The sequence below is a fragment of the Rana temporaria genome, chromosome 5 (assembly GCF_905171775.1).
Source record: "Rana temporaria chromosome 5, aRanTem1.1, whole genome shotgun sequence".
Lineage (NCBI taxonomy): Eukaryota > Metazoa > Chordata > Amphibia > Anura > Ranidae > Rana > Rana temporaria.
This window is the reverse complement of record NC_053493.1, coordinates 254614662-254758840: the sequence shown is the minus strand read 5'-3', so window position 1 is coordinate 254758840 and position 144179 is coordinate 254614662. Positions and strand designations below refer to the sequence as shown.

Genomic DNA, 144179 nt, shown 5'->3' with positions numbered 1-144179 from the left:
TGCAACCCCCCTCCCTTCCTCTTTCGTCCACAATACAATTTTTTTTTTTTTTTTTTTTATTGTTTACAGTTTTTTGTTTGTTTTTTTTTAAATTGGGCCCCACTGCCATTCTCGCCTAAGCGAGAATGATGTGTCCCTGCTCCCGCAGCCTCCTGAGATATTTCAGAGAGTCTGCAAGAGCAAGGATACATGGAGGCCAGAGTTCAGAGCTGCATTTGTCACCGGGGAGCCAGCTGCCTGAAGCTAGATAAGACAGCCAGGCTTTCAATGACGTAAAATGCTGGATTTACTGGGCAGGTGAGTATGTTAATTGAGAACAAAGCTCAATAACAGGTAATTTCCTTATGGATGGAAAAAAAACAGAAGGGAGGAAATGAAGTTCCCCTTTAAAACGGTTCACCACTACATATGAGCACCTCAAATCAAAAAACAATATTTAGATCATTTTTTAATATTCAAAGCAATGTCCCCCATCAATTAATGTCTCCATGCTTTATTTTGTTGAGAAATCACTTTCAAAAACAGGAAGGGCAAATGATTTGTGTAGTATTTACTTCCTGGTCTCCATCTGCCTTTAGGTCAAGCATGCATGCAGGCAGGAAGGAAGGTGTGCTTAGCTGAGAAAACCCCTCCTCCTCCTCTCCTTAAAGGGGTTGTAAAGGTTTGTCTTTTATCTTCTAAATAGGTTACTGCATTGTTGGTTCACTTAACTTTTATTTCGATTTCCCTTCTAAATGTTTTTTTTCTTTGTTTGAATTTCTCACTTCCTGTTTCTCCTCAGTAAGCTTTCCACCATCATCCGAGCGGTGGAAAGTCATTTAGAACAGCTTGCTGAACACCTTACTGAGGAGAAACAGGAAGTGAGAAATTCAGACAAAGAAAACAAAGAAAAAAAACATTGTGGCCTAGATTCACGTAGGGCGGCTTTACGTTGTGCGGGCGTAGCGTTTCTTATTTACGCTACGCCGCCGCTACTTAGAGAGGCAAGTGCTGTATTCACAAAGCACTTGCGTCCTGAGTAACGGCGGCGTAGCGTAAATCGGCCGGCGTAAGCGCTCGTAATTCAAAGTAGGCAGGTCGTGGACGTGTTGTATTTAAATTAAGCGTGACCCCAGATGCATGGCCGAACGAACGGCGCATGCTCAGTATCACGTCGTATTTACCCCCAAAGATACGCCGGCTCAATGCCTGTGACGTGAACGTAACCTACACACAGCCCCATTCACGTACGACTTACGTAAACAACATAAAAAGATACGCTTGTTCCGACGTCCATACCTTGCATGGGCTGCGCCACCTAGAGACCTGCTTTATCTTTACGCCGGCGTATGTCTTACGTAAACGGCGTAACTAATTGCGACGGGCGTACATTCGTGAATCGGCGTATCTTGCTCATTTACATATTCAACGCAGAAATCAACAAAAGCGCCACCTAGCGGCCAGCGTAAATATGCACCCCAAGATACAACGGCGTAGGAGACTTACGCGGCTCATATCTTGGCCAAATCTATGCGTAACTGATTCTATGAATTAGGCGCATAGATACGATGGCGGCCATTCGGACTTACGACGGCGTATCTGGAGATACGCCGTCGTAAGTCTTTGAGAATCTGGGCCTTAGAAGGGAAATTGAAGGAAAAGGAAAGTGAACCAACAATGCTCTAGCTTTAAGGAACCTATTTAGAAAATAAAAAACTAACCTTTACAACCCCTTTAAGGCCCCGTACACACGTCCGAGGAACTCGACGGGCAAAACATATCGTTTTGCTCGTCGAGTTCCTTGTGAAGCCGCCGAGGATCTCGGCGAGCCAACTTTCCTCATTGAACAACGAGGAAATAGAGAACATGTTCTCCATTTGGCTCGCCGAGGAACTCGCCAGCTTCCTCGGCCGAAAGTGTACACACGGCCGGGTTTCTCGGCAGAATACAGCTCCCATCGAGTTTCTGGCTGAATTCTGCCGAGAAACTTGGTCGTGTGTACGGGGCCTAAGACTCCTAGGATGTTTGACATTGTTTGCCTAGGCATGGAAACCAGGCAGTAACTGAAGAAATGTAAAAAAAATAAAAAGTTTAAAGCAAGTAAATATGACATACTTTCCTATCTATTTACTAATGCTAGCAGCATAAGATTAAAAATAATCAATGTTAAGTGGGAGAGTGAAGTTTCACTCATATAGTTAGAACAAAGGTTTGTATGTGGTTAGTGCTGTAGGGAGTCCGTACAATACACTGTAGTTGGCATATTAATGCAGTGTGGCTATAAAGAGGCCCTGTCAACAACCTAAAAAAAGGACAGACAAAAATTACCTTAAATAATTATCGTGTTTTGTTTTTTCCATAAGCAATTGTTGGCTTGCAATGTGCTTCTGAACTTGCCAGCAAATCTCATGACCAGTGTATTAGAGAAAGACACCCCCCACTATCCAAACCACCCCTTACCCCCAAGCCCATACCTTAAACACCCCTTTTTACCTTTCCCTTTACTAAATAATAAATAGACCACACCAGAGTTGGAGTATAACTGGCCACAACAGCCTTCTTTATTAACAATTAAATAAATAACTCCAAATATTAAATACTTTCAATAAAATAACATTTTTATTAACCTCTAAACCATTTAACAACAGTTTTAAATATCACCCAGTCTGTTGGTCTCTGACGGCACCCCCAAACTTTTTCCACCTTCTTACCCTACACTGCGGGGCCATAAATTCTCATACCAGGCCTCCAGCCATAACCAGCTCGGAGACAACTCCTACCCGCAGTGTAACCATTACCGTATTCCAGCGGACACCATGCCACTGAAAATACACCATAGGGGCCCATACCACCTATGAGCCCCCCACCAATTCCATCACCTCTGTTTTGCCACCGCCAAAGACCACAGACACCACCATCCCACAGCTGCTATGACGACCAGGTCCATGTGTCCTGCAAGAAAAAAAACGACAGAAACACACAACAAACCGCATTGCATCAACCTAAACACAGGGAGGGTGGGTGGGAAAACCGTCCTCTCACAACGCTTCCCTCTGAGCAATGTGCTCCTCGGTTCCCGCCCCCTCCACTATATATCAGGCTCCTCCCCCTCGGCTTTACCAAAGAACCTGCCTCCTCCCTTTCTCCAGCTTCCCCCGTCCATTAACCCTTTCCTCCTCGTCTCCTCTCTCCCCTGTCATGCCCGGCCCTCCATCATTTCTTTTTGGGCTTTTATTCCGGGCCTCCCTCTTTAGAAAGTATGTTCCTTAGCACAGCTCACACGTGATAGCTCATTCCTATTCTAGTGTTTAATTACTGTATGTGCTGGCCCAGTTCCTCTACCCCCCTTCTTCACCTCTCTACATACCATTTTATCTCGGTGCTGGGGGAAGAGTGAAGGGGAATCCTATAAAGCAGGGGTCCCCAACCCCTGGGCCGACGTCTAAAAGCATTGCTGGTATGATTAGAGACCCTGGGCCGAGTAGCTAAGCTGAGGCGATCCTTTTATGTTGCCGTATATTCGCAATTCGCAATACTTTCTCCGCCCTTCTTTTGCATCAGAGCCAATCAGAGTTCTCCTACCACAGTTGTCATAGGAGAGAGTGGAGTGTTTCTGTGCGTTTTTCCAGTGTATCACATCTTCAAAGAATTTTCCATCTTTTGTCCCGTGTCATCATCATTTGCATTTCACCTCTTTAATGAGAATAATAACTGTTTAACATAAAGACATTTAAGAGATGTCAACGTAAACGGTTTACTTGGCTTTTTTTTAACTCAACAGAATCAGGGGCCCCAGTGTGCGGTTGATCTTTACCTAACTCAATACAGGTCAGTCTAGAGGAGAGATCTGTATTTTCCAAATCTATGGTTATTCAATATTTATTAAACTAATCAATATACAAATTGGTCAAAGTAAACCCTCAAATCTATATAATAATGTATTTATTTTATTAATACCTTGTTGTTAGTTGCAGGGTCCATTAAGTAAAACCACACTTTTTCCAAAGGGCAGGTGAAATTGAATGTTTCAAAATTTCGCAATCAATTTCGCATTCGCATTAGCGAAATTTCACAATCAATTTCGCATTCGCATTAGCGAAATTTTGCAAAAAAAATTTTTTTGATAAAATATCACGAATATTCGATTTTAGCGAATATTTCACGAATATTCGTCTATATATTCGTGATATATCGCGAAATCGAATATGGCGTATTCCGCTCAACACTAGCGACCATGTCTCGTTAAGAAGGGCTAAACTGATATGATAAAATATTGGGTTATTTCAGGAAAACTCTAAGAATTAAAGTGTTATCAAATGGTGGGCATTTAGGTTATGGTTTTAGGCTTAGTTAATCTGTACAAAACCTATTAAACTCCCACTTCAGACACTGGGTTCTTTCATGCTTTCAGTGTTGGCTCAGTGTATTTTCCTTCAAACAATTCAAGCCCTAGGAGTGAACAATCATCCCTCTGAGCCTTGGAGCGGGTGCTTTGTGTGTTTCTCTGCCAGCTCACTTCCAGTCAGGATATACATTGCTGAGCATGAGGAGCTGGCCCATGACTGCCTTTTAGATAGCACACAATTTATCCTCCCCTCATCTTTTACTCATCACACAAGTCAGTCATATAAAGGGTAATATGTATTGCTTAATACTGACATTTCAGTTTTTGGTAGATCCTAGAGCGTTAAATAAACCGACAATTTCTCATATCTATTGAGGACTCCAATACTGAGATCTCTGCACATCTGCTGTGCCCACTATGAAAGGGCATCATTCTTACCCCCATTGAATTTTTTTAAGTCAATTTTGGGGCTGCCATTGCTTCCCTACTGTTAAAAATACTAGTTTACTGGCTGTTATGCTGGCACACTGACTAAAAAAGTATGTAAATCAAAAAGTATGTAGATCAATAAAGTAAACCAAAGTAAAGTCTGAAGTCCTTATTTGCATACCTGGATTAGTTAATCAAAGTACCTAGCATTTATTGAAGTCAGCAATGGCAGCCAACATGTTTCTCCGATAGTAGAATTTCTTAAAAATAAGGATAAACCCAATCAATATGAGTTTAAAGTCCACATTTAAAAAAATAAAATAAATGGCCATGTTTTTGCAGGATTTTTTTTTTTTACATAGGAGTCTGATTGGCAGGCATTGAAGGACAGATAGCCATTGCAGAGAGGGTGGGTGAAGAAAAGAGAACAAGATAAAAGGAGAGGGTAAGAGAAGAAGATATAGACAGAGAAAAATAGAGAGTGAAAGAAGAAGGGAGGGTATAAGAAAAATAGAGGGCAAGAGAAGACATGATGGTGAGTAAAGAAGAGAGGGCCAGAGAAAAAGGAAGGGTGACCGTTGAAGGACAGGTGGCCAGTGCAGGACAGGTGGTCATTACATAACAGGTGGCCATTAAAGGGTCACTAAAGGAAATGTTTTTTTTAGCTAAATAGCTTCCTTTACCTTACTGCAGTACTGGTTTCATGTCCTCATTGTTACCGTATTTTCCGGCGTATAAGATGACTCGGCGTATAAGACGACCCCCTAATTTTCCAGGAAAAATTTTGGTTTTGGGATACACTCACTGTATAAGACTACCCCCTTTTTTTCCAAGCCCCACTGTGCCATTACATGCCCCCACTGTGCCATTACATGCCCCCACTGTGCCATTACATGCCCCCACTGTGCCATTACATGCCCCCACTGTGCCATTACATGCCCCCACTGTGCCATTACTTGCCCCCACAGTGCCATCACATTACATGCCCCCACAGTGCCATCACATTACATGCCCCCACAGTGCCATCACATTAAATGCCACCACAGTACCATCACATTAAATGCCACCACAGTGCCATCACATTACTTTCCCCCACAGTGCCATCACATTGCATGCCCCCACAGTGCCATCACATTGCATGCCCCCACAGTGCCATCACATTACATGTCCCCACTTTCCCCCCCACTGTGCCATCACTCACGTTTTGCAGTCCGGTGACAGTCTCCGTCTGCTGCGAGCGTCCATGTTTTCAAAGCCGCGCGCCGTCTTCTCAGCGTGTCCTGTGATTGGCAGAACACAAATTTTCCCAGTAGCGCCTCTGTTCTATGTTCCGCCAATCACAGATGCCTTCTCATCTCGTCCGAGGATGAGAAGGCATCCGTGATAGGCGGAAAACAGAACAGAGGCGCTGCTGGGAAGATTTCTGTTCCGCCTATCACAGGACAGCGAGGACGCGCTGAGAAGACGGCGCACAGCTTTGAAATTATGACGATCGCAGCTGCACGGAGACCGTACCCGGCGTATAAGACGACCCCCGACTTTGGATGCATTTTTTTGCATCCAAAAAGTCGTCTTATACGCCGGAAAATACGGTAGTTTTTGCTTTGAAGTAGCTGTAATTCTGCTGTGATCTCCACACTTCCTGGTTGCCTGTTTCCTTATATCCATGGTACTGGGAGATTTTCACGGTGGTCTAAGCTGTCATTACTGTGTGTCTAAAACTCCTCAGAACCAATCAGATTCATTTTAAAAACAAAACACTGCCCTGGATTTGTTTGTTTTTGTTCTGTGAGTCTTCCCGACTCACCTCTTACCCGGAACTTCATGTATGTACCTTTTAAAACCGAAAGTGAAACTAGAGGCACATTTTATGATAGATTAAATTCAATTTTTAATCATTTTTAAAAGGAATCAGTTAACTTTTATGTCTCTATACCCAATAAACAGTCATTTCAGCAAAAAAAATGTTTTCCTTTAGTGACCCTTTAAAGAACAGATGGCTACTGAAGAGCAGGTGGCCATTGCAGGACAGGTAGCCATCGCAGAACAGGTGGTTATTTAAAAACAGGTGGCCATTGCAGAACAGAAGAAGAGAGGACAGACAAATAGGAAGGGTGAAAGAAGAAGAGAGGGCAAAAGAAGAATAGAGGGTGAGTGAAGAAGAGAGGGCAAGAGAAGAAGAAAGGGTAAGAGAAGAAAGAGTGCCAGATAACAAAAGAGGGCAAAAGAAAAAGAAGAGATGGCAAGAGGAAAAGGAAGGGTAAAAGAAGAAGAGAGGGCAAGAGAAATAAGGAGGGTGAGTTTATAATATAGGGCCAGAGAAAAGCAGAAGGTAAATGAAGAAGTGAGGGCCAGAGAAAAAGGAAGGGGAAAGAAGAAGAAAGTGTGAGAGAAGAAGAGAGAGCAAGAGAAGGTGACAGAAGAGAGGGTGTGTGAAGAAGGGAGAGAAAGGGGAAGGGTGAAAGAAGAAGAGAGGGTGGGAGAAGAAGCGAGAGTGAGTAAAGAAGAGAGTGCAAGAGAAGAAGAGAGGGTAAATGAAGAAGAGAGGGCCAGAGAAAAAGGAAGGGTGAAAGAAGAAGAGAGAGTGGGTGGAGAAGAGAGGGCAAGAGAGGAAGAGAGAGTGAGAAGAAAGAAAGAAGAAAGGGCAAGAGAAGAAAATTCCAGTAAAGAAGAGAATATAAGAGAAGAACAAAGGGGCAAGAGAAAAAGATAGAGAGAGAGAAGAAGAGAGGGCCAGAGAAAATCAGAGGGTGAACGAAGAACAGAGGGCGAGAGAAAAGAGTGAAAGAGAAGAAAAGAGGGCCAGAGAAAAGGGGAGGGTAGAAGAAGAAGTGAGAGTGAGAGAAGATAGCGACAGAAAAAAAAAAGAGGATGAAAGAAGAACAGAGGGTGAGAGAAAAAGGAAGGGTGAAAGAAGAGAGTGTATGATGGGTGGCCAATGAATGACGGGTGACCATTGCAGAACAGGTGACTATTGAAGGACAGGTGGCCATTGTAGAACAGGCGGCCATTGAAGAACAGGCGGCCATTGAAGAACAGGTGGCCATTGAAGAACAGGTGGCCATTGTAGGACAAGTGGCCATTGCAAACTAAATTTTTTTTACAAAACCATGTATTCTTTGCAAAGTCCCAGGAACATGGAAAGAAAGACTTGCAAATAAACTTTACAGGATGTTAAAACTAAAGCCTAGTACATGCCTAGTACACGTGGGCCAGGGTTCAATAGACATTTGGCCCATGTGTACTGTAGTCGGCCTGACAGAAGCGGGGTGTTCGGGCGGCTATTGTCGAAGAGGCATGAGTGAAAAAGACGGCTCCCAAGCAGTGTTTTCAGCAAATGGCTAAGAGCGCTGACTGGAGTATTCTGGTGGGGGAGCCGTCCCCCTGTCAGAACACAATAGAACAACAATGAGATCGCTATACTAATGTCGGACAGTCAGTACAGTGGCTCCTCCTGAGCTGTCATTTTTTTTCCGTTCAGCCATGCTGGATTAAACAAAAAAACTACTGGTGTGTACTAGGCTTTAGAAGTGATTGTCAAAACAGGTGAGCCCATAGAACGGGCAAGTTCTGTGGTCTTAGGCCGGCCATACGCAGTTTGAATCTTGGCTGTTTCAGCAGGCAGAGATTGGAATTGTTAATGGACAGGCTAAATGTACCAAGTTGATCGATCGATCGATCGATCAACTTGGGTACAACCAGCCTGCCAGATTCTCTTGCGATTATCGCTAGCAGCTGCCATAGCCGCTAGCAATAATCACTATCTTCTTCACGGCTTCCCCCGCCCTCCCGCTGGGAGAAGATTCCCTCATCAACACTCTCTGTGTTGATGGGGGAATCAAGCAAATTTCTTTCCTGCAACCTGTTGCCAGCCTCAGGCTGGGTTCACACTGGTCCGTCAAACGCTGCGACATTGGGAGCTCATGTCGCATGACGTGTGAAATTCAATGTTTGCCTATGAGAGCTGTCCTAACTGGTCCAACACAAGTCAGTCCGCTCCCTGTACTACTTTGGTCCTACATTGATCCTACTTCAGCCCATTGAATATTATTGAAGTCGGACCAAAGTAGGATCCTTGTCCTAACCATCCAAATTTTGACATCCTACATGGTGATTACAACAACAGTAAAAGGAATTTATCTCACACTGGGATTGTTTTGATTGGTCAAAGGACAAGTCAGACTATCACAAAGTCGGAGCAAAGTAGTATCCTGTTCATTCAAGTCAGATGGATGTAGGACCAATGTAGGACTGATGTCACATAGCAAAGTAGGATGAAAGTCGTATAACTGTCATGTTGTATCAGTGTGAACCCAGCCTTAGTTGTAAATCCACACACATAGGAGCTACAGATTTCCCAGCACCTTAGAGGCCTAAATGTGGCTGTAGGGTGGAACACTTTCAAATGCCAACACTGGGATACATATACAGTATAACCAGCTGGCTAATGCTTAATAGTCCAATGTCTGGATGCTGGGGTAAAGTAATCATAAATAAAGCTAGATAAGGATATTTCCATAAAAACAAAATAATGTAATGTTGGAACTGCTTCTCTCAACAGTTTTTTGGCATTCGATTTGCACGTTTGTTCTGAAATAAAGCAGATTAAACATGTAAAAACTCAAAAAGGTTAACTTTAGGAGTAAGTTTACATATGTGCAGGTTGGGAACGTGTGCATAAATCGCACATGTTGCTGACCTGCAGGCAAAATGGGCTGCTCTTTAGCATCAGGTTTTGGCAATATTTTTAAAACACATTGGCCCGGATTCAGAAAGGAGGTACGTTGGCGTATCTCCAGATACGCCGTCGTAACTCTGAGTGTGAGGCGTCGCATCTCTGCCCCTGATTCATAGAATCAGATACGCCTCACTGTTGCCTAGATACGAGCGGCGTAAGTCTCCTACTCCGTCGTATCTTGGGGTGCATATTTATGCTGGCCGCTAGGGGCGCTTCCGTAGATTTACGCGTAGAATATGCAAGTGAGCTAGATACGCCGATTCAGAAACGTACGTGTGCCCGGCGCATTGATTTACGTCGTTTACGTAAGGCTTTTTTCGGCATAAAGTTACCCCTGCTATATGAGGCATAGCCAATGTTAAGTATGGACGTCGGGACAGCGTCGAATTTTGCGTCGTTTGCGTAAGTCGTACGCGAATAGGGCTGTGCGTAAGTTACATTCACGTCTAAAGCATTGACTATTTGTGGCGTAATTTGGAGCATGCACACTGGGATAATTTCACAGACGGCGCATGCGCCAGTCGTTAGGAGCGTCAATTACGTGGGGTCACGATTAATTAGCATACAACACGCCCCCTACCAGCCTATTTTGAATTAAGCGGGCTTACGCCACTCCAATTTACGATACGCCGCCGTAACTTCGGGCGCAAGTTCTTTCTGAATACGGGACTTGCCTCTCAAAGTTACGCCGGCGTATATAAGATACGCTACGCCCGCCTAAAGATAGGCATTTCTTTCTGAATCTGGGCCATTATTTCAATTTGAAGGCCATGCTGTAAACATCCAGAAAAAGTAAAGTTAAATTCAGGAGGAGAAAATGTATACTATGCTTAAATTAAGTCAAATATTATGTTAATGGAAGCCCATAATACAGGTCCCAATAAAATTGCAGCATTCTTTTGCATAAGACCACCCGAAAACCACCCAGAGCTCTGGAAATTTCTAGGCACAGCCAATTTCACAGTTCCACGTTTTTTTCCAATATTTTATTTTTATCAGAAAAGTTATGTCTAGGACAGTTAGACAGTATTCTAAACATAGTACAAATCATAGCAGTACACCAGTGTATACAATGTAGATACTGTATGAAATCAACTGTTCAATGGATATTGAACAACAAGCACTAATAGGGCTTCATAGTGTACATGTCAAATATGCATTCAACATTATTTCTAAGAGACGGTGGTTCACCCTCCATAGCATCATTTTAGCATAAAATTAGGCATAGTAGCGCGAGCTACAGTATGCCTGTCTTGATTTTTTTATCCCCGTACTCACAGTGCAATCCAACATTGAAGATTCCGTCTCTCTGCGTGGAATGGGCGTTCCTATCCAGACGGAGGATGATTGACGGCCGGCTCTGGCACGTCACGCTCCCCGAAGACAGCCGGAGTAGGTCTCGGCTCTTCACGGCGCTATACGGCGCCTGCGCACAGACTATGCACAGGCGCTGTGAAGAGCCAAGCCTATTTCGGCTATTTCCGGAGAAGCGTGACGTGCCAGAGCCGGCCGTCAATCATCCTCCGTCTGGATAGGAACGCCCATTCCCCGTGGGGAGACGGAATCTTCAATGTTGGATTGCACTGTGAGTACGGGGATAAAAAAATCAAGACAGGCATACTGTAGCTGCCTGTCCTCTTTAGGGATCTTAGTTTATTGCAGTTACTAGAGTCACCTTTGCTATATTTGTACATTGTAATCAAATCCCAAATGTAGTGCACTGGGAAAAAGATTAGAGATTTTTGGGATAAATTCTGGTGTCTGCTTCACAGACTTTGGATAGAAGTAACAGGTGTGGAAAAATTGGTCTTTGGGTGTTGGTGGCACCTTCACACTGTTACCCTAAAGAGGTACTCTTGATGAAAGTAAGAATTGGCCTTGCTGTCAAAAACTGCAATTATATGCCCCTGTTAAACAGTTGCCAAAAAATTGTTGCCGCATCCACATGGTTGGTCCAAACCGATGAAAACAGACTGAAGGACCTTTTCATCGGTCCAAACCAATCGTGTGTGGGCCCCATTGATCAGTTATCCTTCGGTCAAAAATTTTAGAACTTGCTTTAAAATTGAACCGATGGACGCCTAACCGATAGGTCAAAACCGATGGTTAGTACGCAAAAGCATCGGTTAAAAACCCGCGCATGCTCAGAATCAAGTCGACGCATGCTTGGAAGCATTGAACTTCATTTTTCTCTGCACGCCGTTGTGTTTTACGTCACCGCGTTGGACTCGATCGTTTTTTTAACTGATGGTGTGTAGGCACGTCAGACCATCAGTCAGCTTCATCGGTTAACGGAAGACAACGGTCCTTCAGACCGTTCTCATCGGATGGACTGATCGTGTGTACAGGGCTTAACCCCATAGAGGTACTCTTGATGAAAGCAAGAATTGGCCTTCCTGTCAAAAAATTTAATTATATGCACCTGACAAACAGGTGTGGAAAAATTGGTCTTTGGGTGATGGTGGCGCCTTCACACCATAACCCTAATGAGGTACTCTTGTCAAAAATAGCAATGATATGCACCTGTCAAACAGGTGTGGAAAAATTGGTCTTTGGGTGTTGCTTGTACCCATGAAAACTACACCAAAAACAATTCTTCCAGATGAAATCAAAACCCACAATGCTAGGCAGCCTAGAAGGCCTGCAGAGATTCCACATCCCAAAAACACTTAATCAGCGAAATTGGCATCAGGGGCTTAATAGCTGCTGGTAATCCAGGATTGATTCATTATGATAAATGTCAGACGGTCCACAGAGTGTGTGGACATATGCGTTTTATTATCAGTAACAAAACCTCCAGCAGCCCTGAATGCATGTTCGGAAAGCACGCTGGGTGCAAGCCAGCCCAGCAGCTCAATTGCATACTCGGCAAGTACTGGCCAGTGGTCTATTCTCATGACCCAGTAAGCCAGTGGATCGTCGACTGGAAAGCTCTCCATCTCTGTTTTTGCCCATAGATAATCGTCCACCATGTGATGCAGATGCTGCTGACGGGATGTGGAAGCTGACAGTCCTGGATGGCCAGGACTAAAAAAAATTGTGAAATGCATCACTTAGGCAGCCACCTTCTCCACCGCTCCTCTCTTGACCAACAGAAGCCTCAAAACTACAGTTTCCATGACACTTTAACCTACCAGAGTCGCAAAAAGCATTGGATAAACTCCTTTTTAAGGTGTCCTCAAAAGACTTCATCTTCTGCAATCTCTGTGGGGACGGGATGAATTATGAGATTTTGCCCTTGTAATGGTGGTCAAGGAGGGTTGCCAACCAATAGTAATCCTTCTCCTTTATGCCACGTATTATTGGGTCCTTTCGCAGGCCTTGAAGCATGAGGGAGCCCATGCACCACAAATTTTCAGTCATGAGAAGCAGACTGTTTGATGTATGTCTTCCTTTGCTTCAATGCCTCCAAAACTGCCAGAATCCTCCTCCTCCCTCTCCTCTTGTGTGTTCTGTGGCATAGGAACAATGAGGTCTGCATGAAGTGGGCCTTAAGAGGAAAGGAAGCCCACTGCTCTGCCTCACGTGCCCTGTCCATATTGCCACGCAGAGTCTGCTCCAGCAGGGGATTGTATCACTGATGCATGCATTGTCACGGCTCGCCATCTTTGTGGCCTCCTCAAATGGTGACAGTACAGGGCAAACATCCTTTATGAGCAGCCATTGGCGTGGAGAAATAAAAGCTGACCCGGCCTGAAACTGTCTTTGTGCCATATTCACACAGGTATTCGTTGACAGCCCTCTGTTGCATGTGCAGCGGCTGCAGCATTGCCAAAGTCAAGTTCCACCTGGTGGGCATTTCACAAATCAGTCGGTGTACGGCAGGAGGAAATCCCACTGAATTTCAGCCAACTGAGCACTGGCTGTGTATGACCGCCTGAAATGGCTACAGACTCTTCCGGCCTGCTTTAGCAGATCTTCCAACCTTAGGTACCTATGTAAAAAACACTGCACCACCAAATTGAGGACATGTGCCAGCTGCAAGAATCTCTGCTCCAGTGTGTTCCCTGTCCCCTAGACACACCAGTTGAAGCACTGCATGGAACCTTTTAGCCTGACTCATTAAATATCCCATTGAACGCTTAGGGGGTACTTGTGGTTCAATGGACTATTCAGCAGAGGAGGGCATGGAGGAGGAGAAGGAGGGGGTAGAGCTGACAAATCACACATCATCACCACTAGCTGTATGGAGATGTGGTGGTACAACAACCTGCAGCACTAAACCCTGTCCTGCAAGCAGAGTTATCCAGTGTGCTGTGAACGAAATATAGCATCCCCAACCATGCTTGCTGGACAACAACATTGCCTTCCACGTGATGGTACAGAGCTGGAATGGCCTTACTCAAAAAGAAATAGCGACTGGGAACCTGCCATTGTGGTAAGCACATTCTGCAAATTCATGGAAGGGGGCAGAATCCCCCAGACGGAAAGGCAGAAGTTGTAGAGCCAGCAGCTTTGTCAAGCTTGCATTTTGACTAGGGGTGCAACGGATCGTCACCGATCCGTGATCCGAACGGGCCACCCCGTTCGGATCGGCAACACCCCGCGATCCGCGGAGCGCCCCGGAGCCTAGGCCTAGGAAAGTCCCCGGCTTCGGCCTAGCTCCGGAGCGGCGGCCATCTTGCTCCACCCAGTCTGCTTGCCAGAGCCCAGCGTGACACGCCTCCCCGCCTCCCCGGGGAGGCGTGTCACGCTGTGCACTGGGCTCTGGCAAGCCGACATGGAGAGGGAATATTAGCAGAGAAGCACTGGTGTGAGAGGAGGGGGGGGAAAAGAGCACATTTCAGGGGTGGATTAAAGAGGAAGCAGGTGAGGCTGTTTGGGACTTGTTAAAAGTAGAATCTTGATGTTTTTACATAAATATATATATATATATATTTCTGTAAAAACATCAAGATTGTACTTTTAACAAGTCCCAAACAGCCTCACCTGCTTCCTCTTTAATCCACCCCTGAAATGTATGTGTGTATATATATTTTTTATTTTATTTTTGACCAATGAAAACACCCTTTTTTTTTTTTTTTCGCTGATCCGAAAATGATCCGATCCGTGACTCCTGATCCGAGGATCGATCCGATCCGTGAGTTTTTTGATCCGTTGCACCCCTAATTTTGACACTGGGCATGTGGGTGGCAGTGACTGTACATTTTTTTCCGCTGAAGCAGATGGGGAGGAGAAATTTGCTGGATATAGTCTACAGATGGTGGTGTGCTACTGGCAGATGTGCTGCAAGGACCTGGGACACCCATCATCCCTGTCAATGGAGGCTGTTGAGAGGTCATGAGGTATAGCAGGGGCAGACTGAGGTGAGTAAGGAGGAGGAACAGAATTGCGCCCCTTTTGTGCGGCTTTTAGGTAGTCTTGCCAATGCGCTGATTGGTGGGAGGTTAAATGCCTTGTCAAGCATGTGGTACCCAAATGGCTGGTGTTTTGCTGCGCTTGATGTGCTTGAGACAATGTTTGCAAACTGCAACAGTGTGATCGGCTGCACATGTGCGAAAAAGCCAGGAGATAACAGCTCCACAATGTGATGGGATAGGGTGGCTGCTTTCTACTCTTCTATGATGGCTGCCTCTTTGAGGTTGTGCCTCACCCTCATGTTCCTCCTATGCTCTACTCGGCACCCAAGTCATGTCAGTGACCTCATCAACATCATCTCCTCCATCCTCATTACCACTGGAGACAACTTGGCAATCCGCTTGGGGAACATGACTGCCAATTTGTGTACCAGTGTTCTCCCCTCTCTGTAGGCCTTCCTCAATGTATAAATCAAGTAATGGCTGTGCATCGTCAAGGGGCAAGTGGCTGACACTGTGTTCAAATAACTCAGCTGACTCCTCCGTGCTGGATGCTGGGGCTATGGCAGGAAAAGCTATGGACAAGGAGGCAGGTTTAGCCACTCTGGCAACTGCAGTGGACTGCAAACTAGTCTCTGCTTGGGTGACGGAGGATGAGGAGGATGAGGATGTTAAGTAAGCCAGTCCACCACCTCCTCTATATGCTGTGGCTGGATAGCACAGGTAACATCACTAAATAGAGCAAATGAAGACCTCCATGAGGACTGACCACATCCACATACACTGGTGACCCCCTCACACTGCCATGGCAATGTCTGCCTCTCCTTGTTGTCCTCCCAGACATGATGGGGGGGGTGCTTATTAACAAAATGTAATAAAGATGTGGAAATGTGTAGGCAGATGCACTTTAATCAATGGAAAGTGGTGTTTGGTGCACTTTAACTTGAGTACACACTACACAGACACACTCCATTGATACACTATAACAGGGATATGCAATTAGCGAACCTCCAGCTGTTGCAAAACTACAAGTCCCATCATGCCTCTACCTCTAGGTGTCATGCTTGTGGCTGTCAGAGTCTTTCTATGCCTCATGGGGCTTGTAGTTCTGCAACAGCTAGAGGTCCGCTAATTGCATACCCCTGCACTATAATATACTGCAGTAAAACTGCACTGACACACTGCAATATACTGCGTTAAACATCCACTTATGCACTGAAATATACTGCGTTAAACTTGCAGTAACACACTGAAATATACTGTGTTAAATGGCACGTAATGCACTGAAATATACGGCATTAAACTTGCAGTAACGCACTGAAATATACTGCATTAAACGTGCACTAATGCACTGAACTATACTTAAGTAAACCTGCCCTAATAAAATAAACTGACACTAATGTTACCACAACACTAGTGTGGTGGTCACTACACTCACACTGACTGAACTATCACTAGATTCACACTAAACTGATATTCTACACTGACAATAGAATCACAATAGCACACTATAGAACACTAACTATCTAGTAGCACTAAACAGACACCTGTTCTATCTCTCTCCACACCAATATCACACTACAAATGGCTGCTATTGAAATTATACTTTTATAGTGTGGGGCGGGACTAAGAGCAATGAGCCATGATTTGATACAGCCATCATGACAGTGTCCAATCATGGCTCTGACCATGCCCTGATTGGGCGAAGCTTTCATTGCTTCAGCCAATCAGTAATTCCAATGCACTGTATAGCATCACACTGCATTGGGGCCATTCGGCAGGCCGAATTCCCCGATAATTTGGGTATTCGTCCAATGAGCGAACAGCCAATGTTCGGCCCAACCTCATCTGCAATGCAGCTGCCCAACCTTCTATTTTGTTATGGTCTTCCTGTAAAGATGCTATATCCTGTGCCAAAGTCATTTCCTTGTATAATTTGGTATCATCAGCAAACACTGAAATTTAGCTCATGAGTCTTTATATCAATAACAAACAAATTAAACAGCATTGGCCCTGTGACAGTTCATCAATACTCTCTGGACCCATTAATGTAACTAGTTTCCTATTGTAAATACAATTTCATTAATTCCAACAGACCTTATCAAAATCTTTATAAACTACATCCACTGGGCTTCCACCATCAGCAAACACTAAAATGTAGCCCTTGATTCCAGTCTCTATATCATTTAAAAACAGATTGAACAGCATTGGCCACAAGACAGAACCTTGGGGCACACCACTCAGACAATTCAGAGAATGAGTTGTTTATCAAAACTCTCTGGACCCATTCATGTAACTAGTTTCCTATCCATGTAAATACAAATTCATCAGCTCCCACAGACATTATAAAAATCTATATTAACTACATCCAGTGGACTTTCACTAGCTAATTTCTCACTTACTTACTCATAGAACAATAATAGTTTGTTTGACAAGAACAGTCTTTTATAAATCCTACCTTTTTACAAAGCAATACCCTATTATAGGGATACCTAAGGAAGTGGATTGTCCCTGTTATGGACCCAGCCATTTACTATCTTAACAAGGCTCTAACTGCCCTAGTTATTAACTTAGTGATTTTCTGTGATATTAAATGTCTGTACACTCAACCTGGTATGTCAGGTTACAAGATTCAACTCCGATAAACTTCAATGGGGTTTCGGTGCTATGTTCAGGGTTTGAAGATTTTCTCATTTGTTTGGCAAACCTAACTTTGCTTAGTTTGCTCATCACTACGAGGCACAGAAACAAAAACTGGATCTACAAACACCAGTGCGGTGGAAGCAGGACACAGCAACCTGTGAACCATAAAAATGATTACCAGGTAGTAAATTCACTATTACATTATTTATTTATAATCAATACAGGGTCCTAGCCCTGTTGAGAAAACTCTACCCCAAAGCTACAAACATGTACAGGCACTGCAAGGAGAACTATTCTCCACGTTTTTTGGTCCTGTAAAAACCTAGCCAACTTTTGGTCTCAAGTCAGGGGGACTATCAAACACCTGACTGATTTTGACAAACTGACAGCTCAGGAGGATCTCCCTTGCTGTGCTATTGTGTTCTGACAAGGGGGAATGCCCCCCGCCAGAATACGCTTGTCAGCGCTCTCAGCTATTGGCTGAGAGCGCTGATTGGGAGCCAATCGGCAGACCTTTTTCGGTCATGCCCTTCGACAGAAGCCGGATGAATGGCCAGCTTCTGTTGGACAAGCTGCAGTACACATAGGTCAAATGTCAGACGGTTTCTATTGAACAGGCCAGTGCTGCCCATCATTCAGCCCATGTGTACTAGGTTATAGGGGGTGAGCCAGCCAGGTACTTACTGCACCACTCTCACCTTTCTAGGAAACAATATAAAAAATCTCTATGTTGGTCCACCTGTTGGATGCTACTCGAGCCTCCATACTGATACTTTGGAAGCAGGTGACCTCCCCTTCGCTCTCCTTGTGGTTTACTCAATGGACAGCATCATTACCTTGATTTAGGGCAGGGAGAAGAAACTGTAGGTGGTTTTATTGGATCCTCTTTACCTGCATAAGGGAATATGAGTTAATCATGCACTCAGAGAGTGAAATTTCCCTTTCTATCTCCCCCTCTCCCTTCCCTATTTGCCCCTCCCCTCCTACTTTTTTTTCCTGTTTCCCCTTTTTCACCCATTTTTCTTGCCTTTCCCCCTTTCTCTCTCTTTTGTCAATATGGTTCTATCTGTTTGGTACCATGTTAAAAGTTTGTTTTCTATGTTTCTATGGGATGCATATTTTGTTTAGCTCTTTATCTATGTTTCGTTCCTGAAGGCAGTTTTTACATTCTATGGAGAGGAAAGATTCTTGTTCTGTTTATTCTGCCATATTGTGTTTTGAATGGCTTTTGTTGATTACTGTAACCACATTTGCAGCATTCCCATCTGTATGTAAAATTGTTAAATAAAGAGTGTCAAAACAATAATCATGCCTTACATTATGCCTTTTGTTTTCTCTATACATTTCTGTTGACTTTTTACAATGTTCTTTAGAAAAACAGGAGATTTAACATACTGTAGTGAACACTGAGTAACACTGTAATATGTTAATCTATTGTGTTATTTCTTAATTTTTCAGGGTGTGGCTTAAAGGAATCCTGCCTCTAATGCCTAGAAACAAAACTTAAAGTGTTACTAAACCCAGGACCTTGCATTCACTATATCTGGTCTCCCACAGTACACAGAACATGGAAATGCAATTATTTTAGTAAATATAAACTGCTAAATATATTTTTCTCATCAGCAGTATATAGCATTCTTATGACTTCTATCAGTGTCTGGTTAAAGCTTGTAGGAGGAGTTTTCTTTCTACTCTGACTGCCCTAATAGGCTGCAGGACCCTTGACCTCTGTCTAGACTGTGCTGATTGGCCCTGTGCTGATCACATGCACACCCCCCCCCAAAAAAAACTCTCTAGCAATACACACCAAACTGAACATGTGCAGAGTGACTCCAAATGTTCTTTCTTCTGAGAAGCTGGATTGGGGACAGTGGAAGAAGGGGCGGATCAGAGAAGACAGGATCAAACTGCCTTTTTACACAATGCACAGGATTAACCCCTTAGGTTCCACAGTGAGTATATCAAGCATGCTTTACTGCATATACAGACTGATTTTACTGTTGTGGGTTTAGTAACACTTTACGTCACTTTATATAAGAGAGTTAGAATATTTAACCATGCAGAGGGTGGGGACGCTAGATTATGTAAAGCTGGTATCAGATACTTCCTGTTGTGCTGGATGCCTGGTCCCACACTACCAGGGCCAGATTAAGAACATCATGGGCCTGGTGCTGAGGATTTTGGTGGGGCCTTTTAGGCTGCATTCACACCTCCGCGACAAGTAACGCCGCGTACGCGGCGTATTTTGCCGCGAATAGTGTAACTTTTTTTTTACAAATCCTTCCTATTGCTTTGTATGGCCGAACGCCAATGCCGCCTGAAAAAAAGGGTCCGGGACTTTTTTTCATGCCGCAGGTGTACGGCATCTATGAGATGTGAACCATCTCATAGACAGCAATGGGAATTCTCCCCTCCAGCGGCACGAGCAGCCGGCGTCGGGCGTTTTGTCGCGGAGGTGTGAATGGGGTGTAATAAATAATAAATAAATGCGTGGGAATGACATGAACGCAGCCCAGCCAAGGCAAGTGACCAAAGGCACAGAACCCAGAAGGAAGACCGGGTGAAGATGGAAGTGTCCAGGCCCCGCCTGATTCATCGCAGCACTGGAGGGCTCAGTCTGAAAATTGAAGTGTACACTAATGTGCTAATATGCTGTGCATACTTGTACGTTGTGGCATAACCTACCCCAGGGCCTCTAAAAAGTAGTAATGTCAGGAAAGTTTACTACCACTTTATTATCACAGGATCCCAGGAGCCTCTCATGGGGCCCCCTACTGACCCGGTGGACGGTGGCCCTTGGGCAGTGCCTAAGTGCACAGTTGCCAACATTTAAAAAATATTTTCAGGGCCACTTTTTTATATAAGTGCTATATTTAGAGTAGCTGAGATCCCCGATGTTCCTCTATACATCATAGTAGTAATCACAAAATTAAATGAGTACTAATAATGGGGCAGAACAAATATGAGAACTGATATTTCCTTTAGTTGAACTAACAAAAGTGTGTCTATTCTAGAGCTGGTAACATTGAGGATATTCAGTATAATTTTAAAGAACTGTTTTTGTGGGTAAGCGACATAGGGGAGGAGTATGGACGGTATATAAGTGGGAAGTATGTGCAGGTGAGGGAGAGGAATGTGGAGGGTCTAACAGTGGGCACTATGTACAGGAGAGGAGTACAAAGGGTACGGAAAAAAGCACTATGTACAGGAGAGGAGTGTGAAGGGTATGACAATGGGCAGTTTGTACAGGAATAGTGAGGGGGTATGACAGAGGGTAGTACGTACCAGGGAGAAGTGTGGAGGGTATGATGGGGCAGTATGTACAGGAGAGGAGTGTGGAGGGTATGACAGTGGGCAGTATGTACAGGAGAGGAATGTAGACGGTATGATAGTGGGCTCTATGTATAGGAGAGGAGTGTGGAGGGTATGACAGTGAACACTATGTATATGAGAGGAGTGTGGAGGGTATGACAGTGGGCACTATGTATAGGAGAGGAGTGTGGAGGGTATGACAGTGAGCAGTATGTACAGGAGAGGAGTGTGGAGGGTGCGACAGTGGGCACTAAGTACAGGAGAGAAGTGTATGACAGCAGGCACTATGTACAGGAGAGGAGTGTGAAGGGTATGACAGTGGGCGCTATGTATAGGAGAGGAGTGTGGAGGGTATGACAGTGGGCACTATGTACAGGAGAGGAGTGTGTAGGGTATGACAGTGGGTACTATGTATAGGAGAGAAGTGTGGAGAGTATGACAGTGGGCACTATGTACAGGAGAGGAGTGTGGAGAGTATGACAGTGAGCACTATGTACAGGAGTGGAAGGATATTTAGGGACTGAGTAGTGGTTAAGCGGGTCATACATGGATTGAAATTACGCCAATTATGCAGAGACCAGCCATAGTCAATCTATGTATGGGCTAGCTGGTTTTACACAAGTCAATCTATTAATCAACTTGAGTACAACCAGCCTGTTTTTCTTTTCTTAAAACATTCAGTGCTGCCAGCTAAAGTTAGCAACACTGATCATTGTACGCACTGGCAGAACACAATAACACTGCAGGAGTGATTCCCCCATCCACATGTCAGCAGGTGAGAGGGTGTGTGGGGACAGGCTGGGGAGAGATACTAGTCAGTGGCTGGGTAGGCACTGGTAGTATCAGAGCCAGATACACACAGGTTACATATGCCACGATCGTTAGAGCGAGAACAATAATTCTAGTACTAGACCTCCTCTGTAACTCTAAACATGTAACCTAAAAAAATGTAAAGCATCGCTTAGGATACCAAAAAAAATTGTGCTAACTTAACTAACTAGTGTTTTTTTAATGAATGAAACATTTTTTTCCAAAAAAACATGTTTGAAAAATTGCTGCGCAAATACCGTGCTAGAGCTGCACAATTAATCGTTAAAAAAATCGTGATCTCGATTCAACCCCCCTGACGATCTCCAATGCAGAGTTTGCTGATTCTTTCATATAACAAGTGGAGAGACTTTCAGCTGTCAAAAGAAAATATCTGGGCAGTCTGCCAAGTTTTTAACAGGAAACATTGTAACTAACCTTCCTTCTTAGATCAAAGCGATACACTTCTGTGTGTAAAGAACAAATCTGGGCAGTCTGCGAAGTTTGTAAACAAAATGAAACATTGTAACTAACTAACATTGTAACTAAATTTTACCACTTAAAGTCCAACACTTGTTTCTTAAGTTAGAAAGCAATATTATTTGCTAGAAAATTACTTGGAACTGCCAAACATTATATATATTTTAGCAGGGACTCTAGGGAATACAATGGCTATTGCTGCAATATGTTATGTCACACTGCATTTGCCCACTTCAATGAATAATAAAAACCATAAAAACAAAACAGTGAAGTTAGCCCATTTTTTTTTTATTTTTTTTTTTTATGTGAAAGATGATGTTACGCCGCAACAATCGTGAGAGAATCGTGATCTATCTTCTAAGCAAACAAATTGCAATTCTCATTTTAGCCAGAATCGTGCAGCTCTGTACCCTGCAACATAAAAAGTGCAAAGACCACCATAGAGTAATTTTCTAGCAAAAAACAAATGATGATTTTTACATGTAGTAGAGAAGTGTCAGACTTGGCCTGGGTGGCAAGGGGTTAATTACCATGAGTAATATACAAATAATTATTATAAGCCCTGTGATCCTATCAGTCTGCTGCAGTGTGTCAGCTTGTATCTATACTGGCCGCTCTGAATGTAGCTTCTGACAGGCTGTGCAAGCAGGCCCGTATCTCCGAAACCATAAATGATAGCCGTCCCATATTTTAACCAGTTGTGGGGTAGCTCTTCCCATGCCTACCCCCAAATGTGGGGTTTCTGTGACCTCTGGTCATCGAGCTACAACCCCCCAAATTCGATCTTTTTTTTTTGGGGCAAATGGGCCTATCTTGAGAAAGGGGCCTGGAGCTGCAGCTCCATCAGCCCCATTGTTAATCCGGCCCTGCACACTACAAGCTCTTGTTCCTTCAGCTGGCCAGTATTTCACCATTGGACACAGTAGTGAGGTAGGGGCTGGTGGTATGAACCACAGAGGACATCAAGGGACCTGGTATCTGAAACACTTGGAGATGCTGGATACTGGCTTTTGGTATGATATATTCATAATGGTAAGGAGGAGGTATACTGCGCTAACACAAAAACAATAATGCAGCAGCTCTAAATGTGAGACCACACATATAGTAAACCAAAATAAAAAAAAAGGAGCTGCGCAAATAAAGTGAATTACTTAAGTGAAAGAATTAACTATACATGTGATGATAAATCAATAGGTGAATAATTAAGATCAACCATATACAGTTAAAAAATCAATCGATCTATATGTGACGGTGAAGTGAACCAATATATATTTTTTTTTTAAAGAAAAAGTCCAACAAAATCAATATGGTGGATCAATCCAATGATGGGGTGCAGCATATGGTATATTAGATGGAGCCGTGAATGAGAGAGAGAAGGGTGACCAGGCCCGGATTTCCCACAAGGCCACTGAGGCCAGGCCTTGGGGCGGCAGGGCGCCAGGGGCGGCAGTGGCATGGAGTCCCCCGACGTACAGTAACATACAGTTAAGGGCGGTAAGTTATGGGGGAATCCGCTCGCTCGTTAACAAGTGATTGCGGCAATGTCGCCGAAATCACTTATAAAATGTGTGCTCTCGTCCGTCCTCCCCTCTCCCCCCACCCCACATATCTCTCTTTGCTGGCTCTGGCTTCGGGACTCCGTCCTCCCCCCGGCCACCGAGTCTGTCTCCTGTCCCTGCTGCCGATGTACACAGAGAGAGGGGAGAGCTGTGCTCTTCCCATCTCAGCTGTGACAGGAGTTCTAGCACAGTGCTAGGACTCCTGTTTTGGAGGTGACAGGGTCAATAAAGAGAACCACTCACCTCCAATTGCTATCACACAGGGAATTGTTTTCTCCTGTGTGATAGCAAAAAAGTTAAGTGAAAAAAAAATGATAAAAAATAAATAAATAATAAGAAATAATAATTAGATTAATAAAATAAAAATGTAAAGAATAAGAAAAATAATAAGGAAAATAATAAGAAAATTATACAAAAATTTATAAAAGTAAGTGACAAGCTACAAAAAGAAAAAAGTGATAAAAAAGTAAAAAATAAATAAAAAATATTTGAACTAACCGTGCCGCCCATTACAAAAGCAGGGGGAGGTATCAATGAGGGAATGGAAATACCGGCAGTTGACAGACCTGTTTAATAAATGGAAACACCAAATTAGATCAGTAAATACCATGACTACTTTTGAGGAGTGGTGTGTTAACCGCTTGGAACCAGGCCATATGTTATCTCGGATGCACAGAATGGTCCAGAGTGCCCAAGATAAGACAATCCCATATTACATGCGTGAATGGGAAAGGGAGTTGGGCCTTAAATTTACAGCGGAACAATCAAATAGGTTGATGGAAATAACACACCGGTCCTCAATAAGTTCATATATACAGGAGATGTCGTATAAGTTTCTGACTAGATGGTACCATACGCCGACTCGTTTGGCTCAGATCTACCCATTAATGAATGCCAACTGCTGGAGGGGGTGCAATCAAAGAGGGTCATTTCTTCATATATGGTGGCAGTGTCCCAGGATCAGGAGATTTTGGGAGGAGATATCCCCGTGGATAAAGAAACTGACATTAAGACCTATTGAGCAATCCCCATTGCATTTCCTGTTCCATGGAATGCCAGCATCCATGAAGTTCTACAAAAGAAGTGTTACACCACACCTATTAAATGCAGCGAAGGCACTGATACCTAGACACTGGAAACAACCTACAGTCCCCAATATAGCGGAATGGAAAATCGAGGTAGAGAGGATAATGGAGGCAGAGAGATGGGTACACATGGTCAAGGACCAACAGGACAAATTTAAGGATATATGGGCAGGGTGGATATATTACTCTCCTGAAGTAGGGAAGGATTAGTTTGGGGCGGAGAGGCTAGGAGGCGGGTGGGGGGGAGAGGTGAGACGGCGAAAAATCTTTTTTCCCCCCTTTTTTTTTTTTTTTTTTTTACGTCTTTTATTTTATTTATTTTTTTATTTTTGTCTCCCTACCCTGCGGGCGCCGGAGGGGGAGGAGGGGGGGGGGGGACCCCCCCCCTCCTATTTTCTCACTTTTTTTTTTTTTCCCCCCTCCTTTTCACAGCACTAATTTGGATCACTAAAGAGGAGGAAATAATTAATCAATTAAGTCAATATAGGAGGATAAGTATAGAGGCTCCCCTTAAGGGACTTTATTTGGGAGTCATAAGAATGGGAACGGGGGTTTTAAAGGAAGGTTATAGTCACAAAAGAAAGATCACTAATAAGGGAATGGAGAAGAACACACTCAATACTGTTTTTTTTTTAAATTCATTTATTTATGTATTTATTCTTTTTTCACTCCTCTTTTTTGAGGTGGTTATGAAACTTCTCCCCTTCGCATGGTAGGGGGGGGGAGATAAGGTGATGGGGAGTTAAAGAGGCACGAAAACATTTTTTAATTTTTTTTTTTTTCCCACTAAAGTCACGAAATTAAGGACTATTAAGCCCTGCACAAAATCCCTTGGCTTTTTTTATTTTTTATTATTAGGGTGGTATTGAGCTCCTCCTTTTTGTGCCGTGGGGAGGTCATAAGGTGATGGGGTCTAGGGGGTCACGTGGGAGGGGGGGGGGTCTCGTCTCTCCTTTCTCCTCCTCCTCTTTCTCTCTCTCCCTGGCGTCCCTCCCGCCTCTTGTAGGTGGGGAGTGGGACGGGGGATTGGAGGGGAGGGAGGGGGAGGCCGATGGTGCCCATGGGGGGGATAATGTAATGTATGAAAGTATTTTTACTTAAATATGTACGGTGATGTCCTTTTTTTTTTTTTTGTTTTGTTATTGTTATTTGTTTATTGTATGTGATGTAATTTGGAAAATAAAGAAAATAAGTAATTATAAAAAAAAACCGTGCCGCCCATTCTCCGTTGATTTGGCGGGGGGGTTCGGTTGGCGGGGAGGGGGTGCATTGCGGAACCTGGCCTTGGGGCGGCAGGGAGTGCAAATCCGGCCCTGAGGGTGACATCAATCTTGCACCAAAATCACACGTGCACCACCACCGTACAGATTGTTCGTTTACCAGAGGCAAGCTGTAACAGGCCCATACAAGTATGGGATGTGAGCAAGACTGATGTGTGCAATCAAGGAAATCAGAAGAGGTCTTCCAAAAGTCCTTTTGAGGACCACTGGATTTTTGCATGTGAGACTTTCGCTTAATTGAAGAAGAAGATGACAGAAGCACCAGTCTTAGCATATGATGATACCCAGAAACCATCTATGCTCCATGTGTATGTGACTTTGAAGGATTGGGTGGAGTGTTGCACCAAGTGTATCCAGCTGAGCTATGCCCAATAGTCTTTATCAGCTGAAGCCTCACTCCTAGTGAGCACGACCACCCAGCCCACAAGTTGGAGTTCCTGGCGCTTAAATGGGCCATCGTTGCTAAGTTACATGATTATCTGTATGGAGCTATGTTTTTTTTTTTTTTTTTTTTTTTTTTTTCTTTTTTTTTTTTTTTTTTTTTTTTTTTTTTCCACGTCAGACATAACCACAGCAAGAGACCTGCTCATGATTTTATTCATAATTCCGTCTCTATTTCAGGTATAGCATCATTTGTGGTAGTTTATTTATTGGTTTTTTTTTTTTTTTTTTTTTTTTTTTTTTTTTTTTACATATCTTCTTTCAGCCCTTTAACAATTTAAGCGGGCTAGAGCGTTCCTCATATATACGAGATCATACATGCTATCATTACGTGATAACGTGGCACATCACCCCATCCCAGTCCCTTCCCACCCCTCCCTCCCCCCCACTACCCTTCCCACCCCTCCCAGACCATCTCCCGACTCCACCTAGTATTTTTATTTCCTATATTGCTACATTCTTATTCCTCTCTCATATTTTCTGCGTATTTCCGAGACTTTTTAAAATCAATCCATGTTTCCCAGATTTCCTTATTTCCTGCCTTGTTCTTTTCGCCACCGTATTTTACTTTCTCCCTCCTATAAGTACCCTCTACAGAGTCAATCCACTCCCATATTTGCGGGCCTACCGGGTTTCTCCATTTTAGGGGTATCAATCGTTTCGCAGAGTTCAACAAATGCGGAATTAGTGATCCCCTATAATCGTTCACTGGCGTTTCTCCCCCATGAAAGAGGACTATCCAAGGATTATTTTCCAATTCTTTTTTAGTTATCTCTTTTATCAAATCCAAAACTTTTCCCCAGAACGTTTTAATTTTTACGCAGTCCCACCACAGGTGGGCCATCGTTCCTCTTGCCTCACATCCTCTCCAACATTCCTCTGACTCCCCTACTCCGAATTTGGCCATCTTATCTGGGGTAGTGTACCATCCTGTCAGACACTTGAAGTTCATCTCGGCGGTTTTTACATCAACCGCCGAAGTATGAGTCAAATTAAGGATTCTCCCTATGGTCGTCTTCCCCCTTGGAACTCCTAGGTCTCTCTCCCATTTCTGTATGTAGTTTAGCGTATCTGACTCGTCTATTTTCTGTAAATATTTATATACTTTGGAGATATTTCCTTTTGAGCTTTCGGTACTGCACATCTGTTCCAATGTAGTGTACTCCTCTCGTGACCTCAATGGGTGTGGGAGGCACTTAACGAATGACACCAACTGAAGGTATCTCCACTCGCCAAGTGCCTCCATTTCAATCCTAATTTCGTGAAGGGTCATAATTTTGCCCTCTAGTGTTATGTCTTTTAACTGTGTTCTATTTTTAATCCACTTACCACCTACCTCTTTAGTCCCAGGTGCAAAATATTCGTTTTCTTTCAAATCTATAAGGGGTGAGTTGAATTTAGTTTTTAATTGTTTGTGTAGTCGATCCCATATCCTTAAAGCGTTATGTGTAATTGCGTGTGTTGACGTGTGTAGGGTTCTATAGTGTGGGGGGTTCCAGATTAATCTCCCTAACTGTGCCCTCGCTAGGTTGCATTCGATACTTATCCACCTTTTATCCTGTGACTCTTTAGCCCATTCTATGACCCGTGTGAGGACCGAAGCGTTGTAGTATAATCTAATGTCAGGTACAGCCAGGCCGCCTTTTTTCTTGGTTCGTTTTAGGATTTGGGCAGAGACTCTATGTTTTTTATTGTTCCATATGTATTTCATTAGAAGGGAGTTAATTATTTTAATATATGACGGAGGCAAATAAATTGGGACCATTTGGAATTTATACAGAATTTTGGGGATAAGTACCATTTTTACCACATTTATCCTCCCAAACCACGATATTGGTCTATTGTATATAGTTTTAATTTCTCTTTTAATTTCGTCGAGGAGGGGGATAAAATTTATTCTATATATTTTTTTCAAAGTATTTGCCATTTTTATACCCAAATACTTTATCTCTCTTTGCCAGGAGAAATTAAATTTCTTCCGCAGATATAGTTCTTCATCTTTGTGGATATTAATATTCAAAATCTCCGTTTTTGTTGTATTCATTTTAAAGTTTGAGACCTCGCCATATTGTTTTAAGGTATCTATTAACTTCGGGAGGGTGACTCTTGGGCTGCTTATGTAGAATAATAAATCGTCAGCAAAGGCTGACAATTTATGCTCATCTTCGCCTACTTCTACCCCATAGATTTCTGGGTTTTGTCGGACCATTGCCAGGAGGGGTTCCAATGCTAAGACGAAGAGGAGGGGAGATAGGGGACATCCTTGCCTAGTCCCATTTTTCATCTCAAAAGGGGCGGATAAGGATCCGTTAATTTTGATCCTTGCACACGGGTGGAAATATAGGGTTTTTATTCTCCTTATCATCCCAGGACCTATTCCTATGAATTCTAGGGTTTGTATCAGGAATCCCCAGTCTACCCTGTCGAAAGCTTTCTCAGCATCAACCGACAGGAATAGACCGGGGGTCCCACTTTCTTTGATCTGCTCCAGGAGAAGGAGCGCCCTCACACCATTATCCTTTCCCTCCCTCCCAGGTATAAAACCTACCTGGTCTGGGTGGATAATGGCTGTCATCGCTCCCTTCATTCTTTCCGCTAAGATTTTTGCATACAGTTTCGTATCTGCGTTTAGGAGTGAGATCGGTCGATAGCCCGAACAGGTCGTATTATCCTTTCCCTCTTTTTTGATCACAGTAATCGTTGCTGTTAGAGCCTCTCTACTCATTTCATAGTCAGTTCCAAGGCCATTGAAGTATTGGCAGAGTCTGGGGATTAAGATGGTACTGAACTTTTGTAGGTAGGCAGATGTGAAGCCATCTGGCCCGGGACTTTTCCCCTTAGGAGTATTTTTTAAGGCCTCCCTTATTTCCTGTTCCGTTATTGAACCTTCCATCTCTTCTACCTCCTCTTCTTCTAATTTTGGGAGATTAGCTAACTGTAGTATTTCCCTACTCTTGTCCATTTTTTCACGTGGGCACCTGATCTTTTGTTGGATATCGTAAAGTTCTTCATAGTAGCTCCGGAATACTTCTGCTATTTTATTTGTCGCATATACTAAGTCACCCTTCCTGTCTCTGATTTTTTCTATAAAATTCCTAGTTTTCTTTTTTCTTACCATTCTGGCCAAATTTTTACTAGGTTTGTTTCCCCAGACGTATCTTTCTCTCTCTGTCCGGTCTATATGTTTCTTAGTTTCTTGTTCCGCCAGAGCTCTATATTCATCCCTTCTTATACTCAACTTATGAAATATTTCCCTCTTTTGCCCCTGTGACTTATGTTCCTGTTCTAGCCGATATATCTCCTCCCTTAGTGTTTTTAATTTACTCGTTCTTATTTTGTTTTTCCTTGCCCCTTCTACAATAAAGATTCCCCTTATATACGCTTTATGGGCCTCCCAAAGGGATGCTCTTGAGATACCCTCCTTGTCGTTCTCCTGAAAATAACATTCCAACTCTTTCTGTATCCTCTCCACTACCTCCTCGTCCCCCAGCAGACTCTCATCCAATCTCCATTCTGGTGGAGTGTCTTTTTGTATAGAAGTTTTTATTTTTAAGGTTATAGGGGCGTGGTCTGATAACGTCATGATCTCACACCTTGCTTCTATCACCTTCTCTAGAAGTCTGTGGTCTACGAGGGCATAGTCGATCCTCGAGTACGTCCCATGCACAGGTGAGAAAAACGTGTAGTCGCGGGCCCTCGGATTGAGGATCCGCCATATATCCACCATTTGATTTTGTGTCATTTGTTTTATCAGTATTTTTAATTGCTCACGATTTGTCCCCTGTGCACAGGACGTACTATCGAGGCTTGGGCTCATACAGAAATTGAAATCTCCCATCAAAACTACATGGCCCTCTTCAAATTCTTTTAATTTTCTCATGATTTTACTAATATATTTAACCGAGTTTACATTGGGGGCGTATACATTAGCTAGGGTATAGATCTCTCCTCCCAGTTTTATTTTTAGGAACAGAAATCTCCCCTCCGGATCTGTTTGTCTATCCACCAGTGCAAATCGGATTCTACGGGCGAATCCAATAGCAACCCCCCGGGATCGCGATGAGATTGTATCCCCATAATACCATATCGGGTATTCTGTTGAGTAGAGCTTTATATTGGATTCCAAAGTAATATGGGTCTCTTGAAGATAAGCAATATCTGTTTTATACTGTGTTAATTCACAGAGAATTTTGTGTCTTTTAGTATGGGAATTTAGTCCCTTTACATTATATGAGAGAAACTTGACATCTGTCATATGTCTTTTTTTTTTTTTTTAAGTGTTTGGAATATTTTCTTGTGAAGTCAATCAGATGGTCTCTCTGCCTCCCCCCACCCCCCCACTCCCCCCTCCCATCCCCCCTCCCTCCTCCCTCCAAATCCCCCCCTCCCCTCCCCCCCCCATTTCCCCCCCCTCCCCCATCCTGGCCCATTCCTGGCCTGAGAGCCGCTATAGGTTGTCTCCTCTCCTTCACCTACGGCTCCTCACTAGTGGTGGTACTCTAGGGCGCTCCATCAGCTCTCCACCCCACCTCCTCCCCCCAATCCAGCCCCTCCAACCTCGGGGCTATAAGAAAATCACCTATTCCACCCAGTCCGGCAACTCTGGGGCTGTTAAATCCATTTTATGACAAAATTCATTTAATTCCTCCGGGAACCTAAGTCGTGCTGTTTTACTACCCTTTATGCCTATGAGGCAAGCCGGGAACCCCCATTGATATTTTATATTATGTGCCCGCATTAAGTCTAAGAGGGGTTTCAAATGTCTTCTTCTTGCCAACGTTTCTTTGGACAAATCGGAGAATATTTGTAGCTCAGTGTCTCTATATCTCAGGGATTTCCCCCTGAGTCTTCCCCAGATTTCTGCTTTATCGACATAATTCCTGAATCGCACGATAACATCCCTTGGGCCGTACCTCTCTATCTGTTGGGGGTTCCCTACTCGGTGGACTCTCTCTATCTTAAGGGGCTTTGATTGTACAGGCCTCTCAAGCAGAGGGTTGAATATTGTGTTCATGATAGTTCTCAGGTCTTCCTCCTTTTCTTCTACTATCGCTCTAATTCTCAGGTTCTGCCGCCTGTTGCGATTCTCCTGGTCCTCTATCCTATATGCCGCCAATCTTTGGCTGTCGCTCAGCGCCCTTACTTGTTCTTTTAGATAATTTATTTCCTGATCCTGTTCCTCTATTTTTTTCTCAGTCTCTTCCACTCTTTCGCGGAGCCCGCCAAGATCCGTTCTTACTTTATTAATTTCTGTCCTGATAACATTTTCCATCCTCAGCAGCATTGTGTTCATCTCTGCCTTTGTAGGCGGTTGCATGTCTTGGACTTGCTCTTCCAAATTGTGGAGCTCTTGCTCACTTTCTATTGTTATTTCACCTTTAGAGCTTTCCATGCTACTTACTCCTTTTTTGCTTTCGTTCTTCTTTTTATCAGTCTTTTTTGCAAGCCCTGGGCTTTTGAGACTCCCTTCCTGCGTCATATATTGCTGTATAGAACTGTTCCCTGAGTTGTTTTTAGTTGGTTTTGAGGTAACACCCCTCGTTGTTGTTCTATTCATCCTGCTATTGCTGGAGGGCCTTATTCTCTTCCCCAGTTTTGCGAATTTTTTTTTTTTTTTTTTTTTTTTTTTTTTTTTTTTTTTTTTTTTTTTTGGGGGGTTTCCTTCCTGCCCTTCTCCTTCCCCTGTCTCCCTCCCCTTCCCTACTACAAGGATATTCTACGAAGTAACAATGCCACACAGATAGGCGAGTAAGCAGCCGGGCAGCATCAGCACAGCAACCGATACAAATAAATAAGTATTAGGAACACTAAAAAAGAAAATCTGCAAAAACCAGCAGAGCACTGAGAAAGGACAGAGGGGAGCACTCTCCTTGTGTATAGGGGGATATTTGGAGGTTTTCTAGGCTATTCTGAGAGGTAACAATGCTACACAGATAGACGAGTAGGCAACCAAGCAGCATCAGCACAGCAACAAATATAAATAAATAATAGGAACACTAAGAAAAAAAAAAAAAAACTGCAGAAAACAACAGAGCACTGAGAAAGGACAGAGGGGGGTGCTCTCCTTGTGTATAGGGGGATATTTGGAGGTTTTTAGGAGTTTTAGAGGTTTATCTTCCTCCCTCCCTCCCGTTCCTCATATACTGACAGGTCTATTCTCAGTAATGTTCATACAACAAGAGAGGCCACGGGTCCAAACGACGCTTTCCTACTTTTTTTTTTTTTTTTTTCAATGTATCCCCCGTCTTAAGCACCAGAATTTACCAGCATTTCACAGTCTCCTATGGATCCTGCACCAATGGTATGCAGATATTGTATTCTGTGTCCGCTTTTCCAATAATGCAGATTTCTACTCCTCATGCAACAAAAGAACATCAATACCTGCTTCACCATATGGCCATCTTATCAATTACAGTTCCTTTTTAAATTTCAGGTTCCGTATCTTTCCTGTGTCATATTAACATACAAATCAATTATTTTCCCTCATGGATCTCTGCCACAGGTTGTCAACATTTGTCTTACTGTTTGACATGTATGCAAACCGGGTCAGCCCAGACTGGGCTAGATAGCTGGAGGGCAGGGGGGGGGGGGGGGGGGGGGGTCGGTGCAGCAACCGACCCTGCTCGGCTCTACTGAGCGTCTCACCCGACCCGACTAGACTTGTTTTTCTCGTCCCGCACTCGGCTCCGTCCTCCTCCGTCTTCCTCCGCTGTTATCTCCCGGAGCGGCGTGTCTGTGGAATCGAACGTCTGTTCGCCTGCTTCCAGATAGCATCAGGGGTCTTTTGGGTCTTGGCGGAGGGTCGCGCTGCGCAGCGCGGGGCTAGCTTCGGGGCTCTGACATCCCCTCAGATTCCTGCATCTTTCGAATCCCCGCCGCACACACGCTGCCTCGCTGCCATAGAGCGCTCCGGCACCTCCCACCCTCACAGCGTCACGTTACGTCCGCAACGCCATCTCCCTGCTATGGAGCTATGTTTGAAGTAAAAATAGATAATAATCCTTTGACGTACGTCCTAACCACAGGGAAACTAAATGCCACAGAGCATTGCTGGCTGGCTGACTGCCTTATCCAACTATCAATTTACCAAACCTGGCCCAAAGAACACTGCACCTAGACATTCAGGATTGGTCTTTGTTACTGAAAACAGTGAATGGGAAGATTCCCTGGTTCCAGCATTGGAGCTCTGTTCTCTATGACTGCAATAATTTCATAAAAGCCTTTTATGAAATTTAGCTGATACACGCCATAGGAGATTGGCCAGAAACTGTGTCAGATATGTTAGCCTATCCTGCGGCATTGGTGTCATTTGAGATCTGCTTCATATCTCCAACAGTGGATGGTCGGGAGTCAAAAGGCTGACCCCCTAATTGGACCTCTGTTTAGGGACATTAATGCCAAAGACCGAGAAGTGTTGAGGAAGGCCCATCGAGTGTAATCAGTTCAAAGACAGACAAAGTACTGCTCTGTCATGTGGTGTTGTATCATGACCACCCTGGGAGACGACAACTAGTTCTCCCATATTGTTTACAAAAGATGGTTTTCAGAAGTATGCATGATCACCATGGCCACCTGGGACCTGAGAAACCAAGATGAGAGATACCATGACTACTCTTTGTAGACATTGCTTCAGATGTTTACAGATGAAAGCCCTGCCAGTCTGAGCTGCCTCAATGGGGCACTTAAAGAGGCCCTATGGACTTATTCTGTTTAGATTTTCTCTTCATTGACAATGATTCAAGAGGAATTTGAAATGTACTGGTGGCGACTGACCACTTTACTCAATATGCCCAATATTTTCTTACCAAGGATCGAAGGGCAGTTACAGTCGCAAGAGTGCATTGGGAGAAGTATTTTATCCATTAAGGCCTACTCCACAGGTAACTGCTGTCGATGAGAGATTCAACAGGACCTTGATTATGCTGATGAGAACCATACTTGGAACAGCAGGGTTGAGACCATGGTCCATGCTTATAATAGCAACAGGCATGAGAGTATAGTATTCTCCCTATATTTCTTGATGTTCTGTGGGGCAGGGTTCCCCAACCCCCGGTCCGTGGCCCACTGCCGGGCCATGGCCTATTTGCAGCCGGGCCGCGAAGGCTGCACTGTGTGAGGTGCGGCAGCGGGCAAGCAGAGAGATGACATCTCTCACCGCCCGCCGGATCACGGCACTTCCGCCCAATCAGCGGAGCTGTTACACTGCTGCGAGGCACGGGACTTCTCAGAACACGGCACTTCCGCCCACACATCGGGGCTGCTAGACTGCGGCGAGGCGTGGGAGCAGAGAGATGAGATCATCTCTCACCCTCTGCCCAGAACACAGCACTTCCACCCACACAGTGGGGCTGCTATACTCATCTCTCCCCGCATTAATGCTGTTCTCCCTCACTAGCCTGTGCTGCCACCATGGCAGGTGACAAAAAAAAATCTAATGGCAGGTGGCAAACCACATCAGGTGATGTGGCAATCCACTCCTGGTGGCAGGTGACATGGCAAGTAGCAATCCACACCTGGTGGCAGGTGACATGGCAAGTAGCAATCCATACCTGGTGGCAGGTGACATGTCAAGTAGCAATCCGCACCTGGTGAAAGGTGACATGGCATCCCGCACCTGGTGGCAGGCGACGTGGCATGCCGCACCTGGTGGCAGGTGACATGGCATCCCGCACCTGGTCGCAGGCGACGTGGCATCCCGCACCTGGTTACAGGCGACGTGGCAATCCCCACCTGGTGGCAGATGACGTGGCAAGTGGAAATCCACATCTGGTGGCAGGCAAGCGACGTAGCAATCCACACCTGATGGCAGGTGTTGTGGCAATCCACACCTGGTGGCAGGTGACGTGGCAAGCGACAATCCACACCTGGTGGAAGGCGACGTGGCAAGTGACAAACCGCATCTGGTGGCAGATTCTGCATTATGGTGAGTTTGAACCATTTCATTTCATATTACAATGCAATGACAGAAACAATGCACTTCAATCATCCCAACACCATATCAGCCATTGTTCTGTGATGATTGAAGCGCTAACACCAGCCATTTCCCAGACAAACTGCCCGCGAAAAGCTACATAATAACCCAACCATGTCGGGCCTTGGCCCGATTCTATGCCACAACACCGGTCCTCGTGCCAAAAAGGTTGGGGACCACTGCTGTAGGGAGCCTAGATTGCCCATTGACCTCCTTTTAGGATTTTCCACCGATGGTATTGGTTATTAACGTCATTACCAAACTGTGGCTCAATTAAAACCGCTTACCATTTAGCTGAAGAAAACACAGCTAAAAATAAATGAAGGGAACAAAAGAAGGTTTGATCACAAGAGAGATCAGAAACCAGGTAACAGAGTCTTGCTACGGAACTTGGAAGCATCTGGAAAGCATAAACTTGCCGACAGATGGCAGAAAGAGTTTTTACACCGGTGACTGAATTGGCTGGTATCCCAGTATACAAGATAAAGGGTCCAGAAGGCAGGATCAAAGCCTGGCATAGTAATCATTTGCTGCCTATTCCTTAAGTCAGTGATGAACATTTCTCAGATGACACTAGGTGACTCACCCCAGCTTCAGGCAGACCTCTAATCTGATTTTTCTAAAACCCATGAGATTGATTGGACTGTAGCTCCTGGGGTCTCTAGCCCAACAGCACTATCTCTTTCAACTCTGAACCCTGTGTGTATAGGAAACTGCTGCCTTCTACTGTCTGTATTTGTAAATGCCTGGGCTGCTGAAACTGTAAATTATGTATGTACTTCCTGTCTCTGAATTGTTGGGTTGAAAGAGCAATAGGAGAGAGAGAAAATATCTGAGACCACATCTCCTGCCTATGTAAAAGCTGCTTTTAAATCCAGGCTAGAATAGAGATTAATAGGCAAGTGCTGCTATGTTTAATAGTTTACTATTAGCTTCTGGGTATATACTGTATATATATATATATATATATATATATATATATATATATGTCCTAAAAGTTACAGCGCTAAATACAATTACCATGTGTAAAACACCATATATGACAGTGCAAAACCTTTGAAGGTAACAGAAAATCCAATGAAAATATTACCAGATCACCAGCAATCTTCCTTACTCAGGAAGATCATTCAAAGCTTATTGGGATCTCTGGGCCAGATTCACGTAGAGCGGCGCAAATTTAGTTTGTCCTAACGTATGTCAGTTAAGTTAAGGCGGCTGAATTTTGTGACGTAAGTGCCGTATCCACAGAGCATTTGCGCCCAAATGTGCGCCAGCGTAACGTAAATACCGAGGCGTAAGGCGGGGTTATTGCAAGTGGGAAGGAAGTGGGCGTGCTCCATTGAAATGAGCCGTGACCCCATGCAAATGAAGTGCCAGCCGTACTGCGCATGCGCGCACAAATCTGCACCTCACTGGGCATGCTCAGAGCTCGGGCTGGCGCAATCAGTGAGATAGGAAAAAGACCAAGCAGACTTAGTGAGATACGCCCTGTGTATAAATAGCCCCACACAAATGCACTTCCATTGCAAAAGTACATCCCTGTGTTCCCTTTCCTAAAGCAAGTTGCTTTTGCTCTGTTGTCTGTTGGTGTTTGTTGGTGAGTGTAGTATTGTTAGATTAAAGATTTATAGAAGTAGGAGGTTGTAGTAGCTGTGTGTTTTTTCTGAGTGTTTTTTCTGTTTGTTTTTTCTGTGTTTGTTTTTGAATTTGTATTAGCTGTCTGCTTGTGTTGTTTGATATTGCTGTCTGTTTTTTGCTGTCTGATTTTTGTGTGTGTTTGTTCTGTGTCTTTTTGTGTCTTGTTTGTTCTGTGTCTTTTTGTGTGTGTTTGTTCTGTGTATATCTGTGTGTGTTTGTTCTGTTTGTTTTTTGTGTGTGTTTGGTGCTGAGTGTTGGGTGAGATGGCACCAAAGAGACAAATTTTTCGGTGCGAGAAAAGCAAATACTTGCCAGGGCCATCACCCGATGTGGGCGATATTTACATGGCCCTGAGAGCCGGGACACCCCCCCGGCCAGGAAGAGGGCCATCATCCAGGAGATAACTGATCAGATCAATGCGGAGGGGGGGGGAGACGAGGACCACCAGTGGGATAGCTAAGAAGATCAATGATCTCAGGAGCCTGGTCCGTGACAAGATGGCCAAGATAAATGCCCATGCCACGGGCACTGGCGGAGGACCACCCTGCCCCGTCAGGCTGACTGAGGAGGAGTGGGCAGTGGCCTGGTGCTTCCACAGCCAACAAGTGGTGGGCCTGCCTGGCTTTGACTCAGAGGAGGGCGTGAGTACAGGTCAGTTTTTTTTTCTATCTGGTGAGTAGCATGTGTGGGGGGGGGGAAGGGAATATGTGCCAAGTGTGTGGATCCTCCAACCTGTTTTGTGTCATCCACAGATGGCCAGGAGATTGCCGGGCCATCAGGCCAGTCTGCACCAACCCCCGGACAAAAGACTGCAGAAGAGCCCCAAGAAGGGCAGGAGTCCTCAGGGGAGGGGAGTGGCCACACCTCACATCATGAAGAGGTTGAGGGGGAGGAGGATGAGGGGGGGTGGGGATTATTATGGACCTTGCCAGGGAAATCCTTTTGACTTTGGATGTGGTTCCCCCTGAGGCTACCCCTGAGGCTGGCAGCAGTCAGGCCTCCATCAGGGGTAGCCCCTCCCACTCCTCCCTCAACAGGGCTCCCCCACAAGGGTCTCTCTCTCCCCTCCTCCCAGGCCACAAGCCTCATCTGCAGGCAGGAAGGCTACCCAGAAGAACAGGGGGGTGGCCGAGTTCCTGCTGGCCAATCTGCGGAGGGACCAGGCCCGGCAGACCCAACATCTGGGTCAGGTCACCCGGACTTTGGCCCAGATGGAGGACAGCCTGGGCTTAATTAAGGACTCGGTCAGTGATGTGGGCACAAACTCCTTGGCGGTCATAACATGCATTTGTGACCTGCAGACCGCCACAGCAGGCGTGTCCCTGGAGGTGAGTGCCCTGACCCAGGCTGTCCACGAAAACACCCAGGCTGTCCAGGCCAATACGGCTGCCCTCACTGTGGGTCTGACCAGGATAGCCGTGGCCTTGGAGGGCAGGCCAGCAGGAGGACAGTCACCAGGGGAGGCTCTTCCTTCCCCTGCTCCCCCCCATGAGTCTCCCCTGGTTGGCCGTGCCCGTGCCCGTGACCGGCCCAGGCGTAGCTCACGCCGCCGCCGTTAATTTTGGTTGTACTTTATTATTTTTTTAATTATACTGTGATTATGATTTGGTTTATGTGTGTGAATGATGTATGAATGTGGGGGTGACATTCCTGATGAAAAAAGGGTGTCACCCTCAGATTTGGTGGATTAGGGATCCCCAGGACCAGGGAGAAGTGATCCCAGGTCCATGTGAATGGTGTATGAATGCACAGTGACATAATTGGAGCCGTGGCGTGGCGTGGCGTTGCTGCTCCTTAGTACCATGGGGGGTACTTGGGTCTAATCCAATTTGAGGAGGATGTGATGTGTCTGTGCTAGGGACCACAGTGGGTGTGCATGCATGCATTCTCATTGTGCCATGATTAATGTGTGTGTTTACTGTGCAAAGATGCATTCTGCGAGGCGTCTCCTGGCTGCTGTTCCCTCAGAAGAGGGGGTACCCTCGATTACTAAAGTCACTAGTATAGCTATGAGCATGGATGCCCCTGGCATGTTGGCATACAGATTGTTGTCCTGCAAGTGTGTGTGCTCAGCTCTTCCCTAACGATGTTGCTTTAGCTGACCTTTATACGGCTGGTGTAAAGTTAGGGCAGCTTTTATAAGGTGTAATTTTACACCGTGAAACTAGCAGATGCGCACAGGGCGTAGCCTACCCCGCACAAGCGTACTTTTGTGGATCGCCCTATCTCCCTCATTTGCATATTAGCATAGAAAATCAATGGTGTGTCTAGCGTATTTTGCGCTTCAAGATGCGCCCGTGTAATCGTTTTACGTCGGACGGAAAAATCTGGTTTCAGGCGTATTTCATTTTGAGGATCAGGCGCAAAGATACGCGCGGCGCATTTTTCAATTACGCCGCGCATCTTTAGATACGTCGGCGTAAGTGCTTTGTGAATCTGGCCCTCTGATCCTCAGATGGAAATCCTCCTGTATCAGAGCTGTAAGCAGCCACGAGTCACGTGACCATCCTGAAGACAGCTCAAATTTGATATTTAGAAGTGCAAACTACAAGTGCAAAGTGCACTTGAAATTTCACTGAAAGTGCACTTGGAAGTGTCACTGTAAATTTGAGGGGTTGATCTGAAATGAGGGGAAGCTCTACTGATTTTATTATCCAATCATGTGCAAGCTAAAATGCTGTTTTTTATTTTCCTTGCATGTCCCCCTCGGATCTACAGCGACTACACTTCTAAGTGCACTTTCAGTGCAATTTCAAGTGCACTTTGCACTTGTAGTTGTACTTGTAGTGCAAAGTGGATTTGCCTTCGTAAAGAACCCCCATAGTGTGTTATGCCAGCCTCTAATTTTCTTGGTCTGTTTAGAGAGGGCATACAGGAAGTGCCAGGTTCATTTTTTTATTTTTTACAGTTTAGAGGGGGGCAGATTACACATCACAAGCACTGTGCTGTGTAATCTGCTTTAACCACTTGCCGCCCGCCCTATTGCAAAATGACGGCGGCAAAGTGGTTTCAATATCCTGAGTGGACGTCATATGACGTCCTCAGGATATTGAGCCGCTGCGTTCCCCCAGTCTGACACCCCACAACACCGATCTAGGTAAAGAGTCTCTGTCGGAGACTCTTTACCACGTGATCAGCCATGTCCAATTACGGTTGATCACGATGTAAACAAGAGCAGCCGTGATCGGCTTTTCCTCACTCGCGTCTGTCAGACGCGAGTAGAGGAGAGCCGATCGTCTGCTCCTCTGACAGGGGGGGTTTGTGCTGATCGATTATCAGCACAGCCCCCCCCCCCCCCCCCCCCCCGAGGATGCCCACACTAGACCAGCAGGGATGCCACAAATTTTTAATCATTTTGTTCCCACAAATATAGCTTTCTTTTGGTGGTATTTGATCACCTCTGCGATTTTTATTTTCTGCAAAGAAAAAAAAAAAAAGACCGAAAATTTTGAAAAACAAAAGGATGCCACAGACCACCAGGGATGCCCACCACCAGGTATGCCACCCTAGACCACCAGGGATGCCATCAGTGCCCACAATGGATGCCAATCAGTGCCCACAATGGGCATCACTGATTGGCAGGCGTTGTTTGTCACTGATTGGCATCCATCAGTACAAAATATTACAGTACATCCGTGCCGCCCATCTGTGCCCATCTGTATCGCCCATCTGTGCCCATCCGTGCTGCCTATCTGTGCCCATCCGTGCCGCCCATCCGTGCCACCCATTTGTGCCGCCCATCCATGCCACCCATCTGTGCCTCCCCATCTGTGCCCATACGTGCTGCATCATCTGTGCCCATCTGTGCCGCCCCATCTGTGCACATCCGTGTCACCCCATCTGTGCCCATCCATGTCGCCCCATCTGTGCCCATCCGTGCCGCCCCATCTGTGCCCATCCGTGCTGCCCCATCTGTGCCCAACCGTGAAGGATAAAAATGTACTTATTTACAAAGTTTTGCAACGGAAACAAAAAAAAAAGCATTTGTTTTTCAAAATTTTCGGTCTTTTTTTTTTTTTCTTTGCAGAAAATAAAAATCGCAGAGGTGATCAAATACCACCAAAAGAAAGCTATATTTGTGGGAACAAAATGATTAAAAATTTAGTTTGGGTACAGTGTAGCATGACCGTGTAATTGTCATTCAAAGTGCAACAGCGCTGAAAGCTGAAAATTGGCTTGGGCAGGAAGGTATAAGTGCCCAGTATGGAAGTGGTTAAGGGACCAATTTTGGGACATCGACACAATTCTAATCTTTTTGGCTCCAACACAATGGATTTGAAATGAAAAGAAAAAGGTGTGCTTTAACTGCAGACTTTCAACTTTAATTTGAGGGTATTTACATCCAAATCAGGTGAACGGTGTAGGAATTACAACAGTTTGTATATGTCCCCCGCACTTTTTAACCCTAAGGACTGCCTCACAGCAATATACGTCAGCAGAATGGCACGGCTGGGCACAATCACGTACAGGTACGTTGCCCTTTAAGTGTCCAGCCGTGGGTCGCACACGCCGGCGCGCTCGCGGCCCAGTTCGAAGCTCTGTGACCGCGCCAGCGGGACTCGCGGACCCGATTGACGCCGGTATCACAGGAGCTGAAGAACGGGGAGAGGTGAGTGTAAACAGACCTTCCCCGTTCTTCTCTGCGGCTTGTCACTGATCGTCTGTTCCCTGTCATAGGGAACGATGATCAGTGATGTCACAAGTCCAGCCACGCCCCCCTACAGTAAGAAACACACAATAGGACACACTTAACCCCTTTAGCGCCCCCTAGTGGTTAACCCCTTCACTGCCATTGTCATTTTCACAGTAATCAGTGCATTTTTATAGCACTTTTCGCTGTGAAAATGACAATGGTCCCAAAAATGTGTCAAAAGTGTCCGATGTGTCCGCCATAATGTCGTAGTCACAAAAAAAATCGCTGATTGCCGCCATTACTAGTAAAAAAAAAATATTAATAAAAATGCCATAAAACTATCCCCTATTTTGTAAACGCTATAACTTTTGCGCAAACCAATCAATAAATGCTTATTGCGATTTTTTTACCAAAAATATGTAGAAGAATATGTACTGGCCTAAACTGAGGAAAAAAATTTTTTTGGATATATTTTTGGGGGATTTTTAGTATAGCAAATAGTAAAAAATATTGCATTTTTTTTTAAAATTGTCGCTCTATTTTTGTTTATAGCGTAAAAAATAAAAACCGCAGAGGTGACCAAATACCACCAAAAGAAAGCTCTATTTGTGGGAAAAAAAGAACGCCAATTTTGTTTGGGAGCCACATCGGACGACCGCTCAAAAGGGGCCAGATCCTTTACCTGCATAATGGTCCGGGTCTTAAGCGGTTAAGGGACCAAAATTAATGGGACAGATTAACAATCATAAATCTTTCACTTTTTAATACTTGGTTGCAAATCCTTTGCAGTCAATTACAGCCTGAAGTCTGGAATGCATAGACATCACCAGACGCTGGGTTTCATCCCTGGTGATGCTCTGCCAGGCCTCTACTGCAACTTTCTTCAGTTGCAGTAGAGGCCTGCTTGCTCTTGGGTAGGGCTGCAACTAACGATTATTTTCATAATCGATTAGTTGGCCGAGTATTGTTTTGATTAATCGATTAATCGATTAATAACCTTAAAAAAAGTGTGGTGTTTAATTTTAGTTAATATGTAAAGTTTAAAAAATACACAATTTAGGCCCCTTTCACACTGGGGCAGGACTTGCGGTGGCGGTATAGTGCCGCTAAAAACAGCGGCGCTATACCGTCAGAATTGCCGCGGAATTTGGCCACTAGCGGTGCGGTATTAACCCCCGCTAGCAGCTGAAAAAGGGTTAATACCGCCCGCAATGCGCCTCTGCAGAGGCGCATTGCCGGCGGTATTAACGCGGTGTCCCATTATTTTCAATGGGAAGGAGCTCCAAAGATGCTGCTTGCAGGAGATTTTTTTCTCTCCCGCCAGCACATCGCCTCAGTGTCACATCGCCAATTGAGAATGCTGGGGCAGGAGTTTTTCAGGCGGTATTTAGGCGCAATTTTTACCACTAAACCGCCTGAAAAACTCCTCAGTGTGAAAGGGCCCTTATTCTTAAATATCTGTATGCAGTGGTAAATATAAATAACCAACTATATGGTTAAGGAGCAAAAGCTCTAATCTGCTCTGAGAATAACTGACAGATTAGCTATACTGTATTTTATTTAAAGAAAAAAAAAGTTAGACCAAAGTGCTGCGCTTGAAAATAATGATAAATATGTAATAGTCCAAATGAGAACGGATTTCAATGAAAAGTGAAGATGAGAAAACTTCCACCAAGCTTCAGGGTGTACAAAGACAAAAGCACACCAACACCCAGTGCAATCAATCTGCTTACCAGATAGATACCGTATTTATCGGGGTATAGCGTGCTCCCGCATATAGCACGCACCCCTAAAGTTGCCCCGAATTCCTGTGGAAAAAAGTTTTTTTGTACTTATAGTTTTGGTGTCTTGCGCGGCGTCCATCGGCGGCCTCGTCGGGTCTGGCGTCCGTCTGCGGCTTCGGGTGTCCTCTTCGTCGGGTCTGGCGTCCTTCTGCGGCGTCCTTGCGTCCTCCCTGCTCGTTTGAATACTGCGCCAACATATACAGAGCGCAGTACACTCGTGTATTGTCGGCAATGCTCGGCTACTCTCGCGCTGACGTCCTGTACGTCCAGGACCTCAGCGTGGGAGGAGCCGAGACTGCCCGACAATACACGAGTGTACTGCGCTCGGTATATGTCGGCGCAGTATTCAAACTCAGCGCGGGAAAGCGGGTATCGGCGTATACCGCGCACCCACGATTTTGCCCTGATTTTCAGGGCAAAAAAGTGTGCGGTATACGCCGATAAATACGGTATGTAAAACAAGCATGTAATCATATGATGCAGAGGTTCAGTGGTGAATGCCAACAGTTCAAAACTTGATATGCAGGATTGGGTTGATCCAAAAACACTGGTATCGGAAGATCATCAGAACTCACATAAAACGAATGGATTGTAGTGCAGTCATCAACAGGGCATAAAACCAATGTGAAGAGGAAAGCATACAATAGTGAAGCCCATAAGGTAAAAACACAAGGTTTATTGGTAATCTACTTACAGGTAAAAAAGGACATCATAGCTCATAAAAACTCTGCGGCTCTCAGCATGCTTGCATCAGCCAGCCTGACATGTTTCATCCTAAATGGATATCATCAGAGGCCTCTCTCTTCCTCTCTCCAGCACAACACACACATTTTCTGGGCGTGGCGGCGTGGCGCTGCACTCTTTTGAAATTTATCACATAATAATATTGCCCAAAACACTTCAGAATTCATCCTGCTGCTTTTGTCAGCAGTCACATCATCAATAAATACAAGAGAACCAGTTCCATTGGCAGCCATACATGCCAACGCCATGACACTACCACCACCATGCTTCACTGATGAGGTGGTATGCTTTGGATCATGAGCAGTTCCTTTCCTTCTCCATACTCTTCTCTTCCCATCACTCTGGTACAAGTTGATCTTGGTCTCATCTGTCCATAGGATGTTGTTCCAGAACTGTGAAGGCTTTTTTAGATGTTGTTTGGCAAACTCTAATCTGGCCTTCCTGTTTTTGAGGCTCACCAATGGTTTACATCTTGTGGTAAACCCTCTGTATTCACTCTGGTGAAGTATTTTCTTAATTGTTGACTTTGACACACATACACCTACCTCATGGAGAGTGTTCTTGATCTGGCCAACTGTTGTGAAGGGTGTTCACCACAGTTGTTTTCCATGGTCTTCCGGGTCTTTTGGTGTTGCTGAGCTCACCGGTGCTTTCTTTCTTTTTAAGGATGTTCCAAACAGTTGATTTGGCCACACCTAATGTTTTTGCTATCTCTCTGAAGGGTTTGTTTTGTTTTTTCAGTCTAATGATGGCTTGCTTCACTGATAGTGACAGCTCTTTGGATCTCATATTGAGAGTTGACAGCAACAGATTCCAAATGCAAATAGCACACTTGAAATGAACTCTGGATATTGCTCCTTGTAATTGGGATAATGAGGGAATAACACACACCTGGTCATGGAACAGCTGAGCAGTCAATTGTCCCATTACTTTTGGTCCCTTAAAAAGTGGGAGGCACATATACAAACTGTTGTAATTCCTACACCGTTCACCTGATTTGGATGTAAATACCCTCAAATTAAAGCTGAAAGTTTGCAGTTAAAGCACATTTTGTTTGTTTCGTTTCAAATCCATTGTGGTGTGTCTAGGGCCAAAAAGATTAGAATTGTGTCAATGTCCCAATATTTTTGGACCTGACTGTACATGTATATAAAGTGCACTGATTTAAAAAAAAAAAAAAATGGTTGAGACCATACTACACCATGAGGAGTCTGTTTTTGTACCCATTTTAATTCTGAGGATTCGTCCATCCATCCCATCCGAGACAGTGAGCTGGATCATCTTGTCACCATAAGGGGAACACAGTGAGGCTGGCGGGGGAACATTTTTCAGATTTCTATCTGAGGATCAGAGATCCCAATAAGCCCTGAATGATCTTCCTGAGTAAGGAAGATCGCTGGTGATCTGGTAAGCCCCCATCTGATTTATGGTGAAGGTGTCACAACGGTGAATGTCTGAGCACTGCGCCATCAGAATCGATCTATCCAGTGTGGGACACTGGCATGCATGATCTGTTTGCACAGGAGCACTTTAGTGATCAATTTATGATCTTTGCACTTTATAAATATATTATATTTTGCACTTTTGCCTAAGGCCCCGTACACATGAGAGGATCCATCTGCTGGAATTGATCCGCGGACCGGCTCCAGCGGATAGATCCCCTGGTGTGTACAATCCAGCGGATCTGTTTCCGCGGATTTTTATCCCCTGGGATGGATTTCCAGCGGATAAAAATTTGAAGACATGCTTTAAAATCTATCCGCTGGAATCCATCCCAACGGAAATGATCCGCTGGTCTGTACAGACTCACCGGATCAATCCGTCCGAATGAATCCCCCGCATGCGTCGTAATGATTCGACACATGCGTGGAATTCCTCATATGACAGCGTCGCGCACGTCGCCGCGTCATCATCGCGGGGGCGGCGCAACACGTCATAGCGATGGGATTTCGGCGCGGATTTCGTCCGATGGTGAGTACACTCCATCGGATCAAAATCCGCGGAAATCCTCGAGAGGATTTATCCGCGGATACGGTCCGGCGGACCGTATCCGCGGATCAATCCTCTCGTGTGTACTAGGCCTAAGGATGTTGTTGGATAGAACAATATTTTGATTAGATTTTCTGTTCACTTGAAAGGTTTTGCACTGTCATATATGGTGTTTTACACTTTTAGGACATACATATTTGATTAACCTGGTATTTAGTGCACAGCTGCTGTATTTACTTTTGACAACACACTAGCGCCGATTTTTTTCTATATAGTATACTGTATATATATATATATATATACACTACATATAATAGTATGCAATAGTAGTTCCTCAGCACCCCAAGTGATATATTTAATTTATTGCAAAATCCCCAAACTTCACATGTGATAAAGCCATGCGATATATACTGTACAACAGTTTTGAACCATTCACAGTATTTTTCCAAGTAAAGCATGCATGAAACTAAGCCCAGGTTAACACTTACAGCAGGAATGAAATTGTGCGAGTCCAGCTGAACTCGCATGATTTTATTCCCGCATGTCAGTCCCAACTTCGGGGGCGATTTTAGAGACATATGTATGGGTCTATGTAAATCACACCCCCAAAGTCACCAAAAGTAGTACAGAAACTACTTTTGGGAATCGGTGTCTTTTTTTTAATCCATTTAGAGCCTCAGGCTCTAATCATGTGCTAAAAAAAACAAAAAACCATTGGAATCCATGCATTCGACGCCCTGCATGTAGATTAGGGGCCAGGCGTATGAATTAGAGGGGGCAGCACCCCTTAGTTATGGGTCGACACTGATACAATACCTTGAAACATTTTACCTGGGTGTCTCCACTCTATTCTCCATCCACAGATCTATCTGTCCCCCTATCTTACATGCACTATACCAGATAATTATGTCTGTGATACGGTGTGTGTGCATAGTGGTCACCTTGCTGTTACTAGTAGGTGAACCTGTTTATTGCAATAGAGTTTATATGCAGCTCACCATGTCCCTTCTGATCTGATATTCTATAGCTACTTTTAGCTCAAAGTTCAATAACCAGCATAGGCTAGACTAGAGCCAGTTTATGCATCTAATGGCCACCGCTGGTACAGTGTTGCCAACTGTTAGTATTTTTACTGGAAGCCAGTAAAAAAATGTACTTTTCTCCTGCCAGTAAATGCCAGTGACAGGGAAAGGGGTCCAGCAGAGGCAGTGCCTGAGTGTGTTGTGTGATGTCATGGCGCAAGGGAGCCGAGCGGAGCAGCCAGAGCCTCATGTGTGGGTCTGCAAGGAAAGCCCTGAGCTGGGCTGTCAGTGCCGTTTGGACTGGAGTGAACAGAAAGGTCCACCTGGCGTGGAGAGAGACTGTTATTGTGACTCAGGAGGGGACGTGCTGTGTCTTTGAGGTGTCATCATCATCTGTGCTGCTGCACATGGCTGTCATGCCCCGTACACACGATCACTTTTTGTCTTGAAAAAAAATGTCATTTTTCATCAAGAAAAAAAAAGAAATTTTTCCAACTTCATCATTAAAAATGATGGTGCCCACACACCATCGTTTTGGAAAAATGATGAACAAAGCGACGGCACTCTAAAGGGGAAGTTCTATTCGCCTTGAGGCTGCTTTTAGCTGGTTACTTGTTAGTAAAAGACGATTTGTGCTTTTTTGTCTGTTACAGCGTGATGAATATGCTTACTCCATTATGAATGGTAGTTTTACCTCCCGTCTCATAACTTGCTTCTGGGCATGTGCGGGTTTAACACGTCGTTTTTGCCCACACACACGATAATTTTTTATGACACAAAAAATGACATTTTAAAAAATGACATAAAAAATTGAAGCATGTTCTAATTTTTTTTGGTCGTTTTTCAGAAAACAAAAAATGATGTTTTGCCCATACACGATCATTTTAAATGACATTTTTAAAAATGTCATTTTATTTCATCACAAAAAGTGATCGTGTGTACAGGGCATCAGGGTCACTGTGAGAGTCAATTTCATGTGTGTGTGCCTGCCCATTCTAATGCCGCGTACAGACGGTCGTTTTTTTGTGATAAAAAAAACGACGTTTTATGTGATGTAAAAAAACGACGTTTTTAAATCTTCATTTTAAAAAACGACGTAGCATACACACCATCGTTTTTTCAAAATGCTCTAGCAAAGTGCGGTTACGTTCAGCACGTACGACGGCACTCTGTTCCATTCAAGCTTGCGTCATAACTTGCTTCTGAGCATGCGCGGGTTTAAAAACGTTGTTTTAAACGTCGTTTTGCCCACACACTATCATTTTTAATGACACAAAAAACAACGTTTTGAAAAAAGACACAAAAAATCGAAGCATGTTCGAATTTTTTTTTTTGTCGTTTTTCAGAAGACATAAAATGACGTTTTCCCCCACACACGATCATTTTAAATGACATTTTTAAAAATGTCGTGTTTTTCATCACAAAAAGTGATGGTGTGTACGCGGCATAATTTCTTGCCCTCCTGAGTTACTTACTATAGAAAAAAAATATATATATATATGTGTGTTTTTTGTCTTAAAGGGTTTGTAACCCCTTGTTAAGAAAAAAAAAAAATAACAAAAATGTCATACTTACCTCCACTGTGCAGTTCGTTTTCCACAGAGTAGCCCAGATTCTCCTCTTCTGGGGTCCTCCGGCAGTGCTGGTAGCTCCACCCCGCAACAGATGTCCACGTTGGAGAAGCGCTCTCCTTGATGGACACCCACACTGGGGCTTTCCGAGTAGGACTCAGCCCCGCTCCCCGTCACTCGCGTCATTGGATTTGATTGGCAGCAGCGGCAGCCAATGGCTGCGCTGTTATCAATCTATCCAATCAAGAGCCGAGACAACGGGCAGAGAGGAAGAGCGTGTCTCCGCCGAGGGAACGAACGTGCTCAGGTGAGTAAAATCAATCTGGTATAGAAGGGAAGGTGGCATGTAGGGGTACTCATACCCATGGCTGGTAGCAATTTTCTGAATTACCAGGCGCTGCAGCCTGTCCAAACTAGGCAATGTACGTGGGTCTCCGCGTCCCGGCAGCACTATAGCGTCCGGTGCCCTTTTTAAAGCTGGCACGGCAAGGGGCATGGGAGCGGTGAGAGGAACAACAGAAACAGGGATGGACTCACCGATTCCCCAGGTCAGCTGCGGGACGTCCATGGACGAAGCTTGGGACCCACGCAATGCGCTCCAGCCGGAGCGTTTCTTCCTCCGAGTACCGTAGAGGGCACGGGATCCCCCGAAGCCCTGTGACTCCGGAAACATCGGCTCAAACATGTCATCATGAAGGTCACCGTCGTTGGAGAGTGAATCAAAGTCCGATGAGTTTAGTTCTTCCGCTGGTGAGTAACCGCAGGGTTTTACGGATGGGTCCCTGGGGTAGTATGTCAAGGAGCGCCCGGTGGGTAGGTCTCAACCGCTGCTGCGGGAGGTTTGAGCCAGGCTTTCTCCTAAAGAGGCACGCCACACGGAGACCGCTGTAGAAGTGGTGGTCTCCGACGTGGTCTCGGCCTGTGTGCTGGTCACACTGGTCGTGCCAGACGGGACGTTTTCCTGTTCTTTCTCAGTTATGGGGCTTACCTCCGGTGAACGAGGTGGCGAGGTAGCCAAGGGTAGGGTCAAGGTTGACGAAACTGAAATGATTTCAACGTCCCGAACCTCTGGTTCCACTATCTGCACCGACGGGGATGGCTCTGGCCATGTGGCTTCCTCCTTCCGCAGTGACGACTCCCGTGACATAGTTCACCCTGTACTCCCGAGGAGCTTTAGCGGGTGATTTGGCAACAAACAGATAAGCCTGGCACTTCTGGCACCGGGCGAACGGCAGACCGATAGTTCCTCGCAACGAGGGCAGAACAGTCCCAGCATCTCCGATCCTCCACTTGACAGGAGCACGAACTGTCCTTCGGTGGTCATTCGGATACCCGTGTCAATCACGGGTACCCCAGGTGGAGCAAACATGTTGAGGACCCCCGGTAAAGTTGTAGGGGGCCTCAATTGCTCGGAAAGAGCACGCGGTCCCAAAGAACCAGACATCACGCACGTGGTCTCTCCTTCTCTCTCACTGGTGGGCGTTGATCTGCTGAATTGGCGCGAAGACTCTGTTATACATCTCACGCAGGAGTGGGTGACTCCTCCCACTTGAAGAACTTGTCCAGACACATTTTAGGCGTGTGCTCTACTGCACGTACGCCCAAGCTTAGCTGTTTGAGGTTAACTCCCTCGTTACCGGACAGTTCAAAATACGATACTCTTTGCTCGTTAATAAATCTTTACTCACGATTTCCGTTGCCAGAGGTAACAGCCGAATCCCGGATGAGCCCCCACGTGTAGCACTACCCCTCAGGAGCCGCTGTTTGAATTGGGATCGGCGTATTAAGTTACCTCTATGTAGGATTTTGAGCTGCCGGGATTGAGGAAATGGGAAAGGGATTTGGGGAGGAATTTCTCACAGTCTCAACGTAAACACATAATTCACTTAGCATTAAACTCCTCAATATCTACGCAAACACAGGAATCAAATTATAAACTATTGACCCAATGGTATTATACACCAGTAAAGTTGCAAAAATTTTCTAAAGATTACTCAGAATACTGTTGGAGATGTGGCTTGGAGCAGGGAACCTTTCTGCACATATTTTGGTCGTGTGTAAAAATAAGAGAATACTGGAAGGAGGTCCAGAGAATCGTTCAAAAATTTACGGAATTCCAGATTCCGGATGATCCAGCCTTTTTTCTACTCCATAGTTCACAAATCCCAGTACGAGAGTATAAAAAGACGGTAATTTGCCACATGATAAATACAGCCAGAAAGGGGATAACACTACAATGGAGAGACAGTAAACCACCATCCATCGCGAGATGGCTCAACAGAGTAAGAGAGACTGGAGCCATAGAGGACTTGATCCTCTCAGCCCGGAACAAAAGGGAACAATACATAGGAACATGGACTAGATGGAATCAATTTGCAAACACGGAAGAAGGGAAGAGTCTACTGGAGGAGGAGAGCGGGTAGTAAAAGACCCTCTTTGGGTAGGAACAAGTTGGGAAGGGTCGAAGGGCTTAAGTGGGAGTGGTCCCCTTTCTCCGGCGCGGAAGGGTGGGGGGGAGGTAGGAGGGGGGGGGGGGTTTACTTTTTTTTTTTTTTTTGGGGGGGTTTGGGTTTGGGGAGGGGTTAAGTAGGGGGATCATGGAAGGGTAGGGGAAAAGAGGGGAGAGTGTTGTTGGGGGACGATATGGTGGTACTAAGATATGGGAACGGAAGTTAAGGGTAAAAGGTGGATTGGTATGTGAACAGGGTTAGGGGACGAAGGATTGCTTTTCCTTTTGTTTGGTTTAGTCATTTTAAGTTGCTCGGAACCCCTCTTGTTTTCTTTACCAACCTTACATAAGAGTGTAGTGTGGAAAAACTACATATATATGTTGCTGTTCCCATTATATATGTTATGTTAACCTTTTGTGAAACTGTCATATAAAGAAAAAGAGAAATAAAGTATAAATATGAAAAAAAAAAGTTACCTCTATGTAGTGTCTAGGGTGATGGTAGTGAGTAGAGCAGTAATCGAATGTCCAATCTGTAGATGGGATTTTCTGAATGCTTTATTTCTTGGTCCAACACGAAAATAGAGTAAGCTTGCAGTATCAGGCTTTGGATGAGGAAAGCAGTCCTGCCTTCTGTAGCTAAATCAATACGTCGCCACTCTAGCCAGAGTGGGTGAAGTGCCCCCGGACAGACCTCTGCCACAGGCCTGGCAGCCAGGGTGTCACTTTAGGTTGCTGGGAGGAACAAGTCTCTGCCACAGACTTGGCTCTGATTAGATTAAGATGCCAGATGAAACCTCTGCCACAGGCTCAATGCTGACAATGTGAACAACAGAGCGAATCCTCCCAATAGGTCACGTTAGGGTCACCGGTTGACAGTGCAAGTGTACTTGTTAATGTCCGGCAGGCCCGGACTGGGACAAAAAATAGGCCCGGGCATTTTAGACTGAGCAGCCAATTTTTCCAGGGACCGGGGGGGGGGGGGGGTATGGGCGCGGCGCGGTAGACATTCGTGGGTGGCTGGTGTCGGCCCTGCCCTCCACACTGTAATGTACAGGAAACACTGTAATATAACGGGAACTGCATTGTAAAGGGGCACTGCAATGATTACAGTGCCCCTTTACAGTGCAGTCCCCTTTATATTACACTGTCCCAGTCCTATTGTGGCCATACAATGCTAGTACTGTCTGTCTCCTATTGTGCCCACACTGCCCAGTGACACTGACCTGCTCTCTTTTTGGTGGTGCGGTACAGCGTGGCTCTCTCTCTCTCTGATGGTGCAGGAACAGTGTGGCTCTCTCTCTGGTGGTGCAGGAACAGTGTGGCTCTCTCTCTGGTGGTGCAGGAACAGTGTGGCTCTCTCTCTGGTGGTGTGGTTCTGCACAGCATGGTTCTCTGGTGGTGTGGGTACAGCGTGGCTCTCTGGTGGTGTGGTACAGCGTGGCTCTCCCTGGTGGTGCGGTACAGCGTGGCTCTCCCTGGTGGTGCGGTACAGCGCGGCTCTCCCTGGTGGTGCGGTACAGCGCGGCTCTCCCTGGTGGTGCGGTACAGCGCGGCTCTCCCTGGTGGTGCGGTACAGCGCGGCTCTCCCTGGTGGTGCGGTACAGCGTGGCTCTCCCTGGTGGTGCGGTACATCGTGGCTCTCCCTGGTGGTGCGGTACAGCGTGGCTCTCCCTGGTGGTGCGGTACAGCGTGGCTCTCTTTGTTGGTGCGGTACAGCGTGGCTCTCCCTGGTGGTGCGGTACAGCGTGGCTCTCTTTGTTGGTGCGGTACAGCGTGGCTCTCCCTGGTGGTGCGGTAAAGCGCGGCTCTCCCTGGTGGTGCGGTACAGCGTGGCTCTCTTTGTTGGTGCGGTACAGCGTGCCTCTCCCTGGTGGTGCGGTACAGCGTGGCTCTCCCTGGTGGTGCGGTACAGCGTGGCTCTCCCTGGTGGTGCGGTACAGCGTGGCTCTCCCTGGTGGTGCGGTACAGCGTGGCTCTCTTTGTTGGTGCGGTACAGCGTGGCTCTCCCTGGTGGTGCGGTACAGCGTGGCTCTCCCTGGTGGTGCGGTACAGCGTGGCTCTCCCTGGTGGTGCGGTACAGCGTGGCTCTCCCTGGTGGTGCGGTACAGCGTGGCTCTCCCTGGTGGTGCGGTACAGCGTGGCTCTCTTTGTTGGTGCGGTACAGCGTGGCTCTCCCTGGTGGTGCGGTACAGCGTGGCTCTCCCTGGTGGTGCGGTACAGCGTGGCTCTCCCTGGTGGTGCGGTACAGCGTGGCTCTCCCTGGTGGTGCGGTACAGCGTGGCTCTCCCTGGTGGTGCGGTACAGCGTGGCTCTCCCTGGTGGTGCGGTACAGCGTGGCTCTCTTTGTTGGTGCTGGGGCTATTAGTTCCCCCAGCACAGTCCTCTCTTTCAATTTACATTATCTCCTATAATAACTGCCTTATGGCACTCCTTTAGCATGTTTTTGGTTCCCCCCCCCAGCAGAGTGCATGCTGGGGAGTGTAGTTAGCTGCCTGCTGAAAACAATTGGGCCAACTATCTCTGGGACTACATTTCCCATAATGCCTTTCTGTTTCTTCCGATTGGCTGCTGTTGTGGGGACATCTCCTCACATGTGCTGCCGAGTCCCGACAAGAGAAGGGGAGGGGGGTCAGCGGGGGAAACGTCCTGCCAGCAGCCTGCAGCTGTCCCCCTTTCCCCACCGTGCAGACCGTGACACCTTGGCTGTAGGAGGAGGAGGAGGAGCAGTCCCTGGGAGCAGAGGAGCGGAACTGTACGTAACGGCTCTGAGGCTGGGCTGTGTGTGAGTGAGACACACAGCTCAGCCGATGCAGCCGAAAGTTCCGCTGCAGGCACAGGCACGGCCGCATAACGGTATCGGCGAGCGGCGGCCGCGGCCTGTGTTAACCATGTTCAGGCCGCGGTCGGCGCTTGCCTACCGCTGTGCAGCCTGAACAGCAACAGGCTACGGCGCGGGTGGCCCTGGCCAGGTCGGCCCACCGGGCATATGCCCGGTCTGCCCTATGGCCAGTCCGGGCCTGATGTCCGGTCACCAGATCCCCGATGGTTCGTTCAAGCCCTATTGGATAACCTGCCTCCGGGTTCTCCTCAAGCCGATCCCCCACCGAACGGCATACAGCCTGGGATGTCCCCAGCAGACGTGGGGACCCAGCGAGTCACTGGGGCCCCTTTGTGGCATCAGCTGCTCCAGGCCAAGAGGGCCCAGAGTCAGGAAATCCGCGTAGCACGCGACCCCAGGCCAGGTAGACCATAGTGGTGGGGCCCGTGATGTGCGCACACCCCAAAGATGGGTGCCGCACCCGGAACCAGGAACCCGCGAAGAACCCAGAACAACAGCCTCCGCCACAGAAATACTCCCCCCCAGCATGCCTCGCGAGGGAAAACTCCTCCAATTGGCTGCTGGGAGGAAGCGGCTCCGCCTGGACCTCTCTGGCGCCATCCGCTGCCCAGGGATGGTACCGCATCCCTGGAACGCAGACCGACCCGCAGAACAATCCAGAATTTGGAAACAGACAAATTTACCAAAATCAAGAATGAGAGCAACATAACTCTCTTATTCCCCCACTAAATTTAACATAGCGTCCTTTCTGAAAGTAAAGGGGCGCTACATATATATAGATATATACCTGTGTAATACATACCAAAAATATGGTGTAAAATGTATCTGCGTTTTATGGAGCGAAAATTGACCAGGCAATATTGACTAGTCATTTATTGATCAGGTCGGGCACTTCTCAGAATGAAGGCAGTCACTTGTTTCTTTGAGCTGTAGGATTTTGATTATTCTTTTCAACAGAACTTCACAGCAGCTCTCTTAACCCTCCCATGATGTCAATCTGACCTCCTAATCTTGCCAAAAAAACATCAGGAACATAAATAAAGCATGGCAATCAATCATAGAAAGAATACTGGTGCACAACATGTCTTCTTAGGCCTCATGCACACTGCAGCTGTCATACGCCTGTTTTTCTGCCCCTAAACCCCTGTATGTTAGCCTATGTGTCCATGCACACATAGGCAATTACAGGCAGGGGTATTTTGGGGTAGAAATCTAAAAGCACTAAAATCCTGTTCAGGAGAGAAGCATTTGGACAGAAAAAATGTCTACTACTAAACTCTAGACCTGAAGACACCAGCACTGAGGTATGCCCCCGAAGGACCTACACTGGCATGAGAGAGCCTGTAAAGGACTATGGACACTGGAAAGCACTTTTGCAGATAGGCTGGGGCAGTATATCAGCCTGCAGTTATAGTTAGGAGTAGGGAAGATGTCTTGTCTGTTAGGCCTTGTACAGACGACCAGACATGTCCGATGAAAACGATCCGCGGACCGTTTTCATCGGACATGTCTGCTGGGATCATTTGGTCTGATGTGTGTACACACCATCAGACCAAATTCCCCACGGACAGAATATGCGGTGACGACGTGGTGGCGTAGCGGCGAGGATGACGCGGCGACGTGCGCAAACCCGGAAGTTCAATGCTTCCACGCATGCGTCGAATCACTTCGACGCCATGCGTGGGTTCTCGGGCCAGCGGACATGTCTGATGAGTCGTACTGACCAGCGGACATGTCCGACGGACAGCTTTCCAGCGGACATGTTTCTTAGCATGCTAAGAAACTTTTGTCCGCTGGAAACCTGTCCGCTAGGCCGGAAAATTGTCCGGTCGGCCCTACACACGACCGAACATGTCCGCGGAAACTGGTACGTGGACCAGTTTCAGCAGACATGTTCGGTCGTGTGTACGAGGCCTAAGACTGTAAAATGTTTACTTTTGCACGTTTATTAAAGTGCAAGTCCGCCCTAAAATTAAAATCCCTGCATCTATAGACATCCACAATCTAACACTAACCTATCTAGCCATGTAAAGAATAAACATACCTTTGTTGAAGCCGATCCGATCTCCCGTGGTGGAAGCTCTGCCGAGGAGACAGCCAACAACGGCTGTGAAATGAATGGGAAGTGATGTCACCTACAGACTTACTATGGGACTTACATTGTCGGCTATGTCCTCTGCACCCACATCAACAGCGAAGCCGCAGATGACAGCTCAGCGCGGGATCGGGTCAGATCGGCTTCAAAAAAGGTATGTATACTGATATCTTTACAGGGTTAGATATGTTAGTGTTAGATAGGGGATATCTGTAGATGAAGGGATTTTAGTGTTAGGGTAGACTTCTACTTTAAGTAAAGCGTTTGAAACCTTGCCTGGTCTGAAGTTACTAAGGAGGTGTATCTCAGGTAACCAGTGTTCTATCGAGAAATGCCCCCTGTCGAAAAATGCCTCCGATGGGTCTGCGCATGCGCAGTAACAAATGTCACTCCAGCTGATATGTTGATCAACACAGCGTATGCGCACATCATTGGAGGCATTATCGGACGCTATGCAAACAGTGAAGGGAGAACGTATTTGTCAGATTCTGCCTCGCTGTTGAACGCAGTGTTTTCTGTCTGTTGCATGACGGGTTCAGTGTGATAAACGGTGTGTTTTGGCTGTGTCTAAGGGCAGTTTAAAACACACAAAACCCACCCTTCAAGACACCCACAGCCCGCCCTGAAATAGCGAGGCAGAATCTGACATTTACATTCTCCCTCAGCGCTTAGTAGATCGTCGAATACTGCCTCCGACAATCTGAGCATGCGCCCTGTTGACGTCACTCCAACTGATCAACATATCAGCTGGAGTGACGTTGCTTACTGCGCTTGCGCAGACCCAATGGAGGCTTTTTTCGACGGAGGGCATTTCTCAACAATACACCTGTACACGCACAGATGACCAGTTGGTCTTGACATATTGGGGTATGAAGACATCAGCATAGATTGGAGTAATGTGAAGACACAAGTAGTTGCCAAGAGTAACGGAAATGTAACAAGCAGCCTGTGGATAGCATGTACTTGTTATTGGCTGAACAGCCTCTAGCAGCTAGATCTGTCTCCCACAGAGGTTCCCCATCCTGTACAGAGATAAGGAACGTAAGTGCAAGTGTGGAGCCCGCACAGAAAGCATTTCGGGGGGCCCACTCCGCTACTTGGGAGTAGTAGTGGAATCGCTGCACAGGTGGTTGAGAACATTGGCTCTACATGTCCCTTCTAAATGCAGATTATAGAGAAGGTATGCATCGTCACGAGGAACCAAGAGTTAACTGGAGGACAGTTGCAGTGCAAGTGTGCATAGTGTATATTTATCTCAAGTGTAGCGGCCTGCTTTAAGGTTGAGTATTCCCCCATGGCAGCATCAGACTTGTTCCAGGGCATTGGTGAAGATGACACAAACACAAAAGGTACCCCATGTGTGTGTGTATAAAGTGGGGGTGCCCAACCTTTTGAAGAGCGAGGGCCATTTAAGTGACTTGGTAACCGGTTGCGGGTCACAATGAGCGGAGTGGGCAGATGGCAGGTCTGTGTATAAGCCGCATATGCAGAGCGAGCACGGACACAGCCCGTTCTCCTCTATGGACCCTCTGATCCGCCCAGACGGAAGGGGACGGATCCCCTTCAATTTTTTTTATGAGGATTGCCGTTCCATAGAGGTGAATAGAGGGTCTGAATGAGTCCGCCTGAAAAACAGACAGGCGGACCTGATCGGACTAATCGTGTGAAAGAGGCCTAAGGCTGCTTTTACGCTGATGCGCTGCAGATTACCCGCACTTTCTGAAAGTGCACCAAACCCGCAAGTAATAACAGAAGTCTATGACTCTGCACCTGCGGATCAGTTTGAAAGCAGCCCAATGTAGCAGTGTACCAGTGTAGAGAACAGATATGCCCATTGCTGTTTCATTTTAATAAAAAACTGACCTCAATCTTAACTTCTTCCTCATGATTCCTGCAGATACCACTGGCTGCTGCTGTCCCCCCAGGAAGGTATGGCTGGTGGCTGTTGCTGTCCCCCAGGCGGGTATGACTGGTGGCTGCTGCTGTCTTCTAGGGCGGGTATAGCTGGTGGCTGCTGGCTGTTCCCCAGGGCGGGTATGGCTGATGGCTGCTGCTGGCTGTCCCCCCAGGTTGGATATGACTGGTGGCTGCTGCTGTCCCCCGGGTAGGTATGGCTGGTGGCTGCTGATGTCCTCCAGGGCAGGTATAACTGGTGGCTGCTGGTTGTTCCCCAGGACAGGTATGGGTGACAGCTGCTGCTGGCTGTCCTTCCAGGGCGGATATGGCTGGTGGCTGCTGCTGTCCCCCGGGCAGGTATGGCTGGTGGCTGCTGCTGTCCTTCAGGGTGGTTATGTCTGGTGGCTTCTGGCTGTCCCCCAGGGCAGGTATGGCTGGCGGCTGCTGCTGGCTGTCCCCCAGGGTGGGTATGGCTGGCAGCAGGTACTGCTGGCTGTCTCCCAGGGCAGATATGGCTGGCAGCAGGTACTGCTGGCTGTGCTCCAGGGCGGGTATGGCAGGCAGGTACTGCTGGCTGTCCCCCAGGGCGGGTATGGCTGGCAGGTACTGCTGGCTGTCCCCCGGGGCAGGTATCGCTGTTGGCTGCTGTCCCAGGAGGCGGAGTGCATTTGGTTTCACTCTGCCTGTGACAGCAGCCGGCACTATACCAGAAGCATTAGCTCTGCTCTCTACTGCAGCCACATGCTATATAGTTGGCGGCTGCTTTTGGTTGTCCCCCAGGGTGAATATGGCTGGCAGCAGGTACTGCTGGCTGTCCCCCAGGGCGGGTATGGCTGGCAGGAGGTACTGCTGGCTGTCCCCCAGGGTGGGTATGGCTGGCGGCAGGTACTGCTGGCTGTCTCCTAGGGCAGATATGGCTGGCAGCAGGTACTGCTGGCTGTGCTCCAGGGCGGGTATGGCAGGCAGCCAGGTACTGCTGGCTGTCCCCCAGGGAGGGTATGGCTGGCAGGTACTGCTGGCTGCCTCCCAGGGCAGATATGGCTGGCAGCAGGTACTGCTGGCTGTGCTCCAGGGCGGGTATGGCAGGCAGCCAGGTACTGCTGGCTGTCTCCCAGGGCGGGTATGGCTGGCAGGTACTGCTGGCTGTCCCACAGGGCAGGTATCGCTGTTGGCTGCTGTCCTAGGAGGCAGGGTGCATTTGGTATCACTCCGCCTGTGACAGGAGCTGGTGCTAAACCAGAAGCATCGGCTCTGCTCTCTACTGCAGCCATATGCTATACTGACAGCTAAATTCTTCGCTCTGGGATAACGGGTCGGGAACCCACGATCTGGGCTTGCCATCTTAGATCAGGAGGTGGTGGGCCACCTCAGAGGGCTAGCAGTTGGGCACCCCTGCTGTATAGTGACCCTGTACAAAGTGACTAACGTAGCCTAGAAGAACCCACACAGGGTAGGCCTCTCATGTGACCCTTGCTGGGCACCCAACGAGGAGGGAAACATGCAGGATGTGACTGGCAACCACCACCCTCCCCATTACACCTGTGGAAAATGCAGAAACCATTAACATTACCCATGGTATTCGCTTGTACTCGCGACTGTGCGCAGCATTTGTGGCTCCCCGGGCACAGGATTTTACGCCCCAGCACACAGGAAGTGGCAAGCGTCCATGTACATGAGGCCTAATATTGGGGGGGAGAGATGACAGGTTTTCCAACATGTCTGATAGATATTTCCCCAACAAATGAAGGGTGGTTTGGGTTGGGGGGGCTTGTGGGTACCCCATGGTACCCAAACATCAAAAACCTTGGATTAAAGCACACAAATGATAGCTCTGTCATCCTTTATTAATAATCCAGCTCGGGACAGACGTTTCTAGTCAGGATAAAGGCAGAAATGTGACTTTTTGTAACATTTTATATATTTATGACATATTGAAGTCAGTCAGTGATAGTGAGCAGTGTTTGCCCCATAGCTGGGCCGGGGGGCCGTGTATGTGTGAGTGAATGTGTGTGTGTGTCACACAGAGTGGAGTGCTGTGCTGAGGTGGCTCCTCCCGCTTCCTGTGCTGTGTGTTATGTGTGCTCCGCTCGGCCCCCGTGTGCTGCTTGTGTCTCCTTGTTGTGTTGTTGTGTCTCATGTCGTCTCCTCCACTGCTTACCCCTCAACATGGGGGATCGCCGGGTCACTTCCTCCCCCGGGACCCGCCACCCCGAGCTTGGAGTCCCCGAGACAAGTGCAGCTACCTGGGCCTGTCCCACGGCAACCTGCGCGTCCACTACAAAGGTCAGCAACGACACCGGATGGGAACGGGTGGGGGGTGATGGGGATCTCGGGGTACGGGGGGCTGTGTGTAGATCGGTATACAGGGGGTTTGTGTTTAGGAGGATTACGTCTCCTTATAAACACATCGCCTGTCAGCTGTACACAACAATGGGCTGACCGAGGCTCCTCTCTACACACAGCAGACGTGTTGTTACATGATCGTGTCTCCGGGCCATCGGTTGGGGGATGGGGGATGTGATCAGGAGCTGACAGTCCAACTGTCCCTGATCACAGCACCCCCCACTCCTAGACCTGGGCCCGAATCTCATCATCATAACATCTGACTTCATCAGGACGACCATTGTTTTTATTTCATGTCATGGGCCCCCTGATCTCATCACATAGCGATGGGGGTGTTGTTTTTGTAGGAGATGACAGCCCACAACTGCTACCCTCGTCACATCACCCCCCACTTTTAGACCTGGGGCCTTGCTCTTGAGTATTTACATCACACTGATCACCAGATTATCTGATTTTAATTTTATAGCTCAATGTTTATTTTGTGATTATTTGTTGTTCGGGCATCCTGATCTCAGATAACAGTGGGGGGTGGATTGGGAGGGGAGGGGGGGGGGTGCTGTTTTTAGGAGGTGACAACCCTGATCACATCACCCCCAATCTAGATCTGGGGCCTCACTGAGGACTATTTACATCACACCGATCACCAGATTATCTGACCCAGGCTTCATTTTATAGCGCAATGTTTTATTATATGATTATTTGTTGTGGCTCAGGACATCCTGCTCTCAGCAGTGGGGGATGGGATGGGGGTGCTGTGTTTAGGAGGTGACAACCCAACTCCTGCCCTGATCACCCCCCCCTCCTCCTCTTAATCTAGATCTGGGGCCTTGCTCAGGAGTATTTACATCAAACAGATTACCTGACCCAGGCTTCATTTTATAGTGTTTTATGATATGATTATTTGTTGTGGCTCAGGACATTCTGATCTCAGAAGTGGGGGATGGGGGGTTAGGAGGTGACAACCTCCAGCATTGATCAGCTTGGTGACACCCCACTCCTGCACTGATCAGATCATTCCCATTACTGGGGGCCTTGGAGATGTTTACATCACACATCATCAAATTATGTAAATCGGGCTTTCATTTTACAGTTTTATTGTATGATCATCCTAATCTCTGATGGGGGGGGGGGCTGGTTTTGCGAGGTGACACCTCACTCCTGCACTGATCAGCCCACCCCCATTTCTGGGGCCTTGAAGAAGAATATTTAGATTCCTACCTAAACATTGTGATCATCAGCTGATCCCTTGCAGGCTTCATTTATACCGTTTTAGAATTGTATTTAATGCCATTTGATTATTATTTTTTTGTGGCCCTGCACATCCTGATCCCCCCCTCAGAATACAGGTCTGCCATTTCTAGACCTGGACTATGGGGTGAATATTTACTTTCCTACCCGACCCCTGTGATCATCCGCTTATGTTTCAGGCCTTGTCGCACAGTTCATTGTTTTATTTTTTTTATGTCCCTGGACACTCTGATCCCATCAGATAGCAGTGGGGGATGGGGGTGTTTCTAGGAGCGAACAGTCCAACTCATGCAGTACTAAAGTCACCCCTCATTTCTACACCTAGGTCTTGGGGTGAATATTATTTACATTCCTACATGATCATCAGGTGGTCTGTTTCAGGCTTCACTATACAGTTCAGTATTTTATTTATTAATAGTTTTTTTTAAACCTTATGGACATCCTGATCCTATCCTATAGCAGTGACAGATGGGGCTGTTTTTAGAAGCTGACAGACCAATTCCTTTATGCGTCAAATATGCAAATGAGCAAGATACGCTGATTCAGAAACGTACTTGCGCCCGTCGGATTTAGCTACGCCGTTTACGTAAGGCGTATGTCCGGCGTAAGTTTACCCCTCATAAAGCAGGGGTAAGTCATGTTAAGGTATGGATGTCAGAAACGTCAGAACAGCGTCGTATTTTACGTCGTTTGTGTAAGTTGTACGTGAATGGGGCTGGACGTATGTTACGTTCACGTCGACAAAGCATTGAGCCGACGTATCTTAGGGAGTATTTGCGACGTGACTCTGAGCATGCGTGCGCATGCGCGTTTCGATCGGCCATGCATTTACATGGGGTCACGCTTCATTAGAATACAACACGCCCACTGCCTTGCTACTTTGAATTACGCCGGCCCATTTACGCTACGCCACCGTAACTTAGGGCGCAAGTTCTTTCTGAATACGGTACTCGCCTCTCTAAGTTACGGCGGCGTAGCGTATATGAGATGCGCTACGCCCGCCGAAAGTAGGCCATTCTTTCTGAATCTGGCCCCCTGAGCCTATCATTTAGCAGTGGAGGATGGGGCTGTTTTTAGGAGCTGAGAGCGCAACTCCTGCAGCACTGAGCCCATTCTAGATTTGGACCTTGGGGTGTCTATTTACATTCCTACCTGATCATTGTGATCATCAGGAGAGCTGAGCTCACCCCCATTTCTAGACCTGGACCTTGGGGTGACTACCTTCCTACCTGATCATTGTGATCATCGGGAGAACTGAGCTCACCCCCATTTCTACACCTGGACCTTGGGGTGACTACCTTCCTACCTGATCATTGTGATCATCAGGAGAGCTGAGCTCACCCCCATTTCTAGACCTGGACCTTGGGGTGACTACCTTCCTACCTGATCATCAGGAGAGCTAAGCTCACCCCCATTTCTAGACTTGGTCCTTGGGGTGACTTTACATTCCTACCTGATCATTGTGATCATCAGGAGAGCTGAGCTCACCCCCATTTCTAGACCTGGGCCTTGAGTTGACCATTTACATTCCTACCTGATCATTGTGATCATCAGGAGAGCTAAGCTCACCCCTATTTCTAGACCTGGGCCTTGGGGTGACTACCTTCCTACCTGATCATTGTGATCATCAGGAGAGATAAGCTCACCCCCATTTCTAGACCTGGGCCTTGAGGTGACTACCTGATCATTGTGATCATCAGGAGAGCTGAGCTCACCCCCATTTCTAGACCTGGAACTTGGGGTGACTACCTTCCTACCTGATCATTGTGATCATCAGGAGAGCTGAGCTTACCCCCATTTCTAGACCTGGATCTTGGGGTGACTACCTTCCTACCTGATCATTGTGATCATCAGGAGAGCTGAGCTCACCCCCATTTTTAGACTGGGGTCTTGGGGTGACTTTACCTTCCTACCTAATCATTGTGATCATCAGCTGAGCCGAGTGTACCTCCATTTCTAGACTTGGGTCTTGGGGTGAATCTTGGCATTCATACCTAAACACTGTGATAGATCAGCTTATATGTTTCAGGCTTCCCAAGAACATTTATTGTTTTAATTTGATGTCATTTTACATTTTTTTTTTTGTGTGGCTCTGGACACCCTGATCTCATCAGACGGCAGGGGGGGATGGGGGACTATTTTAAGGAGCTGACAGCCCACAACTCCTGCCGTGATCATCTCCCCCCTATTTCTAAACCTGGGCCTTGGGGTGAATATTTACATTCCTACTTAACAGCCACTTTGATCATCAGCTCGTCTGTTTTCAGCCATTATCCGTGTGTGTGTGTGTGTGTGTGTGTGTGTGTGTGTGTGTGTGTGTGTGTGTTTTTTCATGTCATATTTCAGAAGCATTAAGCCATACAATAGGATTGCATCACGGAGAGAGTCATTTATGGAAGACAATTCCTCTGCTGATTTGTTTTTTGGGTTGTGTGGCTGGGTAGATAAATAGAAATTAGTGGACGGCGAAGGCCTCATTCATCCTGGCAGTTCTATACAGAGACAAATGACACAAAACATAATTGTTATTGTGCGGTCATAGGAGTACTGCAACTTTCCAGAGCCTGCACTGAAATTTCAGCTTGAACGGCTTGCTGACGTCATTTTTCTGTCACATGAACTTGCAGTGTGTTACTGCAGTTGTAACCGTGGTAGGAAAATGTTTTTGTTTTCGGGGGTTGGTGACCATCGTTGCGTCGAAATTGCAGCAAGAATCACCTTGATTATTGTGCTTGACAGTACATGGGTAACACGTTAACTTCATACATCTGAATGCGTTAAAAAAAAAAAAAAAAAAAATTTGCGTTAATAAATTCACATTCTTTTAGCATGGATTGTGAGCTGTATGCATTCATCTGTACTCGGGTTGTTCTATGAATGTATGGTGCTGGATAGTCCATCAGCATTCCCTTGAAATAATTGAAGCGTATATAGTGATGCCAGCACTGGATGTTGTGTTAGGGCAGTGAACCAGAATTCTGGGGTCATGGCCCCCATTTGGGGTCATGATGGGTCTTCTGGAGGGTAGATGATAATAGACCTCATGTATAAATAGGAAGAATAGTTCTTGTTGCCTTTATCGCATATATTATCCATTTCGCGTATTACGCTGGGAACGTAATTGGGAGAATTTGGTTGCTTTTTCATTGCTAAGGCGCTTCCATGCCTATGGTCCTCAGACGTATTACTGCAGGATAGTGAAATGTATTACAAATTATGGTAAAAATATTCAGCTCTTTCCAGTTCTGCATTTCTAAGAATGTATGTGCTGCTTCTCAATGCTGCAGTTTGCTTTTCAGTCTATGTAATGAGCCGTGGTTAGCAGCCTGCTACAAGGTGATTTAATGGCGTTCATTAAATAGCACATAAAAAACAGCTATTTCTATTTCGAAGGTTAGCAGTCTATAGGTTTCTTCTGAAATTACCCATATGTATGCTGGACGTTTTCAAGGGTCAGGTCTGTACCCAGTCCTGATGACTTTGCGGGATCAGTTGACAAACTGCTTTTTTTTTTTTTTTTTTTTTTTTTTTCTCGCCTTTCAGATTTGAGTCAATGCGTTAATATGCCGTCATCGGGCAACTTTTTATTTTCTCTCTGATCTAAAAGTAGAGGTGCAACGGATCAAAAAACTCACGGTTCAGATCGTTTCTCGGATCAGAGTTTCAGATCGGCAAAAAAAAGACAAATAAACATAAGTTTTGTCTTGTTGTTTATTAACACCGTCACGGTTTTATCCACTAACCTCTTTCTTTCATCATTAGAGCTCACCTAGGCCGCCGCCGCGTGGAGCAAGATGGCCGCCGCTCCAGGAGGTAGGCCGAAGCCCCGGTCTGTCCCAAGGAAGGTGTAGGCTGCGGATGTGCTGCAGAAGCGCTCTCAGGCACTCCAGAGGCTGATCCAGGAGGGGAGCGAACTCCAGGCAATCAGGAAGGCCAGGAAAGCTTGTTGCGGCTGCCACCGGGTGGACCAAGATGTCCGCCGCTCTGGGAGCTATGCCGAAGCCACAGCCTTTCCTATGGCCGATGCAGGACCGGGAGGCCGCACGTCCGTGGCCACAGGTGGCATTCTAGCAGACTGACAGGCTCCAAAGGCAGCAGAGGAGACCGGAAAATCCCGGATGAAGTGGATGGCAAGAATCTACCAGGATGCTGACGGGATGGTAGGAAAAGGAGTAACGGCAGCGGAGCTCGCACCACCTTCCTACTCTATTGCGCTCCAGACCACGCCCTGTCAATCCGCAGATCACGTGTGTGCCGAACTGAGGTTGTTGATCGGTACGGATCAATGGTGATCGTTGCACCACTATCTAAAAGTGTATGTGGGGTTTTAGTTCTAAGAATCCTTTGCCAAATCGCTAAAGAGCAGGTTGCCCAAACTAGTTCTACAAATTTAAGGTAAAAGAGAAGTATAGCCAAAGCTCATTTGGCTGTACGTCCCCTGTGGATCAGAGGGGGTGCAGTTCATTCTGGACTCCTGTAAACCATTTTCAGCTGACAGTGGGCTAAAGCCCACTGTTGGCTGACTCCACAGAGCCAGTCCAGGCTAAGGAAAGATCGGGACCATATGGTCGGGATCTGCTTAGACTGGCACCTGGCTCAGCCTCAATGAGCCGCTAAGAGCCTGAGCTGCCCCCCCAACCCCTCCACAGCCCACACGGGGGGTGCAGAGAGCCGGTAAAAGTCCCCAGGTCTCTGCTCACGGAGCACTAAGAACTGAGCGATCAGCAGTGTTTGATTGCTTGGTTGTCAGACCTGGAGCCGACTGGGGATGAATAGATCGGATCGATGCTGCAGCCACCTAAGTATGATTGATTTTAAAAAAAAATAGACGGTTCAAATCTTGGGCGCTTCAGCAGGAACCGTCAGATTCAAACGATTTATGGGCAGGCTAAATGTACCCAGGTTGATCGATCTATCAACTTGGGTACAACCAGCCTGCTGGATTTTACAGGCGATTATTGCAAGAAGCTGCTAGCAATAATCTCTGTCTTCTCCTGGCGGGGATGGCTACCCCCGCCTTCCTGTGGCAGAACACAATGGTTTTGCGGGAGGGATTTCCCTGTCAACACTGGGGTAGATTCAGAGAGCAATTGCGTCTGCGTAACCATAGTTACGCAGCGCAATTGCTTACTTGCGCCGGCGTATCAAATGCTCCTGATTCAGGAACCTCGATACGCCGACTGCAGCCTAAGATATGCCTGGCATAAGGCTCTTATGCCGTCATATCTTAGGCTGCATTCTTACGCAGGCCGCTAGGTGGCGTTCCCGTAGTGGTCAGCGTAGAGTATGCAAATTGCATACTAACGCCGATTTACAACCGTACGCGCGCCCTGCGTACGCAGTTTACGTCGTTTGCGTACGTCGGTTTTTGCGTAAGGCTGCCCATGCTATTAGCAGGGGCAGCCAATGCTAAGTATACCCGTCGTTACCGCGTCGCGAAATTTGAAAATTACGTAGTTTGCGTAAGTGAATCGTGAATGGCGCTGGACGCCATTCACGTTCACTTTGAAGCAAATGACGTCCTTGCGACGTCATTTACCGCAATGCACGTAGGGAAAGTTTCCCAACGGAGCATGCGCACTACGCTCGGCGCGGGAACGCGCCTAATTTAAATGATCCACGCCCCTTACGGGATCATTTAAATTACGCACGATTACGCCAGGCATTTTTCAGGAGCGCCCACGCAATTTACGGAGCTACTGCTCCGTGAATCGAGCGTAGCGCAGGTAATTTACGGAGGCGCAGCGGCAAAACGGTGCGCTGCGCCTCCGTAAAAAATGCGCAAATGTACCTGAATCTACCCCACTGTCTGGTGTGATGGGGGAATCGAGCAAATGTCTTTCGGGCAACCTGTGGTTGCAGGACAGAAATTTGCACCGTCTATGGGTGGCCCAGTCTTAAAACTGAAGGTAACCACCTTTCCTTTACAGCCAAGGAAGCGGCCATCTTAGCCTCCGTTTCATCTGCAGTTGCTATAGTGCTACACATCTCATCAGTTATGACACCAGCTATTTGGTGCCTTCACAGATCAGTTTACAAGCAACTGTGACAGTTCTCATTCACGGAATGCCTTGAATGTAACTGTTTTGGGCAACTGTTAAATCGGTGGGTTTTGTTCAATTTTTTTCCATCTAGCGGATTGAATGCCAGTTGGATGTAAATGGACAGGCAGTCTGTTTACATCCAACTGCCTATAGAGGAGAGCAGACACAGACCAGCCATCCGCCTGCTCGGTGGGGAGCAACAAACGGATCCCATGCCGAGCAAGCGGGCTCCTAGTAACGCCTGCCTCATATGGCCTTACATATGCAATGTACCATCATAAATTAGGGATAGACCGATTATCGGTGTGGCCGATATTCACTTTTTTAAAGAATCGGTAACACTCAAGAACTTGCCAATATTGGTCTCCCCTGCCGTGTCGGACAACTTTTGCGGTCCTACTACGTTATCGCCCCGGGTAGAAGAAGTCGGGACTCGGAAGCTTTTGCATTGCAGGCCCAGTGCGCGGTGGCATGGCACACAACGTCATTACGTATGTTGCGCCACACATCGGGCCTGCAAATTTTCTGAGTCCTGCCTTCTTCTACCCGGATAGGGCAAAGGATGCCACCTCCCTCGCCTCGGACAGCGCACGCCATGGAATGGCTGGACAAGAGGACAGATCAGCCGGCCCTGAAAAAATTATATCGGTCTACCCCCTATCAGAAATGCAGAGACTATGGCCTGGATTCACGTAGAAGCGCGTATATTTGTGCGGGCGTAACGTATCCTATTTACGTTACGCCTCCGCAACTTTGACAGGCAAGTGCCGTATTCTCAAACCAAAGTTGCGGCGTACCGTAAATAGGCCGGCGTAAGCCCGCCTAATTCAAATGTGGTAGATGTGGGCGTGTGTTATGTAAATTTAATGTGACCCCACGTAAATGGTGCTTTTTTAAGAACGGCGCATGCGCCGTCCGTGAAAGTATCCCAGTGCGCATGCTCCAAATTAACCCGCAAGAAGCCAATGCTTTCGACGTGAACGTAAATGACGCCCAGCCCTATTCGCGAACGACTTACGCAAACGACGTAAAATGTTCAAGATTCGACGCGGGAACGATGTCCATACTTAACATTGGTACGCCTCATATAGCAGGGGTAACTTTACGCCGGGAAAAGCCTAACATAAACGGCGTATCTGTACTGCGTCGGCCGGGCGTACGTTCGTGAATTGGCGTATCTAGCCGATTTACATATTTCTAGGCGTAAATCGGCGTACACGCCCCCTATCGGCCAGCGTAAATATGCAGTTAAGATACGACGGCGTAACAGACTTGCGCTGGTCGTATCTTAGTGAAAGACCCAATTAGTCTTAAAATGGACCTTCATCCTAAATGTCATATTGTACTTTCAGAGGTCACCAATTCTCAGACAAACAGCACCTGCTTTCAGACTGTCAGATGCAGGCAGTGTTTGGGTATTTTGACAGCTGTGGATGCTGGCTGTTGTAATACAATAGCTGACGCTGTAGATTTAGTCCATTTGCACAGTTTGGTGTGCTCGTGGGAATCTAAAAGGAAATCGCTCTCCGCCCCCCCCAATCAATACAGACAGTGGGGGAAACAGTCCCCGCTTGGAGAACACAGGAATTATTGCTTGGGGCTATAATAGCCAATAGCAAAAACTACGCCGCCTTAAGTCAGAGAGGCAAGTACTGTATTCACAAAGTACTTGCCTCCTAACTTACGGCGGCGTAGCGTAAATGCGGCCGGCGTAAGCGCGCCTAATTCAAATGAGGATGGGGGGCGTGTTTTATGTTAATTACTCGTGACCCCACGTGATTGGCGTTTTGTACATATCCCAGTGTGCATTGCTCCAAAGTACGCCGCAAGGACGTATTGGTTTCGACGTGAACGTAAATTACGTCCAGGCCCATTCACGGACGAATTACGCAAACAACGAAAAAATTTCAAATTTCGACGTGGGAACGATGGCCATACTTAACATTGACTACGCCTCCTAGGGGCAGCTTTATTTTCACGCGGCATATCTCTTACGGAAGCGGCGTATCTTTACTGCGACGGGCGCACGTACGTTTGTGAATCGGCGTATCTAGTCATTTACATATTCTACGCCAAACTCAACGGAAGCGCCACCTAGCGGCCAGCCTAAAAATGACACTTTAAGATACGACGGTGTAGGAGACTTGCGCCGCTCGTATCTTGGCCTAATTTAAGCGTATCTGGTTTCCAGAATGCGCTTAAATTTACGACGGCGCAGATTCAGAGTTACGACGGCGTATCTCGCTCTGAATCTGCCTATAAGGCTGGCCTGGAGGAATCTTCTGAAATTTTAACAGTGGGTGGGCCTGCCGTTTTGACAAAACTCGAATACTCAATCGACTTTTGTCGAAGAGGCTGGGCAGAAATGTATCAACCAAAAAGCTCCTGTGTCCAATCAGCTGCAGGCGCTGTTTGGGTACTCCTAAGAGACAGTGTTCATGGCTATCAGAAAGGGAGATTCGTCCATCTGCGCTGTTAGGCTGGGCACACACAGGCAGGGTTTTTTTTTTTTTAACCAGCGGGCTAAACAAAAAAATAACAGATCAACGCAAACAATGTTGTTTCAGGGATCTCTCCCGCTGAGACATTGTATTCTGATGTCTACCCTCCGCCAAAATACACTGATCAGCCATTGGCTGTATTTGCTAATTAAATGCTGGTTTTCCAGCATGACCATTCAGCAGAAACCCGCTCGTTGGATCTGCTTCTGTTGAACAGACTGCTGTACACATGTACCAAAAGATGGCTGGTGTTCTATCGAGAAATGCCATCCATTGAAAAATGCCTCCGATGGGTCTGTGCATGCGCAGTACGCAACGTCGCTCCAGCTGATATGTTGATCAGTTGGCGTGACGTCAACGTGGTGCATGCTCAGATCATCAGAGACTGTATCTGACGATCTGCTAAGCGAGATTCTGCCGCACTGTTGCGGGGTGGGTTTTGGCAGTATTGAACAGCGTATTTTCTGTCTGCTGCATAGTGGCTTGAGTGTGTGAAACAGTGGGGGTTGGCCGAGTTAAAACACACCCACAACCCGCCCCGCATAAGCGAGGCAGAATCTGACAATTACATTCTCCCTCAGCGATTGGCAGATCGTCAGATAGTCTGCGCATGCGCTGTTGACATCACGTCAGCTGATCAACATAGCTGGAGTGACACTGCGCATGCGCAGACCCATCGGAGGCATTATTCGACTGAAGGCATTTCTCGATAGAACACTGGCTCGTGTGTACCGGGCTTTAGCGTGGATAGAAGAATCGGCTTGGATTTCTTTCTTTCTGCGAGTACGACAAGCGCTAAATTTGTTCTCCATGGAAAAGAGACGCTTGAGAGGAGATTTAATAGCAATATACAAATATCTCAACATTGATCCCAGCGTAAGTATAAAAGTTTTCAGTCCAAGGAAGTGTAATGCCACGTACACATGGTCTGAATTTCCGACAACAAATGTTCGATGGGAGCTTTTTGTTGGAAATTCTGACCCTGTGTAGGCTCCATCAGACATTTGCTGTCGGAATTTCCGACAACAAAAATTTGAGAGCTTGTTCTCAAATTTTCCGACAACAAAATCTGTTCTAGTAAATTCCGATTGTTTGTGTGTGTGTGTGTACACATTTCCACAATTCTTCGTTTTTTTTTTTTTTTTTTTTTCCTAAAAGAAATAGATTTTTTTTTATACTCACCCCGAAATACCTGTTGCTATGCAGAAGTCCGTAATCTGTCTCTTCCGTAACCGCGGTCTGTCTTCTTCTGCATCCTCTTCTAGTGAATGGGGTGCGCGGCTTTCTGGGAACTGTGTGTAATCCCAGAGAGCAGCCGCCCATTCACAAGTCGGCGCGAAACTCGCGCATGCACAATAGGAAACGGGCAGTGAAGCCGTAAGGCTAAAGTCAGCAGCTACTAACAGTGTAGCTGCTGACTTTTAATAAGGACACTTGTCTGTCCTACTCGCCCGTGCTGATGGGCCCCCCCCCGATGCCAATCCCTTGATCGGTGCCAGTCCCTCGCCGTAAGTGTGAATAGCTGCTGACTTAAACAAAATTGCGGGTGGAATCCCGCTTTACGCTGACCATAGATGGGTCATGAAATTTAGGATATTTTTTTTTTTTTTGTGCCAGATTAGTCACTGGATTGCTTTTACAGGCGGTGGCAAGGGGAAGCCCCCTTCAACAAAAAAAGCATTTGCTTTTCAAAAACAGCTGCGCAAAGGCTATGGGACGTAAAAAATTGCAGCAACCACCACTTTATTCCCTAGGGCTTCTGCTAAAAAAAAAATATAATGTTTGGGCGTTCTAAGTTCAATTTGCTGCGGTTCCCTGTATCGCATCGCACTGCATGGCAGTCGTGTACGTTTTTTGATTGATGACACCCTGAAACAGATTGCAAAATGCAGTCCATTTGTCCACATTGTATGGGTGTGAACACCCATGTGACGCGATTCAGGTGCTGTACACAAAAAAGGGCCCTGCACCATTTTGATGCGAGCAATACATAATGTGTGGCTCAAATTGCACAGCACAGACATCGCAAGTGATGTGCACAGGAAATCGGTGCGATTCCTGTGCGAATCACAAGCTGTGTCCCGCGCCGCACAAGTGTGAACCGAGCCTTATGCTATGAACAGGACAATGGGTTTTCTATGTGCTCTTGCATTGAGCCTGCGTTCATCAGTGGGCATGGTATGAACAAGCCCTAAAGGTAACCTAAAATGCTGCAGCATCGCACTAGCTGGCAAGGGAACATCTAATTGGTCTAGCCAGCGAAGGAATGACTCATTAGGCCAGTGGTCTGATAGCTGTTCTCTCACTGGTGAGTTGTTTAGTTTCAGGATCACTCATGTGATATGGCCCTAAGGACAGCCCATAGATTAGTCCATTTATAAAAAATATTCTGTTCAACCAGAGGGTTGAATGAAAAAAAGCTAACTCTATTCCCCCATCCACACACGCTGAGGGGGAATCCTCCCCACTGAGCATTTCTATTTTGACAGTGGGGAGGCTTCCCTGCCGTCCAAATACACTGATCAGTGCTGCCAGCTATAGCCTACAGTGCTGATCAAGCAGGGAAAATCAGACATGGCGGTGATGCAGAAGTTCTGTACAACTTACCTGCCCACACACAGATAAAAATTAGATCCATGTATGGCTGGCTTAAATCTGATTTCCATGTTTCCAGTGACTTAAAATGGTTAGTGTGGACCAAACCGGTCCAAATTTAGTGTTGCACTGGCTCTATGCCAGGGGTCTCAAATGCTTCAGAAACTGTAGTTGGTCCCTTTTCTTCAGCTCATCCATAACCAGACATGTGAACATTGCAGATGTCTGTAGGACATTACTGTAAGATTTTATTATTTTGCTTGGTTTAGAGTGTGAATATTAGTGGGTGAATCTTGTGTCTTTATAAATAAGATAAATGTTATTGACAGAAGAAATATGGTGGCGCCATATTGTTTTTCAGTGGGTGAATACGTTGGGCAGTACTGCTGGAGAGCATGATAAAAAAAATACTTTAACTTGTATACACCAGTCCCCGCAGTCTGAAGACTTGGTTCCGTATACACCAGTCCCCGCAGTCTGAAGACTTGCTTACGTATACACCAGTCCCCGCAGTCTGAAGACTTGCTTACGTATACACCAGTCCCCGCAGTCTGAAGACTTGCTTACGTATACACCAGTCCCCGCAGTCTGAAGACTTGCTTACGTATACACCAGTCCCCGCAGTCTGAAGACTTGGTTACGTATACACCAGTCCCCGCAGTCTGAAGACTTGGTTATGTATACACCAGTCCCCGCAGTCTGAAGACTTGGTTATGTATACACCAATCCCCGCAGTCTGAAGACTTGGTTACGTATACCACCAGTCCCCGCAGTCTGAAGACTTGGTTCCGTATACACCAATCTCTGCAGTCTGACGACTTGGTTATGTATACACCAATCCCCGCAGTCTGAAGACTTGGTTACGTATACCACCAGTCCGCGCAGTCTGAAGACTTGGTTACGTATACACCAGTCCCCGCAGTCTGAAGACTTGGTTATGTATACACCAATCCCAGCAGTCTGAAGACTTGGTTACGTATACCACCAGTCCGCGCAGTCTGAAGACTTGGTTACGTATACACCAGTCCGAGCAGTCTGAAGACTTGGTTATGTATACACCAATCCGCGCAGTCTGAAGACTTGGTTACGTATACCACCAGTCCGCGCAGTCTGAAGACTTGGTTACGTATACACCAGTCCGAGCAGTCTGAAGACTTGGTTATGTATACACCAATCCGCGCAGTCTGAAGACTTGGTTATGTATACACCAATCCGCGCAGTCTGAAGACTTGGTTATGTATACACCAATCCGCGCAGTCTGAAGACTTGGTTATGTATACACCAATCCGCGCAGTCTGAAGACTTGGTTATGTATACACCAATCCGCGCAGTCTGAAGACTTGGTTATGTATACACCAATCCGCGCAGTCTGAAGACTTGGTTATGTATACACCAATCCGCGCAGTCTGAAGACTTGGTTATGTATACACCAATCCGCGCAGTCTGAAGACTTGGTTATGTATACACCAATCCCTGCAGTCTGAAGACTTGGTTATGTATACACCAATCCCTGCAGTCTGAAGACTTGGTTATGTATACACCAGTCCCCGCAGTCTGAAGACTTGGTTCCGTATACACCAGTCCCCGCAGTCTGAAGACTTGGTTCCGTATACACCAGTCCCCGCAGTCTGAAGACTTGGTTCCGTATACACCAGTCCCCGCAGTCTGAAGACTTGCTTACGTATACACCAGTCCCCGCAGTCTGAAGACTTGGTTCCGTATACACCAGTCCCCGCAGTCTGAAGACTTGGTCCCGTATACACCAGTCCCCGCAGTCTGAAGACTTGGTTCCGTATACACCAGTCGCCGCAGTCTGAAGACTTGGTTCCGTATACACCAGTCCCCGCAGTCTGAAGACTTGGTTCCGTATACACCAGTCCCCGCAGTCTGAAGACTTGGTTCCGTATACACCAATCCCCGCAGTCTGAAGACTTGGTTCCGTATACACCAGTCCCCGCAGTCTGAAGACTTGGTTCCGTATACACCAGTCCCCGCAGTCTGAAGACTTGGTTAGTATTTTATTTCCTCATTGGTATTTTGGTAACCAATTAAAATGCAAGTTGGATCAGCTTTTAAAGCAGTAAACAACTAAAACGTGCAGTAGAATTGTTAGGCAATGTTCCTGATTTCTGTGTAAACATCTTGAGTTGACTGGGAATAACTACTCTTTAGCAGTTCAGCACAAAGTCACATGCTGGATGAGTCTGGAATGAAGTTACTAAAGCTGGCTAAACACCAGTAGATTTGTTTTTAAAAAGTTTGTTCCATTTTCTAATAGTTAACGTAGCTGTAAAGGCTGAAGGTTCTATTTTTAAAGTTGTTCTGAAGGCTCAAGGTTTTTTACATTGATATGTGTTTAGGAAAAATACTGCGCAGGTCTCAAAAAACGTGAATGTGACACTATAATGAGAAATATAAAAAAAAAAAAAAAAAAATATATATAAATAAAATAAAATAAAGGCTGCTGCAGCTCATATGTCAGATAAAACATAAAATAGAAAATATGAAAAGTAGAAGCTGCGCTGCAAATACAATTAAACCAACATAAAATAACAATATGCTGAAGATGGTGCACCAAAATCACCAGTGCAATCTTATTAATAAAACTCAAGTGAAAAAAGTGCAAAGTCCATATGAAGGGGTATCGCAAAAAGATGACAGAAAGTTCTCCGAATGGGTGATAAGAGGTCCAAATGCAATCCTGTGAATCAGTACAGCTGATGAGAATAGCCTCCACCACTTAAGTCCTAGCTGCTTACCAGAACGAAGGGTTAATCAGACATGTATGACACACAAGCCAATTTCAGAAATCCAGGATATGCTGACACTCTTTCTCTGTCTCACAAATCTTGCTCATCAGACCAAATTTTCTCCATAAGTGTGACCCAAAAGAAAAGTACTGACATAGCGTGATACCGTTTTCAAGAATTTAATAGTAAAAAGTAGTGCACTCACATGTATGCAGATAAAAAAAGTGCGTGTAATCATAATAGCCGGCCGGCTCTGCTGTCCGCTCGTCCTTCCGGGTAGACAGCGTGGTATAATTCGCGGTGACGTCAGCACGCCGCTCCTCCCTACGCCGTTTCGTCACAACAATGACGAAACGGCCCCTGGAAGAAGTCATTTCTTGTATTTGTATTTGCAGCGCAGCTTCTACTTTTCATATTTTTACATTGATACATTCTATGCATAAAGGGGAAAAAACTTTTGTGTGCAGCTCCCACTTATACTTACCTGAGCCCCATCTTGATCCAGCGATATGCATGAGAGCAGCGGCTCTCCCGGGTCACTCTCTCCTCATCGGCTCACACCGCAGTGTGTGAAATGAAGCCAGAGGCTTGGGGGTACACAGCGGGGGAAGGAGCTAGAATCACAGGCGGGGGGAATCGGAAGAGGAGGATTGGGGTTTCTCTGTGCAAAACCATCACTTTAATGCATTCTTTTGCATTAGGGTAAAAAACCTCCAGTATAGCCCCCCTTAGGCCCCTTTCACACGGGCAGATAGAATGGTACTTTTAGCTGCGGATTTTAAAGCACACGTTGCTTTCCTATCGCCCCATTCACACACAGCGTTTAGCTGCGATTTCGTTACATGTGGTTTGGTGCGATTAGAAAAAATAGAATTGAATGCGTCCAGGAGCGATTTAGCACGGCTATATGCACATAACTACAGGTAACTGCATTCTTTTGTGTCAACTGCGGATAGCAGCGTAAGAGAAAAAAAAAAAAGATCGGGTAGCACATCATAATCAAAAATAATAAAAAGGGTTGCTATGGGAATGACTACCACACCTAAATGCGACCGCCCGTAAATGCAGGTAATCGCAATGTACAAATGCAGCTAATCGCAGTGCGTGGAGCCTTGAATTTCACAGAACATTTACATGCTTTTAACTGCGGCAAAACAGCCGTCTGTGTGAAAGGCGCCTAATACTTAAAGGAGTTCTCTGACCTAAAAGTTTTAACCCCCGCTGTGCCCGGGCTGTAAAAAAATAGAAAATAAACTGTCACTTACCTGCCTACGATCCCCCGTTGTTCCGATATCGCCGTCCCGTTCTCCGGTCCCGGGCCCCTTCCGCTTCCTGTGTGTCGGTGACTCATAGTGCGCTCAGCCTATCAGCGGCCGCAGCAATGTCCCGTCGCGGCCACTGATAGGCTGAGCGCACTATGAGTCACCGACACACAGGAAGCGGAAGAGACCGGGACCGGAGAACGGGACGGCGATATCGGAACAACGGGGGATCGTAGGCAGGTAAGTGACAGTTTATTTTCTATTTTTTTACAGCCCGGGCACAGCTGGGGTTAAAACTTTTAGGTCAGAGAACTCCTTTAACTGAGCAGTGGCTCTCTCGCTCCTCATTGGCTCAGACACAGTAGTGAGAGCCATCGGCTGCTGTCAATCACAACCAGTAAAATGTGGGGGGGGCTGAGCCACGGTCTGTGTGTCTATGGACACCCAGCTGGCTCTGGATCAAGCTTGCAGGAGTGCCCCCCCTAGCAAGCAGTGGCGTTCAAAAAACTACAATAGGGTAAAATTGGTGATTTATTTCAATTGTATGATGAGGAAAATCGAAGGAGAAGACAAAATTCTAAAGATAAATGTAATTTTTCATCCGCCAAAAATGTTACTTTTTGTAATGGTGCAAAATTAAATGTAAAGCTCAAAACATTGGCAATTTAAACACGCGTTTTCATGGGAAATTTGTGACGTCAATGTAAAAAGACTGTTTAATTTAGTCTTCTCTGATCCTCCCCTCTTTCTACAGTCCCTGAGCCATCTCCTGATGGAACAGAGCCTTGTGGGCACTTTATCACGTGCTCAGTTTTGCGTGTATTGCTAGAGAGGTGTTTTTTTTTGGGGGGGGGGGGTGCATGTAATCAGCACTGTCCAGACAAAATCAGGGGTCCTGCAGTTTCATAGGACAGTCGGAGGAGATTGAAAACTCCTAAAAGCTTTAACCAGTGCTCTGCCGGACACTAATAATGCTGATGAGAAAAGGTATTTATGGTGGCATAATAAAATTGGGGATTTTTATTTATTTTTTGTTTTCTTTAACTCTTGATGATAAATGTAAAAATTACAAATTGGATGATTGTCCCTAAGGGGACAGAGAAAAACCTTACGGAGGTTCCAATCCCTCTCTGTATCCAACATTTTGAAAAAAAAAGTTTTCCCTATTTTAGTTATTATTTAGTTGGCTATCGCTACTGGTCTGTAGCAGTGGCAATTGACCATCTTGCTGTTAAAGTGGATGTAAACCCGATTTCATGAAATTTGAGCTGGGCACATATATCTGCTGTGTTTTCTTATCTCTCTTCAAAGCACTAAATCCTGTGGCTTTCTCCTTCTCCGTTCTTCTGTTATCAACCTGATAACTTCTAACTCTAAGTTCTTCCACACAGGAGATAAAACCAGCCTAAATTTTGTGTCAAGGTGGATGCTATCAATAGATTAGCAGAAAGCTGCTCGACTCACACGACAGCTCTGAAAGTCTCTTGCCTATGTGGAAGGTGGGTGTGTGCGCCTTTCCTCCAATCGGCGGTCTCCCAGTGTAAGCCAAGACTTCTCTCAGTGTAGGATGAGGAAGTAAAAATTCTAACATGATCTGAACTTTCTAAACAGAATATAAAGCTGAAGACAGCAGATATACATGTAAAACGTATGTAGGAGGATTTGTTTCATCTCTGCATCATCTGAGGCTGTTCACTTCACTGGGTGTATGGAGGGTTTACATCCACTTAAAAGGGGTTGTAAACCCTGTGGGGGTAGATTCACGTAGAATGGCGTATGTTTGTGCGGGCGTAACGTATCCTATTTACTAGGGTTGTCCCGATACCGATACTAGTATCGGGACCGATTCCGAGTATTTGCGGGAGTACAGCGTACAGCTGTAATGATTGGCGCCGCGTATAGACACTCCCCCCTTGCTCGGGTGAACTGTCCAATCCCGAGCAAGGGGGAGTGTCTGTACGCAGCGCGAATCATTACAGCTGTAATGTTCCCCGCGCGTATTAAACAGTCGACGGCAGCGCGGATGCAGGTAAGGGGGATATGGGGGGGAGACAATGGCTGGATATGGGGGGGAGACAATGGCTGGATATGGGGGGGAGACAATGGCTGGATATGGGGGGGAGACAATGGCTGGATATGGGGGGGGAGACAATGGCTGGATATGGGGGGGGAGACAATGGCTGGATATGGGGGGGGAGACAATGGCTGGATATGGGGGGGAGACAATGGCTGGATATGGGGGGGAGACAATGGCTGGATATGGGGGGGGAGACAATGGCTGGATATGGGGGGGGAGACAATGGCTGGATATGGGGGGGGAGACAATGGCTGGATATGGGGGGGAGACAATGGCTGGATATGGGGGGGAGACAATGGCTGGATATGGGGGGAAGACAATGGCTGGATATGGGGGGGAGACAATGGCTGGATATGGCTGCATATGGGGGGGAGACTATGGGGGACATGGCTGGATATGGGGGGAAGACAATGGCTGGATATGGGGGGAAGACAATGGCTGGATATGGGGGGAAGACAATGGCTGGATATGGGGGGGAGACAATGGCTGGATATGGGGGGGAGACAATGGCTGGATATGGGGGGGAGACAATGGCTGGATATGGGGGGGGAGACATGGCTGGATCTGTGGGGGGACATGGCTGCATATGGAGACACATTTAAAAAAAAGTATCGGTACTTGTACTCAGTCCTAAAAAAGTGGTATCGGGACAACCCTACTATTTACGTTACGCCTCCGCAACTTTTACAGGCAAGTGCCGTATTCTCAAAAAAAAAGTTGCAGCGGCGTAGCGTAAATAGGCTGGCGTAAGCCCGCCTAATTCAAATTGTGAAGAGGTGGGCGTGTGTTATGTAAATTAACCCTGGCCCGACGTGATTGACGTTTTTAACGAACGGCGCATGCGCCGTCCGTGGAATTTCCCAGTGTGCATTGCTCCAAAGTACGCCGCAAAGGACGTCATTGGTTTTGACGTGAACGTAAATGACGTCCAGCCCCATTCACAGACGACTTACGCAAACGATGTAAATTTTTCAAATTTCGGCGCGGGAGCAACAGCCATACTTAACATTGGTACGCTGCATATACGCCTCATATAGCAGGGGTAACTTTACGCCGGGAAAAGCCTAACGTAAACGGCGTAACTGTACTGCGTCGGCCGGGCGTACGTTTGTGAATTCGCGTATCTAGCTGATTTACATATTCTAGGCGTAAATCGGCGTACACGCCCCTAGCGGCCAGCGTAAAAATGCAATTAAGATCCAACGGTGTAAGAGACTTGCGCCGGTCGGATCTAATAGAAATCTATGCGTAACTGATTCTATGAATCGGGCGCATAGATACGAGCGGTCAGACTCTGAGATACGACGTCGTATCTCCTTTGTGAATCTACCCCTCTGCGTTTTTCACCTTAAGGACACTTTCACACTGGGGCGGGGTGGTCGGTTATATTTAGCGGCGCTTTACTGTTGTTTTTGCACTTTTTGTGGCCACTAGCAGGGTGCTTTTAACCCCTGCTGACGGCCGAAAAGGGGTTAAAAGCACTGCTGCTGCAGCATCACTTCGGCGGTACTGCCCATTGATTTCAATGGGTGGGTGCACTGTAAGAGCGGTGTATACACCGCTCCTACAGCAGTTTAAAGATGCTGCTTGCAGCACTTTTTTGAGCGTCCTGCCAGCACACCGCTCCAGTGTGAAGGTCCCCAGGCTTTCACACTGGAGTGACAGGAGAGGTGCTTTACAGGCGCTATTTTTGGCGCTATAGCGCCTGTAAAGCTCCTCGGTGTGAAAGTAGCCTAATGCATTCTATGCAGTAAGGTGAAAAACCTTCTTTAGTGGAGCAGCGTCCCCGAGCCCCCCTTATACCTGCCTGAGCCTTTTAATTCCTGCAACGGGTATGGGCACACCGGCTCCAGCCGCTGTCTCGTGTCCTGATTGGATAGATTGATAGCAGCGTAGCCATTGGCTCCCACTGCTGTCAATCAAATCCAATGATGCGGGTGCTGGGGGGTATAGCCAAGTCCTGCAGTTTCTCGGGAGTGCCACATAGATCACAAGTAGTCTGAACAACAAACCCTTCTGGTGAATGGCACAATAGCAGAATGACAATTTGGGTCTGGTTATGAATTATTGTATTTTATTCGAAAATGTACAAGTGTTTTTGTTCTACATTGTCTTGCAAGTTTGTGTTTAAAAAAAAAAAGACTTTGTTACAGATAGGAAGCCTGTTGGCTCCTTCTTTTATAGCCTTTCTGTTCCTCTAATTGTGTTTAGCCCTGTGGTGTAAGAGTGATAATATTACTATTTTTTTTATTTTTTTTTGTGAGTTGAAAACAAAACCAGCAAGCAAACAGTATTAAGCCCAAAAGCAAACATTTATTTTATTGCAGCTTACCAATTCTTACATGTGATAGCTGCATTAGCATTTTTTTAGGCTTTCTTCTATTTTCTTCTGGGGATCCAGCCAGTAAGTCTGTTGTTTTTTTCAACAAAAAAAGCTCTCTTGCTGTTACAGGATTGAGCCAAACCGTTTAATACTAACAGGGGTGGTTAAAATGATCCAGCTTTTATTTATTTATTTAAAACTTGTATCCTAAAAGGGGGAAACAAATTATTTGCTGTAACTGTTATTAAGTGTGAGTTGGAGTTCAGCTTTCAATTTGTTAGTGTATTTAAATCTGAGTACTTCTAATTGCCCCTCCCCTTTCCTTTCCTCCTCTCCTCCCCTTTCCTTTCCTCCTCTCCTCCCCTTTCCTTTCCTCCTCTCCTCCCCTTTCCTCCTCTCCTCTCCTCTCCTTTCCTCCCCTTTCCTTTCCTCCTCTCCTCCCCTCTCCTCCCCTTTCCTCCTCTCCTCCCCTTTCCTCCTCTCCTCCCCTTTCCTCCTCTCCTCCCCTTTCCTCCTCTCCTCCCCTTTCCTCCTCTCCTCCCCTTTCCTCCTCTCCTCCCCTTTCCTCCTCTCCTCCCCTTTCCTCCTCTCCTCCCCTTTCCTCCTCTCCTCCCCTCTCCTCCTCTCCTCTCCTTTCCTCCTCTCCTCCCCTTTCATTTCCTCCTTTCCTCCTCTCCTCTCCTTTCCTCCTCTCCTTTCCTCCTCTCCTCTCCTTTCCTCCTCTCCTCTCCTTTCCTCCTCTCCTCTCCTTTCCTCCTCTCCTCTCCTTTCCTCCTCTCCTCTCCTTTCCTCCTCTCCTTTCCTCCTTTCCTCCTCTCCTCTCCTTTCCTCCTCTCCTCTCCTCTCCTCTCCTTTCCTCCTCTCCTCTCCTTTCCTCCTCTCCTCTCCTTTCCTCCTCTCCTCTCCTTTCCTCCTCTCCTCTCCTTTCCTCCTCTCCTCTCCTTTCCTCCTCTCCTCTCCTTTCCTCCTCTCCTCTCCTCTCCTTCCTCCTCCCCTCCCCTCCTTCCTCCTCCCCTTTCCTTTTTCTCCCCCGTTTCCACCAGACCCGCTGATTGACATCCTGTGTGTCCAATCAGCGCGATCGCATCTCTGGTGGCGCGTGCATGTCCCCCCAGCGTCTATTGCACAAAATGACCCACGGGCACGTCGTCTCACGCAGTAGAGTTGACCTGCCGTAGTAAAAGTGTGGTAGGCAGTCTGCAAGTGGTTAGGGTAGGCAACTCACCCTGAATTATTATTTTTTTTTGGGGGGGGGGGGGGGACTGATGCAGTATAACCATAAGAATCAAGCATTTGGTTCGCAGGTGTGGCATAGCCTAATTGACTGAGTTTTTGATAAGTGGTGCAGTATTGATAGGTTGGCACAACAAGTGTACGGTCCCCTCCAATTGTATTGCAGACTTCATCTGGCTAGTCAAAAAATTATTGTATTGTAGAGTTCGTTGGCGGTCGTAAAACTGCGGCTCAACTGCCTATTTTTGCTGCCCTAACTCTGCAACAGAGTAAAGTTTGGAATCTCCCTCTGTCCAGACAAGTAAGTTTATTACTTTTTTACAGGGTATCTTTTAGTTTTATTATTATAATAAGCGAGAAACGGGGTAGCTTAAATGCCATATTTATTTTAGGCCCCTTTCACCCGGGGCGGATCAGTAATGATCCGCACGTGTGAAAGGGGCCTTACTCTTCATTATGAAGGTAAAATAGATTGTAGCACATTTGTTGAATAAAGTTAATTTATGTTCCCCTATGTGAACTTGCTTGGAGAAAATGGTTATTTTTAGTGTACATTCAGGAAATGCTGAAGAATCTTTGTTCAGAACTATAACGCTGCTGAGTTTGCATTTTCTTAGGTTCTGTCTGGCCTAAGGGCTTAAACAGAAGAACGTCTGCCACGCCATATTTGAAATATTCCTTGACCAGATAAAAGCATTCTGGCTGGAAGATGCAGCTGAAATGGAGGCTTACATAGTGTTCATCCTTCTATCTATATGATATATTTTTGTTAACGACCCTGGAAAAAAAAACGGTAGCTAAATACACGATTTTCTAGTGCAGTTCAGTATAAAACTGTTTCATGCACAAGGTGGGGTGAAAAGGGAATGAATGCATTAAAGCAGGGCTCGAAGAAATCCGGGCACCAGGTCGCAATTGTGACTAGAATTAGCGATCCTGTGTCTCTGTGCTCCCCCGCCGCGCCAGCCGGTAATTGAGGCCGTGGCTTTGAGGCCTTCTGCAGGCCTATGCTTCCTTTTGTGATCTGGTGCCATCTTTTGGTGGCCGTTGGCATGACAAGACAACCAGCAATGCTAATTGAGCTTCCCCTGTGTTTTCACTGCCATCTCCTTCCCTCTAGAACGCCCAAACATTATATATATTTTTTATTCTAACACCCTAGAAAATAAAATGGCGGTTGTTGCAATACTTTCTGTCACACCGTATTTACGCAGCGGTCTTACAAGTGCACTTTTTTTTGGGGAAAAAATACCCTTTTTTTTTTCTTTTTTTTTTATGAAAAAATAAGACAACGGTAAAGTTAGTCAATTTTTTTTTTATATCGTGAAAGATCATGTTACTCCAAGAAAATTGATACCCAACATGTCGCACTTCAAAATTGCGCCCGCTCGTGGAATGGCGACAAACTTTTACCCTTTAATCTCCATAGGCGACGTGGCGATACCTCACATGTGTGGTTTGAACACTGCTTTCATATGGGGGCACTACTCGCGTATGCGTTCGCTTCTGCGTGCGAGCTCGGCGGGACGGGGCGCGTTTCTGGCTCCTAACTTTTTTAGCCGGCTCCTAGATTCCAAGCAAATTTGTCAAACGCTGCATTAAAGGTTCTCTATGGAGCGTCGGATGTCAGCGGAGACATGTCCGCTGACATCTGATAAAAATCTGACGGATAGCGATACGTCCCCATCTGTCCATATCGGATCAGGTGAGATCTGATGAAAATGGACATGCTGTCCCTTTTTGTCCGATTTCTCCATCAGACGGCGGCACTGCACAAGCCCCTCCCCGCTCAGTGAGCAGAGAGGGACCTGTCATCTGCCGGCTCAGCGAAGAGATCTCCCGCTGAGCTGGCGGACCGCTGAAAGCGGATCCGTCCCCGTGTGGCAGGGGCCTTGGGTTAAACTCCAAATAAATAATGAGGTTGATTTACTAAAATTTGAGAGCTTTAAGGTGTGTGTGTGTGTCATGTGTGTGTGTTTTTTTTTTTTTTTTTTGTCAAAGCTAAACAAGCTGAAGTTAGAAGCTGATTGGCGCCCATCTATCCAATCAGGACCGAGACAACAGCTGGAGCTGGTGTGCTTGTCCCTGTCGCTGGAAAGACTGGGTTCAGGCAAGTAAAAGGGGGGCAGCTGCATCTCAGGAGGTTTTTACTTTAATGCATTAAAGTGAAAAACCTCAAGAATTACAACCCCTTTTAAGTTGACGTTTAAAAAAAAAAATGGATTGCTGAGAATCCATTTCTACACAGCTAGGTTATACTGGTATACGTTCACCTTTCATAACATGTTACACCTACAGTCTATTCAGAGTGTAAGGCCTCGTACAGACGAGCGGATATCCAATGAAAACGGTCCGCCGGACGGTTTCCATCGGATATGTCCGCTGGCGGATTTTGATCTGATGGCTGTACACACCATCAGATAAAAATCCTAGCGGAAAACATCCGCGGTGACGTGGCCGCGACAATGACGCGGCGACGTGCGCGACCCTGGAAGGTAAATACTTCCACGCATGCGTCTAATCACTTCGACGCATGCGAGGGATGGGGACCGGGCGGACTTATCCGGTCGTCTGTACAGACTCACCGGATAAGTCCGAAGGACAGGATTCCAGCAGATAGATTTCTTAGCATGCTAAGAAATTTTTATCTGCTGAAAATCCGTCGGCTGGATTTTTTTCCGCTGGAAAATGTCCGCTCGGGCCTACACACGACCGGATCTGTCCGCTGGAACTGATCCGCGGATAAATCCCAGCGGACAGATCCAGTCGTGTGTACGGGGCCTTACATATTACAGAGGGACTGATGTGAATGTATAATACATACAGTGGGGATCGAAAGTTTGGGCACCCCAGGTAAAAATTTGTATTAATGTGCATAACGAAGCCAAGGAAAGATGGAAAAATCTCCAAAAGGCATCAAATTACAGATTAGACATTCTTATAATATGTCAAAAAAAGTAAGATTTTATTTCCATCATTTACACTTTCAAAATTACAGAAACCAAAAAAATGGCATCTGCAAAAGTTTGGGCACCCTGCAGAGTTAATATCTTGTACTGCCCCCTTTGGCAAGTATCACAGCTTGTAAACGCTTTTTGTAGCCAGCCAAGAGTCTTTCAATTCTTGTTTGAGGTATCTTTGCCCATTCTTCCTTACAAAAGTCTTCCAGTTCTTTGAGATTTCTGGGCTGTCTGTCATGCACTGCTCTTTTAAGGTCTATCCATAGATTTTCAATTATGTTGAGGTCAGGAGATTGTGAAGGCCATGGCAAAACCTTCAGTTTACGCCTCTTGATGGCTTTTGAGGTGTGTTTAGGATCATTATCCATTTGTAGAAGCCATCCTCTCTTTAACTTCAGCTTTTTCCCAGATGGCATCAAGTTACCATCCAAAATTTGCTGAAATTTTATTGAATCCATTTTTCCTTCTACTCGTGAAATGTTCCCTGTGCCACTGGCTGCAATACAACCCCAAAGCATGATTGATCCACCACCATGCTTAACAGTTGGACAGAGGTTCTTTTCATTAAATTCTGTGCCCTTTCTTCTCCAAACGTACCTTTGATCATTCCGGCCAAAAAGTTCTATTTTAACCTCATTGGTCCACAGAACTTGTTTCCAAAATGCATCAGGCTTGTCTATATGTTCATTTGCAAAGTTCAAACGCTGATTTTTGTGGTGAGGACGTAGAAGAAGTTTTCTTCTGATGACTCTTCCATGAAGACCATATTTGTACAAGTATCTCTTTATAGTGGAATAGTGTACCACAACTCCAGTGTCTGCCAGATCTTTCTGGAGGGATCGTGCAGTCAAACGTGGGTTTTGAATTGCTTTTCTCACAATCCTGCGAGCTGTTCTGTCTGATATTTTTCTTGGTCTTCCAGATCTTGCTTTAACTTCCACTGTTCCTGATGACTGTCATTTCTTAATTACATTCCGAACAGAGGATATTGACATCTGAAAACGCTTTGCTATCTTCTTATATCCTTCTCCAGCTTTGTGAGCGTCAACTATTTTCAGTTTCAGTTTTCTAGACAACTGCTTAGAAGAACCCATGGTGCTGATTGTTGGGGAAAGGTCAGATGAGTCTGGGCATTTAAAACCTTTGAGATTGACATCACCTGGTCTTCCCAGACGAAGATTGAGAACAATCCATGACACTGGCAGGTCTCAGCTTTGCAAAGAGGGCAGTGCATGCTATAATTTTTGCAGGGTGCCCAAACTTTTGCAGACGCAATTTTTTTTGTTTTCTGTAATTTTGAAAGTGTAAATGATGGAAATAAAATCTAACTTTTTTTGACATATTATAAGAATGTCTAATCTGTAATTTGATGCCTTTTGGAGATTTTTTCCGTCTTTCCTTGACTTCGTTATGCATGCTAATACAATTTTTTTACCTGGGGTGCCCAAACTTTCGATCCCCACTGTGTATGTGTGTGTGTGTGTGTGTGTGTGTGTGTGTGTGTGTGTGTGTGTATATGTATGTATATATATATATGTGTGTGTGTATGTGTATGTATGTATGTATGTATGTGTGTATGTATATATATATATATATATATATATATATATATATATATATATATATTGTGTGATTTTGCTCTGTTCAGGTTAGGAACCCCTCCTTTGACGCAGCAGATTACTGTTATCGGTAACTGGGTATCATGTGATGGCTATGGTTGGTCATTGTGATCGCATTAACCTGTCACAAGTGACTTTCCATTCATGAACACCCTGCTTACTGTTGTGATCTGTGATTGGCCCACAGCAATCACATGGTGCCTGGCTACCTGTACCATGTGATTAGCTATAGCAGATCACAACCATAAGCAAAGCTGTTCATGAATGGGTACCTATGAGAAAAATGATAAAGACTACAGGCGGTCCCCTAGTTCAGGGGTTGACAAATTTGCTTGGAATCTAGGAGCCAGCTAAAAAAGTTAGGAGCCAGAAAACGCACCCCGTCCCGACGAGTTTGCACGCAGAAGCGAACACATACGTGAGCAGCGCCTGCATATGTAAACGGTGTTCAGACGCAATTTTAAAGCGTGACATGTTGGGTATGAATTTACTCGGCGTAACATTATCTTTCATAATATTAAAAAAAATGGGGATAACTTTACTGTTTTATTTTTTAATTAAAGAAAGTGTAATTTTTTCCCAAAAAAGTGCGCTTGTAAGACCGCTGCGCAAATACGGCGTGACAGATAGTATTGCAACGATCGCCATTTTATTCTCTAGGGTGTTAGGATAAAATATATATATAATGTTTGGGGGTTCTAATTAGAGGGAAAAAGATGGCAGTGAAAATAGTGAAAAATGACATTAGAATTGCTGTTTAAAGCGGTGGTTCACCCTCAGTGACACGATTTTACCATTGAGATAGGCATTGTAGCGCGAGCTACAGTATGCCTGTCCCGATTTTTTTACCCCCGTACTCACTGTGTACTCGTACATTATAGATTTCGGCTCCCGCGGGGAATGGGCGTGCCTATGGAGAGGGAGGATGATTGACGGCCGGCCCTGGCACGTCACTCTCCCCGAAGACAGCCGGAGTAGGTCTCGGCTCTTCACGGCGCCTGCGCACAGGCTATGCGCAGGCGCCGTGAAGAGCCAAGCCTATTTCGGCTATTTCCGGAGAAGCGTGACGCGCCAGAGCCGGCCGTCAATCATCCTCCGTCTCCATAGGCACGCCCATTCCCCGAGGGGAGTCGGTATCTTCGATGTACGAGTACACGGTGAGTACGGGGATAAAAAAATCGGGACAGGCATACTGTAGCTCGCGCTACAATGCCTGATTTTATGGTAGAAGAAAAAAAAAAATTTTTTTTTGGGGTTTATAGGGTGAACCCCCGCTTTAACTTGTAATGCTTAACTTGTAATACCAACGGCCACCACCAGATGGTGCCAGCTCACATCTGGTGGTAATAACTTGTAATACCAACGGCTCACTACCAAATGGCACCAGCTCACAAAAAAAAAAAAAAAAATTTTTTTTTTTTTTTTTTTTGCCCACCTTCCAAGCCAAGTCGCCAGGACACTATTTCTAGTCGCCATGGCGACCTGGCGCCCGGGATTTGTCGATCCCTGCCCTAGTTACAAACATCCGACTTACAACTCCTACAAACGGAGGGAGACAACAGGAAGTGAGAGGAAATCTACCCCTAGGAAGGGAAATTCTCTTATGTAAGAGTTATTATGGGAAAAGGTACCTCCACTGATGCTTTACCACCAAGGCTTGTTTCCACAACAACCCAAAATGTTCAAAATCCAATTGTCATTGGGACAGAAAGTGAGGTGAAATCTTCTGGACAGGGACACGGACAGCAAAACAAGCATTACAGGGGTGTTGACCCTTCCCTATGCTATCCAAAAAGCTTAAAAATAGTTTTGTTTTTTTCCGCTGGAGCTATAATTTTTTACCTGTTTCGACAAACCTACAGACCCTATCTTGTTTGTAACTCGGGGACGGCCTATACAAAAGGTTGTCACCATTAGGAAACTTCCATAGAAAGTATTATTTTACAGTAAGGCCTCGTACACACGACCGGATCTATCCGCTGGGATTGATCCGCGGATCAGTTCCAGCGGACAAATCCGGTCGTCTGTACGGCCTAGCGGATATTTATCTGCGGAGATTCGTCCGGCCGATCGATTTCAAGCGGATAGAAATTTCTTAGCATGCTAAGAGATCTATCCGCTTGAATCGGGACCAGCGGATTGATCCGGTCGTCTGTACAGACTCACCGGATCAATCCGTCCGCTCCCCTCCCTCGCATGCGTCGTAATGATTCGACGCATGCGTGGAAGTACTTACCTTCCAGCGTCGCGCGCGTCATCGTCGCGGCGACGGCGCGACGCGTCACCGCGGATGTATTCCGCGCGCATTTTGATCCGATGCTGTGTACAAGCCATCGGATCCAAATCCGGAGGAGGAATCTCCGCTGTAAACGGTCCGGCGGACCGTTTCCAGCGGAGATCCCCTCGTCTGTACGAGGCCAAAGAGTAGTGCTTGGAAAAGACTTCTAGCAGAAGTAGTGTGTCAGTCAATAGTAAGGGAAATTAAATTATGCTTGGGACAAACCTTGATCTAAACTGAGACGAAAAGATGTATACAAAACAAAACCGACTTGATCGACCACTTGGTCTCTTTCTGCCATCACTTCTATATTTCTATGATACTGGTCAAAATGTTAATTTGGCCAGGTATTTAATTTAAAAAAGAGCAACCAGGAGGAGTAAATCCCAAGCAAACTTGTCACACATTACCAAGCTTGCAAGGATCTCAAAATGGAGAACAATGTGAGGAAAAGTATAAATGACTTTCAGTTATTTAAAAAATGTCAGGGAATGGCGTGAAAGTTGCTGCTTAACTCTAGCTGGCAATATATAGGCAAAGGCAGCTAGGCCAGTTGCTTGTGAATACCATCCTAAAATAGGACCTTCTAACACTTGTCTTTTTCCTGTCACCTGAGCCGGGAATAAGGGGAAATCTCCCCAATAGAAGATAGATTGTTCTTACACTGTGTGTGCGGTGACTGGCACACTGGATAAATGGCAATCGCTGCAAAGACACATGGGAAACAATGGTTTTCTGCTAAGCCCTGATAGTGTGGTCAGTTTACGTGCCTCCGTCATCCACTTTCTCCCCCCCCCCCCTGCCTGTCAGCTAGTGTCAGTGCACATCCTGCTGCTAAAATGACTGTGTGTACTTAATAGATTCCCCTCTGTTCCATGATGTTATGTGCCCCAGTGCATGTTCTTCATTAAAAATATGTATCTGTAGACCTTATTTCAGAGGGGCGCTCACGTGACCGCCCACCGCTCTCCTCCTCCTCCTTCTCCCGGCTGACATCAGCAATGGCTTCTCAGCCTCTCCCGCTCTACTTATTAGTTTGAGAGAGGAGTGCGGCAGGCAGTCACATGAGCGCCGTTCGGTACTCTGAAATGAGGTATACAGGTACATATTTTTTATGTAGAACATAGTAGGGGTAGACCGATATCATTTTTTTTTTTTTCAGGGCCGATACTGATTTTTCGGCCGCCTTTCAGGCCAATAGTCGATAACCTGTGCCAACATTCTGTAGATCACTGTTGCCTGTCACTGATCGGGTTAACCCCCCCCCTCCCCCGCTGTCTACTGGAAGACACACAGGTCCCAAGAAGACAGCAGGGACCTGTGGAATCGCGCAGCACGACCAGGGAACCAGGAAGTGAAGCCACAAGTTTCAGTGGAAGTCAGCTTGAAAGTGGAACTATACTCTCCTCACCCCTCCAGCTGCCTGTATCTTTTCTTGGCCTTCTGGATACAGGCTCTTCAGCCATCTTGATTGGCCGTGCTGGGTTGACATTCGCACAGAAGTTCATTCATCTAGGCAGATGCCCAAATTGTACACCGAGCTGTGTGTGTGTGCACTGGAGGTTTAAAGCTTGTGTGATATTTTAGTCGTTGGGTTTACTAATACTATATTGCTTTTATTGCAGGAAGGGTACAAACATAGCAAGGCTGTCCGTAATGGGTAGCCAACTACACCTGAAGTGGCCGTTGTTTTGTGGCAGCTGGCGTTGCTGGTGCTTTAGTAACGTTTGTGTGTACACACCCTTATAGATCTGTAGCTAAAATAACACTGTGCATTGGTATGTGTGAGCCCTTATTGCTGTGGCTGGGAGTTTTGCGAGGACACTGCGGACTTTATGCTCTGCACATGCTCAGTTGCTCTCTATTTTTAAGCACTGCCAAATTTATAGAGGTTGATCTGCTGACAGCCTTAGACAGGTCAAATCTCGGCCAGTTCAGCAGAAACCAGCTGAGATTCGAACCATGTATGGGCAGGCTGAATGTACCAAGTTAATCAACTTGGGTACAAAACGGCATGCCGGGTTTTACCTGCGATTGTCGCTTGCAGCTGCCTTGGTCACTATCAATAATCGCTGTCTTTTCACTGCGAGGAAAGCTTTCCCCTAACTCCCCCTGCTGGAAGAAGGTTAGCTCTCTGCTCAGGGAGCCCTGAGAACTGAGCAATCGGCAGGGTTTGATCGCTTGGTACTCGGTATTTGAGCCGGCGGGGACAGATGTAGCATTGGACGATGCTGTATCCACCTAGGTAAGTATGATTCTGTTTGTTTTTTAAGGCATAAAAACCTTCTGTGTGCAGCAGTCCCCCTAATACAGGCATGTCCAAAGTCCGGCCCGGGGGACAATTGCGGCCCCCCTGGTGATTTAATATGGCTCCCCTGGGGATTTGGATATATATATATATATATATATATATATATATATATATATATATATATATATATATATATATATATATATATATATATATATATAGCTAGCCATTGCAGCCTCACATGTGCCCTGGGGGACAAAATAGATATATACCCTATTTATCGGCGCTGCCTCGGAGGGGACAGGACGTGCGCCGTCAGATTACATAAAGAGAATCTCCTGTTTACTCGGCGGCGTCTGTAATAGGAAGTCCTGTTTCCTCAGATGCCATTGGATGACTGTTCTGTTTATCATAGGAGGCGGGGCTTTGTATTAAAGAGGCCACGAGTAAACAGGAAATCCTCCTGTTTGTAATCTGACAGCACTGGTCCCTTCCCCTCCGAGGCTGCAGATGGGCATCGATCAGGCTGCATTCATGGCAATGGTGAGGCTGCATTCATGGCAATGGTGAGGGTGCATTCCTGGCAATGGTGAGGTTGCATTCATGCAGTGGTAAGCCTGTGCGTGTTATACGCTGATAAATACAGAATATCCAAATAACGCGCCCAAGCTCAACCTCAGTCATGAGCAGCGCTCAGGGATTCGTTGGGGCCACAAAAGAGATATATACAGTATATCCAAATAACATGCCTGAGCTCATCTCTTCACCACACACAGCTACAAAGGCAAGAGAATTCTTGTTGGGCGGTGTATTAGTGCTCGGGCAAACACACTTAGATCAAATTTTAATGGTTCAAAGAATGTCAGGCAAAATGGTCAACCCTCGAGCATGTTCACTTCATCAAATGTGGCCCTCTTTGAAAAAAGTTTGGACACCCCTGCCCTAATACTTACTTGAGGTTCCACTCTGTTCAGCGTTGTCCACGAGTATCTCAGCTGTCCAAGATTCTCCCTCCTGATTGGCTGAGACACAGCAGCGGTGCCATTGGCACCTGCTGCTGTCAATCAAAGTCAGCTAGCCAATCAGGAGAGAGAGAGGTGGTGGGGTCGGGGAGGGGGGACAGGGAGTTGTGACTCGGATCAGGCGCCCCCCATAGCAAGCTGCTCATCAGGAGGGAGGGGCCAGGAATGCCGAAGAAGGACATAAGTAGAGAAAGAATGGGCTGCTCTGTGCAAACCAACTGCACAGAGCAGGTAAGTATAACATGTTTATTTTTTTTTTATAGGGAAAAAAAAAACAAGACTTTTCAATCACTTTAATGTGAAATGCGTGTTATTTGACAAAGAGTGTTTGTTTTATTTTATTTTTTTGTCACGTTCTTCTGATTAAAGTTCCAATTTAAGCTAGATTTGAGCCTTGGGTGGCCCTTGCTGTCACCATTACAAAAACGCAGCAACAGTTGATGTAAAAATCAGCTGAGCTGCTTGGAAACTTTTTGATTGAACAGTGACTGCATTCCATCGGATGCAATCAATGTTGGGGTATTCGGACAGCTGTGGGTGCCGCTGGCTGAATACAATAGCTGGCAGTGCAGACTTCTCGATCTACACTGTGTAACATTGATGGAGGAATCTATTGATTTTATTTCTCATTCAGCCAGTGAGATGAATGAGAAAAATGGCCTTGGAGCTTTTTCACACTGGGGGAAACCGTGTGCGAGCTCCACTTTGCTCAGCGGGGATCGCTCAGTCGATCCCCGCTGAGCAGGCAGATGACAGGTCTGTCTCTGCTCACTGTGCAGGGACTGACCTGTCTGAGCGCCGCTCTCCCCTATGTGGGGATCGAATGACGATGGACCGTAGTCATCCGATCCGTAGAGGGTTTTCCGCCGTCACACTTTGGCGAATTGGAGCGGGTCGGATGTCAGCGGGCATGTCACCGCTGACATCCGTGGCTCCATAGAGGTGCACGGAGCGCGCCCGTTCAGGTCCGCCTAAAAAACGGACAGGCGGCACGTTTAGGTGTGAAAGGGGCCTTAGCCTGTGTAGGAAGCTTCTAGGTCTGCAGCGACATGGTCACCGTCTTGTTTACAGATCATTTTTCTGCACTCATTTATCTTTTGTTCTTTCAGTTGCTAACACAAGCAGCACATTGTTTTTATTCATTGAATCCATAACCTATAAAAGTGTCGTTTTTATTATTGATTCCAAAAATGTATAGTGTGCCGGTGTTGTATTAGCACAGCTAGTTTGTTATTGTGACTGGAAGCAGACGCTGCCAGCGTAGAATGTTATACTTTGTACAGATTGGCAGTGCTATTTTTAGTCGGCTTATACAAAATGGTTTCCTGAGTACAGTATGTTCAATACATGTGTAGAAGGTGTGGTGGCCGAGTCGTTTTCTCCACACAGTATGTCTCTGTTACTATGCTGTGAGCTGTTGCAGGCTCTTCACTGGGGTGATGCATAGTGAACAAAAGCATTGTCACGACATGAAGACGAGAAAAACAATGTGAGGTGACGTTCTGCACTTTTCAGTCTGTTTTCTCCTGTTGTGACTACAAGTAGTTTTGTGGTTTAAATGTTACTGCTGAAGCTGTTACACGCTTGATTTATTAACTGCATCATAACTATGTAAATTGTGAGGTAAATATGTGATTATACACAATATGTACTTTCAATTCTGGGAATACATTTACGCATAGTAACTAGTGTGTTTTTTTTTTTTTTTAAACATTAATAGTAGGATTTTGTTAGTAATTACTGCAAAATCCTTTTTCTAGGTGTTCATTGACGGACACAGCTGAGATCCTGACCATTGGTTATAGCGCCACTTGCAGGAGTAGGGCACTAGGCACAATAAACAAAGGCTCAACCCACTCTACTAGTGGCCACCACCCCCCCACCCCCCCATCTGAAAGGAAGCTTGGTCGATCACGTTTTTACAGCGCTTTCAATTCATTTCAATGGAGAGGAGCGTTTCTTTCAGCGCCCAAAAGCTGCTCCAAAGATGCTGCTTGCAGGACTCCGTGTGAAAGGGTCCATTGAGATGCATGGAGAGCATTTTATAAGCGTTTTAATAGCGATATTTTTAACGCTAAAACGCTGTAAAAAAAGCTTTAGTGTGAAAGGGGTCTAATAGAGTTTTTTTCGTAAAGTGCAAGCATTATGTAGTGCTGCAAAGCAGGAAGATGAGTATGTAACTGGCAAATATAGCTGCTCTGTGTACACTAAATTATAGGAGAAAAAAAAGTTGATACACTGATTTATATTACCGTATTTATCGGGCTATAATGCGCCCCGGCGTATAGCGCGCACCCCCGAATTTAAAGGAAGATTCCTGCAAAAAAAATAAAAATACTTAGTTTGGATGCCCCTCGTCGGTGTCTTGCCTGTCGTCCATCGCGTCCTGCCTGTCGTCCAGCGCGTTCATCGGTGGCCTCGTCCGGTCCGGCGTCCTTCTGCGGCCATACCCGCTCGATCCCCGCTTCCCGCGCTCTGTTTGAACCACTGCGCCGACATATACCGAGCGCAGTACACTCGTGTATAGTCGGGCGGGCTAGGCTCCTCTCGCGTAAACTACGTACAGGACGCACACGACGTGACCGCGAGAGGAGCTGAGCCTGCCTGACTATACCCGCGTGTACTGCGCTCGGTATATGTCGGCGCAGTGGTTCGAACAAAGCGCTGGAAGCGGGTATCGGCGTATATCACGCACCCACGATTTGCCCTGTTTTTCAGGGCAAAAAAGTGCGCGGTATACGCTGATAAATACGGTAACCTTTAAGCTGTCTTTCTTTACGTGTATATTTAAAAAAATATATTTGAGACTGTACATTCTTCTTAACCGGTTAAGACCCGGACCATTATGCAGGTTAAGAACCCGGCCCCTTTTTTGCGATTCGGCACTGCATCGCTTTAATTGACAATTGCGCGGTCGTGCGACGTGGCTCCCAAACAAAACTGGCGTCCTTCTTCTTTTTTTTTTATTTTTTTTTTTACCACAAATAGAGCTTTCTTTTGGTGGTATTTGATCACCTCTGCGGTTTTTATTTTTTGCGCTATAAACAAAAATAGAGCGACAATTTAAAAAGAGAAAACATTTTTTTTTTGCTGTAATAAATATCCCCAAAAAATATATAAAAACATTTTTGTTTTCCTCAGTTTAGGCCGATACGTATTCTTCTACATATTTTTGGTAAAAAAAAACCCTCAATAAGCGTTTAATTGGTTTGCGCAAAAGTTATAGGGTTGTTTTTTTTTTTCGTGACTTTATGGCGGACACATCGGACAATTTTGACACATTTTTGGGACCATTGTCATTTTCACAGCGAAAGTGCTATAAAAATGCACTGGTTACTGTGAAAATGACAATGGCAGTGATGGGGTTAAACACTAGGGGCTGCTGTAGGGGTTAGGTGTGACCTCATGTGTGTTTCTAACTGTAGGGTGTGGCCGTACGTGTGACGTCACTGATCGTCGTTCCCTATGACAGAGAACAGACGATCACTGACACAGAATAACGGGGAAGGTGTATTTTACACTCGCTTCTTCCCGGCCTTCAGCTCCTGTGACCCAATCGCGGCCACACCCAGCCGTGGGTCGCGGCGCACCCGCGACCCACGGCTGGGCTTCTTAAAGGTGACGTACATGCACGCCCTTGTGCCCAGCCGTTCCGTTCTGTTGACGTATATCGTTGTGCGGCGGTTCATAAGTGGTTAAAGGGGTTGTAAAGGTAATTTTTTTTTTTTTTTTTCCCCCCCTAAATAGCTTCCTTTACCTTAGTGCAGTCCTCCTTCACTTACCTCATCCTTCCATTTTGCTTTTAAATGTCCTTATTTCTTCTGAGAAATCCTCACTTCCTGTTCTTCTGTCTGTAACTACACACAGTAATGCAAGGCTTTCTCCCTGGTGTGGAGTGTCGTGCTCGTCCCCTCCCTTGGACTACAGGAAAGTGAGGACGCTCCCTACGCTGCAGATAGAGAAAGGAGCTGTGTGTTAGTGGGCGTCCTGACTCTCTTGTAGTCCAAGGGAGGGGGGGGGCACGACACTCCACACCAGGGAGAAAGCCTCGCATTACTGTGTAGAGTTACAGACAGAAGAACAGGAAGTGAGGAATTCTCAGAGGAAATAAGGGCATTTAAAAGCAAAATGGAAGGATGAGGTAAGTGAAGGAGGACTGCGCCAAGGTAAAGAAAGATATTTAGGAAAAAAATTACCTTTACAAACCCCTTTAATGCTAAACTATTTTCATGGTCTAACGCACACACCATATTGACTTTTCCCTTTTGTGTTGCCTTTTCTACTCTCAGGCCTTGGCCTTGGTAGCTAAATATTTTATCCTTGGAATGCTATTGCTATTTATTATTTTTTTTATCATGTGCATGCTAAATTGGCAAACGTCGTGGAGATGTGTTGTGGTGTTTTTCCCTTTTTCTTTAGTCTGTCATCTGGGAATCAGAATCTCATTTGCCAGACCATTATGGGTGGGACTCCATTTCATTTTTCCTTCTTTTGCAAAACCTTTTGTGTACTAAAAGAAAATATTACATTTTTATGAAGTTTTATAATAGAATTCTGTGGTCATATGATCCTAATTAATCACATTAAAATCTGGCATGCTGGCTGGAAAAAATGAACAAAGGCAAAATAGTATAAGTTGGCAGATAAGATAGTTGTGGCGCAATACGTTTTTATTATTTATTTATTTATTTTATTTTTTTGCATCAAAGACGTAAGTTATTTTGTAGGAAGTTTTTATGCAGTTAGAAATATAAAACCATGTCTGAAGATGTTTCACAGTACTCTAGGCCTGGTTAAAAAGACCCATTGAGGGGTTGTAAAGTTTTTTTTTTTTTTTTTAGTATCTAAATAGGTTACTTTACACCCTAGAGAATAAAATGGCAGTCATTGCAATACTTTTTGTCACACCGTATTTGCGCAGCAGTCTTACAAGCGCACTTTATTTGGGAAAAAATCACGTTTTTGAATTAAAAAATAAGACAATACATTTTGCCCAATTTTTTTATATATTGTGAAAGATAATGTTCCGCCGAGTAAAATGATACCCAACATGTCACGCTTAAAAATTGCGCCCGCTCGTGGCATGGCGTCAAACTTTTACCCTTAAAAATCTCGATAGGCGACGTTTAAAAAATTCTACAGGTTGCATTTTTTGAGTTACAGAGGAGGTCCAGGGCTAGAATTATTGCTCTCGCTCTAACGATCGCGGCGATACCTCACTTGTGTGGTTTGAACACAGTTTTCATATGTGGGCGCTACTCGCGTATGCGTTCGCTTCTGTGCGTGAGCTCGTCGGGACCGGGCGCTTAAAAAAAAACATGTTTTGTTTTCTTATTTATTTTTATTTAGTTTATAATTTTTTACACTGAAATAATACAAAAAAAATTGATCACTTTTATTCCTATTGCAAGGAATGTAAACATCCCTTGTAATAGAAAAAAGCATGACAGGTCCTCTTAAATATGAGATTTCTTTAAGATGCTGGGCGGGAATGACGTTTTGACGTCACTTCCGCCCAGCAGAGCTATGGGGACGGGTGGGGGCGATTTTTCCCTCACTCGCATCCCCACAGAGAACAGACCCGATCGCCTCTGCCGCTACCAACGGCTACGGTGAGCGGCGGGAGGGCCCTCTCCCGCCAACGATAACGGCGATCTCGCGGCGGATTCGCCGCGGAGACCGCCGTTATCATTAACAGAACCGCCCACTGAAGAGATGGATATCTCGGTTGTGGCAGCAGCTGCTGCCGTTACCGAGATATCCATCTTTAAAAACAGGACTTCTTATTTTTACTATGATGCAGTGGGCAAGTGGTTAAGCTAGTGCATTGTTGGTTCACTTACCTTTTCCTTCCATTTCCCTTCGAAATGTTTTTTCTCTTTGTCTGAATTTCTCACTTCCTGTTCCTCCTCAGTAAGCTTGCCCCCATGATCTGGCTGGGGGTTAGTCAGCCAGAACAGCTTACTGAGGAGAAACAGGAAGTGAGAAATTCAGACAAAGAACAAAAACATTTAGAAGGCAAATGGAAGGAAAAGGTAAGTGAACCAACAATGCACTAGCTTAAAGGAACCAATTTAGAAAATAAAACCCCTTTAAGAAGGCAAGGAAATGTGCGATTGCATGCACTGACTCATACATGGAAGTGACACACTGCCAACTTCTGTTCCTTCTTCTACATGGTAAGCCGACACTTTGTAATTCTGTTGGAGTCTGGAATCACAAGGTGAAAAGTTCCAGCTGGACTGTTGAGCAATAGTGAAATGGGAGTGACTGTTTCTTTATACAGTGGTATTGCCAACCCACAGAAACCCGTGTAATCTGATTCTGGGAGTTCCTTGCTACATGGACATTTTTTTGGGCAGAATTTCAAGACCAAATTATATGGAATATTGTTGCATCATTATGTTATAATTCAGTCCATTTTCTCAATGCCAGAGTTCCAGAATGGCATTTAAAAATCGTTTTTATACCAGAAGACCAGAGCAGTCAAAGGGAAATTTTGCTCCGAAATGTAAAAATAAATGGGATGAATTAAATACACAGATCACTAACTTCAGTCTTAACCGGAGTTTAACCACTTCAGCCCTGGATCATATTGCTGGTCAAAGACCAGAGCACTTTTTGCGATTCGGCACTGCTTCGCTTTAACTGACAATTGTGCGGTTGTTGGCTCCCAAACAAAATTGGCGTCCTTTTTTCCGAGGTTCCACTGTACTTGGTGTCACACCGTCTTTTATATTTTGCCAACAAGTGGTGCCCATCTTTACTCCTGAGACACTGACTTTCTACAATGCTCCTTTTTATATCCAATCATGTTACCGACCTGTTGCCAATTAACCTAATTAGTTGTAAAATGTTCTTGCAGCTCTTCCTTGTTGGTAAGGGCTCTTTCACACGGAGCGGACCGTTTCCGGGTCCGCTCCGTGTGTCTCCGTCGGCTCAGCGGGGATCCCCGCTGAGCTGTCGGCGGATAGGGCGGTCCCCGCACACAGTGCAGGGACCGCCCTGTCTCAGCTCCGCTCTGCCCTATGGGGAACCGGATGCAGACGGTCTCTCTCCATCCGTTCCGCCGGACGGAAGAAAAATAGGGTTTTCTTCCGTCCGAAAACCGGATCCCGACGGACGCGGACGCTAGCGGATGCTCCATCCGCTAACGGACGCGATCCCATAGGGATGTATTACAAGTCCGTTAACGGACTTGTAATAACGGACAGGCGGAGCGGACGTCTGAAAGGGGCCTTACACTTACTTTGCTCATTTATTATTGCCCTGTCCCAACTTTTTTTGAGGCACGTTGGATTCAGCAAGGAATTGATGAAAACCTTAAAGCCTAATATTTAACCCATTAAACGTATTTTTGATTTTTTTTACAGGACATGGCAAAACATCAAGAGATGCCGCTTCGGTGCGGGCAACACACCCTATCCCAGCTGCCTGTGGGATATACTATTTTGAGGTGAAAATTATCAGTAAAGGAAGAGATGGGTATGTATTTATTTTTTACTTTTATTTTACTGGTTGTATTCTAACAACTCTGTTCATACAAAAATGTTATAATATTATTTTAGGAAAGATTAAAAAAAAAAAATATATATATATATATATATATATATATATATATATATATATATATATATATATATACACACATACACGTGTGCATATATATATATATATATATATATATATATATATATATATATATATATATATATATATATACATATACATACACGTGTGCATATATATATATATATATATATATAATATAGCTGCAGATGCAATGTTTAAAGTGGAACCATGCTTGCCTTCACTCCAGCACTGCAGTATCCTGGAGCTCCCTGATGGCCGCAGTCAGATTTGGCTGGGGGCACTTCTGGTTACCGATCTCCAGCTGTATGCTTGAGGTGACGTCACCATGGGTGTTCAGTCGTCCCGGCATTGCCAAAACTGCACTGAGCTGTGCATGGAAATGCTACTCCATGAGAGGGAGGTTTCTATTTTACCTCCCTCTTTGAGTGAGTTCTACTATGAGAATTTTATAAAGATGCAGAAGCGCCAATATTGATGGTTCGGTCTGAGATGTTCCCCTAACTTTTCAAAGCAGTGGCTGATGCAAATGGATAATCGGACATCTAATGCTGGTTTTGACTGCCTGTAATAGGGATTAAAAAGTTCTGGTGAGAGCTGTGTGCTTATTTTGCTGAAGAGGAGACACGAACGATCACTTTTGGTGTGAAATTACTGCGATGTTTCTTGGATAAACGCTGGACTTTTTAAAAAAGTACACTATAACTGTATTGATTGTGTTGATTGCGTTAAACACATTTACTGGAGTATGAGCACTTTATGAGTCTGTTTATAAATTTGTAGAAGTGAGAGTGCAATTAATGGTATTCAGGGGTTTACATACTTTCAGGCTATTTATTAGCCTTATAACGAGCTACTCTCTATCCTACCTGTAAGTTTGTATTTTTGTTTTGTTCATCTTATTTTATTATGACTTTTCATTGACACATTGCGCGTGTGTAGGATTGCACAATCATCTTAATTATACAATCTCTGACATTGCCAATCTGTGAGGGATCCTCCATTGACAAAAGTCCCTCACGAGGGTAAATGTTCTGTCCATAAACCGCTTTGGCAAGAACCTTGTTTGTGGAAACCAATGCTGCTTTTACAGCTGTAGCAGCAGTATTTAGCAAAGGGAAATGGCCTCCGGTGTACATACTGTATACCAGTTGTGCTGCAAAATAATACAAATGTAGATTGGGGAGTGCCAACCCACCCTGTGATAACAGATTCAAGTGCAAACCTATGTTGGTTAGGATGCCAAATACTGTAAATGTCGAGATTAAAGAGTCCAACTCCTGAAATACATGTTTTAGGGATATAAATTGGCTAGAATGTATAAGAATTTCAGTAAAAATGTATTGGGGGGAAAAAAAAGTTTACCCTTCCTAGCAGGTTAAGAGGATGTTTCGTGCAGTGAACAATTTTTTATTTTTTGTTTTAAAGGTCAATATAAGAGGGATTGGTTGTCCAAAAACTTTGATATAGGCAGTTGGACTTCCACACCCAAATATCTAAATTTAGCAGTAAGTTTTAATGGGCAATCATTGGGTAGATTCGGGTCCATGAAAGAGTCTGTAATTAGGGTTTTGAGACCAGTTGAAATGCCATACCCATAGTGACAGTCCACAAGTTTCTCTTTTGACAAGAATACCTAGAGAGGTATCCAGCTTTCAAAGAAAATGTTCTGGCAAGAACCCCCCTGCTAAACTGCTGTGGTGTTGTATTGTTGAGCAATGAGGCTTTGTGGTTTTCCTTCAAAAATCCATTGTCTACAGTAACGTGTTGATTATTTGAGAATACATCCCAGTGATGTGGGCGCCAAAAAGTGGAAAATCTCTTTAAGGTTTTTACATTTTGACAATATATACCCTTTGTTAATTTCCACATTGTATTTTAGTTCTTTTCTCCCTTCACCTTTCAAGACAGCACTTTCGAGAGAGCGTAGCTCCACCGCTTCACAGGATACGCTGCGTGATAACGCCCCTTTTAAAAGCAACTGCTTCCACCATGCAATTAGTTTTAGTGTTTCCTCCGCCATGGAAGGGGGTTTTGGCAGTACCTTTTGTGGTTTTGATTCAGACCAGCTTGGCTCCTTCCCACACAAGAGGGTGGTGTTTCCGGTATCCCTTCCTTCACCGGCTCACAGGGGTAAAGGTCCACCAGAGGTCGTCCGGCCAGTGTGCTTGGGGGGGGCAGTGGGGGTGTGCTCATTCTGAGCGTCCATGCCAGGTCTCAGCATGGCGGCGCGGAGTCCCGGATGGCATTTCCGGGGGCGTAGCAGCGATTGGGTTTTGGCTGCTGGAACACAGGAGGAAGGGGATGGTATTCTGGCTGAGACTTCCTTCCGCTCTGTAAAGCCTATAGGCGGCTGCTGCAGCATTTCGCGATGGAGGAGGCTGAATCGTCGGCAGCTATGGTGGATGCAGGCGCCCAGGTTCCCGGCCAGGCCCAGGTAGGAGAGGTGCAGTGGCACCTCCTTTCCTTGCTTATGTTTCACTGGCTCCCAGTCCAGTCTTCCTCCTACCACTTCCAGACCAATTTGAAAGTGAATCGGAGGAAGAGAAAGAAAGTATTCCTCCCTCAACCATTGATTTTGAGGAGGATTCGGAGGAGGAAGATACAAGATCGTCTAGTTATAAACTAACGCTTAAAGAGGTGGATGACCTACTTAGGGCAGTCTATATCACCTTGGAGATTCAAGAGGAGAAGACACAGCTGTCATTACATGATAAAATATACCAGGTGCTGGAGGAGGCTAGACATAGTCTTTCCTGTCCACAAAGTTCTGACCGATACAATTAAAAAGGAATGGAAGGATCCAGAAAAAGGACAGTTATTTTCTAGAGCCCTCAAAATAAGGTTTACTTTCGAGGAGGGTGAAGCGTTAGTTTGGAATCAAAAACTAAAAATTGATGCTGCCTTTTCACACGTGTCTGGACGGACTGACCTGGCATTTGAGGATATGGGCGTGCTTAAGGACGCCATGGACAAAAGAGCAGACGCGCTATTAAAGAAAGCCTGGGACTCGTCCTCATCAAACCTTAAGCCAGCAATGGCCGCTACAGTTGTAGCTAGAAATATGGAGTGTTGGCTGGGACAACTTAAGGACCATTTGGTAGCAGGCACATCTAGGAAAGATTTGTTAGAGTCCTTCCCTACCCTTCTGAGAGCAGTCAAATACATGGCGGATGCCGCAGCAGAAGCCATTAGGATGTCGGCCAGATCCTCAGTGCTTGTTAACAATCTGGCTGAAAAACTGGTCAGGGGACTCTGCATCAAAAGTAAAGCTGTGTGGAATTGCCTTTACAGGAGACCTGATGTTTGGACTAGAATTAGAGACGGTCCTTAATAGGACAGTGGATAAAAAGAAAGTTTTTCCACAGAAAAAGAAAGCGGTGCAGTAAAGGGAGAATTTTTGTCCTTTTCAACAAGCCATAAAGAAAGGCCTTGGAACCCTCAGAGAGGCAGAGGAGGGGTGCTATTTAGACCACCTGAGCAAATCTCCCAGTAGGAGGGAGGTTACAAGATTTTCTGCCAGCTTGGGAAGAAGCAACAAAAAGTCAGTTTGTTCTAAATCTAATCAATCAGGGATACCTGCTAGAATTTTTACAGATGCCCCCGAGTCGGTTTTACTCCCACATCTTTCTGGTCAAAAAACCACCAGGGAAATTTTGTCTGATTTATCAACCTGAAAATTCAGAACCAATCCGTAAAGTATAAAAAATTCTGGATGGGTACAATTTACTCACCCCCAGTTGTTACATGGCATCTATCGACCTGAGGGATGCCTATCTCCATATACCAATCGCAGCCTCAGAGATTCCTGATGAGCAATCAATCTGGGGTGTATGGCACCTACAGTTCAGGGCTCTGCTTTTCGACCTTTCCTCCTCTCCCGGAGTATTCCCAAAAGTGAGGGCAGAAGCTTTGGAGTCCCTGAGACTGAAGGGGATGCCAATAGTGCCCTACTTGGACGACTTGCTACTGTTCGCCAACTCAAAAGATCAAGTAGAGGTCAACCTGCAAGTAACCCAAGCACATCTAAACTCTTGGGTTGGCTTCGGAATCTTCAGAAATCAAATCTGGTACCTTCTCAACAAGTAAGGTTTCTAGGGTATGAAATAGATTCAATAGAACAAAGAATCTTCCTCCCTCAGGAGAAAGTGTAAAAGATGCAGATGGCTTTGAAAACCCTTCAAACCAACACAGAGGTTTCCGTAAGACAAGACATGTCTGTTTTGGCCTGTTGACAGCAGCAATCCCCTTAGTACAGTGGGCCAGGCTTCATGCTCGACCTCTGCAGGCAGACATTCTACTGAATTGGTCACACCAGGAACCTCTGGAAAAGAAGTCCCGTATAAGGGAAAGAACAAAAAGATCACTTTAGTGGTGGAGAGATCAGAAAAATGCCTCAAAAGGTCTTCCTTGGATTTTTCCGGTAACTCTGAGGTTAACAACAGATGGCAGCACATGGGAGTGGGGAGCTTACCTCGAGGATCAAACAACTCGGGGGGGGGGGGGGGGATGGTCCAAACTAGAGGCAAGAAGGTCCTCAAATTGGAGGGAGTTAAAGTCTATCCACCTAAGCCTACTTTGTTTCCAGCAGGTTCTAAATGAACAGCATGTCCAGGTGTTGTCGGTCACATGACCGTGGTATTATACCTAACAAAACAGGGGGGGGGGCGGGCGCAGAAGAAGCAAAACCCTGATGGAACTAGCTCATCAAATTTGAGTTGGGTGCAGGGCCGTCTTAATAGAATCATGGGCCCCTGGGCAAAGTAATGCTGTGGGGCCCCTACAATGATGACAGTGAGGTAAACAGACATTAGGTAGGTAGGAGGCAGACTGCCTCCCCTTTGCATCTATCACTCTCAGTGCCATCATGGGGCACCTAATTTCGGGGGAACCTTGGGTTCAAGGACCAGCTGCTTTGGGGAAAGTGCAGGGGGCCCCCCATGCAGCTGGGGGCCCCTGGGCAGTGCCCAGGTGTGCCCTCTAATTAAGACAGCCCTGGTTGGGTGGACCTACAGACATGCAGAGCTCACAACATGAAAGGAGAAGGTTCAAGTAAGCTAATATTGGCTTGCCAAAAATAAGTTGTTTGCTTTCCTATTACAATGCTGATGTTCTAAAATGAAAGTCCATATTGTGTCCATAGACCTCCTTTAATATACAAATATGTCTTTACTAAACTCCTATAAATCATTGCTTTGTGGTTAAAAAAAAAAAAAAATGTAAAACCAATGTTTTAAAATTATGGTTACTCAAGCTGGTTCTTCGTGGAAAGGTTCCAGGAAATGAATGGGAATAAACTGTATGTTATCACTGGATGAACAGAACAGAACCGCACTTTTAACCTGATATGTCCCTGCTGCATTTCTGTAGATGACTGTGCACTACAGATGACAACTTCTCAGTATATATCTGCAATTTAGGCTCCAAGCACTAGCTTTATGTTTTCACATTATGAAATTCTATTAGCCCATAATCCTCATTTATTAGTGTTTGGGTATGACGTATTTGTGGGAAGCTTCTTTTTACCCCCAAGACTTTTATCTTCTTTGACTCATGGGGCTCGTGCACGTAGGCTCCAAAAAAATGCCTCAGAGCAGTAGGTCTTTATATATATATATATATATATATATAGTGTGTGTGTGTGTGTGTGTGTGTGTGTGTGTGTATGTATGTATGTATGTATGTATGTATTCTTCTGTTCAACAATGCTGGGATAGAATAGGGAGTATGTGAATGCAGCTAAATATCCTCTGCATATCCACCAATTGGCTGATCAGTGGCTGGGGCAAATGGGGGAGAGGTTGGTATTGAGTTTCTCAGGGGCATTAAATGCTGGGACAGGGTAGTACTTCCTTCACATGAGCTTGGATGGTCCGTTAGTAAATATGTAAGTTTTGATTCAAGTGTTTGTTATCCCAGCTTTTCAAATTCCTGATGTGTGCCTGCTGTACCATGTACGAAAAAATATCCTGTTCTCCTTTTGTAGGTTTCCTTTATGTGAAATCCCTGTTGTTCCTCTGTTTTCCTGTTAAACTACCACACTAGGCAGGAGAGCACACTGTGGTCAGTACTTTAGCTATGCTGGGAACTCAGGCTGTTCTCCAATGATTGGGTTCCAAAAGGATATTGGTGGCGTAACATAACAATTCTAACATGTTTCTAAACCAAGTATACTGGTCTGTGTCCCTGATTTGACGTACTGTTCACCCCTTTAAAATGTTTTTGCTAAAGCCATTCACCTTAAGGGCCAGTTCACACCAGACGCAGTTTCGTTCAATTTGTGTGCTTTTTTTTCTGCAAAAAAACATGCACAGTGTTTTCCATGTATTCCAATGGCACTAGATCACACCATGCAGTCAGTTTCCGGTCAGTTTCTGCACTGGAAACTGCATGGTGTGAACTAGAGCCATTGGAATACATGGAAAACATGGCGCTTGCTCATCCCCACCCCCTTTCCTGACCGGCTGGGCTGCGTGCTCAAATAAGGGTCTAGTGTGGATTTTGGGGGGACCCCCACACCGTTTTTTCGGCGTAGGGGTTCCACTTTAAATCCGTACCAGACTCAAGGGCCTGGTATGCTCTTGGAGGGGGAACCCATGGCGTTTTTTTATTTAAAATTTGGCGTGGAGTTCCCCCTCAAGATCAGCAGAGCGCAAGTCGCATGCCAAAGTCGGATCATGCAAGACGGCGTTCCAACTTTGATCCGACTTCAATGATATTCAATGGAGTGAAGTAGGATCAAAGTCGGACTAAAGTAGTACAGGGAACATTTTCAAAGTCGATCCGACTTGTGTCGGACCAGTAAAGACGGCTCCCATAGGGAAACATTGATTTTTCACACGTCATGCGACATGAGCTCTCAATGTCGGAGCGTTTGTCGGACAAGTGTGAACCCGGCCTTAAGGTTTGAGGTGGCAACCCTAGTTGCAATGCAGGTGCGTTGGGCGTCATTCAGAATGGGTGACATTGCAGTCCACCAATGCCCATTACATGGATTCAACAATACAGCTGTAGGTATCTGGCCTTACTGATTTTTAGCAAATCAAGTTGATTTACTAAAACTGAGTGCAAAATTTGGTGAACCTCGGCATAGAAACAAATCTGCTTAAAGCTTTATCGTCAAAGCTTAATTGGACAAACTGAAGTTAGAAGCTGATTGGCTACCGTGCACGGCTGCACTAGAGTTTTACACTGTCAAGTTTTCGTAAATCGGCCCCATTGTCTCTATCTATGCCCTCGGTAGTGATGGTAGACTGTAAACTTTAAGAGGTCAGGGATTTAACTTGTTTAGAAAGGAGGGTTTGACTTGAACGTTGTGGTCTACAAGAAACCCCACAGACCAGTAGTCTGTATCAGTATTTTTGAGTCCCACCACCCACTGGGACACAAATTGAAGGTTATTAGGACTTTGCAACAACAAACTGAGATGGTAACAGCAGCAAAAATAGAAAATCTAAAGACACGCGCACCTAACCCGCAGGATATAATGGAAGTCTATGGCTCAGTGCAGCTAACCCACAGGAAAGCCACAGATGCACTGCGCCTGCAGATCAGTATGAAAATAGCCCAATAACCCTTCTTTATAAGTGCTAATATGTGCATTGCAAAAGTGCAGTATACACTGACCTTTTCCTTCTCCAGCTTCTGATGGCACCACTCTCCATGCTGCTAGAAAGGTCCAAGGCGAAGTGCACTTGGTATCACTCTGCCTGGGACAGGAGTCGGCGCTACAGAGAAAGCATTTTCTTATGCAGTTTCATGCTCCCTCCGCCATTAGTGCTGGCTCCTGAACTCTGATGCTCTGGGATGGTTGGTGAGCATTGATCCCAAGGCATTCGCATGCACTTCCCTGGTTTGAGGTCGTGGACCACATTAGAGGGCCAAAAACATACCTAAGCCCCCTAAATACTTACCTGAGGCATGGGAGCAGAGTGTGAAAGGGCTCTGAAAGCACTCGGCTTTCACATTGGGATTGCAGATGAGGCTTCGCCTGAAAAACGTCCCAGTGTGAAAGGGGCCTACTGATCTTTGTGCACATAATGATTTTTTTTTTTTTTTAACTATACACGGATGTCAATTAACAGGTGAGAACATCTGTTTTCATGTGCACTAGTTGTTCACATGTTGAATGTTGCTTAAAGTGGACTTCCACCCTGTAAAAAAAAATGTAATCTAAAAAAAAAAAAATGTTTTACTTAGGCTCCATTCACACCTTGTCGCCGCAAATCGCGGTACAAATAGCGACGTTTTGTACCGTGATTTGCGGCGACAAAACGCCGGTATTGTCAGCCTAGATGTGCCCCAGATTGACCCCCTCTATGGAGATGGTTCCCATCTCCTAGCCGAACGCCGAAAGCCGCCTGAAAAAAAGGTCCGGGACCTTTTTTCAGGCGTCCGGCGTTCAGCGTGGAGATGTGAACCATCTCCAGAGGGACATGTGTTTTCATCCCTCTGGCGGCAGCGGCGTAGCACTACAGGCGTAAAAACGCCTAGGTGTGAATGGGGGCTTACCCGAAATAGCTGTTGCTATGTGGAAGTCCCGAATCTGCCTCTTCATCCTCCGCGGCAGATCCTTTTCCTCCTCCTACACTCGATTTCTTCTTGTGAATGGGGCGCACTGCATTCTGGGAACTGTGTGTATCCCAGAAAGCGCCGGCCCATTCCCAAAGCACGCGCTGCTCGCGCATGCGTAGTAGGAAACGGGCAGTGAAGCCGCACGGCTTCACTGCTTGTTTCCCTTACTGTGGATGGCGGCGCCTGGAGCTGCCAGGATCGAGGATCGGCCTCGGCGGGGGCCGACATCGCTGGCGACTAGGACAGGTATTAAAGTCCTTATTAACCACTTCTCGCCCAAGGACGTTATATGACGTCCTGGACTTTCAGTGGGGATATCTGAATGATGCCTGCAGCTACAGGCATCATTCAGATATCCATCTCTTCAGCCGGCGAATCTGTGCACCATAAGAACGATCATAGCAGCAGTTCCGCCGAATGATCGTTCTTATAGGCGGCGGGAGGGGACGTCCCCCCCCTTCCGCCGCCATCCGGTGCTTCTCCGGGCTCTCCTTTGCCATCGGAGACCCGGAGAAACGATCCGCCGGCATCAGCTGGAAAGCATAGAGTAGTGCCAAAATAGGCCCGGTATGGAAGTGGTTAAAAGTCAGCAGCTACAGTGTTAGTAGTTGCTGACTTTTAATTTTTTTTTTTTTTTTTTTACCGGACCTCCGCTTTAAGCCTTGAACTTCATCCAATCATGAGAAAAGGTATTTAAGGTGGCCAATTGCAAGTTGTTGTTCTTTTTGACTCTCCTCTGAAAAGTGGCAACATGGGGGCCTCAAAACAATTCTCAAATGACCTGAAAACAAAGATTGTTCTACATTATGGTTTAGGGGAATGCCCCAAAAAGTTATCACAGAGATATAAGCTGTCAGTGTCCACTGTGAGGAAATGGAAGACCACAGGCGCAGTTCTTGTGGGATTATGTATTTAGAACAACGGGGTTGCGCAGCTTCCACACCTCCCATCCTGTTTTTGGTAAATCAACATCTACACCTTCCATGGTGATTGGATTAGGTTGTCTGTGCTACCTGTATGAATAAATATGATTGGGTATTTTCCCGACACTTGCACTGAAGAATTAGCTTGGAGAGGCTGTAAGACATCTTCATCCACCCTTTACAGAACAAGTCCAGTTGGATGTGACTAAGCACTACTAGTCGGGGACCAAAGTCCTGCGCTCAAGTTAAAGCGCTGTTGTCGTTTTATAGAAATTAGTTAAATAAGACGGTTAAAATAAAAAATATGAGGCAGTCTTTTAATTGTTACTTTTGATGTTTTATACACTTGTGAATCTTTTGTTTGATCTGCTTTTTTATTTTAAAGTTAATGCTTTGTCATTGTGTTTTATTCTATACAAGGCTTAGTAATACACATTTTGACTTGGTCATTTTTTGTTTCTAGATTTGCAATAAAAATTTACAGACCTGACGCATCAAAGTATGCTGCAAGAGAAACTCATTTGACCCTCTTTTTATTTTTGTCCCCAGATATATGGGCATCGGGCTGTCCACACAGGGTGTAAATCTGAATAGATTACCAGGTATGTTCAACAGATTGCTTTTGTTGTGTGATTTTCCCATTTCTAACTTGTTGCTCCATTGCTTTTCTAACTTGTCGTGTTCTGGAGCTAGAGCATGAATGATGTTTTTAAAATATTTATGTGAACTTCAGGGAACCTGGTACTAAATTACAGTTTGTTCTGCGTAAGTGGACGCAATGCTGTATACGAATGAATAAAAGTTAAATCCATACCCCCAAAAAAAATGTGTTCTAGTAACCTTATTCTGCTGGACAAGGCAAGGAATTGCAGAATGAGAAACAAAAGAAAAAGAGTAGAGTGTGCTAGAAATATAAAATAATATGCCAACGTTTGATAAAAGCACTCGGAAACTAGTAATCCCTGATTTTTCACACCCTGTCTAAAGCCGCCATGCACGGTTTTGAATTTAGAAATAATTTTACGAATTTCGCACCATTAGTGGGCTGCAGCAACAGCATGTGCAAGAAAATAAAATTTCCTGTAGAGAAAAGAATATATTTCCGGCCACGAAAATTATTTTCTGTAGGGGGAATTAACAAAAAGATGTGCAAGCGCAACTCTTCTAAATGTATATCCTGGAGAAAATGCTGCTCCTAGGTAACAATAGGGACGCAAGTTCTTTTGTTAATTAGGAGCAATCTGTTCTGTTTTCTGTGGCTGGGACAGGCACAGCACAGAGAACAGAGAGAGCTAGAGCTGCATGCTTCATCTCTGTGTCATCCCAGCCCTCTGTTCAGCTTGGAGCAGATGGAGGAAGGTGTTAACCTTGTGTAGGCTCTGCTTGTGCTGTGTCATCACTGCACGAGCAGAGAAGGGATATGGGCTGTCTGCTGGCCTGGCAGATATCTGCAGCCTTATTCACGTTATTAATCAGGTGCAGACCCTGCGCAAGTCTTTTTCACTCTGAAATAGACTGGTGCTGGTGCCACCAATGGATCTAAAACAGGTCTATCTGCTCAGTTAATGTGTAATTTATGACCGTTTCCTGCAATATTACAAGGGCACAGGAAGCTTTATTAACTCCCCAGAATCTGTGTATTTGTATATATAAATATTTATTTATACATATATAAACTGCAGTTGTTAAACACGGAGAAAGTAGTGCATTGCTGCTTCTTGTAATTGTTTACAGAACTACCTGTTGGCATACCGATAAATGTGAGCTCAATGACATATTGGCATTAAAACTGAAAACAAATGCACTTTTTTAGCCCATATCCAGCATAGATAAAGAGAAACTAAGAACATGTACAGATAAGATATGTGCTGTGTTGCTTGAATATCTGTGGAGCAATAAGGAATTACGGTAAATGAACATTTCAACCAGTAACCCATGTGCGTGAAGAATTACAATTTCACTTAACCAATTAAGTCCCGAGCCTCTTTCTAAAATTTGGTGTTTACAAGTTAAAAAAAAAAAAAAAAAAAAATTCCCTAGAAAATTACTTGGGACCCCAGACATTATATATATTTTTTTTCTAACACCCTAGTGAATAAAATAGCAATACTTTTTGTCACACCGTATTTGCGCAGCGGTCTTGCAAGCCCACTTTTTTTGGAAAGAAATCACTTTTTTTAATTACAAAATAAGACAACAATAAAGTTAGCCCAATTCTCTTTTTTTTTTTATAATGTGAAAGATGAAGTTACGCCGAGTAAATTGATACCCAACATGTCACGCTTCAAAGTTGCGCCCGCTCTTGGAATGGCAACAAACTTTTACCCTTGAAAATCTTCAAATGCGACATTTTAAAAAATTCTACAGGTTGCATGTTTTTGAGTTAGAGGAGGTCTGGGGCTGGAATTTTTGCTTGCGCTCCAAGGATCGCGGCGATACCTCAAATGTGTGGTTTGAACACCGTTTTCATATACGGGTGCTGCTCACGTATGTCATTGTAAAGAAATAAATAAAAATGGCCCTTTTAAGAGCATTGGGCGGAAGTGACGTTTTGACATCGCTTCCGCCCTGCAGTGATATGAAGACGGGTGGGGGCCATCTTCCCCTCGCTCGTCGCCATACCCAGGCAAGGGACAGACGCAATCGCCTCTGCCACTGCCGGAGGCTCCAGTGAGCGGCGGGTGGGCCCTCTCCCGCCGCCCATAAAAGTGATCTTGCGGCGTATCAGCTGTAGAAACAACTTTTATCTTGTATCGGACCACCCGCTGAAGAAGATACCGGGGTTATGGTATAAGCATGGGTACATTGATCTTTATTTGCCCATAGATTTAATTATCTTATGTTTTTATGTGATCCTCTCAGTTTTTAACAATCCATGCTGCCTAATTGAGCTGGATGGATTGTTGACGTAATCCTAAAATTGGAGTGCTGTATATGTAATGAATTGTAAATCCAGTCTAAATGGATACAGTATGTATTTTTAGTGTTATGTAACTCATTTACTTCTGCTCTTCTTTTTCCCTTTCTGTCATAATAACCAAAAGGTTGGGATAAACATTCTTATGGATATCATGGAGATGATGGACATTCGTTCTGTTCCTCTGGAACTGGTCAGCCATACGGCCCAACATTCACTACAGGCGATGTTATTGGATGCTGTGTGAATCTCATAGACAACACGTGTTTCTACACTAAAAACGGACACAGCCTAGGTAATGTACAAAAATTATATTGTTTTATTTACTTACTGTAAAAAGACTTAATTTGAGAATCAAAAAAAAGTATTGAACTCTGGAACCTGTCCCACAAAATAATGGGCATAGAGCAAAGGATTCGCCAGCTACTGCCTGTGGTCTCCTTGCAACAAAGTCCCCATTGTTCACCTGCCATGCTTTGTTCTTCATTATGGCCCTGTGTGGCAGTGGCCTATTTGGTTGAGGCAGGACTTTGTTGCCTCCTGTCAGTCTCCAACAAGCAGAATGGTGATAGAAAATCTTGCTCCAAATGGTAGTCAGAAGCACCAGTGCCTTCATTTCATATTGCAGATAAACAAGTTCAGTAAAACTGTCCTTTGCTCATATAGGGCAAAGCAACAGGTTTTCTTAAAGCGGAGGTTCACCCAAAAAACAAGTATATAACATTACATTCAGTATACCTCAAACATGTACAGTATGCCGTTTTTTTTTCTTTTTCCGGGGGGTGTACATACGGTATTATCGGTATGGAACTATCCAATACCTGTGAGTATGGAGAGCATGTGACTCACCTTCTTTCCATGTGACAGCACTGATGCTTTGTGATTGGCCAGTAAACTCCATTCTTGAAATTTGACTTATAGCATACAATTGTGCTCAAAAGTTTGCATACCCTGGCAGAAATTCTGACATTTTGGCACTAGTATTGAAAATATGACTGATCATGCCAAAAAACTGTCAGCGGCTGAGCGCACTGTGAGTCACCGACCCGCAGGAAGTGGAACAGACCGGGACCGGAGAACGGGACGGCGATATCGGAACAACGGGGGATCGTAGGCAGGTAAGTGAAAGTTTATTTTGTATAGTTTTACAGCCCGGGCACAGCGGGGGTTAAACGTTTTAGCTTAGAGAACTCCTTTAAGGATAGCAATCACATGAAGCCATTTATTGTCGCATCGTTTTTTGGATCCTTTTCAAATCCTAATGATAAAGGAAATCGCCCAAATGGCCCTGATAAAAAGTTTACATACCCTGGAATGTTTGGCCTTGGTACAGACACAGAAGGTGGCACACACAGGTTAAAATGTCAATTAAAGGTTAATTTCCCACATTTGTGGCTTTTTAAATCACAATTAGTGTCTGTGTATACATAGTCAATGGGTTTGTTTTACTCTCACATGGATGCACTTAGCAGGCTAGACTCTGAGCCATGAGGAGGTAGAAAAGAACAGTCAAAAGACCTGTGCAACAAGGTAACAAAACTTTACAAAGATGGAAAAGGATATAAAAAGATATCCAAAGCCCAGTCGGTACTGTTGAATTACTTATTAAGAAGTGGAAAATTAGGGGCTCTTTGAGATGTTCAAAGCTTGGGATATTTTTTTACAACCTAACCCTGCTTTAAACTTCTATCCCTGACCTGTCTGATGTGTTTCTTGGCCTTTATGATGTTTGTTCACTAAGATTCTCTAACAAACCTCTGAGGGCTTTAACAATTATGTGCTAATTTGTGTTGCTCTATCACATAAAATCCCAATAAAATACATTTCCGTTATTGGTTGTAAGATGACAAAATGTGGAAAATTTCAAGGGGTATGAACTGTAGTACATAGAGGATCGTGTTGAAGGTTGCTGTCCTTGAAATGAGCAGCTATATTTGTGTGTTTGTTCTGCTAGCTCTGCAGTTATGCATTCTTCAGATGTAACACTGTGTGTATTCATTAAATCCTTCTGCTTTGAGATGGGCACTGCTCATTGGTTCAATTAGTGGGTGTTTCCAAGAGGGTGGTTTTAATCAAGTCACTGAGGATCTGCTGTGTCAGACCTACTGCAAAGCATACAGATTATTTGGATGGCAAAACAAATCTATCTATACATGTTACATCATTTTTCTTACCACTAAATATTTCTTCTCCAGTTTATTATAAAAATGTAAAAGTAAAACCCATTATTTTTTATGTTTCAACAGGTATCGCCTTTACAGACCTCCCGGTGAGTTACCCTTTAAAGTTCAAGTCCATTTTTTTGTTTGTTTTCTTGGTGGTACAGTGCTTAGAGCCTCCAAGCAGATTTACTCATAACCTGGTAAATGGAAATAGGAATCTGGGCTATCAGGCTGCAAGACAATACTTGGACCCCTTTCACACTGGGGCGTTTTTCAGGCGTTAAAAAAAGAGCCTGAAAGAAGCTGCATCTACAATCCCAATGTGAAAGCCTGAGTGCTTTCATACTAAAGCGCCTGGAAAATGCCCCAATGGGAAAGGGGTCTTGGAATCCAAAGAACTGAGCGAGGTGAGGTTCACTGCTCAAGGGAAATCCCAAGTGCAATTGTGGGTAAGTCCAGGTGGATGTGGGTGCTGGCAATGCACTAGGCAATGGAAAGTAGCAAAGGACGGATGGACGGCCGCACACCAAAGAACTCATGAGTTGCCTTTATTGAAGGAACATGAGCAAACACCGCAAATACACAGCAGAAATCAAAAACAGCCGACGCGTTTCACACTTGGTTAGTGCTTATTCACGGCCGTCCATCCGTCCTTTGCTACTTTCCATTAGGAAAGGGGTCTTGGCATTAAAAAATGCTCCTGAAAGAAGCCTCATCTGCAATCCCAATGTGAAAGCCCGAGTGCTTTAAAAGTGGTTGAAGTAGAATTCCAGCTTTAACCTAACGTTGTCCTAAAAATAGGTGTCACATAATGGGCTACTATGCGATGCATAGTAGTCCATTATGCTTTATCTTTGCAGGGAAACAGAGGAAGTAACACCCATCAGGGTTTACTTCCTCTTTAAAGAGAACAAAAACGGATTAATCACTTGCCGACCAGCCGCCGTTGTTTTACGGCGGCAGATCGGCTCCCCTGCACGAGAGCACGTAATAGAACGTCGGCTCTCGCGCAGGCCCCCGTGCGCGTGCCCGGCGGGCGCGATCACCGCCGGGCACCCGCGATTGCTCGTTACAGAGCGGGGACCGGGAGCTGTGTGTGTAAGCTCCCGGTCCTGTCAGGGAGAGAAATGCTGATCCTCTGTTCATACAATGTATGAACAGAAGATCGGTCATTTCCCCTAGTGAGGCCACACCCCCTACAGTTAGAACACACCCAGGGAACATACTTAACCCCTTCCCCGCCCCCTAGTGTTAACCCCTTCACTGCCAGTGGCATTTCTATAGTAATCCAAAGCATTTTTATAGCACTGATCGCTATAAAAATGCCAATGGTCCCAAAAATGTGTCCGCCATAATGTCGCAGTACCGAAAAAAAAAAAGCTGATCGCCGCCATTACTCGTAAAAAAAAAATATATATATTGATAAAAATGCCATAAAAATACCCCTATTTTGTAAACGCTATAACTTTTGGGCAAACCAATCAATAAACGCTTATTGCAATTTTTTTTTAAGGAAAAGTATGTAGAAGAATACGTATCGGCCTAAACTGAGGAAAACATTTTTTTTTATATATTTTTGGGGGATATTTATTATAGCAAAAGGTAAAAAATATTCTTTTTTTTCAAAATTGTCGCTCTATTTTTGTTTATAGCGCAAAAACTGAAAACCGCAGAGGTGATCAAATACCACCAAAGGAAAGCTCTATTTGTGGGGAAAAAAGGACGCCAATTTTGTTTGGGAGCCACGTCGCACGACCGCGCAATTGTCAGTTAAAACGACGCAGTGCCGAATCGCAAAAAGTGCTCTGGTCTTTGACCGGCAATATGGTCCGGGGGTTAAGTGGTTAAAAAAAGTCTGCACCCTGGTGATCTTTGACCTCTTCCATGTTGCTCAGGTAGATCTTCACCTATGAAAGGTTGCCTACCCCTGGTCTACTGGCAGTCCAGAGTTATCGCTGATTATTCACAAATGGTGCCTGGTAAAGATTTCTCTACACACTTTTGAAAGGGGATATGTCACTTGTCTAGAAGCAGTTGACTTGGCTCAAGTTTGTGACTTGATCATATGGTGTTTATTTCAGGATATCCCTGTGAATTTCCTGGTATATACTGAAGACCTGACTTAAAATAGACATTGTAGACCATGCTGTGAATTGAGAGTTAGGTCAACCATTTCTACGCTCATAACTTTATCCAAACTGATAAATACCATTTTAGATTAGATATTTTCTCAATGAAGGTATAGATTTATCATGATGTTCTAATGAATACATAAATAGAATCCTTGTTTAATAAGTTTTATAACTAAATGCCAACTTTATTCAGTAGTATTTATTGCGGTATAGCGCGCTCCCGCGTATACCGCGCACCCCTAAAGTTGCCCCCGAAATTCCTGTAAAAAAAAATGTTATTTGATTTTATTACTTAGTTTAGGTGTCTTCCCAGTGTCCATCGTCCGGTCCGGCGTCCGTCTGCGGCCTCGGAGCTCACGCTCTGTGACGTTTATGCGTGAGCACGAGTGAAGCCGAGCCTAGCCGAATGTACCCGAGTGTACTGCACTCGGTATATGTTGGCGCAGGATTTCAAACTGAGCGCGGCTATCGGCGTATATCGCGCACCCACGATTTTCCCCTTATTTTAAGGGGGAAAAAAGTGCGCGATATACGCCGATAAATACGGTATGTATAAAGTGATGTTAAAGCGGAGTTCCACCCAAAAAAACAACTTTGCATAAATCAATCAGCAAAAACATTTGGATTTTTTTTTTTTTTTTACTCACCCCTTCAGCACTGTTTCTATGTTGTCCTATTCTGCCATTTCCTCTCTGTGGTGCCTGACGTAATTTCCCTTGGCGCCCGTAGTCGCTGGTGCTCCTGTGAGATGTGTTTTCATTTCCCAGGAGTCGGTGGGCAGCGCCGAGGGCTTCGTTGGCCATCACAACGGGGCGGGCACTTCCGATGCCGCCGCCCGTTGTGATGGCAACGTCTGAAGTGTACAGCGTTGCGAGCCGTACATATTGCGTATGGTCGGTGCATGCTGGTCGCTTAGCTGCACCGTGTCCCGGAAGATTGTGCTTGCGGACTTCACATGCCCACAAGAAATATGGAAATGCCAGCAAGGCAGAATAAACGTTATATTAGTTTGGGAAAACGGCAATCGAGCGGCGATCCATATGTAAAACGTGAGTAATATAACTAAGATTTTTTAAAAGAACGATATTCATGAAAAAAATAAAAATTAAACAGTTGAAACTGTGCGTTAAATTTGAATATTCTTCTGAGTACTTTCAAAGCTTGAGATTTCCAATCATGGTAGCAAGCCAGTAGTAGTGTAAAGTTAAATGTTACAAAAATGGGACTATCGGAGTAAATATTTATAGTGCTTTGCTATTATAGGATCAGGTTGTAGTTTGGCTGAACTTTAAGACCCGGGTTCACACTGGGGCGACTCATCAGGCGACACAGCCGCCTGACAAGTCGCGTCCCATTGTAGTGAATTGAACCGTTCTAATAGGAGCGACGCAAGTCGCTCCGACTTAGAAAAAGTTTCCTGTACTACTTTGGGGGCGATTCGGCGCGACTTCTATTGACTTCAATACTGAAGTCATTTTGCAAGTTGCCTCTCAAGACGCCTTGAGATCGACTTGCCGATTCGCCCCCAAAGTCGTGTCGCCTGTGTGTGAACCGGCTCTTACTCTTCCCTCCATTTAGCTGTGTCATTCTTTCATAACTGCTACACACTAAGAACTGATGTTTTATTTATTTATTTATTTATTTATTTTTTTAAAGCCGAACCTGTATCCAACCGTTGGACTTCAAACACCCGGTGAAGTGGTTGATGCAAATTTTGGCCAGAGTCCCTTTGTGTTTGATATCGAAGACTACATTCGGGAGTGGAGAGCCAAGATTCAGGCACAGATTGAAAGGTTTCCAGTAGGTGGAGACTGGCAGTCTGTAATTCAAAAGTAAGTACTTGTTGTGTGACAAGTTCAGCCTACAGGCGACAGGCGATGGCTGCAGAAATAATAGACCTCTGGTGACTGGATTTCTAAGCACCTGAAAAATAAATTATTGTTGCCATACAGTGTAATGGGTCACCAAGTAAGAAAGTTCGCTCTTGTTTACCACATCCTCCTTTTAATACACTTTTGCTGCCTTTATGGAAGAACAATTGGGCTGAGTAATAGTGGATTTGTTGCACATTAAAGGGTTTGTAAAGGAATTTTTTTTTTATCTTAATAGCTTCCTTTACCTTAATGCAGTGCTGTTTTCATGTCCTCATTGTTGGTTTTTACTCTCAAGTTGCTGTAATTCTTCTCTGATCTCCACACTTCCTGGTTGTCTGTTTCCTGATGACCACAGTGCTGGGAGCTTTCTCTCTGTGTTCACTAATCAAGGAGGTGTGATTACTGTGTGTCTAAAACCCCTCAGCACCAATCCGTTTCGTTTTCCAAACCATCACTGCCCTGTATTGGCTCTGTACATCACAGAAGTAGGAAACATGCGAAAACGAAACTAGAAACTGCAGGTACATTATATGATTGATTTTTATCTATTTTTAATCATTTTTAAAAGGAATCCGTTAACTTTTATGGGCCCGATTCTCGTAGGAGTGCATAACTTTGTGCGGGCGTAACGTATCTGATTTACGTTACGCCTCGCAACTTAGACGGGCAAGTGCAGTATTCTCAAAGCACTTACTCCGTAAGTTGCGGCGGCGTGGCGTAAATTGGCCGGCGTAAGCCCGCCTAATTCAAATGTGGGACAGGGGGCGTGCTTTATGTTAATGCTCTGTGACCCGACGTGATTGACGTTTTTCACGAACGGCGCATGCGCCGTCCGTGCATATCTCCCAGTGTGCATTGCTCCTAATACGCCGCAAGGACGTATTGGTTTTGACGTGAACATAAATTAAGTCCAGCCCCATTCACGGACGAGTTGCGCAAACGACGCAAAATGTTCAAATTTCGTCACGGGAACAACGGCCATACTTAACATTGGTACGCCGCACTTACGCCACAATATAGCAGAGGTAACGTTACGCCGGGAAAAGCCTAACGTAAACGGCGTAAATGTACTGCGTCGGCCGGGCGTACGTTCGTGAATTCACGTATCTAGCTGATTTACATATTTTGACGCGTAAATCAGCGTACACGCCCCTAGCGGCCAGCGTAAATATGCAGTTACGATCCGACGGCGTAAGAGACTTGCGCCTGTCGGATCGAAGGGAAATCTATGCGTAACTGAGCCTCTAAGAATCAGGCGCATAGATACGACAATAGGCGCAACTCGGATACGACGGCGTATCTGGAGATACGCCGTCGTATGTCTTTTGAGAATCTGTCCCTATGTCTCTATACCCTGTAAACAGTCATTTCAGAAAAAAAAAAATGTTTCCTTTACAACTCCTTTAAGGCCAATTGACCATTCCCTGTGCAAATTAAACAATTATTAAATTCTACAAAGGTACACTGAATTTCATTCATATCTGTTTAAATACATATATGGCATAATTAACTATTGTGATGGCCAAAATCTCTGTGCTGCTTTCTTATACTGAATGCTTTGGAATATTTATGGCTTTGTGTGCTTGGAACTTTGCTAAAGTTGGCATGTATCCATGCTTGGCTATTGAGACATCATTAATTCAGTCCTGCAGTTCGACCCATGATTGCGAGTTTATTGTACTAATTTATAACTACATGCAGTGATGCCTTAAATGAGAATAGTAACTGGGTAGCTATAGATTTTATAAAAGGACTAACAGCTGTGCAGTGTACTTTTTACCCTACAGCGCAGTAATCCGTTCTTATCATAGAAGATACAAGTGTTCTCAGTTGTGATTTACAAGGCCACTTGGTATTCTGCAGATAGTTGGAGATCAGCGCCCGAGCGTGCCTAATGCAAGGTGTACCATGATTCAATCATTTCTGAGGAACTGCTGTAATTGAAACTCGGCTGTTTTTTTATTTATTTTTTATTTTTTCACTGTCCTCCTGACTCATTCTGTTTTTTAAAGCTCCCTTACACCTCTTCCTTTTTATTTTAGGATGGTTTCTTCATATCTTGTGCATCATGGCTATTGCTCTACAGCAGAAGCCTTTGCCAAGTCCACTGACCAGACTGTTCAGGAAGAGCTGGCCTCCATCAAGAATCGGCAAAGTAATGTATTTTTCCATATTTAATGTCGCTTGTTATATAGTTAGTCTGGTTGAAAAAAAAAAAGACAAGTCCATCTAGTTCAACCAATAAAGGAGGGGGGGGTTATGCAATCCTTTATACACAATCCTATACCTGTAGTTGATCCAGAGGAAGGTAAGAAAAAAAAAACAGCAAAATATTATCCAGTTTGCTTCAGCAGGGGAAAAAATTCTTTCCTGATCCCCCAAGAGTATTCAGTTATATTATGTACACTTAGGAAAGGTTCCAGGACTTTTTCAAAGCAATCTACTGAGCTGGACAGAACCACCTCTGCAGGGAGTCTGTTCCACATTTTTACAGCTTGTATTTCTTTGAACATTCACCTATAGCAGGGATATGCAATTGGCGAACCTTCAGCTGTTGCAAAACTACAAGTCCCATCATGCCTCTGGGTGTCATGCTTGTGGCTATCAGTCTTGCTATGCCTCATGGGACTTGTAGCTCTGCAACAGCTGGAGGTCCGCTAATTGCATATCCCTGACCTATAGTGTCAAAGTGCTGTTCAGACCCGTGGTCACCTGTAGCTAACATCATTGCTCATTCTCAAGATACTTAAAGTGTAGCTCCAGTCTCCTAAGCAGTTTTATGATAAAACCACCCCCATTATTCGTGGTACACGTACTATCTAATTTGGACATTGTGATAATTGTCAAAGTTTTTATTTATAAATCTGTACTCTTATTTGATCTCGGAAGCAGGCAGGGGCTGTCAAGGATAAGGGCATCTGAAGCCCACTCCTGTGTATTTCTGGGATTCGGTGCAGCTGGCTACCCAGCATGCACCACCCCGATCTCGCACCTACGCAGTAATTACACTGCGTTACGCGCTTTGTTGATTACAGGTTGCAAAAGCAATGCCGGTGGCCGCCCTTTTATGGCAAGATTTCACTATTCGGCTGCCCAAAGACTCCTGGGATAGATGACGCTGATATCCCCGCAGTCCAAGGGAATCGCCTAATGACGTAATCGCCTAGGTAGTTGGGACCCGGAAATGCAGGCAAATTGCATTAAAATAAGGTATTTATAAATACATTTTTAAAAATCGATAATATCCATTTACTGTACTACCGTACTTTGGATGGGCATTATAATCATAGGAAGTATAACAAATGGGTGAAATTCCACTTTAAGACCCCTTTCACACTGAGGCGATTTACAGGCGCTGTAAATCGCTCCTCTCCTGTCACTCCAATGTGAAAGCCCGAGGGCTTTCACACTGGAGCGGTGCGCTGACAGGACGTCAAAAAAAGTCTTGCAAGCAGCTTCTTTGAGGAGCGGTGTATACACTGCTCCTAATTACTGGAATATATACTGCTATATTCAGATACAGCAGCTGTGCTCATGTAGCCGCTTGTCCCAATAGGAATGAATGGGACACCAGCATGGGGATCCACGGAACAACTGTGCATCCCCATTGCGGAAAAGACGGCCCTGCATGGGAGACGCATGTCTGTGCCCTTTGTGAGTGACTTTTATAACCTTAAATGGTCTCATACAGAAGTATAAGTCAAGGTTGCAGTGTACAATAACAAATGTCATCCTGTTGTAATTGCTTAAGGCCTCATGGTCACTGGATGTAATAAATATGCCAGTAGTATATTTATTTTTTGCATTTTGCCGCATTAGTGTTTTTTCAGTGTTCGTGTTTTTACAGCTGAAAAACTCCTCGTCAGACCCACTAGTTCTGGGTTTTTTTCCAACCAGAAAACGCCCCTCCCAAAAACGGATGATAACGGCCTATGGGGTTTATTTACTAAAGGCAAATCCACTTTGTAGTCGCTGTAGACCTGAGGGGAACATGCAAGGAAAATAAAAAACCGCATTTTTGCTTGCACATAAAATCAGCAGATCTTCCCCCTCGGATCTACAGCAACTGCACTTCCAAGTGCGATTGTAGTGCAGGGTGGATTTGCCTTTAGTAAATCAACCCCCTCTGTGTGCATGGACACATAGGATAACAGTATTTCCTCTTTTACTCTTTACTGCTATACAGTATTTCCTCTTTACTTCAACTGTATGCATGCAGCACCACTTTATATTAAAGCGGTGTTTCACCCTAAAAAACAACTTTATAGCATCTCATTCAGCATAGTAGCGCGAGCTACAGTATGCCTTTTATATTTTTTTTTTTGGCGCCGTACTCACTGTTTAATCGCGTTGTAAAATTTCAGACTCCCCGCGGGGAATGGGCGTTCCTATTCAGAGGGCTCGTGATTGACGGCCGGCTATGGCGCGTCACGCTTCACGAAAATAGCCGGAGTAGGTCTCGGCTCTTCCCGGCGCTATACGGCGCCTGCGCACAGACATCGGAGCTGACTGCGCAGGCGCCGTGAAGAGCAAACACCTATTTCGGCTATTTCCGTGACGCGCCATAGCCGGCCGTCAATCACGAGCCCTCTGCATAGGAACGCCCATTCCCCTGAAACTTTACTACGCGATTACACAGTGAGTACGGCGCCAAAAAAAAATATAAAGGCATACTGTAGCTCACGCTACTATGCTGAATGAGATGCTAGGGAAAAAAAAAATTTTTTTAGGGAGAACCCCCGCTTTAAGGACTGGGCAGTTCCATTGTTCACAGGTTGCCGCTTAAAGTGATTGTAAACCGAACCACACATCTTGCACCTACAGGTAAGCCTAGATTAAGGCTTGCATGTAGGTGCAAGAAATATCTCCTAAACCTGCACGGTTTAGGAGATATTTACGATTGAGACGAGCGTCGATGTCTACGGCGCACTGAGCGCTGTTTTTTCTTGATGCCATTATTTGGGTTAATACCGTATTTTCGCGCATGCGCTGGGATCTGCCAGTCCCGCACGCATGCGCGGGAGTGACGCCTTTGCCGCTCCGGCCAATCACAGCGCCGGAGCTGCGATAACATGAAGAGGGGACATGGCAGTGGACGGGATGGAGGAGGGCTTCGATCGCAGGTAAGTGACACATAATGAGCTAGTATGCTGTGCATACTAGCTCATTATGCCTTTCTCTTGCAGGGGTTTTACTTTCTGTTTAATAGTAACAAGGATAATGCTTACTTACTACTAATCTTTTGTACTGTTAATTCTTTTTTCATGCCAAAAGGAGCAAAGCTTCAAGACTTCTGTTTCATATTTCATAGAGTAGTTCTATACCAAGCATTTTATTTATTTGCCCTCCAGGGATCCAGAAGCTGGTACTAGCAGGAAGAATGGGTGAAGCTATTGAAACCACACAACAATTATACCCCAACCTACTAGAGAGAAATCCTAATCTTTTCTTCACCCTAAAGTGAGTATTCAGTCTTTTTATATTTATGATCTCTTAAATATATTAACTACACTTGCACTTCATGTACAATATATGTTCATTTCAATATATTTTTTAAATGGGAAAATGCCTTTTGACAAAAGTATAATCTGTATTCGTATTTCTATTTAATTTTTTTCTTTAAATAAATTGTAACTTTTTTTTTTTCCCTTGACCACAGAGTAAGGCAATTCATAGAAATGGTGAACGGGACTGACAGTGAAGTGAGATGTCTGGGAGGTCGCAGCCCCAAATCACAAGACAGTTACTCAGGTAGATGAGCTTTTTATGGAGCTGCACATTAAACAATAATTATGCACATTGTTTTCATGTAAAGTATGTTAGTTTGTTTGTGTTAATGCTTTCGAAGTTTGACATGCATTGTGAGGACGCCTGTGGGCAAGGCTTAAAGTGGAACTTTACCCTCCCTACCACCACCCTTAACCCTTTTTTTTTTTTTCCTTAACCCCACTTACCTGGTTGCAGGTCCTGTACATTTTAAGTGACTTGCCTGCCAAGCGGATCCAGCATTGTCCTGCTCTGATACGCATCTTTTATGAACTCCCCTTGGTCATCGGTCAGCTGACGGCTTCACTGATGGAACGTTGCCTGGCCCCGTCCCCTTCCCCTTTCCCAATAAAGGACTATGCCTCTTGGGATATGAGAGGAACATATCCCAGGAGATGATGTCATTCGCCTAGATCAGGGATCCTCAAACTACGGCCCTCCAGCTGTTGTAGAACTACACATCCCATGAAGCATTGTAACACACTGACATTCACAGACATGACTAGGCATGATGGGAATTGTAGTTCCTGAACAACTGGAGGGCCCTAGCTTGAAGACCCATGGCCTAGATCAGGGATATGCAATTAGCGGACCTCCAGCTGTTGCAGAACTTCAAGTTTCATGAGGCATAGCAAGACTCTGACAGCCACAAGTATGACACCTAGAGGCAGAGCATGATGGGAATTGTAGTTTTGCAACAGCTGGAGGTCCGCTAATTGTATATCCCTGGCCTAGATGAATAATGTGAGAGAGGGGGGGGGGGGGGGCCTTTATTTTTTGGTAAAAAAGGCCAAAAAAAGGCCTGATTTCTGCAGCGGAGGAGAGGAAGGGTGGATGGGGAGGCATCATGCTCTGGGGGGTAAAGTTCTCCTGGTACACAGAATGAAAATATCAGAACGAATGATCGTTTGTGTTTTTCTTTTGTTTTTTGCTTGCATGCTAGTCTCATATGGAAAATGAAGAGGTTACTAAGGTTGCCAAAATGCTCGTATGACAGAATACAACCTCAGAAGTGTTGTGTTGTGTTGTGTTGTATTGTATTGTATTATTTTGTTTCCGAGCATGTGTGTTCTTGGTCTTCTGATTTTATTTATTTTTTTAAACTTAACAAATGCTGTACTGATTTTAAACAAAAATCGCTCTTTCTGTTATCGTACAAGAGACATTTTCATGTTTGTCCCTTCGCATAATTTTGCATGAACTGATCGAGCTTTTTTTTTTTGCTTTTTTTTTTTTTTGCGTCCGATTTTCTGATCGTGTGTACTAAGCTTTAGTGATAGATATGATTGTATTATTCCTAATTTGTCATTGATCAACCTTTTGCGTGTGGCTTGAGGCCTGCTTTTATTTATTTTTTTAACTCCTAACATGGCAAATGCAGTAGAACTAAACCTAATGGCCCGGATTCACAAAGCACTTACGCCGACGTATCTCAAGATACGCCGACGAAAGTACAAATGTGCGCCGTCGTATCTATGCGCCGACCCACATACTAAGATACGCCTAAAAATAGGCTTCCTACGACCGACGTAACTCACAGTTGTATCGTGGGCGCATTTGCCGCTCCCATTGATTTTCTATGCAAATGAGGGAGATACGCCAATTCACGAACGTACTTGCGCCCGGCGCATAATATACGCGGGTTGCGTAAGTCGTACGTCTGGCATAAAGTTATTCCCCATATATGAGGCGCAACTAATGCTAAGGTATGGACCAGGGAACACAGCCGTCGTATTTTACGTCGTTTACGTAGTACGTGAATAGGGCTGTGCGTAGGTTACGTTCACGTCGTAGGCAGTGATCCGTCGTATCTTAGGGAGTAGTTCCGACGTGATTCTGAGCATGCGCACTGGGATACGTCCACGCATGCGCCGTTCGTTATAAGTACTTGTATGGCACTCGACCCATCATTTGCATGGGGTCATGCCTCATTAGCATTGCTCACGCCCACTTCCACCTACGACGGCTTACGCCGAGGGAACCCAGCGCAGTTTGGGAGGCAAGTGCTTTGTGAATTCGGTGCTTGCCTCTCTGCGCTACGTCGGCGTAGCGTATATTAGATATGCTACGCCGGCATAAATATACGCCAATGTTTGTGAATCCGGGCCAATATCTTTAAAGAAGGCAAAGCCAGATGCTTGCACATACTTTTAGCATTAAAGCTGAACAGATATATTATAAAGGGTATACCATTTAGAATGGCTGTAAATTATTTCTAATTGATTGAATATATTTTTAAGTGCAGCTAGTATAAGTATATGAGTCTGCCAAGTTTTTGACTGGAAGAAGGTGGAGGAGCAGCACTGAGAACTAATCGTCCTCCACTGTATTGCATTGTGCTTTCAATCTAAACTTGGAGCCTTCTAACTGGAGGAGAGAGCAGAGTGAACAGAATAAGGACCACAGCAGGGTGCTCATGTATCATTATTGTTCTCTTAGCAGGCTGGGGGTGAGTTGATGACCAACCTGTAATACCTAACTGCAAAGGAGAAAAGTAAGGTGAGGGACCTGGCTAAACTGTCTAGCAGGCCTGCCTGAATAGCCTAGTTGTCTGCATAAGAGTACACATCTTTGGCAGTTAGGACAGATCACATCTCTCTGAATGAATACAAAGCTTCCTCTGGCTGAGTGGGAGGGATGGGCTGATGTCATGCTCTGACTCATCCAATCAGAGGAAGCTTTGTATTCTATCACATAATACAAAGCTGCTTATGAACGGCTGAGCGCTGCTCGGCTAGACTCTATTTTGTTCTGGGTGCAAGACGGGGAAGTCTTTGTCTCACAGCCGGTACTCCGCACTGTGTACTATATGTAACTGAAGTTGCATGCAGGACATACAGTGCTTAGAGACACTGCAGCACTTTGGACCAACTATTTAAAGTGACATGAAACTTGGTCAGCTTTAAATAATGCAATTTTGTCAGATGCAACTTGGGTATTGGGTACACATTCCGTTATGTATTCCTTTTGGATAGGACTACATCACTGCTGCCGTAAAAAAACAGACCTTGGGGTTGATTTACTAAAGGCAAATCCACTGTGCACTACAAGTGAGCTCGCTGTAGATTTGAGGGGAAGCTCTGCTGCTTTCTGTCATCCAACCATGAGCAAAAATGCTGTTTTTTTTATTTTCCTTGCATGTCCCCCGCAGATCTACAGCGACTGCACTTGTAATGCACAGTGGATTTGCCGTTTAGTAAATAAACCACATTGTTTGCTATCGCACTTTATCTGTAAAAAGCAAATAAATATACGTTTTGACATTGTACACTATTTGTATATGTTGTATACATCTTAATTTATTTTGTTTAAAAAATATGCATGTAATATTTGTGTATAACCAATCTCTTGTATTGTATTATGTATATAATTGGTGGGAATGCTGATTCAGCAGCATTCACACTATTGTTGTTCGTTTTTTTTATTTATTATGTATTTGGTGGTTTTCTTACAGCAAATGTCTTTTTTTTACTTTTTCTCTTCTTAGGATCAGATAGCAACTGCAGTAATGGCGTTATATCCAACAAAGCTCACCAGTCCCACAGTCGTAGTAAACACCAGCCTTCCAGCCTTAATGTAACAGAGCTTAACAGTATAAACATGACAATGTCACAGCAAATCAACAGCTATCCTAGGTAAGGAGTCCCCACTGTGCGTGAATGGTCTGGTTGATAACACACATTTTCTGACAACTGTCGGGTTGAGTTTGTGCTGCTCCTGCAAAGCAGCCTGTTGTGTGACTCACTGCACTCCGCCGCATTCCTGCTGACTTGCCAGAATATCCGCTTGCAAGGCATACATTTCATTCATGCTTCTCTGCAGTCCCCGTAATGCATTTTATGGAAAAGGCTGTCTTAGAGCACTTTAAAATCTAAAAGACGCAAAGACTAAGCTGACATCACCTGTGGTGCAGTACTGTCTTAACCACTTAACCCCCGGACCATATTGCTGGTCAAAGACCAGAGCACTTTTTGCGATTCGGCACTGCGTCGCTTTAACTGACAATTGCGCGGTCGTGCGACGCGGCTCCCAAACAAAATTGGCGTCCTTTTTTTCCCACAAATAGAGCTTTCTTTTGGTGGTATTTGATCACCTCTGCGGTTTTTATTTTTTGCGCTATAAACAAAAATAGAGCGTCAATTTTGAAAAAAAATTCAATATTTTTTGCTATGAATGAATGACTTGTATAGCGCTACTCATGCGAACTGAATCACCTCTGGGCGCTTTTTCCAGCCAGAGCCTGCTTGGCTGGTGCGGTCATTTTACCCCGTAGGATCGTGACACGCTTGGGACACACAGTCATACACACAGATATACATATATATGCTATAATAAATATCCCCCAAATTATATATATATATATATATGTCCTCAGTTTAGGCCGATACGTATTCTTCTACCTATTTTTGGTAAAAAAAAACGCAATAAGCGTTTATCGGTTGGTTTGCGCAACATTTATAGCGTTTACAAAATAGGGGATAGTTTTATTGCATTTTTATTAATATTTTTTTTTTTTTTTTACTACAAATGGCAGCAATCAGCAATTTTTTTTTTTTTCTTTTCATGACTGCGACATTATGGCGGACACTTTGGACAATTTTGACACTTTTTTGAGACCATTGTCATTTTCACATTTAAAATGCATTGTTTATTGTGAAAATGACAATTGCAGTTTGGGAGTTAACCACTAGGGGGCGCTGATGGGTTTATGTGTTCCCTGAAGTGTGTTTACAACTGTAGGGGGGTGTGACATCATCGATTGTATCCCCCTATAAAAGGGATGACATGATCGATGCTTCCGCCACAGTGATCCATTGAAAAAAACGGAAACAAGAAGCTTAACGCTAATAAACGCTATTGCAAAAACATTGAAAGGCTCCCTGCAAAGCTACTGGCGTTTTTATAGCATTTTTTTAGAGTCCAGTGTGCATGGATCTTTAGTCTTTTTCATTACTTGCATCCCATGTTGTGCGTCTGCTGGATCCTGTAGAAATCTTCACTGCAGGGATGCAGGTCCTCTTCCTGGCTCTGAACTTCTGTCCCTGCAGTGGTTAAAAGTTTTGGGTCTTCAGGCAGAACAGCATTACAAATGGACGGCAGCAGCACATCAGACCTGCACCTCTCCGTTTGGTAAAGTTTTTCATTGATTCCTGTAACGTGATCTCAGAGAGGGAAGGAGTGTGATAAGTCGCAGGATCCTCTCCCCATTCACAGATCATCTTGCAGTGTAATCCATTAAATCATTTTTCTCAATGGATGAGAGAGCAGGAGTGCCTGCTCGGTCCGAAGCAGCGGGACCTGCGGACCCGATCGCCGCTGGAGTCCCGCGATCGGTCCCCGGAGCTGAAGAACGAGGAGAGCCGTGTGTAAACACGGTTTCCCCTTCTTCATCCCTTTTATAGGGGGACACAATCGATGACGTCACTCCTACAGCCACACCCCCCTACAGTTGTAAACACACTTCAGGGAACACATAACCCCTTCAGCGCCCCCTTTTGGTTAACTCCCAAACTGCAACTGTCATTTTCACAATAAACAATGCATTTTAAATGCATTTTTTGCTGTGAAAAAGACAATGGTCCCAAAAATGTGTCAAAATTGTCCGAAGTGTCCGCCATAATGTCGCAGTCACGAAAAAAATCGCTGATCGCCGCCATTAGTAGTAAAAAAAAAAAAAAAAATATAAAAATGCAATACAACTATCTCCTATTTTGTAAACGCTATAAATTTTGCGCAAACCAACCGATACACGTTTATTGCGTGTTTTTTTTTTTTTTACCAAAAATAGGTAGAAGAATACGTATCGGCCTAAACTGAGTAAAAAAATTTTTTTCTTATATATATTTTTGGGGGATATTTATTATAGCAAAAAATATTGAATTTTTTTCAAAATTTGCGCTCTATTTTTGTTTATAGCGCAAAAAATAAAAACCGCAGAGGTGATCAAATACCACCAAAAGAAAGCTCTATTTGTGGGGAAAAAAGGACGCCAATTTTGTTTGGGAGCCACGTCGTACGACCACGCAATTTTCAGTTAAAGTGACGCAGTGCCGAATCGCAAAAAGGGGCAAGGTCCTTTAGCTGCATTTTGGTCCGGGTCTTAAGTGGTTAAAGAGCCCATCCATTATTTTCTACCCGCTCTTATTGACCGTACACACGATTCGAATATCGGGCGAAAACGATCGTCCGAGGAAGAAACGTACGATTTTTGGATCGTGTGTGCGTGATTTTCGAGAGCCGATCACGACGCGTTTTCGCACTGGAGAAACGGCCACTGTTTCAGGTCGGTTTGCAGGCACTGTTTTTAGCGCAATAGCGCCTGCAAACCCCCCCAGTGTGAAAGGGGTCTTACTGTCTGGTCTTATGAAAAGGGTGGTTTTATCTGCTGCCATAAATATTTTCAGGTTGTCAATAAGACAGATGCCTAATATAATATAATAAAATAAATCAGGTGATCGTTTTTCGCTATGAAGTGTCATAAGGACTGTCGGCTGGGGATTTTTTTTCTTTGCCCTTTGTGTCTCTGTAAAATGTTTGCACCTTCTTGCTATGCATTATGCTAATGTAAGGTATGCTTTGTTTTCTTTACAGCAGTGATGTAGAAATGGAGACTGATCACTACTCCAATGGGTTTGCTGCAGCCTCATCCAATGGATTTCTTAATGGCAGCACAAAGCATGACAGTGAAGTGGAAGAATGTGACACAGAAATGGGTTGGCCGTGATATTCATTGCATTTATCATTAGTTACTTAGGATTAGCGCAAGGGGGATTTCCCATGTAACTGGCAATCCAGGATTGGAAGGGACAGAGTACAGTAGTTATGCTAGATAAGATGCTTGTTTGTTTAGTAGGGAAGAAACTGATATTTAAAAAAAAAAAAAAACTTTTCTTATTAGGTTTCCCATGCTGTTTTGTGGCAAAAAAAACTAAGGTCGGAACACTCCAGGCTAATACGTATTGACTCTGTTCTAACTACATATTCTAGCAGCGCTATTTTAAAATACTCTCTCGAGGAATACACAAAAGGGATAGGTTAAATAGATCAAACGCCAACCAATCTGCTCCATTTAGGTAGATCTGTTGTCAGATTGCCAGTTTAGAGTGTATAGGGCAGGGATATGCACTTAGCGGACCTCCAGCTGTTGCAAAACTACAAGTCCCATCATGCCTCTGCCTTTGGGTGTCATGCTTGTGGCTGTTAGTCTTGCTATGCCTCATGGGACTTGTAGTTCTGCAACAGCTGGAGGTCCGCTAATTGCATATCCCTGGTATAGCGGATGTAGAGGGGACAACTCACATATCACTTTTAAAGCCTGTTCAAACAATATAGGGCATATAGTTAAGTGTAGAGAGGACAATGATGGTGTCATTTTGGGGCCATTTTTAAACCAGACCTTGCACTTCAAGCATGTTCTCCTTATTCAATGTGCCCCTGCCACCCCCCATGACTCTTACTTAAGCAATGAAAAAAGTAACTGGGAGGTGGGGATAGAAAATAAACTTGCCTTCTTCCAATTTCTGGGAGCTGACTTCATCATCTTTCTGGAAATGCTGAATAGCCTGAATCTTGCAAGAAGACACTGCAGCACAGTGCAGTATTGTTTTTTTTTTTTGCAAGGTTTAGGCTATGCCAAATTCTCCGACATCTGGCTGACCTCGTTTAGGCACTGCAGGGGGTAACCGGAGTGAAAGGTAAATCTATTAAAAGACAAGTGTTGGCTTATTAAAAAACACATACTCCCCTAGATGACTGCAGCATCAATTTGATGCTGCAGCTGTACCCCGCTTGCTCTACACTGACAATTGAGTGATCAAAGATCACTGATCGATCCGCTCTCATGGTTTAGAAAGCTGAGAGTCAGTGACTGTAAGTCACCAGCTGTTTGCTCTGCCCCTCCAGCTGTCACTGGAGCACTGGGCTGTGGAAGGGGCAGAGGTGGCTGGCTCAGGTTCTCGGTGGCACGCTGAGAGGCAGAGCCAGCGGCTGGTCCGTCATCCCTGCAGCTTCTGTGATATCGGCAGATAGCAGGCTTTAGCCCATTGTCAACTGAATTTGATACACAGGAGTGCAGGCCTAAGTGCACTACTGTGATCCCCAGGAGGAGTATGACCAAAAAAGCTTTGGCCATACATCGCTTAACTTTTTTCCTCAACTGGGTTTATTTTATTGCACTTTTATCCAGCCTTTTGGCAAAGAACCCAACGTTTCATCATACAGTATATCATGGGTGAGTTGGAAAGAAAAGTCACAGTGGGTTTCAGGATGTCGGGCAGATGTCCCACCACCTGTTCTGAGTAATAGAGCAGCTATACTCGGTGTATGTGTTTCATGCAATGAATAGCGGAGAATATAGCCTAAAACAAGGAAAAGTTAGTGATACCCAAAGGGAAATTCTAGTTCCCCCTCCCTCAAGCGCATTTTCCATGTATTGGGAATTCACTTGGTCACATATGTCAAACATAAGACCCGTAGGCCAAGTACGGCTGGCCAGGCCTGTCACGTGGCCCTTGCACCCAGTTTTGCATTCGGAATATGGCGGATCTCCATTCCACCACCTCCAGCTCTCCCTCCCCCACTTCTCCTGTTCCCTGTTGTAACTTGTAAACACAGAAGCCTTCAGTGTTTACAAGGGACAGCTTTACTCTCAGCGGCTCACAGATCTAACAGATCCCAACAGGCGCAGATGGGGACAGATCTCCAGAATCTGAGAGAGAGAGAATCCTCGCCCTGTAAGTCAATGCAGAGCCTCCTACACAGGGAGGCACTATAGCTGATTACAGGGTACTAGAGCCAGGCCAGGTATACAAGAGTAGATGCAAAGAAGCTTGGTTGGGGTTGCACACTGTGCACCCCTAAACCCTTTACTTTGTAAACCACGCACCCCTGAATGCTGTATGTAATGCACTCCTGGACACTGCACTCTGTACACGGCTCACTCCAAAATCCTGCACTCTGTACATAGCACAACTCAAAACCCCGCACTCTGTATGTATGACACACACCTTGAACCCTGCCCTCTCTATGTAGCACGCCCTAGATAGAACCGGCCCTTTGAAGACAGCAATACTGCTGATGCGGCCCATGATGAAAGTGAGTTTGACACCCCTGCACTAGGTGGACTCTTAACTCTGCATTACAATCTATAAAGAAAAATGTAGTGTAGAAAGCGGAAACTGGCTTTTGCTGTCACAGTAGGACCAGAGTTTGGGAGACATCTCCATGCTGGGTCATGAACAGAGTCTAGAGATGAGACCCACAGAATTTCCACTTTAAGCTTTTTATCTTCTATCGTTCCCTGATCTGAAGCCTGATATGGGGAACACACGCACTTGACATGGTTTGGTTACCATACAAATGCACTATCCTTAGTATTTGAAGAAAATGGTAGGTTTTGGAAAGGATCTTGTTGTCATGTATGACTTCATCATTGAGTAGTGTAACTGGCAAACTCCCTTTTCTTACAGAAGTAGATTCAACTCAGGTCAGACGACAGTTGTGCGGGGGGAGCCAGGCTGCTGTCGAGAGAATGATCTGTTTCGGAAGAGAGCTACAAGCTATGAGTGAGCAACTAAGACGAGAACGAGGAAAAAATGCCACTAACAAAAACATGTTAAAGGTATGTTGGCTGCAATGTCATGTAATAATTTGGCCCTTGCGTATGAGAGCTGAAAGCAGTCACCCTCTTTCACTCACCTGCATCCCTCAGCTACCCATGGAGAGAGGCACTCGCAATGTATTGAAGTATGGAGTATGTGATGTAAGCACCTGCCATCAGACAAATACATTGTCTGCCTATGCTGACCCTAATCTGAAAATGTTAGATCCCTGTCTGCCTCTGTCTTCAAAACTTTGAGTTTCTGACCTGAAAAAATGAATTGGGCACGAGAGTTCAGAGTAAAGTCAGAACTCCAACTTTAACTCCAACGTTCTGGAAGAGTTCGGGGGTCACTTGACAGCCAGGGAACTAGTATTTTAACTGATGTCTGTCTGTGACATCCGTTAGTTTGCCACACTGTGGATTAAATAACATCTCTCATTGTGTTTTGTCTCCTATGGCAGTGGTCACCGACCCTGGCCTCAGGGCCCACTAACAGGCCAGGTTTGCAAGATAACTGAAATACATCACAGGTGATATCATTTGCTTCTCAGTGATTGCAGTATTCTAGTCTGCATCTCCCCAAGGTAATACTTAAAATCTGGCCTGTTAGTGGACCCTGAGGACAGGGTTGATGACTGCCCTATGGGACAAAGTACATGCAGTATTTTGTCCATTAGAGTAGACGCGGCTGATAACAGCTAGGAAGGAGACGGATGCTGCATAACGACAGCATTTCTCAGCTCTGAGCACTTCCCCAGATAACCAACAGCAAGAGGAATGTATCAAATCCGTGCTTCCAATATGTCCATGATATTTTTATTTTGAAGTGTATGTTCAGAATTTTTTGCTCATAAACCTGTTTGGAGGCTTCTGGGATGCACTGGACTGCTATTTGCTCAAACAAGGGCTATGCTCATACACCATTAAAATGGATATAAACCCACTCGCATCCTTTCTAAACTACTGCCATAGTGCTGATTAATAAGGATATACATGCCTCCTGCATGTATCCTTACCTGTCAAATGTCTCCCCTCCTGTCTGTTATAAGAACTGAAAAACTGCAGATTCTGTGGGCGGATCTGTTGTCTGGAGCTCTGTGGGTGGAGTCCTGATGTCAGTAGACTCCCCGCCCTCCTCTACACTCCACCTCCTTGTCAACATGCATTTTTTCCTATGTATTCCTTACACTAGATTCTGCTATGATCGCTAACATCCAGTCAAAATCCAGAAAAGTAACCACGTGACTTCAGAAAAGGATTGGGGGTGGGAATTAAATAATAATGCCTGTCTCCAGGCTAGTGCATGAGATATGTAAATAACCTGTCACTCACAGCAAGGGGGCGGAACAGACTAAGGTTTTTCTCTGTAGGTCTGTTTTATTTCACTGAACAATAAAAGAGGATTGCTCAGAGTTGGATTAACTCTGTGTGGCAAGACTGGGCACAGATGATAGGAAATCTTATACTGTACATCCGGGATATGCAATTAGCGGACCTCCAGCTGTTGCAGAACTACAAGTCCCATGAGGCATAGAAAGACTCTGACAGCCAAGAGGATGACACCCAGAGGCATGATGGGACTTGTAGTTTTGCAACAGCTGGAGGTCCGCTAATTGCATATCCCTGCTCTACATTGTGACATAAAAAAAAAAGTGGAATCCACTATTATATGAACTTTTTTTTTCTGGTTCAGGCTGTGACTCAGTTACTATACCACACTGTCCTATAGAACGCTAAAAAAATTGAATGAGAGATACATTTTGTATTCTACAAAGTACATGTAGCATTTTGTCTGAGACTAGATGTTTCTGATAACAGCTAGGAAGGAGACAGATGGTGCATAACGACAGCTTGTCTCCATTCTGAGCACATCCCCCAGATAAGCGACGGCAAGAAGAATTTATAAAATCTGTGCTTCCAATGTTCATGATATTTTTATGTAGAAGTGTGTGTTCAGAATTTATACTTCTTATGCTAATGTCATTTTTATTTTTTTATTTAATTTACAGGATGCATTTAGTTTATTGGCTTATTCTGATCCTTGGAGTAGCCCAGTTGGCTACCAGCTTGATCCCATACAGAGAGAGCATGTGTGCTCCTCTCTCAACAGTGCAATATTAGGTAAGAACGGTTATTCTTTGGTGTAAAGACCAATGTACTTTGCTTATTCCTACATTTAGTACCATTATTTATTGAGGTGGTTGCATAAAACCTTTGTTCGAATAATTTGCAGACCCACATCTGAATTGTGTGATGATTAGACTTTGTTCAGTGGCTGCTCTCATTACTCCATCTTATTTGTCTGTCTGCATTTCACAGATGCATATATTTTATACACAAGGCCTTGTTTTATCCAGATAATCATGTCCTGGCTGCAGTTACTATAGAAACAGTCTGGGAATTCTGCCAAATTCAATGCTACACATTTCACTGTGTATTTGTGTGCGATTTGAGCGGTGAGGGGGTTGTCTGGCTAAACGCACAGGCAGTCATTCTTCTTTCCTTTACAGCAGTCACAATTCTACTCTCCTAAAGCACCAGATTTCATTTAACAAAGATTTGGTAGTTTTTTTTCCCCCAAATTCCTAACATGATTAACTGTATATTGTTTATCACCATTCAGGTGGTAAGGATATGCAGATAATCGCTTAGCTGTTCAGATGAATAATTCTTTGTATTTAATAAAAACAACTTGTATTTCATAGACGAAAACCTTGATCATTGTGTGCTTCAGTATAAACTACCTAGGTTGTTGACAAGTTTATATACAGGGTGGGCCATTTATATGGATACACCTTAATAAAATGGGAATGGTTGGTGATATTAACTTCCTGTTTGTGGCACATTCGTATATGTGAGGGGGGAAACTTTTTCAAGATGGGTGGTGACCATGGCGGCCATTTTAAAGTCGGCCATTTTGAATCCAACTTTTGTTTTTTCAATAGGAAGAGCGTCATGTGACACATCAAACTTATTGGGAATTTCACAAGAAAAACACGCCTATAGCGGAGCGGTAAAATAGCGGTGTTTTACTGCGATTTTAACGCTCCGCTATAGGCGTATCCAGTGTGAAAGGGGTCTAATGAAGAAACATCAGTGGCTGTCCTAGCTTCATTCAGCAAGAGCCCACAGCGTAGCACTCGCCGCATGTCACTGGAGAGCACATTGAACACATTTTATAAGTGGTCAGAAACTTGTAAATAACTTATGAAAGAATAAAGTTACGTTAAAACCAAGCACACCATTGTTTTTCTTGTAAAATTCCCAATAAGTTTGATGTGTCACATGACCCTCTTCCTGTTGAAAAAACAAAAGTTGGATTCAAAATGGCCACCATGGTCACCACCCATCTTGAAAAGTTTCCCCCCCTCACATATACTAATGTGCCACAAACAGGAAGTTAATATCACCAACCATTCCCATTTTATTAAGGTGTATCGATATAAATGGGCCACCCTGTACATAAAGATCAATAGATGGAGGAATAGAGGCAACCCAAATAGTATGCAAATTTCAACTTTTATTTTAAGGCCTCATGCACACTGGACGTTAAAATAACGTTCTAAAAACGCTTGGTAGCTTTGCAGTGAGTTTTTCAACTTTTTTCTGAGTTTTTGCAATAGTGTTTTTTTGGCGTTTTTCCCATATTGGCGTTTTTTTTTTTTTTTTTTTTTTTTATGGATCAAAAACATTAAACGCTGGTGAGATTCTCTTGCCAGCCAAGTGTACATACAGCTATTCAAAAGAACCGCAGTTAAATGGCACGAACGCGATGAGAGTCATCGAGTACGACGAGCATGCGCTAGTCACATTCAATGCCGTCGCCGCCATCTTGCTTCACCCTACCTATTCCTTGGAAGCTAATGCACATGCGTCAAAGTCATTTTGAGCATGCGTGGGTTTCCATGGAGAGGTAAGTATACACACGCTCGGGTTTCTCGGCAGGAAAACACTGCCGAGAATCTCACGACGAGAAAATAGAGAACGGGTTCTCTCTTTTTCTCATCAAGGTTCTGGCCAGTTTTCTTGACGAGAAACCTCAAATCCTCGTGCACACGCACGGTGTACTTGGCAAGAAAGCTCTGCCAGCAGCTTTCTTGCCAAGAAAACCGTGCTTGTGTACGAGGCTTAAGTGTCATTTCTGTCGACTGCCTTGTTCCTCTGCTATAAGAATGAGTTGCTTCTGACAATGTTTCCTGACACTAAGAGAAAAATGGTGACAGAGGAAGGACCTCCAGTTAATTGTCAGCCTTAACTATGTTGCTGTGTGAAGGGGGGGGGGGTGTCCTTTGCCTCCAATCAGCTCTTGGAGCTCTCCACCCCCTGCTTTTTAGAGCCAAGGGATCCCGTGTAAACTCTGCACTTTGAATGGGTGTAGGGGAAAGGCTGCCGTAGAGAAACAGGTTTCAACTTATGTAGGAGGAATTGTTTCATCACTGTGTATGACGTGAGGCCAGGCACTTCACTGGGTATATGTAAGGGTTTACAACCACTTTTTAAGGCTGATCCTTCTTTTAAAATTTCTAGTTTACCTGGAAGTTGTAAAAAAAAATTTGCTCGAAAATTACTCAGAACCCCCAAACATTGTTTTTTTTAGAAGACACCCTAGGGAATAAAATGGCGGTCGTTTTTATGTCACACTGTATTTGCGCAATGTTTTTTATTTTGGGGGGGAAGTTTTATGACTTAAAAAATGACAAAACAGTAATGGTAGCCCAATTTTTTTGTATAATGTGAAAGATGTTACGCCGAGTAAATAGATACCCAACATTTTTTTTACCGGTTATCAGTTCAGAGTTAGAGAGGGGGTCTGGTGCTAGAATTGTTGCTCTTGCTTGTACACACTTGGTGATACCTCACATGTGTGGTTTGAAAGACGTTTACATATGCAGGCGCGACTTGCGTGCGCGTTCGCTTCTGTGCGTGAGAACACGGGGACTGGGGCACTTTCTTTTTTTTTTTTTTTTTTTTTTTTTTCTTTATTTTGTTTTATTTTTACACTTTCTCTTTAAATGTATTATTGTTTGATCACTTTTGTAAACATCTCTGGTAATAGGAATGGTGCGTGACAGGTCCTCTTTATGGAGAGATGTGGGGTCTATATGACTAACTCTCCTCCAGGCTGGAAAGCATCCGATCAAAAAAAAAAAATTAACGATCCAATGCTTTCCAGCCAAGATCTTGGCTTTGTTTACATCCGCGGCCCAGACGTGATGTCATAACGTTGCGCCCGGGCCTCCGAGGTCACAGAGATAACTGGTGACCACCTGGTCACCGGAAATCTCTGCTCTTCATCCGGCGGGCGGCTGATTCTTTTCCAGGTCCCCGATGGCACAGGAGAGAAGCACTGTAAGGATGATCAAGTGGCTGAACTGCCGCTATGATCGTTCTTACGGTGCACAGAATCGCGGTCTAAAAAAAAAAAATATATCTGAATGAAAGCTGCAGGCATCATCCAGATATCACCACTGAAAGTCGGACATCATATGACGTCCTTGAGCTGGAAGTGGTTAAACATCTAGAGCAATCAAAGGGTTAAATGTGAGCCTAGCAAGTGTGTTGGTGTACTGTGGGAGTTTTTTTTTTTACTAGGGGAAGTAATCAATTTTAGTCCCCTGCTTTGCGGAGAAAGAAAATCTATTGCTTTCCCGCTGACAGGACAGGGCTCTGCCTTGTTTACATAGGCAGAGCCTTGTCTGTGTAAATTCCTGCCGATTGGTGGGTGCCGGAGGTAATCCTTTGGCTGGCACCCAGTGATTGACCTCTGTTGTGTTTTACTTACAGCACGGCCAGGTCACTGTGGTAGAGCGCCCACTATCCGGAAGTGCCATACAACTCACTAGGTGTGTGATCTGGCGCAGCCGAGCTGCCTTGCCACCGTATATCTAGGTTACCGTAGTTTTGCTGCATTCCATGAATATATGCAATTCTGAAGCGTGACATATTTGGTATCTACTTATTTGGCGTAACATCATCTTTTACTAAACATCTGGATCATCTATAGCAGGGATATGCAATTAGCGGACCTCCAGCTGTTGCAAAACTACAAGTCCTATCTTGCCTCTGACTCTAGGTGTCATGCTTGTGGCTGTCAGTCTTGCTTTGCCTCATGGGAATCGTAGTTCTGCAACAGCTGGAGGTCCGCTATTTGCATATCCCCGATCTATAGTGTCTTTTTTTGTATTCAAATTCATAAACATTTATTTTCTCTTTCGTTCATAGACGGACACAGCCTTCATTGACCTTAGGGTTATGCTTCTTCCTACCAGGAGATTCCTGGTAGGAAGAAGCATAACCCTAATGTCAATGAAGGCTGTGTCCATCTATGAACTCGGAGAAATGGATTTTACGGTGAGTACAAAAATCCTTTTTTTTTCCCAAAAAAATTGCGTTTGAAAAATTGCTGTGCAAATACCATGCGACATAAAAAAAAATTACAGAGACCGCCATTTTATTCTCTAGGGCATGGGTCTTCAAACTATGGCCCTCCAGTTGTTCAGGAACTACAATTCCCATCATGCCTAGTCATGTCTGTGAATGTCAGTGTGTTACAATGCCTCATGGGAGGTGTAGTTCTACAACAGCTGGAGGGCCGTAGTTTGAGGATCCCTGCTCTAGGGTCTTTGCTAAAAAAATATAATATGTATTGGGGGTTCTGAGTAATTTCTTTAGAAAAAAATTCTGATTTTATACATGTAAGAGAATTGGCTCAGATGCAAAATTGTTAAAGACTTAAGCCTCATACACACGATCGGATTTTCCGCAGACAAAACATAGAACTGTTTGAAGGGCGTTGGCCAGGATCTTGTATTGCATACAAACGGCAAAAATGTGTCGGCTACCAAACACTGCGTGTTTTTTTAACTGTTTAGCGCCACCCTTTGGGCAACTTCTGCTAATGTTGTGTTATGGTTAGCAACGCTTCTGAGCATGCGTGTTTGTACTTTGGAGTTTTGTCCGAAGGACTTTTGTACGCACGATCAGAAAATCCGAAAACACACATTTGTTGGCGGACAATTTTTAAAGCATGCTATCCAACATTTGTTCGCGGAAAATCCGACAACAATTGTCCGATGGAGCATACAAACGGACGGATTTTCCAACAGCCTGTTATCACACAATTCCCGTTGGATAATCCGATCGTGTGTACGGGCCTTTAGAGAAATCTGCTGGAAGCTCCATAAAAGCTTGCTGTCCACACTGCTCTTTTATATGCTGAAGCCCATGTGGCACGGGCCCTTATAGTTAAAACATGCATTTTCTTTTTCTTAAGCCCTGTACACACAATCGGTTTGTCCGATGAAAACAGACCGATGGACTGTTCATCGGACATATTAATCGCGTGTGGGCCCCATCGGTTTGTTTTGCATCGGTGAAAAAAAATAGAACATTTTTTAAATTTATCCTATGGATTAAAAACCGATCGTCTTTGTGGAAGTCCATCAGTCAAAAATCCACGCATGCTCAGAATCAAGTCGACGCATGCTCGGAAGCATTTAACTTAATTTTTCTCAGTGTTTTACGTCACTGCCTTAGACACGGTCGGATTTTTGACTGATGGTGTGTAGTCAAGACTGATGAAAGTCAGCTTCATCGGATATCTGATGAAAAAATCCATCGGATTAGATTCCATCAGATATCCGATCGTGTGTACAGGGCTTTAGACCTTTATAATAGAACCCTGTCAGACTCCTGTTTTTACCAATAAGGTGAATTTGTTTTGTCATTTTGGTATTTTTATGCTCCTAACAATATGTTGTGTGTTTTTAATCCCGTAGATATACACAACCTGCCAAAGCAGCCTCCCCTCTCCTTGGCTCTGGAACAAGCTGCTCAGTGTTTAGAGATGATGGCGCACTCAGGCATAGGTTCCTGTGCATTTGCCAGGGTGGCTGATTACTTACATTAGCTATGCATTAGAAGAAGTCAATGTAAACACAGACTATATATGCAGTATGGGAATACTGTAAGACACATAGACCAGCTCTAGTTACTTGGAACTTTTTATTTTGTTTTTCAGTTATACCATTTGTAACAAGCACGACTCTACCATTGACTTTTAAATAGCTATTTTTTTTATTACTATAATTTCTTTCACTTTTAAGAGGAAGTTGATATGTAATTCTGGTGTGATATACCAGCAATAATTTGATTTGACTTATATTAATCTATAATATTCTCTTCCAATACGTGAGGTACAGTGAAGAACAAAAATAAATAAATAAAAAAAAATGTCAAAGACTCACAGGGTTGCGCTAAAGGACAAGCGAAAAGGCTTGCAGCTTGGTCCTGTGTTGTTGTTTTTTTTTCCTTTTTAATTTTGTTTGGGTGCGTAACAGACACTTCTGTGCTGCAAAAGGATAAGTGTTTACAATCTGCATCCAGGCTTTTTATTTGCACAGTCCATTCATTCATTGCCTCCAGGTCTTCACTCACCAAACTGTTATGTATCTGTTGTGAGCCTGCACGCACTGTGATTGAGAAACAGAACTGCCAGTGTACCAGTTGTGTATGTTCACTTGGCATGTCTAAAGTGTGGACATCAATCATATACGCTTCTGGTCTATCTACTAACCTGTAAAGGGCATCATCAGATGTAGGACATCTTGTGTGGATTGCAGAATATCCCCCAACTCTTGTTGTAAGACTTGAAATAACCTGTAATTTCTTTTCCTTCTATCTGCATCTTGACTTTGTAGTCCCAGGATGGGTTGCCGTGGCCAGCTTTTGAGCCTTTGTTCTCGCTATGGGCTGTGTCATTGTTTTTTCCTGTTGTGTGATAAATTCTTTATTGTAACATGTCAGCACAACGTGTGATGTGAAGACTTCTGCTCGACTCATCCCATAACAGGACTGCTTCTTCTACACTATATTAGAGATTGGTGTGTCTTTAATCATTTATTTATAGAAAAGAACCAAATATTTAGTCTATTTCTAGGTATCTTAATTTCACCTTTGTACACTTTAATTTTTAAGTGCTAAAATATTGAAATAAAAATGTAACTGTACTTAAATTAATCTGCCAATAAAAATTTAAAAATTTGGAAACTGAAACAAGGCTTAACATTTTTTTTAATGCGTCTTGGCTCGGGGCAAAGGGTGACCTGGTGCTTCTTACTGGAATCAAGGTTTTAAATTTTTAAGGGAAGATTCAGTGAATTTCAAATCGGATCTGTCATTGGGCTACACCGGTGATCTGCCGTGCTGGTTCCATGTATCATGGAAGTTCCAGCGCATGCGCGAACTGATGCGCAGAGATGGTTCCAGCTATCGGGAAAGTTCCTTCAAGCACTGCACAGGTGCAAACTTGCTGACGGAAATCCCCGAACGGCGGCCGGCATCCAGGGCGACGTGGACTTAGAGGAAAGTGGCCAGTCGGCCTCACGTCCTCGCTGCGCTCGGACGGCTCGCTTCGCTCGCTCGGCCTCCTGGCTCTTTTTTTAACATCCTCCAATCCACGGGGATGTTAAAGAATGAGCCTGGATGCCGGGCGAGGTTCGGGAATTTCCGTCGGGAAGTTTGCGCCTGCGCAGTCAGTGAAGGAACTTTCCCCACAGTGGAACATTGAGGACAAGTCACCGGCACAGAAGAAAAATGCTACAGAGAAATTTCACCACTTGTTGGCATTCATCGAATTTGCGGCACACTGAAACCAATATGATTTGTAATGAGATGATTGTTAACAATCGGTTAAATCTCAGGTTGTGTCCATCTGCTTTGTATAAGCAGAGCGGAGCGGACTCAGACAAGCCATCCACCTGCTCAGTGGGGATACGCGGACAGATTCCACGCTGCGCAGACGGACTCCTGGCAGAGCCCACCCCATGTGAAAGGTCTAAAGAGGTTCTACTTGGGCTTGAAAAAAAAGTCAGCCGCTACAAATACTGTAGCTGCTTACTTTTAATAAAAGTACACTTACCTGTCCAGGGATTCAGCGCTGTCCTCACCCAGAATGGGTACTCCCAACGTCTGCTCAGCCTACCCTTCTATATCATTGCTTAACGTGGACGCAAAAATCTTTACCAAAATTATGGCTGCTTGCCTCAATAATGTCATTCTATCCTTTATTCAGAGTGATCAGTCAAGGTTCATGCCTGGTAAGGGT

At 45.1% G+C, this 144179-nt stretch overlaps 1 protein-coding gene across 2 annotated transcripts; it reads left to right on the top strand.

The window, feature by feature from the left end:
* Positions 1-60056: 60056 nt before the first annotated feature.
* RANBP9 (RAN binding protein 9) lies at positions 60057-143128 on the top strand. Of its 2 annotated transcripts, none has more exons than XM_040353747.1 (14): positions 60057-60312; positions 99909-100020; positions 110172-110224; positions 112667-112834; positions 114786-114808; positions 118490-118665; positions 120750-120862; positions 124059-124167; positions 124367-124458; positions 127961-128108; positions 131065-131186; positions 133944-134092; positions 136084-136195; positions 141853-143128. In XM_040353747.1, the coding sequence occupies exons 1-14, from the start codon at positions 60165-60167 to the stop codon at positions 141981-141983; spliced, it is 1656 nt and encodes a 551-aa protein (XP_040209681.1). In that variant the 5' UTR covers positions 60057-60164; the 3' UTR covers positions 141984-143128. The 2 variants fall into 2 exon arrangements, with proteins under 2 accessions (XP_040209681.1, XP_040209680.1); XM_040353746.1 differs by having other exon boundaries at positions 60059-60312; positions 133941-134092.
* The last annotated feature ends 1051 nt before the right edge of the window (positions 143129-144179 follow it).

Bases quoted from the DNA above. Each gene is read 5' to 3' on its own strand.
- RANBP9 (XM_040353746.1), top strand. From the start codon at position 60,165: ATGTCGTCTCCTCCACTGCTTACCCCTCAACATGGGGGATCGCCGGGT. The intron at 112,835-114,785 runs GTAATGTACAAA...ATGTTTCAACAG, and splicing joins TAAAAACGGACACAGCCTAG to GTATCGCCTTTACAGACCTC. The intron at 114,809-118,489 runs GTGAGTTACCCT...ATTTTTTTAAAG, and splicing joins TCGCCTTTACAGACCTCCCG to CCGAACCTGTATCCAACCGT.